Here is a 131,731-nt window from a genome sequence, read left to right as displayed (position 1 = left end):
CAGTAATGTGCCCGTCAGAGTGGGTTTGTTAATTGGATAATGTGTTTCAGAGGAGGCACTCAGCAAGCCGGGGGATTCCCCTCATCACACCGGCTGCAGAGAGTCGTGATGCAAAGATTTTGAATGTCTATTCACAGTTTGGACCGAACAGAATCCACCGGTGATCCTCCACATAAGGTTGTTTATTGTTACAACCTAAATGTTTTAAGTTACCTCAAGAGTAATTACAGTAGTCCCAAGTCAAGTCACTTTTTCTAATATACCACAGAGATGATTAGTACCTGTCTAATCATGATATTTTCAGCAAATTAATCTAACTTGTTCAAAAGTATGACAAGGAGTTGTTTTTGAATTATTATTATTATTATTATTATGTATATTCAGTGAAATAAATTCATGCAAAAAAAGCTCAAATAAATTCCTCCCAATCACTTTGAGTGTGAAAATCCTGTCCATGCCCTTCTCAGTGTGTGCATGTTTAACATGGCAACATTACACAGGCAGTTATAATGTCAACATTGGCAATATTGAACATTTGTTCATTTAAATATGTATACTGAAACCAGACAATACAGACAAGTCACTCAAATTCACATGTCTCAATGTGGACTTGACTGACTGTACTATTATTGACAGGAGTTCAAGTGGCATAAGGAGTACAACATGTGATACTAAAACTAACAAGTCCCAACAGTAGTTGTTGCAGTAATAGTGGCACAAAGATACTAAACACTTCCTATAAAGATATCAGTGGGGTTATTAAAGTACCAATGAGAAACAAATAAACATTAAATAGTGGTCCTTAGTCCTCTGTGTCGCCCTGCATACCGAGGTGGGACGGCCTGTTACTCGTTCATAGGAACGTTTCCTTCCGTACATTCCATCAACATAATGGCGCTGATGTTTCCTCCATCAGCTTCCTCTTCCTGCAGGGATCTGTGTCCGATCACTGCTGTCAATTAGACCAGCTCCTTCTCCTATGGACTCCTGCGTAATCTACTTCTCTCTGCACTGATCACATTACGGTTCAGATGGTGCCATCATGGTTAAGGAGAGGCAGGAGGAGCAGCAGGAAGAGGAGGAGAGGGTAGGTCATGCTGACTCAAAATACCATTCACATTACTAATAGAAGTTTTTTTATTTTTCAGAGATAGTCCACATGAATAAACATTGCTGTAAATGTGCTATAGTAAGCCAATATTATATTGATGTTTGCCGCCTGTTGTCCCTGGACAGATGTTACAAAGTCACCCTAAAACCGAATTATATTATTTAAAGAAATATGAAACACAAACAAACTGTGAATACTTAAATCTTCTTTTGCATTACAATGCAGATAAAGATATCAATCAAAGACAAATTATGATCCATCAGTGTTAAGTATATCAAGTAAAGTCATATGAGTTGAAATCCATTATATTTAACATAATGAGAATATCATTTTGTGTGGAAATATAACAACGATCGCCTGCATATTCAAACGCTTCATGGCTGTAATCTAATTATTTTAAAGTTGATTACTGCTTATCTCTTTATCTGGTTAATTTAACACCAGTGTTATCTCTCTGCTCTCTCACCCATACAGATGGATGGATGGATGGATGGATGCATGGATGGATGGATGGATGCATGGATGGATGGATGGATGGATGCATGGATGGCTGCATGGATGGATGGATGGATGGATGGATGGATGGATGGATGGATGGATGCATGGATGGATGGATGGATGGATGCATGGATGGATGGATGGATGGATGGGTGGATGGATGGATGGATGGATGCATGCATGCATGCATGCATGCATGGATGGATGGATGCATGGATGGATGGATGGATGAGGCGCCAGTTGACGTCACGGTTAATTCACTGTGCCATTCCAGCAAATGAGACTCATCAGGGACACTGTGGGTGGATTCAGAGACACTTCAGTCCTGTGTGCTGTTCTTTTGTCAAAGCCCAGCACAACCAGAAATAGAAAGCCTGTGACAGTAACACCCTTTAAAACGTTATTGTATTTACCTAAAGTGGTAATCTGCAACATCCTTGTGTTTTCATTCAGCACCTTCTGTGGTGCTCATCGCTCACTTCTGTGAAAAAACAAACAAACAAATGGATATAAATGGCTGCAGAAGGATTTTGTTTACATTGTTGTGGAATTAATTATTTGTGTAATGACAGGACAATACAAGGGATGAAAAATAGGCTTGGAAACACATCTCATTGTAACAAAAACGTGTCTTCTTCACAGTTAAGCTGGAGGAAAAGAAATAGCATACTTTTTTTTATTGTATGATTATTTAATTAGGCCGTCTCGTTGAGATTGAACTCTTGATAAGATAAAGTAGCATCTTATCTTATCACGTTATATTTCATTGCATTACAGATTGAATTCACCTGTGAACAAGCAATAAGCCAAAAGCACATCACAGGCAGAGCACAAGTTTTTTTTTTTGACTATTAAGATTTTACAGAGAACAATTAAGAGTCCAAAATGTATCATTATATCTGTTAATTTTTCCCTTTTCCTTTTATATTTGATAAAAACACTCTCCTTCTGTCATCACTTCCTGTCTTCGTTTTTCCCGCATTTCTTTTAATCGTTTGCCCCGCCCTGATTAAATCCACCTGTGTCCGATTATTTCGGGGTGTATAAATACCTGTGTGTCCCGGTTTTGATCTGTAAGTTTATCGTCTGTGTTACTTGGTGTGCCGAGGCCTTGTAAATATATGGTTTGTCCCTGCAATATTCTTCCTGTTTCCTCGCGGATGTGCTGCAATTTTGAGCCATACCCTTTGTTTCTAGGTTTTTGTTTTTTTGGTTGCATTGATTTGTGTTGTATTACCGCAGCCTGCTCAATACATTGCGTTTACTTGGTGTAGCCAGCTTTAAGTTAAAGCTCACCTTTTGTTATCGTCTGCCTTAAAAATGAGTCATAGACACTATTAACATGATTTACATACTGTTTTCAATTTGTAATAATATAATTTGACAGTTATCTTATTCATCCCTTTTTAAATTGTATAAATAGAACACTGTTGTTGGTAACTCTTGAGGGACAGAGTAGACTATAGTTCATGATTCCTGTGTTGAAATCAACATGCGACTGTAGGCCAATTTCTGTTAAAATCCACATACATATTGAGGCTTTACCCGTTCCGTTTAGCCTGTTTTACGGACATATGCACAAAGCATTGCCTCTGAGTGTCCTTTCATATTGACAATTAGCCTAAGTTTGACTTTTCCTCTCAGATTTCTCTCCCTTCTTGGCTTCCTACAGCAGCTGACCCGCACACAAGGTAGAAATGCCTAGGGGAAATGATCAGATGATTCATAAATTGGTTATTCCTACGATTAATTCAGAAGAAGAAAAAACTTCCCACTAATTCCACCATAGGCCTGTTTTGTTCCGACCATGAGCAACACCAATGACGAAAGCAACGACCTGCTGACGTCTCAGGCCCACAACAAATCTGATGTCTGCTCGTGCTCCACAAGAAACATCAGGTGTATAAAGCGGGAGCAGAGCTGAAGGCAAAGAGAAAGAGAGTCAGCAAACATCGGGTCAACAGTGGAGATACAACAGCAGTTCCAGAACAGGACTTTGAAGCGCTCAGCAGGCAGAGAAAAAAGCAGAAGACCTACTTTTGCAACAAATGTAAGATTTTATATTTATAGAGTTTCTTTCAGAACAACGTGTTTGTGATCGTCTTATATTTGTGCGTGCTTCAGTGAGGATTTGATAATACTTTCCGAATGACATTGAGAGATCAAATGGATTTTTACTTCCAAAAGATTTGTCTTTGCAGTTCATGCTGCACAGCAATGTTTTAGCTGTGGTCTAGTATGATGTTTAGTGCATGGCTGTGCGTAATTACGCGTTGGATGTAGTCTTTTATTTATGTTACATTCATCCGCCAAAATTCACCATTACGTGATCTGTATGGTTCACTCTCACTTCTTTGTAATTTGAGCATATATATTATCGCTAACATATGTGGGCATAACATTGCCCATTAATTAACATTCCACAGTCTAATCAGACTTTGTTATTGACGACATTTAAAGCATTTTGACAGTTACTCATTGAAGGAACGGGACGTTTTTATGAGAAGAAACTCATCTCATACAAAATGTGGCTCGTAGTCAGTTTGGACAAAATAGAGTTGCAGTGTCCTCGGTTTTCTCCTTGCCAGCCGTGCGTAATTACGCACTGCATTTCGCTGCTATCTTTTGCTCTCTTGTGGCAAAAAGAATCGTGAAACAAGTGGTTTATTAAAAATCGACGTCAAAAAGGCTTTTTTTGCTAAAGCATTCTTCTGGATCTTTTTTTGTTTTGCATCGAGAGATTAACCTCTTTTTCAATACTTCACTGATTCACGTAATTTAAGATTTTACGGTTAATGAGAAGAGCATACATGATGATTTCGGTAGAAAAATTGGCGTTAATGGTGTGGTTTCTTCATTGGGATCGGTTTTGAGATGGAAGAAACAAAAATATTATCGTTTCCATCCTCAGGTGTAAAGCGATGTTACAACGAACCGGCCCCCAGCTGCTTTTCCTAATAGCCCTGTGCAGTGTGTTGTACTCCCGGACTCTGAGTCTGCCATACACATCCATGAGGTAAGAGGATCAGGTTTTTTCCAAAAGAAACTGCAGAAAGGATTAATCCAGCGCTGTTTATGATTGACATGTAGATGTTATGTGAGCAGTTTTGTGAGAGGATGATAATTACTCTCGGAATTCGAGCTGATGCGCGTCTATTTGGCAGTTGCTGTCGTCCTTATATGTGTTTTAATATGTCAAATCCAAGCAGAGTTTAATGTTACTGCCCTGTGGTGATGTGCAGACCGACGAGACACGCGGACGGTCTGTTCACCAGCGGATACAGCAAACTGCTCGGACAGCTCTCAGCGCGGAGGTACCTGGAGTCTCTGATCGGGAAGCGGGTCAGGTAGGTCACTCCCGTCCGGATAGATGGCAAAAAGGCTGAATTTCCCTTTAACTCAGTGGCTTATTTTTCACATTCAAACTTTAAAATTAGGTTTTTTTTATGAGGCAAAAGAGACATTTCCACTTGACAGTTTGAAGAGTGTAGCAAATATCAAGTCTGTATGCTTTGTAACCGGTCAAACCTAGACCGCATTGAAAACTATTTTAAACTTGCTTGCTAAAGTATTATGTTAAAGCAAGTTTTGCAAACGATAAAGAAGCCATCTTTAGCCTCTTCCTAATGTACCATTAAATGGAACCATCAGACCAATATGCCTTGTTTTTGCCAGTTCTAGAAATAAAAAAACACTTGGACTTGTTAATACTGTAGGATTCAAAGTTGACCGGTAAATAAGTGTAGGGTAAGGAAGTCTGAAGTTTCAGGATGTCTTAAAATTCTAGGGGTAATGTCCCCTTAGAGTATACAAAACTGTCCATTTGAATGCTGTTATTCAGGGAAGTTCTGACAGTAATAAAGGCAAACACTTGACAGTGCATCTCTTTTTCCTTCAGTCATTTTTACACATTGTTGAGAAATCTGCTTGAACATTAGTCAAATTAATTATGCTCTTGATCAAAAACTAGATTTTATTATTTCATGAGCTGTGATATTTTTGTAATGCTGACAGTTTAACACCAGAGCGAGGACCTACTTACATTTGCAATGAAGACATCCGACCTGCTTGATGATGCATTTTGTAATTGACTAAAAGGTTAATTTATGCCATTACTGCTTCATCACATGTTTGGTGTACAACCAGGAGGGATTCATGCATCATACACAAAGAGAACAAAGACACCATGAATCACCGACTTTGAATGTAACCCTGCTGCCCTCTGAACTGCGGAGAGGATCTAACTCTTCCATTCATCTCTCTGTATTTCATTATCTCTTTTATCCTCTGCAGTGATGAGCTGATGGAGGAGCCAGTGAAGCGCCACTCAGACGCCATCTTTACAGACAACTACAGCCGCTTTCGCAAACAGATGGCCGTCAAGAAGTACCTGAACTCAGTCTTAACAGGAAAGAGAAGGTAGACATCCCAGCAAGTTTTAGTTTGAACTTTACACTTGCTGCCATCTTGACACTCCCTTAACAAACAAATCTTCTAGTACAATTTTAATGGAATACCATACAGTAGATGTTTTTTTTTAACCAGTTTGTACAGTATTGTAATATGTACTGACTGTCTACACACAGCCTAGAAGATGCTGGCACCAGCGAGGCAGAGGAGTCCAGAGACGAACCCAACACCTTCCAGGAGAGCTACGATGATATCAACGTAGATCACCTTCTAAACAACTTTCATCTGGTAGGAATACACACACACACACACACACACACACACACACACACACACTCTTACATACATACATAATTACATAAATGGACAAGAGCTGTAACATGTGTTAGCGTAGGAGATCCAAGGTATGTGTCAATGTATCCCTACCTTTTGATAATGAATTAAACTGCTCACAACAAGGTCCTTTGATTATCTTGAACGACTAGTTAGTTATTTCTTGAAAGAGACATTGCTATTGAGTTTTTCGATGTATGACTTTGGCGCTTTAAGCACAACAAACCAATGCAATGTAAATTCCTCAAATTCAGGAGAAGGCAGACGTCTCTATGTCAGGTATCTCCAAAACTTGGCAAATCATACTGTAACAATCTAGATTAGCGCTGGGTAGGAGGAACATTTAGTTTTTGAGGTGAACTGTCCCTTTAACCTTCTCAAGTACCTCATCTCCAAACCATACCAGAATCTGAATAAACTGACTAAGACAAGATCAAACTCAGTTCCTTAGGATTAAGCTTTTTGAACATTCAGATAATTATCCCACAAAGAAGAACGAGATCACCCACATTATGTCCTCTTATTTGGACATTTAGAAGGCTAGCATGGAGCTCTAATTCTGATGCCACACCCTCACACATGCAGTATGTTATGCTTGACTTTTACAACAAATCAATTAGTAAATATAGAGATGGTCTTTTTTTGTTTTTCGCATTTGTACTAGATCAATAATTGTCTTTTCTGTCCATTGTCTTCCTTTCTCCTGTTGCAGCCGCTTTGAGGAGGGGTCTAGAGCTCGAGTGAATACCTCAACTCATCCTCATGAAACCGGCCATTCCAGAAACACACTATTAATCCAAAGGACATTCGAAGGTCAAGCAGCCAATGATGATGTGTTCTCCAATGTGGTTATCTATCTACTCATCCACACCGTACATGTTTACACTGTATATAGTTTATATATATATACATAAACATTACTATCCGTCTGATTAGACCTGATTACATTTCACTAACCAATACTTCCATTAACAATCAATAGTGACGCACCATTGGCTTTCAGTTGAACCACTGCTTTATTCAACATCAGTAGGCCCTTTCACCTTTAAAAGAACATAATTGCATTTAAATTCAATAACGCTGAAAATGGATTTTTGTTGGGATGCATTAGGATTAGCATTTCTGAACACACAATGGTTGTATTGAAAACAGTTGACCCAATAATGTTCAATGCTGCAATCTAAATCACAAGTGTTTACCGGGTTGTTTAAAGAGTGTTTTCATGATTAAAAGGAGACACAGGACCAAGAGGAGGTGGAGTTTTGAATGGACACAGATGCATATAATCACTTTATACTATTCAATATGTAGAGCAAAAACATTGTAACTGAGCATAGACCTGCCTGTAGGGCATATAGTGATGCACACCACTCACCAAATAAAAGATATTGGTTTATTTTTCAAAGCTGAGTCTTTTTGTCTGGCTGATTGTTTGACAATGGGGGTTTTAGAGTTTGGATTTGTGAAAGTTAATAGTATACCTTGAAGGTTTATATGTTGTGCTTTTGGCAGTTTTACTATTTGAAAATCTCATATTTGACAGAATTGAGTCTTTTACATAAAATGTGATTCTTTGTGTGTAAAAAAGCTCTCCACTCAGTAACACTGAAGACAACTAATCGTATTATTCAGATTTATTTTAAGTACCCTTTGCAACAACAAAAAAACATTGCTGTCCCAGGTCAGCTTCAACTACACAAATGAGTTTCTATTCAATACTCTGTTATCCTTTCACTCACTCTTCCTCACAGAAAATCACAAAGCAGAGGAAACACAAAGGGATTATTTGAGCAAATTACATTACATGTTACTTGTTAGACGCTTTTATCCAAAGCGAGTTACATACTCAATACTGTGGGCAATCCCCACAGGAGCAATTTGAGGTGAAGTGTCTTGCCCAGGGACACAACGACATACTGACTGCAGTGGGGGTTTGAACCTGTGACCCCCTGATCCGAACACCTACGGACAACCCACTACGCCACATGCCTCCCCAAATGGACAGAGCTTCAGCACCGCGGACAGCGACACTCTGTCAGCAGTTGGAAATTGTCTGTGATTTTCAGTTTTTTACCTTTTTGTCCCCCTAAAAATTTCATCATTTAAAAAATCATTTGGTATGGTAGTTATAAGGTTAATATCCTAAAATACGAGCTTTAGCTTTGAGTAGCTTGATTTCAAGTTTAAGACTTTCTGGAACAACTCGAGACCAGACCAGTGAGAAATATGTTTCAGCTCAAACGAATGATGACACATAGATAGTCAAACCTGTTTTATCCTGAAAAAGGTTTTGTCAGCAATAAATCCAGGCTTGGTTCCAGTCAAATAAAAGGTGTTAGAAAACGAGTAAACAATCAGTATATCCTGAAAATAAAACAGTTAATGGTAAATGAGTAACCGCACAGTAAAAGTATCTCTAGTTGCGATTTTACCCCTAAGTATCCCAAGGATTTTTTGCAAAACAATCACAAAGAGTTCAAGGAATTATATAATATTCAACAGATGTTATGTAAGCAGGATATCAGTCTCCAAATAGCTTAAATCTAGTAATGTAACTGCTTAGTCTCTCCCCTGTGACTCACTTTGTTTACAAGTGTTCAAATAGCAGCCGATATTTGACTCATAAATGTCATAAGCAATGTTCTGCAGGGCTGGACCAGATGAAAGGATCACGCAATGACACTAACTTCTAGTTATAATTAGAAAAAGAGGAAGTGTCATTCTGTGTTCATGACGGATTTTGCAGAGTTAGCTCGCATCGAATTCACAGCTTGCAATTGGATCGTTTGGTTTCACGTGGAGTTAACAGAACTCAGCGTCTACGGCAATGCTAACACTTCTGCCGGGAATAACCTAACCACAATTGAGATTTGGGCTAAATGCTAACATTAACATGCCAACAAGCACACCATGTGACAATGCTTACATTATTTTGTTTATTGTTGATTGTGTTCTCCAAATCAGTGATGCGTATTAGCATGCTAACGCTAGCTAATGAGCATAAAAAAGAGAGCTGCATTCTGATGGGAATGTGATTAGTTTGCCATAAAACAAACAAATGTGATTAGTTAGCCATAAAACCAATTGTAGAGACATTTCACAAATACCAAATGACAAACACTTGGTGTCACTGATTATCCGTAGACATGTAGTTGCTGTATGCTGGCTTAAATAATAGATTCATGGAAATGTAAATATTAAAGTCCAACATTTAACATGGATTATCTGAATGCATACTTCTGTAATCAAGTGTTTAGTTTCTCCACACACCTGCAGTCAAGTCATTTCTAGTGTAACCTATGAAGGTCTAAATCAAAAATGTGAAATTATCAATTAATAATGATTGAGTATTTACATGGGGTTAAAGTTGAACTTTTCCCTGAAATGTGTTCTAAAGTTTGTTTGGGGTTTCTATTCGAAAGAGTTATTGGGAACTATTAGGACATTTTTTGAGTATGTTTATGTTTAATATAGTTGCCTGTTTAAAACCCATATGGATGTGTGCTTGTTTGTGTGTCTCTCCATCTGCGCTCATTTAATAGATGTTCCCAGGGTGAGGCAGGTTTGTTTTTCCCGAAAAACTTTGGTTAAGGTTTGGTGTGTGTGTGTGTATGTGTGTGTGTGTGTGTGTGTGTGTGTGTGTGTGTGTGTGTGTGTGTGTGTGTGTGTGTGTGTGTGTGTGTGTGTGTGTGTGTGTGTGTGTGTGTGTGTGTGTGTGTGTGTGTGTGTATACATATATATATAAATATATACTGTATGCTGTGTGTCCATCCACTCTCCTGGACATGTTTGATTACTGCCTGCTTTGTGGAGAGGCTTCACTCGCTAACTCTCCTCACTGCAGTGCTGATATTAATGGACCAATCAGAGTAAAACCAGACAGAGAAAAAGGGCTGCAGCCTTTTAACACCAAGCACAGTGTGTGTGTGTGTGTGTGTGTGTGTGTGTGTGTGTGTGTGTGTGTGTGTGTGTGTGTGTGTGTGTGTGTGTGTGTGTGTGTGTGTGTGTGTGTGTGTGTGTGTGTGTGTGTGTGTGTGTGTGTGTGTGTGTGTGTGTACTTTTCTTGAGCCAAGCTCTTCCTTAAGTACTCAATTATACCCATACATCTATGACTCTCACTGAACTTAATTAAGCCTCTGCAGGTTATACTACCTTATTCTTATATTCTTACTCATCAGTAATGCCTCATACAGAATACAACAGATTTTCCCTGGAGAGGCTGCAGAGCTGCTCAAAGAGAAATGAAACGATGTCTTTGAGATGAATCAAAGCGTTATTGATGAAAGTGTTTTCAATTTAGTTCTCTAATTTGTCAAACATTGCAGATTATGAGTCAATTATCACATCTCGTATACTGAATATAAAAGCTCTAGAGAAATTGCTGATTGATTACCATTCATTTATATTCAAAAAGGTTTTTTTATAATTTCTTAAAGTTAGCAGTCATGGAGTGCATAAAGCAAGGATGGGCTATACCTTCTGTGTGTATGAGTTTGTAATAATCTGAACATTGAAAAAGGAATACATGACGTTTTTTCTGATTGTGGATTGTTAGGAAAAAAACAAATATTTTAAATTATGAGCTTGATGTTGCTCAAAAGGAGAATGTGGACTTTCCACCATCTTATTCCCAAACAGCCAATAAACTTCAAGCCTGCTCACACCCCATCAGTTTTCATGGCATATTTATTCTTCCTTTTTTTAATATTGAAAAACATTTAGTCACCAGCCTGGCGTCATGTGTCTCTCCCCAGCATCAGTCTGAGGATTAGATTCAATTCCTGCTTTGTTTTCCCTGCAGGCTCTCCGGTGACAGCTCCTTTTCAGGGCTTTTACAGTTCAACTTTGGTGACATACGGCTGATTGACATGTGGAAGTCAGTATGCATCAAGATCATCGACCTGAAAACACACACACACACACACACACACACACACACACACACACACACACACACACACACACACACACACACACACACACTCCGGATGTTGCCCTGTCATACATCCGCCCCCACCCTCTATCATTGGGCTGAAATGAGCTGTTTATGCAAATAAATAAATAAAAACAGGAAAGGAGGGAATTTCTAAGGATGAGCAGATAGATGCAAGCTTCTGATAGCTTATTAAGGTGTCCCATTTCACATACAGTATCTTCATGAAGTCTAATGATGGTACTTTATAAGAAAATGTAATTAAAAGGAGGGGAAAGACGCTAAGAAAAGTGATGGAGATGAAGATAAAGGGACCCCTGATGGAAAAAAGAAAGAGACGATGCTGGTTAGGAAAATGCAAAGATATACAAAAATATATAAAAACCTAATTTGCATTATTTAATTGTAGGTGAGAGAATAGCCTGCATGGCTCTCCTTCATCCTTAAACACTTGTGTATTACAGTGACACACTAACACGTATGTGACAGAAGGCTCTCAAAACTTTTACAATTAGCAGCAGTCCTGATTGCGTTGGGGATGTGTCTCGCTGCAGCAGCCGATCAATAAATCTGCCAGATAAATGATCCTGAGTCTCTGAGGGAGGGAAAGGCCACGGCTCAGATTCATCAGCAGCTGTTTACCACCCTGACAGCAGCAGCAGCAGCTCTGACAATTCACAAAAACATCCATTTAGCTCTGTCGTCAGGACATTTCCTTACATGTGAGATGTGCAGCTGCTCTCATTTAAATCACACATCACAAAGCAAGGAGTTTATTTTTATTTTAAGCCAAAAAGCTCTACAAATGGCTTTACAGTCGTTTGGCACACCTGGAGTTGAAAGATAAACACATTAGTGGATTTGTTGCAGCTGATGCAAATAATGATACGGGTTAGTTAAGATGTTTCTTTCCACATAGACATATTTCATAAAGCTACTTTATATTGCAAAGAACGTCAACAAAATGTACTGAGCATGACATCGAGGCTCTGGTGGACAATCTCAACATTCAGTTTATTCAGTATCTCTGTATTTATGTATTGGTATTTATGGCTCTTGTACACTGACACTTACATATCCCACATTAGCTAATTATTAGGGATGTAACGATATATTGAATATCGCGATATCGCGGTAAACCTTTATTTAACCAGATGAGATCATTGATCTCTTTTTCAAGGGAGACCTGTCCAACATGGCAGCAAGTAGCTTACAAGATGAACATAAAACAACAGATAACACAAAAGGACATCGTATTTACAGGTCTACATGTACATACCTAGAGACATGGACAAGTACCAGCAGTATATTTATATCTCGACCTGTCAATAAGCCTCACCTTCTTGGCAATAACGGTATTGTTTTTGAAGTGGTGGAGAGACAATGCAGTTTGACCCACTGCTGTTACCCATGGCCAAAGCATATCTCTCTGTCCAAGCAACATCAGTACCAAGCAAGAGAGTTTTTTCCACAGCAGGGGATTTTGTAAACGCCCCAACATCCCATCTTCTACCTGGAAATGTGGACATGCTCATATTCCTAAAAGATAACCTTGATGATGCTGAGTGAGTGAGTTAGTGAGTTAGAGTTGAGTTACTTGAAAAACTAAAGTGAAACTTGATTTATTCTATTGCAGGGTCTGATTATTATATTGTTGACATTTTAAAATACTACTATCCTACTAAAATGCTGTACAAATCAGATTTATTATTTAATAAAGAAAAAAAAATTCAAGTAAAAAAAAAATCTCTTTTTTTTCTTTTTTTTTCAATATCGCGATAAATATCGTACCGTGGACTTTTTATCTCGATATTATCGTTTCGTGAGTTTTTGGTATCGTTACATCCCTACTAATTATATCAGACATGCTCTTCAGGCCTTTGTTTTAAAAATGTACCTAAATCTAATAACCGCTGAGGCTTTGTTTTTTTTTGCTGCTAACACCAGTTGACTAAAAGGAAGTGTATCAGTAAAAGAGTGGAGGTTATTTAAAAAGAACATAATATAGAAATTCACTTATCACAAACTCATGATCTGTTTTTCATTCGCTCGTCCTGGAGGCATCCTTCAGTTCAGCAGAGAATATGTGTAAGGTTGTGTGTGTTTGTGCATGTGTGTTTGTGCATGTGTGTCAGTGCTTGAACATGGTCGCAGCTATTGCTTATTTGCCCTTATTCACCTGCAGTAACAGCAGAAACCGATTAATCTCAACTGGAAACATGTGACCGTACTAACCGTGACATGTACATATAAGAGTTATACATACCTGCAGTTTGTTTTTCTCCCACGTCACAAGACATCCGGCTGACCTATGAGTGAAAGTTTACTGAATGGTCAAATGGGTCATCCTGCAAATGTCAGAGGTACCTGATGTCCCTGATGCTCTTTGCAGCTCCATAGCTCCCCTAAACAGGTGATGACAGATGCAAGCAAACCAGATTTGTTATCCTGGGAATATTTTTTCAATAGATGTTGTGTTTGTTTTATATAGGTATTTTCCTCAGGTTTCAGCTCAGATGTGTAGTGATACAACATATTTATAATGTGAAAAGTCTCCGTTGAGAATAATATGCAGAGACACTTTACTTTGCAAAAGCACAAGTTGGTGCTGCATATGGCATTATAATACAACTCAATGTACAATGACTGCATACTGTAGTATACTGGCATACTTGAGGGCTTGCGTGACCTATTAAACATGTTAATCATTTTTTACCGTTGAATTCCTTATCAGCAGCCAAAATAATCCTAAATACACAGTACACTTTGTGCCATTATGTACTTGACAGAAAAATTCTGTTTATTCAAATAATCTGCTTGTAAAGTTGGAGGATTTGCAAAGACTGACCAAGACGGACTAAATACAAACTAAAACTAACTTTTTTAATTCCACATGTAACGCTTTTTGACACTAAATCATTAGGATGGAAATGTAATGGGCAACCAGCATGGGCAGACAGGGCAGTATGTTATGCACTAGTCATATTTTCATTTTTGTTCAAGGCAGTTAATAAAAATGCTCACTTGTGATGTTAATATGTATTTGTCTGCATTTGTTTTAAAACTGTGTGCCATCGTCAGAGTGCAGTGAGAAGTGTACACGATGCTGCCCTCTGCTGAAGACGTCTAAACATGACTACTTACATTTCTTCCTTAGTAAAATCTGAAACTAAAGTCCAAGTTAAGAATCCGTAAAAAACAACAACATGCATTCACTAAAACAAAACAACCCAAGTAAAATATGACCAGTCCTCCAATCTTAATACACATTTAACTTTTAGTCATTTTAAAAAAAAATCTTAAATTGATAAAAAGGATAATACACTCATGTTGGAAATAGAGCACAAGGTCTTAGACCAGGGTATATGCAGGAATCCTGAATTCAAATGTAACCCTTTCCATACATGTTAAGTTCGCCACTTCGAGTTTTAACCGGTTACATTGGCGACACACTTTACCTCACATTTACTATGTACAATATTGATTGTCCTTCCTCCTTATCTTCCAACATTAACGATGTTGTTTAACAACCGGCGTAAACAGACCTTCGCGCGCTATCAAGCAGTGAGCGTGCGATGTCCTGTTTAGATCACGTCCCATCCAACGGGATGTCATAAATAAACTGCACAGAATCACACTACACACCTACGCAATGATTACATTCAGTCACACTTTAGAATACAACCTCCTTGGACAAGTCATATACTTATTGAAAACAATCTACAAAATGTAATACCATGGGAAATGCCGTTTAATACTTTTTAATAGCCTTCCTTTTCGCTAAATTGATTTATCAACTTGTAATACTTTTTAAGACCCCGCGGACACCCTGGTTATACACTAGTCATATTTTGTATTGTTTTTCAAGGCAGCTAATAATACCAACTCGTGGTATTTGTCTATGTATCTGTTTGTCAAACTGTGTGCCATCGTCAGAGTGCGGTGAAGAATCCTTTACCCTGAGAAGTGTAAACTATGCTGCCCTCTGCTGTAGACATCTAAACATGACTATTAACATTTTTCTTCAATAAAATCTGAAACGTAATCCAAGTTAAGAATCCGAAAAAATCCCCAACATTCATTCACAAAATAATCCATGTAAAAAATGACCAGTCCTCCAATTTTAATACACATTTTACTCTGTCATTTTTAAAGTTCTTAAACTGATAAAAAAAAAAAGATAATACACTCATGTTAGAAATAGAGCGACAGTTGTTTTCCCCTCAACGGTTTGAAATTGCCAATGTGAAACTTCTAAAATGTAAAGTAGTTATAACTGTAGCGTTAAAAAGTCACAAATGCCACTGGTTATCTAAGGTTACATTTAAAGCATATCTTCATGTACTAACTCAAGTGGTTGATTATTTTTTCCACAACTACACTGGACAAACTTCAGCTCTAGGATAAGTGTCATTGAGGAATAACAAAGAAAACAAGATCAGTTTTATGTAACATTTATTTACATGTAGTAAATATGAACATTTAAACACTTCTTGATTTATTTAAAAACAAATACAAAACAATTTAAAATAGACAATGTGAACATACATTTCATTTTAAAAACAAAATATAAAAATTGCACAACTTAAAGTATACCAATCTGCATTTCTTTCTTCTTTTTGGCATCAGATGTGTATGTCGCTCACAGACGACCACAGCTTTTGCCAGGTGACACTCTCTGGTTGATTGTCCCAGCAGTGCGCTATCAAGTGCTTCAGTACGTCGATTCAGTTGCGTAGAGCCGGAGTTCTGCATGTCACAAAGTTTTAATGCCACAGTGACACAATTAGAAGTCCAGTTTGTGTTAAAATATTCCTCGCTGTCCGAGCTTTGGAGGGAGCCAGCGTAGACATCAAAACATTCCTCGCTGTCCGAGCTTTGGAGGGAGCCAGCGTAGACAGAGGACATTAAAATATTCAGAGAATAAAACCCCCGTAGCGCTCCATCACAGGCGCCGGATGCCCCTCTTGCTGCGAGCGCTACCTAAAAGGATCGGGGTCGTCTTCGTGGTGGAAAAGATGGATCGGGACTTCACCACTCTGCAGGGGTTCGAGCCGTGGAACTTCTCCTGGCAGTAGGTGCAGAAATCGAACTGGCAGTTGAGGCTGGTGCACGTGGCCCTCCGAACCTCGGACAGGTGCGTCGCTGGAGCGCCGCAGAGCTTGCAGGGACGCAGAGACTCGTGCGTCTTCAGACTGCTGGCCGCCTGGACAGAACAACAAGACAAATTCATGTTAACACTAGTTAACGAGTAGGAGCCAAAATGCTGTGGTAGCCTGTGCTTATAGTCATATTATCTTCATTATTTGTTCACACCACCCACGCTTGTAATTGGTTCAGGGTTCCTGCAGGTTTCACCAACTCAAATGTAAGACTTTTTAAGACCACTTTGAATAGAATTTAAGCCCTATTTCACAGTAAGAAAGCATGAATGAAAATTGCTAGGAAAGAAGAAATACGTCCCATAATTACTTAAGTAAACGTATTCATGTTCAACATAAGAACGATGACTGAACATAACGGTACACAGAATTGTGTTGGACAAAAAGTGTGTGTGTGTGTGTGAGTGACAAGAGCTATAGTCAGAGCTCTGCTGTCTTCATGCTGTTGTATGATTGGTGTTTAGCTACGGTATTTAGCGTCCACAGCCCCTCCGCTTTTAGGGTTGACGTAGACTCAAACGTCGCCCGGAGGTCCCCCGGTGTTGTTGCGGGAGTAGCTGCACTAGCTAACGCTACATTAGCAAAACAAACGCTAATTTTGTTTGCAAAAGGTGCAGCGGCCTTCAAACACGTTCCCCTCCACTGGTTTCAACCAAGCACTAAATTTGATGTTTTCCAACCAAATACGGTTGAACTTACACTTCCCCATATTTGTAAGTAGATTCGAAGATACCTAGTTTCTGACTGCCGCTAGCTGAAGCTCAGTTACTAGCTGGGTGTTTCCTGATAAGGGGCCGGAGGAAATAAAGTGAGTGATTACTGGTTCCATGTTGATTTATTTCAATACAAATTGTTGGGGGGAACTGAAAGGGTCTTACGTACGTACTGGTTACTTTGCGGCCCGGATATTTCCCCCAAAACACATTTAGACGCGATCGCAACACAGAAGTACCTTTCAAATCCCATAATTTTAAAGACCTTCTAAATCATATTTAAGCCCCTTCTTATTTTTTGATCATATTTAAGACCTTTTTAAGGCCTGCAATTCTGATTATCAAATGTAAGACTTTTTAAGAGCCCGCGGGAATCCTGTTGGTTGTTTCCGGTGATTGTCACATGGGTGTGGTTAATGGTATTTAGGGCACCAGGTTTGGTAGCATGACAATGGGGGTGAGCTTAGCTCCGATATATTTTGTTGACCGTTTGATTCTGTTTGTTTATTGTTTTGATTTACAATATTAAAAATATCCTTAAAACATTTATTATGTATACGCGTCACAACAATGAGCGAAGTTTAGCCGTATTCAATGGGAATATAGAACACAACTAGAATCCAAATAATGACATGTATTTTCCAAAGCGTGAACCTGATTGAAAGTCACACCACAGCAGCTGGGACAGACTGTGCACACTACACACTTGTGTTGAATGTTACGCCTTCTTTTGCCATCTCAAATCCTACTCTGGGGCAACATTACATTATACTGCCATTGTTTGGTTCAGAGTAATAAAGGAAAATCCATTGCACAGGCTTTATTTTCTTCCTGGCGTGTACTGAAATCTCTGTTTAAGAAGAGGCTGTTGCGTGTCCCTCCTAATATGCTTTTATACTAGCAGTACACATTTATATTCAGAAATGCTGGGTTTGCTGGGTTCTTGCGCTAGTTATTCTGATTTATAAACAAATTCTTACCTGCATGTATTCATTGAAGCGTGTGTAGGCCTGATGGGGCATGATGCCTTCCTGAGAGTGAGCAGGACGTCTGTTGACCCCGCAGCTCGATGAGGAGGAAGAAGATTGGGTACTTGGTGAGGCCAGGGTCTGCATGCAGGAGAACACCACCCTGGACAGACCCGAATCTCTCGTTAGACCACAGCCCTGTTGCCTCGTGGAGTTCCTTGACTCCTGAGAAACGAGAAAAAGGAAACACATTAGAACATGAACAGCATATGGAGTAAGTTGTTCAGCAACAATCTCATTGATGGCCAGAGGCACAACAATGCAAGATTCTTGCACAACTCAGTGCTTGGTCCTACAAAGGGTGTACACTTGTGTGATTTCCTCACCCTGAGTGCCTCCTCAGCTCTTTGACACCTGCTCAGAACGGCTGTATCCTCACAGATGAACCTCCTCCATGTCCTGCTCACTTTCTTACAGCTGAGGGGGAAAAGGTAAATGTATGAGGACTTTACACAAGAGAAAAATGGTACCTATAATAATAAAAGAAATGTAAAAAGTACAATTTCTAACTATTTCTGACCAGTATGTTTTAACATCTCAACGTTCACGTGTTGTCACTTGTGTGCATTTTCCTTAACTTAAAAAAATGTAGTAATCAATTCAACAATAGTTCCAACGCTTTCGTCTTAAACTATAAACTGTGACTTCAGCTGATAACATAAACAAAAGTAAACTTTCTTTACTTCAGCATCTACATAGTAAAGAATTTGTAATTTACCTGATGAGGTCCATGTCTCCCAGCAGGGCCAGGATGTTAGTCAGGATGTTTCTCATGTTCCTGGTCAGAAGATACGAAAACACGTCGATGTACTCCATGCCCATATGGGCTCCGATCACCCGATCCAAAAGTTGACGCTCTGCAACCTTGTTGATGATGCTAAAGTCATACCTGAGACACAGGAAGACGATTGTACATTTTCATTAAAGTCTAACTGAAACAAGGAATCAAATTTGAAATGAGTTTAGGTTTAGCAGAGTGGCCCCGTAAAATGAGACGCCAAAATGTATCTCAGGCATGTCTGCCAGCTTTGATTCTGGTAGGGAATGGTAGTCGTTTATGGTCCTAACCTTTCAAATGTTTCACTAGATATGCGACAATGATGGATACAAAATTCCTAACTCCCTTTTATCATTTTGATATTGGGAAGATATCCCAAAAGCAGAACCTTTTATACTATTCCATATCTAAATGCACACTAATTAAGAATGGGTAGGTCTGTGTGTTACCTATTGTGTGCAAATCGGAGCAGGTAAAGTCTTTGTTATCAGAGATGCGTAATTATCTTACCTCTTATTCTTACGATAGTTCTTGGCAAGCTCTTCACACACTGTCTTCTGGAACTTCAGTATGGGCAGGTTGGGGTTATTGTGATGCTCGGACGGGGTAGATGACAGCGAGTGTGCCACTGTTCTCCTTTTATGGCAATCCACAGGAGTAGAAGCTACCTCCAGAGACACTTGCCGGTTAAAGTCAGTCCTTCCTTTACACTTAGTGGGAGAATTATTAGGAGTTGTCTTTTTTTTATGCTTTGCTGCATTTGAAGGTGGCAGGGGTGTTGCGTTTTTTTTAAGGATGTGTTCATCCTCTTCCTCCCCATGATCATCATTATCATCACAATAGTCATTATCATGACTATTTTGCAGAGACAGATAGCCACTGTCCTCAAACGCTTCAACCAGAGTCCAGTCATGCTGGATGGTGCTGTTTTCCTTGTTGTGGACTGCTTTGGTGTTGTTGTTGTTGTGAGAGAACAACTCTTTGGTCACTCCAGCAGGGGGGCGCTGGGATTTGAGGGCGAGGGGCTCTTTCACTGGGGAAGCTTTTAGGTGAAGCACCCTGGAGTCTGCTGCAGCGCTTTTATCCATATTGTTGGCCATTGTATACTCGTAGTGAGGGCATTTCATGATGACTTTGACAGTAAAACACACTGCGCACCATGAAGATATCTGGATAAAAAAAGACAAATCAGGAGTTAATTGGGTTAACAAATATTCAATGTGACTGTCAGGCAATATGGCTTCTCTTGTGCAAGCCAACCTAGCTCCCCGCTAATCGAAGGTAACTAATGCGTTTCTTGACATAAGAGAAAGTCATAAGAAGTGACTATATTGCAGTTAAACTTGTATTATTAACGTTTAACACGGTTGGGATAGTTTAGTTTATATCACTTTTCAAATAATTGATTTTGGCGCGATGTAGCTAGATTTGGCGGAAACGTATCGGTGACGTGAACGTACCCAGGTCCCTATAGCAGTCTTTAAATGCATAAGCTAAATAAGTAGGTAGTTACATTACGTGTATATTGTACTATGATATGTTGAACATCACGGGATAAGTGCTTCATACATCGCGAAGTTATCACTATAATCATGCATTTACGCGCGTACAGTGGGACGCATGGGAAGTAGCTTCGAACCAAGTAGCTAGCTTTCATTACTTGTATATACTTTTGCATTCAGAACTCAAACTAAGGTTCTTATTATACTCTGAAATGTAGTATATTTTCGGCTGAGATTGTTAAGATAATATGTATTTCTCAACGTTTAACCAACACTTATTAATCTTAATCGAGCGAAATTAAAGTGCCAATGCTATTAACAAAGCTGACAGAACATCCTAATACTTAATAATAACATTAGCAATTCATAGTCCATAGGATATTAAGCAAAGGCTCTTACCGTAGGCTTGTAAATATCGTTATCCAAAGCTGACCCTTGATTCCCTCCTTTTTACCGCTGAGCTATCTTTCGTCTGACTCCTGTGTTTGCCAATTCCAAATGAAATGTTCCTCAACTCAACATCCGCCAGTTCCTGCTTCTATTTGAAATCCGTGCGCAAAATGCGGCAACCAATCACATCGAGCGGGAGCCTGTCCCTTTAAACCATATCAACCAATGGGATTTGAGGTTCTAACATTTTGAGGAAGTGATGTCAGCGCGCAGTCAGTCGACGTGTTTTCAATGGTATTTCCCATCCTATGTGAAACACTGAAAATTCACTGTACAAAAAGTTTCATATACAGTACTGAAGTATACAAAAAGTAGTAAGCCGAATTGAGTGTTACAAGGTGTTACATAATATATGCATTAATATTGGAGAGGTTGTAGACGGTAAACCTTAAAAAAAAAACGAATTCATATATCTACATAACTAAAGCCAAGGGAGTGCATGGTACGTCGACCTGTTGGTTTTCACGTAAAATACAATTGAAACATCTTTAAATAGTATTCCTGAAACAGTTTCACTAAAGTTAAGCATTTCAAAGTTATGTTCAACAAGTTTGATGTTCCTTAAAAACTATCTGATGGACAGTTGACTTTTTACAAATATATATAGAGCATAGGGGGAAGGTATCTTGCGTATGATTCTGATTACAATTATTATGTGAAATTAATGCTATATTTTAAAAGGGTCTGCTGGAAGTGATGACAATGATATTTCAGATATTTGTTTAGCTGTCTCTAATTGTTGTCAGGAATCCCACTGTTTGAGAGGAAGAACAGACAGACTGCATTCACAGGACAGTCCAGTTCACACCCCCACCTGGAATGTGTGATGTGGCTCTTTCATTGAAACCAGGCAGGGGAGGGGGGTTGCAGGATGTGGTCGGTTACTTTACTATTTCAGATGCATTATAGGCAAATACAACAAGGGTGCTAAATCCTCTCCCAGTCATAACCAACATATTTAGACAACAACAAAGTGAAGTTGGAAGTTGGACAAACAAGTACAACTGAAAAGAAAATACCTTCTGCAGTGCCAGTACCACACAGACAGAGAGAGAGATATACGTAAGCTTACCCTTCTGACCTGACACTGATAATCTTTGCATACTGATGTGCATAATGCTAATGAAATGATGATCCTAGCATCAATCCAATTTGCAAGTCCTCACAGTCATTACAATTTTAGGAGACAGCACAATCAAAGTTGGCAACTGACCCCATGCGTTGTGCAGTATGAGAATTCACTAAGGTTACAAAACATGGGCGTCACTTTGTTAGAAAAAGTGGTGGGGACAATTTCTCCAGATTTAACATCAGCATAGCAAAAGACAAAAGAAGTCCCTCCCATGGGTGTTGTACCTTGAGCACCTGAGGGGAAAACCAATGAATAGACCTCTGGACAACCGATATGTTTCTGGAACATCGAAGACCCAACTATAGGTGTTGCTGTGATGTGGAGTGAATTTGTACCTTTATGCACAAAACGAGCACACAGGTATAGAGGACAGAGCATGACATGATACACAAATGTATAACATCCTCTGTTTTTATTGATTATATTGTGTTTTTTGTTTGTTTTGTGTACCTTGTACGGCGACCCGAAAGCTTAGAAAGGCTCCTTTATAAATAAAACGTATTATTATTATTATTATTATAAATGCATAAATACAGGAATAAATACAGGATTAAATGAACATAACTAAAAATGTATAAATATGTAAATAAATTAAAAAATATAAGTTGAGAGTAAAACAGAACTTTCATTATTATATATCTTTAATGTATTTCTACATGTATTTTAACTTACTAGTATATATTTATTAATTATAACAAAATAATAATAATAATAACACATTTTTAAAATAAATTCCTAACAAATTTAAATGGCAATAAAGACAAGTAAAAATACAATGAATAAATCAATTAAATAAAAAAGTGATATTGATACATAAAAAATGAATAATTAAGTAATAATTAATATGAATTATATTTAAATAAATAATTATATTAACAATAATAATACAAAAACTTAGAATTAAAAAAGAAAGAACATTTTTGATAAATACATGCAAAAATAATAATGACACAACATCAGATAATATAAATATATTAAAAAGAATATGATACAAAATACAATAAAAAAATGAACTGAATACACAAACAATAAAATAATTATTCAAAAATCTATAATGACGTGTACAACATAACTTTATAATTATAATAATTAAATAATAATACAAATAATAAAATATAATACAATGATATGAAATAAGTAAAATAATACATAATACAATCATAAAAACTAACTAGGAAAAGAAGGTATAAAGATATTTAAAATGAAAAGAACTGTTTTACTAAAACTAACAAAAATAAGTAATGAAAATAAGAATTCCTACTATTTGCTAGCAACACCTGTATAGACCATGGATGTACAATAAGAAGGTATAGACAGGATTTACAGTGTCAGGTTACAGACTTTCTCGTAGGAACCATTTTATGTGTGTGGCCGGGGGTAAATTATTTTAAGTCTTGAAAACGCTTGTTCTCAAGACAAAAGCACACTCACATGTTGTGAAAACGAACTTGCAAACCGAACCCCTGCAGGGGGGTCTGTAGGGATTTTAAGTCTGCTGTCACTTTCCGTAGAAGAAGAGCTTGCCCTCTTTGCGCATGCGTACTACATTCAATATGTCTGCGCCCTTCAGCAAGGTGGTAAAAGGAAACATATTTTCACAACAACTATTAACAATCAGTTGCTAGACTGCCTTTAGACAATTTATGACCACATTTTTGTTATTTATTGTCACACTGCTGTTCCGATAACAGGATATATCGAATGGAGACATTTTAAGGTTTGTAATTGGATTTTAAGATGATTTATTAGCTCAAAAGAAACCCTCATTGAGTTGATTGCCTTCTCAATGCTATCATTTTGTTTTGTAGGTTAATAGCCATAGCAGCTTTTTATAAATTCAAAAAGATATTTCCTGTTTTAGCTGTATTGGTCTTAATTCGCTGGAAACCATGACAAATTGCCAGACATTGTTGGCGACATAAACTTATTAATGAATATACAATTGTATCAATTTAAAACACTGCTTATCATTACAAAAATGATGCCGAATTCTAGAATGACTTGATTGGCAAAAGAATATATCTTAACATAACAATTGTAAGAACATGTATTGCTTTTTTTTACAAATGAAAAAAGAAAAAAATACCGCATTTTTCTAGTGGAATTTGGCTAATGTTTGCTCCCGGACAAGAGGGGATCATTTGCAAAAGCCAAGTCATATCTTGATTTGACCCCTCAGTGAATCTTCACAAGAAATCAAATTATCTTTTCACGCAATGGCTTTCAGAAGAGCCATACACCTTCTTCCAAGAGGAAATGATTGTGTCTACAGCTTGTGGATACCTTGTTTACACAAATCCCAAAATGCCATCAGCCAAACTGTCAGATTTCCTCGACACACCAACCATCACTGTGGCAGAACTACAAGAACTCTTCACACCGGCACACCTTGGATGGTGGCCAAGATACTGTCAGTGGATGAGCTTTTTTCTAAGACATCCCTGCAGGAATACCTGAAGAAGATGGAGGCGGAGTACAATGAATGTTTGAGAGCAGCCAACAGCGGTGTGCCAGAGGAGCAGTCCAGTGAGGACACGCTGATGTCCAAGAGGACCAAAGTGTCCCTGCTGGCTCCTCTCATCCAGAGCATCAGAGAGCTGGACGCCAAGCAGAGAGAGATGGCTGAGACCGAAGCGCTGCTGAAAGGTGAGGCGTTATAGCAAGCCCTTTAAATACCACTCAATATTACAACTTACTCATAATGTCATTGTGAACAGTTGCAATTATCACCTTATATTCTACCTCATACCGTTTTTATAGAACACATATTTATTTCTAACTGCACTGATACCTACACATACAATAACTTACTTATTGACTGGTTTACATTTCCTACTGCCTTGGCCGTATTGTTCTTGTATTTGTATTTGTATTTGTATGGTAATGTTGTATTGTCTTGTAAGTGTACTGTTCAATGTATCATAGTTCCAATTTATAGTCACTTTATATATTATATCTTAAACGTTTTAGCTTGTATTGTCAAAATGATACTTATGCTGTCTGTTATGTGTGATTGCACCATCGGGAATGCTTGGGATTTTGCTGTACTCTGTGTAGTGACAATAAAGGAATCTAATCTAATTGATGATATCTACAATGCAATTCTCAAAATACAAATCATTAACTATCAATCTCAATTCAGTTCTTACTTTTTGACCTTTTTAACTGTTGATATCAATAAATCATCACATGGCACAAATACTATATATCACTGTATCATTGAATTCATTTGGTTTCTCCTCATAGATGAAGACCCAGCCCTGCGAGAACTGGCAGAGCTGGAGAGTGAAGGATGTTTGCAAGAAATACAAGATATTAGACAAGAGGTATTTAGTTTGCAGCATAAAGTAACGTTACAATAAAAAGTCAATTGCTTTCCATTGCTGATTTATCGTCCTGTACTTGTTTCACTTTAGATGTTTCATTGATGTTGTTTTAACTTTCTTTCATATTAACCTGCTTCATCAATCAGATCCTGAATCTGTTGATCCCTGAGGAGGAGGCAGATCTGAGCGACCTCGTGCTGGAGGTCACAGCCGGTGTCGGGGGTCAGGAGGCAATGCTGTTTACCAATGAGGTCTGGAAGTATTTCTTTTTATTAGATAGTGGGCCTTTTGAAAAAATAACTGAATATGAAAATCTTTACATATTTATTTATATAGAGAAAAATATTGCATTTCAAAATGTCGTACCTATGTGAATGAGTCATTTGCAACAAACCTGTATGTTAACATGGCGACTCGTCTTTTCTCCTCTGAAGGTGTTTGACATGTACCAGGGATATGCTCATCACCATGGCTGGTCCTTCGACGTCTTGGAGTACATGACCAATGACTTAGGTTAGTGGGCACAGTTTGTTGTGATGTTAGCCGCATTATAGAGTCGGGTAACGAAAAATCATTACAAACCATTTTCCAGCACTTAACATTTTTCACCAGATTGTATTTGGGGGGCAACATCATAGTGGTCGATATCTTAAAACCTTTGCTAATAGAACAGAACTGACTCAATGTGTGGCTTAACTTCCATCCATCTTCTCCCGCTTATCCGTGGTCGGGTCGCGGGGGTAGCAGTTCCAGCAGAGAGCCCCAACTTTCCTTTCCCTGGCCACATCAACCAGCTCTGACTGGGGGATCCCAAGGCGCTCCCAGGCCAGCGAAGAGATATAATCCCTCCACCTGGTCCTAGGTCTACCCCTTGGTCTCTTCCCAGCTGGACGTGCCTGGAACACCTCCCTAGGGAGGCGCCCAGGTGGCATCCTTACTAGGTGCCCGAACCACCTCAACTGGCTCCTTTCAACGCGAAGGAGGAGCGGTTCAACTCCGAGTCCCTCCAGGATGACCGAACTTCTCACCTTATCCCTAAGGGAGACGCCAGCCACCCTGCGGAGAAAACCCATCTCGGCCGCTTGTACCCGCAATCTCGTTCTTTCGGTCATGACCCATCCTTCATGACCATAGGTGAGGGTGGGAACGAAAATGGACCGGTAGACAGAGAGCTTTGCCTTCTGGCTCAGCTCCCTTTTCGTCACAACGGTGCGGTAAAGCGGCTGCAGTACCGCTCCCGCTGCTCCAATTCTCCGACCCATCTCACGCTCCATTGTTCCCTCACTCTGGCGTAACTTTGATAATACTATTTATGTAACAGTCATGCAAAAACCTTAACTAGGTTAGAGTATAATTTAGGATACAATTGGACTCAGGATAACATACTGTTAGGAGAGCTGGATTGCTTGTCAGTTTTCGAAATAACAGTGCCTGGTCATGTATACACCTTCGTCTGGATTCTGTTATTTTGAATATGAATATGCCAGGAACATCACAGTGTGAATTACACTTTGTCTGTTTCTTCTATATAAAGTTGACAGTGGAAAAATACACAATTTTGTGTTCTAACTTGCGACTGAAGGTACGGATTGGGTGGTAATAAGATACAGGATGTCAGCACAAAAATGCAAAAAACCTTCTGTTTTCGACTTTCATATCAATATTGCAATACCTAACCCTAAACTCAAGGGGGAGCCCTTTCTGTGCAGAGAACTTTTGAGTGGTCACTAAGTCACTAAGTAATGCCCATATATGACGTTTAAATAAGAATTTAAAAAGACTTACAAAGAAAATGTGTTAAGGAAAGGTAAATACTGAAACAGATATTAAATAAATCAAACATGTTACATTTCTACATGTTGTTGTACCAATACTTCATAGTTTATATGACCCAATATGTATATATGCTCATTTTAATTCATTTCTTATTTCATAGTTTTTTATCGTTTTAATTTGTATCTTTGATTTTTTATCTTTAATTGTATTAACCTGTGTGAATCTGTGCTGTCCTGTTTTTCAATCTTACCCTGTTGCTGTTTGAACTACTGAATTTCCCCACGGGGATTAATAAAAGTCCATCTTATCTTATCTTACATTTGACTCTTGGTACTTGTTGCTCAGGTGGAGTGCGCAGCGCCTTGGCTAGCATCAGCGGCTCTCAGAGCTACAAGAGGATGAAGTTTGAGGGCGGAGTCCATCGGGTTCAGAGGGTTCCCAGGACTGAAAAACACGGCAGGATGCACACCAGCACCATGACAGTGGCTATACTGCCCCAGCCCACTGAGGTACAGCTTCACATGATGGAATAACAACGTTTTTCTACAGGCATCATTACAGGTGGATGGAAAATGATTCTGAATTGCAGAATTTTGGAATAGTCAGAGAAGATGACTTTGTTGTAACTAAAGCAAAAGCTCTCGAATCTTTATTGTTTTATATTTTAGAATCAAATGGCCTCTGGTGAAGACTGTTGCTGGGATTATTTTTTTCGGGTTGTCCATCTTTCCATCTGAATTTTCGAAAACTGGCACTGATCTCCACATTTGTTTTCCCTGACAAAAAAGTCTAAAAAAATCCAGACATGAAATAGGACAATTTCACACAAATGTCTTATAAGGTACAATGATTACAGTTTGTTTGGACATGAGTGTAAACTGCAACTTGACTGTTTGGCGGAGACATGGTAAATATAGTTGGCATTTATTGCTTAATCTGTGTGTATTATAAATATGAGGAAAACAATAAGGATGTGAATTGGGAAACATTTAAAATTGTAATAGTACAGGTAATAGTACAGGTAGGATATTTAGGAGAAAGCTTGTTCTTCTGCACATCTGGTGTTACTTTAATAAATGATGATGTGTTCCTGTCAGATCTCCTTCACGATACACTCCAAGGACCTGAAGATTGAAACTAAGAGAGCGAGTGGAGCTGGAGGTCAACATGTCAACACCACAGACAGTGCAGTCAGAATCGTCCATCTGCCCACAGGTAAACACTGTAAACATCTTATTTTGTAATAGTTAGAATTAGTGGGACATTAACAGTATGACGCCCAAAAAAGGTTTTAGCCTTTGTTGACTTTAATTTGAATTTTACAATTTTTCTATCATCCACATTTACATGCAATAACGCTGGAGAGAATTTTCATTTATTTCACTTATTTATTCCAACCTAACCCCAACAACTGGACTGGATAAAGTAGTTTAACACATCAAAGAGCCAAAGCAAAGACATTTGTAATAAGGATTTTAGATGTCTTTAAGCATCAACACAATAAATTCAACTTCCCTTTTCTCCAATGACATTCCCAATACATTAACATTTTAATGTTAATGTATTGTATGTACTGTTTTAAACAACAGTTGGCGTGTGGTGCAGTGGGTTGGTACAGGTTCAAACCCCACTGCAGTCAGCATGTCGTTGTGTCCCTGAGACACTTCACCCCATTGCTCCTGTGGGGATTGCCCACAGTATTGAGTATGTAAGTCGCTTTGGATCAAAGCATCTAACAAGTGATATGTAATGTTTAGTAAGTATGGACAAAGGAAACGCATACAGGAAGTTTCCTACATTTACATAAAAAACCCAGACAAACTTTATTTGCAAGATTCCAATAAGACTCACAACATGAGGCTCTGTCACATAACTTAACAATTCAAGTTAGTTTAAGTAGAGTTGTATTGCTGTGTGTCTGTGTGGGTCTGCCTCTCACTGAATGAAATGAGGACCCCTCACTGAGATTCCAACCTAAGAATAGTGCTTTAATGCTTGTGTGTGTTCATCAGGCGTCGTTGCAGAGTGCCAGCAGGAGCGCTCCCAGATAAAGAACAAGGAGAAAGCCATGAAGGCTCTGAGAGCAAAACTGTACAGCATGAAGTTAGAGGCGGAGACGAGCAAACGCTACAACCAGCGGAAAGTACAGGTGGGACACAGCGACAATACAGAACAATACAGTATAACATGATGTGCAAGTGATCATTTAAGTAGAATATAAAATATAGGTTTTGAGTGATGTTTTACTTTGTAAAAACTGATTAAGTTAATGTATTATGGTTTGCTAAAAAGAGGTAAAAGACATTTAAAAAAGCAGCAAGGGAGCCTGTTAATGTTTTATATATTTTAAACCAACCCTTAGAGCAGCGGTTCCCAACCTTTTTCAACTCAGGACCCACTTAAGAATCTAAAAAATGTTTGCGGCCCACATTCAACCATAAACAATAGGGAGGCTAAATAAAGTTCTGATTGGTCAATTCAGAACATGTGACACGTTGTTAATCCAGTAGTACCGACCGCTGTCAAGGACTGTAATGACCGTTGCTAAGTATGATCGAGAAAGAGAAAGGAAAAGAGGTTAAAATTAAAACGAATCTTAATAATGAATTGTTTCCACACAAATCATAATGTTTTGCACATTATTTGGCGGCCCCCAGGTTGGGAACCGCTGCCTTATATGGTCAATTTTCTTTCTCTCCAATTTCTTCTTTCTACCCTCCAGATTGGCACGAAAGGCAGATCAGAGAAGATTCGAACGTATCACTTCCCCCAGGACCGTATAACGGACCACCGTATCGGGCTGACGGTGCACGACATGAAGAGCTTCTTGCTGGGGGAGGACCTGCTGGACGAGATGAACTCCTCGCTGCAGGAGTTCTCCAACCAGGAGACGCTGGAGGAACTGCTGGGAGAAAACAACCAGCAGGGCTCCTGAGTTTGGATCTGAGAAACATGGATTCTGATGCAATGGAAACCTCTTGCTACAGGTTTTAGCAAAGCATTATGCTGTACAGTTGGATGTTCAAATCCTGCAAGACAAAGTGAGGAAAAGGACCATGATGGATTATAGGGAGGACCAAGTCTTAATGCTTTATGACAAATACCCATTTAATGTCCATATAGATGTCCAAGAATGACGTGCAGTGTCAGCACACAAAGTGGCTATTCAAATAAAACTTGATTATGGAGCTATCATACCGTCTTGTATTTCAACATGCGCTGTGGTAACTGTAACTCTTTCATTTAAACAAAACACAAAGCATATCAAGTTCACAAAAAATCAAGGTTTACAAAATGAAGGTTCTCAATAGAGGTTTAGCAGGGTATTTTCCCAATCATATTCATTTTACGATATATTTTAACTATTTGGACCATCTTTATAATACTAATTGTTTCTTAGTCTTCGTAACATATATTTTTACTAATTAAAGGTATGGTAGGTAAGTTTGAGAAACCGGCTCGAGATACACGCTTTGTTGTATTCCATGGAATGCTCTTAACATCCCGATAGCAATGAATATCTGAAGTGCTTTGACACAAAATCCATTAAAAAATGTCATCTGTGGAAGCCGTGGTACTGTAAAAAGCACGACCAATCATCTGAGCCGGCCCGGCTAAAATAACAGGATGGCCTACCTGCCTGTCAGCCTTCCATTTGTGCACAAACTTATCTCGTGCCCTCATTGGTCATGTGCGCGTACGTGTTTTGTTGGAGGAGGGGCTCTGTAAGGAAGTGGCAGATTTATTTCGGCTGTGTATTTTCAAATTCCAGCGCAATCGAGCTGGTTTCTCAAAAATTACCTACCCTACCTTTAAGTGTAATCAGAAAAATGTTGGAGTACTAAAGGTAAAAGAGCTGAAAGAATGCATAAATGTTTGACCTCTTACCAATTAATTTCCAAATCAATCAATTATTTCTGTTGTATTTAAATGTATAGTTGTGGTGTTGTCAATGTATTTAATAAGAAAACAGAAGTACTTTGAACTGAAAAGGTAAGTACATTTGTACATAAGTAAATCTTATCTTTCCATCACTGACTAAAGCCCAAGTCAGTACAATTTAATACAGTCACAAGTGTGTCCAGAAACTTGTGTCTACATAGTTAATTTTTGTACAGGGGTTTTCTTTAATCCAAGAACTACATTACCCACAATGCTCAATGCACCAAGGTTTAATAATCGAGTGTGGATTAATTTTACCGCTCTGCTCCTCGCCCACTCTCACTGTTCAGTTTTCTCTCCCAGCAGCAGTCGCATAGCATCCTGCCGACCAGCACCAGCGCTACCGTTAGCTAGCTAATAAGGGAGTAGCGAGAGGAAATACACTTTAATACCTCAGCATCATGTCATTTTGCTGAGTATTTCGTTTAGGAAAAATGAATTTGAGATTTTTCCGTGCTAATGCGCCTCCTGGAAGACATTATTCCCCCTTTAAAGTCCGCTTTTTCACCTCGACCTCGGTAGCTTTTTAGCAAGTCAGTGACAAGACGAGCAGCTGTCATCTGGACAAAGCCAGTCAGATGTTGGACGGTACAAAAAAATACCCTCCTCAAGCTTTTCTACACCGGGTTGTGAAATTGAAATATCGAGCTGATAATCTGTCGTGAAAGTGCCAGGGATCAGGGTGAGGGAGTGAGGTCTATTTTGGGAAGGGCGAGAGTTTGTATCTCGGGAGGAAGCAGTAGGGGGTGTGCGGAGGAGGAAGACCCGCAGAGAGGAAGGGACGTCAGGGGAGAAAACAGCCTGAAAACAGCCTGATGCCAGTGATGGCCAACGAGCCGATCATCCTCAACGTCTATGATATGGTAAGTGGTTCAAAAGGGTCAGAGAAATGTATTTTTGATGACTTCTTTGCTACTTTATCCATGTATTATGTTTTTGTCGTGTACATGTCAACAGCAAAGCCCAAGCTCCATCATACAAAGGTGATTTATATATGTATATATATATATATATATATACTTTATTTATCCCATATTTGGACATTATTTTGTCACTCACAGACTTGTACTTTACTTGAGTATTTCATGCTACTTTGTACTTCTTCTCTACTACAATTCAGAGGTAAATTATGTAGTTTTACTCCACTACAATTCAGAGGTAAAAGGTGTACTTTTTCTCCACTACATGTGTTGATACTTTTAGTTACTTTGCACATTTGGATTAAGGATGTGAAATATAATCAACACTTAAAACAGACTTTAGTTCCACCTGGAGTAAAGTCACAAGCAGCAGTATACAAGTCATTAAAACTAGCTGCACCTTTACCAGCTTTGACAACATTCATAATTATAATCAAAACATATAATATATATTATTCTAAAATGGGCCAATCTGCATAATGAGTACTTCTACTCATGGTACATTTTGATGCCACCACTTTTACTTGAGTAACATTTTGATTGTCTTTTTACTTACTCCTACTCTCTGGTACCTCAACTTTTACTTAAGTACAAGATCTGAGTACTTTTTTCCACCTCTGATAATATCAAATGGACTTTCAAATGATTATGAAACACTCTTCAAATCAGCGTATGCTCATTACACAAACGTTGCTATATTTAGTTCAGTTTCACCTTTTAGGAATGTCTTCTTCTATACCAAACACACGATGGAACAAGGCAGCGAGAGGCAGCATCAAATGCAAACACATTCTTGACATTAAATGCTTTTGGAGTATTTTAAACTCAAGCACCTACACCAGGACTTTTTTGGATGTTGGAGGTCTTATGCTTCTGTTGAAAGAACAGAAAAACAACTTGAGTGAAGGATTTACAGCGGCCAGTAAAACCTGATGACCCAAACAGAGGTCACCATTTCTTTAAGTGTTTCCTTTTTATATCCATTCATCCATGTAAGTCTGTAGAGAAAACTTAGTCGTTCTTAAGGACATAACGTTACCCAGTATAAAAAACACGGGACATTAAACCAAACCGCCTGAAAATCAAAAGTGGATGTGAAAGTAAAAGACGATTTCACACATACGGCATTTCCTACGTGAGGAAAATGTACGTCTCTTTGTTACAGAACGAGCCAGAGGTTGAATTTGAGTCACTGTGTTGTCACCGTGCAGGAGTGAGTCACGGAGGGAGGGGGTGCAGATTGACTGATGTGTTGATGAATCATTGATTGATATGGATTTCCTGTGGCAGACCGATTACAATGGCATTTGTTTTGTTAAGGGGCATTAAACAGGCAGTAGAAGTGTTTTCTTCGGTAACAATGTGGATGGACATCTTGCTGGAAAACCACAACTTGTCATAAATGTTCACCATGTTTGTTATTATGGTGTTGTCTTCTTTTCCACCAGTATACACCGTAAACATCCAGACGATATCAAGTATCAAGAAATATTTTTGTTGCTGACTAAACTCAAACGTCCTCTCTTTTCAAGACATGATTTGTCCTGCCCTGCTGCTGCCCCTTTTCTTCTATTTCTAATCTGATTTATAGCTGTTGTGTTCCCTTTTTAGCTCATGGTCAATATATCCTCACAGGCGAGAGATCAGGAGGTTAGAGTCGGTTTTATGCGGAGCGACGTTGAGAATTCAAGTCAATAAACAATCCCTTTTGAGAATCTGTACAAAGATGTTTCCGTGTGGAAGAATGCAGTGTAGAGTACATTAGTAGCATAACCCCCTGCCGTTAGGGAGAGTCTTTTCTAAGTCCTACTCATATTATCTCCAAATAACTACACTGTTTATTCCTCCCTTCCTTTCTCAGCTGTTAATTCAGTCACTTATCTTCAAATCTTTCATTCCTACCTACTATCATTCTACATTTCATCCCTGATACTATCTTATGCACTCCCTCCCCCTCTTTCTTTCACTTCCTCATGCTTTCCACTTGACTTGCGGTCAACATTGCTTCTCAGTAAAAACTGAAGAGCTTTTTTTCTCTGTCTCACTTCCATCCATGTGAATGGGTGCATGGGCCATGGCACGCACTCACAAGCAAAGGCTTACGAAAGCTTCTTATACATATCTAACACAAACACATGTGTCACTTTAATTTGCAGCTGCAGGCTTTCTTGTGCTTTCTGTTCGTTGATCTTTCAGTTGTTATCCAGATTGAGTTTCAGAAGTGGGTTTGAAGTAACAGAACCAATGTGCACGTTGTCCTTGACTCTTACGGCCCGTCCACACAGCGGCGTGCGTTGAAAGCTTCACCATTCACTTTGAATGGGGTCACTTTTCGCCGAACTGAATTGTGGGAAGCGACACGGAGCTTTGCTGGCGTGGCTCGCTGCAAAAGTTGAGCAATGTTCAACTTTTGAAGCCTCGGCAGAAGCGTCAGCCAATCGAATCGTATGCCAGTACAAGCTCTAGCCAATCAAACCGCTGCTTGTGTGTCAGGGGCGGGAGATTCATGTGATTGATTGTTGGCCGAGTTTCAGACACACCCGCCGGCAAGCTTCAACGCACGCCGCTGCGTGGACGGGCCGTTACAGTGATGCTGTGGGAACAAGACATTGGCTTGTTTGCAGCTCGAGTTCGTTGCGGACAATGAGGCGATGGCCGCGGTCCATTCATTCAACACTTCCTCTGTCTATTGATCAGGCTGTTCTCTCATGACTCGGGAAAGTGACCGAGTGACTGTTTGGGATTACAACCGGCTGCAAGCTCTTTGAGTGACTACAGGACTTTCTGTCTGCTGGTTGACTGATGCTGTCCACATTTTGGTCAATTCTGGCTTATAGATCAGTGAGTGCTGGGTGACTGCTTAGCGACTATGCTTAGGCCCTTTGTCATAGCTAAGGGTGTCTCGATCAAGATTTATGTTGCTCCCCATTCAATCAATATCCCTATCGGATACTTCTAGTGTCCTTGATAACACAGTTGCACAGTGCACATGTTCCTTTAAGTGTTTAATATAACAAAAATCACTCATTGCGGTTTGATTCACGATATTCGACAGAATTACCTTTTTTGAAACATTATTATTTCAGAATATTATTTCGCTTTTAACAAATATTGTGTAAACTGCGATTTCCATAACATTTAGATTAATTGTGCAACCCTAATTGATAAGGTAAGAACATGTATCTTCTTTGCACCTGGATTATGCATTTGAATTGCAACATTAGTGTGTTGCACCATGATGCCAGACTGCCCTCAAGCTAATCTTAGAACGTGTTAGTCTGCTAGCTTTCTATCTAAGAGGAAGTTAAGAAACTGCAGAGATGAGGCAACAGCAGAGGTCATGAGTGGTGACACACACGGCAGGATCCCCCACACCGTCTCAGATGTTCACACCAAGCAATGATCAGTGGCAGCAGAGAGCGCTGACTGAAATGCAGCGTGGTTGGGGGCTTGGAGGGGCTGCATGGTGGCACAGAGCGAGCATCTGTCACTGCAAAACATGTGACTCTGAACATTCACGCTAAGACAGAAAGACACTCGCATTTGAGGATCAATGCTGTCACGTGACTTTCAGGAATATCTGTGCAGCCTGGAGTGCAGACCACGCTCCATTTCTTCTTCTACAGTCCCCCTCCGTCAGGTCCCATCTCTGCTAAGTGGATTTTCCAGGCTAGCATTGAGTGCTTTAGTGCTCTGCTCTAATGAGTCGGCGTTATCTGCACACCACCTGTCCGCCTGCTCTACTACTGTATCTGTGAGTGTGTTTGAGAGTGTGTGTGTGTGTGTTAGGGTATTAGGGTATTAGGTTTAACAGTGTCAAGTACCCAGAGAGCATGTTGTGTTGTGTTTTGGCTGTGGATAATGCCTTGGATCAATTAGGACCATGTCAAGAGAAATAAGTGTATCTTTTATGTAGGACACTCCAAAGCACCAGCCCCAGTGTAGCATCATGTAGCAGAAAGGTCAGAGCTCCTGCGTTTCAGAAAAGTTTACTAAAAACAGCTTTGTATGTTTGTAGACCATTGTGGGCAGACTTGCTAATCAATGAATGACTGCTTTATGGAAACTTCTTTTATTAGTTAAGCAACCTCAGTAACACTGTTTTAAGTCTAGTTTTGAGATCAATGACTGGAGTATATCAACCAATCAATCAAGTACTTAGGCCAAAATGTACCTTTGTGATTGACATACTAAAGCATAGCAGACTTGTCATTAGCTAAACTGCTCAAATATACCTTTGTTTTGTGTGTGGCTGGGAGCTGTTGTTTACTTTCATCAATTCGTGATTTCTGTTTGCTTTCATGTGTCCCCTTTAGAGAATTTAAAGCATTGATGTACAAGTAACCACTAAAGACATACATTCCACGTCTCTTTGCTCACCACCATGGTTAGAGATTAAAACCCTTAACAGAGAAAATGATAACACTGCCCTAAAGCATGGAATAAGATGATCAAGTATAGAGGCATTATCTGCAGCACCCATTTCTCCCCTTCTCTTTCTTTTATTCTTTCTAAATATTGTACCAGGCATGATCTCTGTGCGGTGGTGGAGGCGAGCTTTAACAAGCTTTGAAGTAATAAGCGCTCAGATAATACTCTTATTGCACCACCGAGGGGGGGAGTAGCGTATTCAACTATCAGATTAACTTTCTCAAAATATTGCCAAGATACACAGAAGCTCATCCTGTGGCTGCTCTTGATATTTCGTGTTTGGGCGTCTAACTGATAGGGGTCGACCGACTGATAGGAGTCGGCCCCGATAATCGGCCAGCCGATATTCCGCATTTGACCGATTATCGGTATCGGCCTTTTTTTAATGAAATTGCCGATAAAACTTTGGCTCTGATGCGGCCCTTTCTCTGGCTGCAGTCACCACTCTCTGTACACGAGCAATGTCCCGCCCACAGCGCTATCTGATTTGCTATTACTGAAGTGTCAATCAACACTGAAGATTTTCCGGGCGGGAGCCAGCCAGAGAGGCGGGACCTTCTCAGATTACAGGCAGGTGCGAAGAACGCAGACACAGACAGAGGCATGTAGCAGCGCTGAGCGGCAGAGCCATACATGTGTTTCGAGGGTAAATCAGTTGAAAGCCGAAGTTCAATAAACATCCCAAACCCCTATGCTGAAGTTGCAAAAACACCACGATCTTATGATCCAATTCTATCAGTTTCCCAGTTACACAGGGACGCGGGAAGTCAGTCAGAGTTGGGGGTGCGTGCAGCGTCTCGCAGCGGAGTGGTGCGGAGGGGGGGCTGCGAGTGGAGCCTCGCAGTTTTTCAGGTTGATAATTGAAGCTCATTAGCTAGCCAACATGTATCTAGCAAATGTTTAGCAAGATATTAGAAGTGAGGCTACTAGACTAACGTTAGGTCTACTGTAATAGCCTCACTTTTAATATTTTGCAAAACATTAGCTAGCACTAGTGTTTTACAGTTGCTAGCAGTTTATTGGGATTGTATGCTAGATAGACAGGCATTGTTTTGATATAATAAATTAAGCATTATTGTTTGTTAAGCATGTCAGCCTGCAGCCCCACTTTTAACTGTCTCTCTCTAACTCATTGCAGATCTATGGCTGAACTAAAAAAAGTTGTAAGATGTTTAAAAGTTCATTCAACATAATATATGCTTAAATGCATTTCAAAGAGGTTGTGTTTGTGTTATTCTACATTTTGACACCAAGATTTTCTGATTTTACTGCAAATGTATATCGGTTCCAAATATCGATTATCGGTCTCCTTGATTACTAATAATCGGTATCGGCCTTGAAAAAGCCATATCGGTCGATCCCTACTAACTGACATGCCGCTCAGAGGGATTACGAGTTATTGCTAAATGCAGAGTAAACTTGTATCTGTGTTTACGGTGTTCCTTTCTATTAAGTCATGTGTAGCTTTTACAGTCCTCTGGTAGCTGTGGGCCTCTTTTGCAACTTAAATGCTCTTGTGGATTCTTAGTATTCAGTTGTCTGGAACCACTTAAAGCTTTCGCCTCCTAGGAAAAGCCTGAGTGTTTCAGAGGGTGTTTCTCAATGTCGAGGAGGCTTTCTTGGTAGCACATGTACCTCTGAGTCAGGTCCTTCAGAAGCGAGGCAAGAATCCTTCCTAGCCTCGGAAAATGAAGAATGGTGGAACAGGCTAACAGGTGTGCGTCATATGCGAGGTCCCGCCTTAAATGGATCGCGATTTCCGCCAAAAATTTGGAAATTGGTCTGTGCGCAAAGCATTGTGGGGATTTTAAGACGAAGGACTGTTCCAATGTCCAGCATACTTGGAATTCTACCGTGGCCGGCGTACTTCGTAGCGAGAAATTTGTGTAGACTCCGTGTTCTTAAAATCCCCACAATGCTTTGCGCACTGACCAATTTCCCCAAATCTGTGGCGGAAAATGTAAGGCGGGGCCTCTCATATCACGCACACCTGCACACTCGGGGTGTTTCTCAATGTCGAGTATGCTTGCTTGGTAGCACATGTCTTCCGAGTCACTTGCTTCAGAAGCGAAGGAAAAAAATCCTTCCTGGCATTCGGAAAACGAAGAGTGGAACAGGCGAGCAAATCTGCAGGTGTGCGTCATATGAGATGCCCCGCCTTATTTTTCGCCACAGATTTGGGGAAATTGGTCCGTGCGCAAAGCATTGTGGGGATTTTAAGACTGTGGAGTCTACACATGTGCAGCCTCGAAATTTCTCGCTACGAAGTACGCCGGGCTCGGTAGAATTCCAAGTATGCTGGACATTGGAACAGTCCTTCGGCGGGACTCGAAGACGTACCATCAGCTTTCCTCGACATTGAGAAACACCCAGAGGCTTGTAGCAGCAATGAAAGCTGATACACTTCAGTGTCTGAACTCACAGAAACAACTGAAGGAGGATACAAGCCGGATATTATCAATAGTGCTATTTCTGCTCAGTTCTTTCACAAATCTAAAGAGGAGATCCAAGCAGCTGATGTTAGACAATATCTTAATCATCTTTACTTGAAAAGCTCTGCCAATGGTAAATGTTGAACTGTTGCACTATAGTAGGTTTGTCGCAATGTAAAGCTGAATTATTTATAAAAAAAGAAAGCATGGTTAACTGCAATTCTAGAAGAAGAAACCACGTGGCTTTAACATGCAAACAATGAGTATTCAAATGTTAAAGTTAGCAGTGAATGACTCGTGCTTTGTTGTATGTACCGGTACTTGTTCGGGTTACCTTAGCACGCAAAGTGGTTTTGAAACAGAGCAAAAGGTCACTTCCTCGCACGCTTCCTTTCCTTGTAATAATGACATATTTGTAGTTTCTTAATGTGTTTTCTGTTCATTGAGGGGTTGATTTTAAGAGTATATATATAGTAGCTGTTGGAAAAATGCATTTTGAGTTCATAAAAGGGTTAATAAGATAGGATGCATAGAAACACTTTTCCAGGAAGAACACAGGTTTCTTTGTTAATGAAGATTGTTGCTGGATGTCTTGAATTTCCCATTAGTTTACTATTATTTATTGTAAGTAAACTGCACGTGAATATGACCATATTGCATATTTATTTTAGATGTACGAGTGCTTTCCCTATCCCTTTTTTATAATCAATGTACAAATTCCTGCGATTGGTCAAAGTTAGCTGAGTGTACTCTAGGGATGTAACGATACCAAAAACTCACGGTACGGTAATACCGCGATAACAAGTCCACGGTACGATATTTATCGCGATATATTGAAGGAAAAAAAAATTCAAAAAAAAAATACAAATTTGTTTTTACTCCAATGTTTTCTTTATTAAATAATAAATCTGATTTGTACAGCATTTTAGTATAGTAGTACATTTAAAGTGTCAAAACAGTAACAGACTGGAACAAGAACAAGTACTACCAAACAAAAGTATGCATTTTCTTTGTGCAAATAAACAAGAACATTCAATAATCAGACCCTGCAATAAAATAGATTTCAAGTAACTCAACTCAAACTCTCTCTCACTCACTCATCAGGAAGATGAGCATGTCAACATTTCCAGGTAGAAGCTGGGATCTTTGGGCGTTTACAATATCCCCTGCTGTGGAAAAAACTCACTCGGCACTGATGTGGCTGGGACAGAGAGATATGCTTTGGCCATGGGGGACAGCAGTGGGTAACACTTTGCATTGTCTCTCCACCACTTGAGAGGACAGTCAGAGAGTAAAATAGAGGTCGCTTTGCGGTACAAGTCAATTTCAGCCTCGATACCAGTGTTGTGCGACGTGCACTTCTTTACTGAAAGACTCCCCAAGGAGATCTTCGAGTGCTGTCTTTTTGGAAGGAGGAGATTGTTCCTCAGCGTCATGTGCTCTTTCCCCTTCTGTTTCACTAGGGTTCTATGCAAGCAAGCAGAGGTAGAAAAAAAACGTCTTATCTTTCTTTTCACAAAAACAACAGAGGCAAACACACCTTACGTTATCTGAAAAAGTTACACAGACACAAAAAGAATATTGAAATATGTACCTGGTTCTGCATCTGTGTGGCTTTCAACTTCAGCCTGTCGAAAACGTCCTCCCTCTGACTGTCATTTAGCTGGTGCAAGCTCCGGACCGGGGGTCCAAGGCAGTGCTCTCTTGCAGAAACTTGTTTTTCTCCCCTTGGTATCTGTCTGTAAAGTCCTTCAGTATGGCTCTCTTCATTTGGGCGATGGTGGAGGAGTCCTCATCGCACTGTGCCATGCTTTGCTCTATCATGTGCTTGAGGGGCACAATGAGAGAGACTGTAGGTCGAGGCTCATCGCACAGCACGGTGGTTGCTTTTTTCAGCGGTGAGAGAAGCCGAACCATGTCCTCGGCGTCCGTGATGTCAGCTGGTTCAAGAGCGTTGCGCCTGACTTCAGCACTGAGTAGCATTGCAGCGATAGCTTGTTGTTGCTCCAGGTAGCGCTCGAGCATGTCAAGCGAGCTGTTCCATCTTGTGACCACATCCATGATGAGTTTATGCGCAGGCAGGTTTAACATTCCCTGTTTGGTGGCCAGCACAGCTGTGGCAGTTGAACTGCGGTGAAAAAACGCAGCTACAAGCCTCACTCTACCAAGCAGACGGCTTGCCCGGTTTACGTTCAAACCCGCTTTTGAAGCGAGGTTTAAAGTGTGGGCAAAACACTTTATGTGTGGGGAAAGACCGGCCTCTCTCACCGCTACATCCATATTCCTTGCGTTGTCTGTTACGACAGCAATGCCTTGATTATTGTCGAGTCCCCACTCCAAAACAGCAGATTTTAACACCTCAGCAATGTTGAGTCCAGTGTGTGATGTGAAAAGAGGCCGCGTCTGTAAAACAAAACTTTTAATTTCCCATTCGCTGGTCATAACATGAGCCGTGACTGTAATGTAGCTCGTGAAGTCCACCCATCTGTTGTTATTGAGATGCACTCTGCTTCTTTGAGGCTCTGTGTCACTTTAGCTTTTGTCTCTTGGTACAGAGCGGGTAGCACTGTTCGACTAAAGTATGGCCGTGATGGAATGGCATACTTGGGCTCCAGCGTGTTTACTAACCTCCGAAATCCACTGTTGTCGACCACAGAAAACGGCCTTAAGTCTTTGGCCATGTACTCGCCGATGCACCTTGTTATTTCCTGAGCTCTTGGACTGTTAGGGGGAAGTGGCGCTCCAAATACTTCTGTCAGAGTCAGTTGGCCCGGCTTAGGCTTTTTCCTCACAGTAGGTTGTTGTGTTCGGAGCTTTTCTGGGTGGTGAGGTGACAAATGACTTCTCATGTTCGATGTGTTTCCCGAATTGTAGGCGACCGTCGCCCGGCAGGATTTGCAAATAGTTTGGCGTTTGTCAGTTTGCTTTTCACCTTTGTCATTTCTTGAAACGGGAAAACCAAAATGCTGCCACACAACAGCTTTAAAAGTCGATGGAGCATCCTCAATTTCACAATTTCTATTTAGTTGGTCAGCATGTTCGTCTACTCCGTTCGCCATTTTCTCGTTGGGTCTGAGTGTGAGGGCGGGCTTGCACGCAAAGGATGATGGGAGTATTCTTGACTAGTATTATGGCGTCCTCTGCTGTTCAAACAAAAACATTACAGTTTTTATTTACAGGGCGAGATATAAATGAATGAATGGTAATATCGCGGTAGATTTTTTCAGTCTCACGACGGTATTGAGCCGTTTCATTACCGCGGTATTCGGTATATCGTTACATCCCTAGTGTACTCCCATCACTGCTCACCCTGGTTATGTTACACTTTACTACTCACATCTCAAGTTTCAGAAAGGTGACACTTCTCTCCAGCAGTCATTACTAACAGTCACAGTGCAACATCTCGAAAACATAGTTTGTTATTACCTGAAATGGTCTGCAACAAGTAGAAAGGAGTTCACAAGTCGACAGTGAAGTTTTCAGTGAAGGTAGAAAAACGTCCTCACAGCTGCTGCAATGCAAAGAGCCAGAGGGCGGTGCGGTGTCCTCATTACCTGTATGATTACAGTTTGTGTTTAAACAGTTACAATATGCAGAGAGAACTATTTGCAATGCAGATCCTCTGTGATAATAACAGTATCAAACTCTGCCTAGCAACAGCTTGACCAATCGCCTTGCAGCTGCAGGATGTTAGGCTCGGCGCTGAAAAGATGAAGCCATCACTGCTAATGCAATTATTGATTTTTTGTGTGTGCTTTTTCTTGTGACTGTAATTGTTTGTGTGGAAAGGATCTTTTGTAAACATAAGAGACTCACAGATCTCCCTACCTCTCCAGCTGCTGTCTGTGGTGTAACTGCAACAGATAGTTGTTTACAAGCAAAGGTTACATATGTTAATAAGATAGGCTGTGATCTGCTGAAACAATCGTTTAGTCCACCGATAGACTTTGTTTAAAATAAACTCTAAGAATTGAACAGATTTTCTAAATTGTTAAACATTCTCACATGTGAGGATTTGCTTCTCTTCTCTCTTTTACATCAATACTTGTTTGCATTTTGGACTGTTTTGATCAAATGAAAAACTTGAAATCTTCACTATAAGTTTGGGGAAGTTGTTAAGGATGTCACCATTTTATAAATATATCAAATTAATAAATATGATCACTAACTATACTTAATCAAACGACTAAAAGACGCTTGTCAGGTAATGATGGTTGTTGGTAATCTTCCTCAATAATGGTATAATAATTAAAGATAAAATGAGGTAAAACGTAAAAATAGGGTACACATTTTTGGAAAAATCGAAATAACTTTACGTCATATAAATAAAAAGGAGTTTCCATAGGTGCTGACACATTTCAGAGACATTTTCACATATACAGTTCACACTTTATCATACGTCGTTGTATTGTATGGTTACTTTAAATATATATTAGAACTAAACATGTTAAAACTGTGTCCATCCATGTGGTGATACATATATACAAATAACATGTTACATTGACCTTTCTTTCTATTTTCAGTACTGGATCAATGAGTTTACCAGCACTCTGGGCATCGGAGTCTTTCACTCGGGGATTGAGATCTATGGAAGAGGTAAAAATAAGGCAGAAATATAACACCACACATATCAGTTCCCTCCCTGTGGATGGCGTTTCATAAAGGACGCTTTCCAACAATCAGAATTCAAAACATACTTCAGACATTTCTGAATTGTTTTACGGTTGTTATTTGGCTTCTTGTGCGAAATAACAACCTACGATTTTCTGCATGGGAATGATTTGCACTAATGTTTTCATGTTGTGTGTTTAGAGTTTGCCTATGGCGGACACCCGTACCCATTCTCAGGGATCTTTGAGATTACACCAGGTGACGCTACAGAACTCGGCGAGACCTTTAAATTCAAGTAAGTTTGTGATTTTGGTTTAACTTGCGCGCAATTGCATCCATGTACTTTTTGTTTCCCACATGTGCCTCCAGCCTTTCGACAACAGGTCAGGTGACTCGGTATTGGGCCAGTTTGACGTGAGAGTCTTCGTTAGACAATATCCCCAAAACTGAGAATTTGAATACGCTGCTGACCCCGCTGCTGTTTTGTGTTTAAAAACTCTAAGAGAGTCTCTCTGACATAGACTTTTGGAGACACTACACTCTTATATAGTGAAGTAGCAACCAGTGCTGTCATTGTGAGCATCTTCTATTACTAGTACAATTCAAATAAGAAAGCCGTGCCTCCGAAAATAATGTCTGGAAGAGTGAAGAGGTCTGATACCGACCTGCGGTATGAATCACAGGTTTACAGGGTAACAACACAGCAGGTAACAGTGTTTTCTGATTACCTGAGTAGCTTGGTTTATTCAGAGTAACGGCGCCAGCGTGCTTTTCACCCACTCATGAGCTACTGAATAGACTCTGACTGTGCAGTCTCAGAAACACTTTGATGCCAAGCACCGTAGACGTCTTTCTATGTTTGGTTCATGAGTTATTCATTGAACCAAACAGGAGCAGACAGTCGAATAATCATTGTCTAACAGTCAGTCAGTGAGCCGGTGTCTTCCTGTAATGAGGGCTACGGGTCACTGCTGCTGGATCACAGATACTAAAGACATGGAGAGCTCAGCATGTGAAAAATGTTTTGATTTCACACCTTTTTTTTTTGGGACCGAGAAATAGTAATAAAAAACAGAGAGGGAGAAGAAAATGTAGCATTTAGTTGCAACTTTCCTGCAACAAAGCATATGTTTTCAAAGCATATAATGTTCTGTGTTTAGGTTTACATTGATTGCAGGGGGATTTCTCATACTGGTTTGTGGCCTTGGACAGGACTGCAGTATATTGTTAGGTATTTATTATATATTTTGATCCTACATGTCATTTAAATAAGGTTGAAAACAACAAGTTGCTTGATCTTTAGGCCAATGACAATTAACCGTCTGTGACATTTCAGAAAATCAAAGTCTCTGCGCTGCAAACAAATTCATTTAATACATTAATTCAGCAGAACTGCTGAGGGCTCGTCATTGCTGTGTTTGGTCATTTGGTGTGTGTGTGTGTGTGTGTGTGTGTGTGTGTGTGTGTGTGTGTGTGTGTGTGTGTGTGTGTGTGTGTGTGTGTGTGTGTGTGTGTGTGTGTGTGTGTGTGTGTGTGTGTGTGTGTGTGTGTGTGTGTGTGTTGCATTACTTCTGCTCTAGATCATCTGCCCTGTGGCTTTATACTGACTCTGCCTTGAACACACACACACACACACTGTTTCTATGCAGACCAGTAGATAATAACTATGGGTAATCTGGGACAAATGCCTAGATATCTCCCGCTGTTGTGTCTCTGTCAAATACAAAGCGAATGTCTCCCAATGCAAAATATCATATACAAATATTAATCTACCGGTAGGTATAAAGGGTCAAAAAATCTTGAAAATCCCATTCCAGCTTAATTTACCTTTTATCAAGCCATGTTATACATTTTACTCTAAAATATATTTTAACCATGGCATTGTTTTTAGGTATGCATGATCGACAGACAATGCACCCTAATTACGTTCATTGATAGCCGGACTGTTTCTGTTGTCTGATAGTGTTTTTTTCAAAAATGAATCTTAGTCCGTTTCACAATAAGGTGATATGTTGTGAAAATGTAGTTTTAATTGAAAACTGTAGACTATAAATATTACCCACCACTAGTTGAACTGTGGTTATATAGTAGAAATAAGACTACACATAACTATACATACAGTAGTAACTAGTAATTTGTAATATATATCATTTTGAAAGTGTTTGCCCATCCCTTTTGGTTTATGACTAAATAGCTTTCAAAACTAATGACACCATCCTTAGCCAAATGAATCTGTTCGTACAAGTCTATGATGAGGCAACTTGATTGCACAAAGAAAGGTTAACCAAAAGTCTTGAACTCATTGTTGATGTTTCGTCTGAGTAAGCCTTAGTAACACCTGCCTCCGCACGCTCTCCTCTCTCCCCTCTCCTCTCCCCTCTCCTCTCTCCTCTCTCCCCTCTCCTCTCTCCTCTCTCCTCTCTCCTCTCTCCTCTCTCCTCTCTCCTCTCTCCTCTCTCCTCTGCAGAGAAGCCATAGTGTTGGGCAGCACCGACTTCACAGAGGAGGATGTGGAGCGCATCGTGGAGGAGATGGGGAAGGAGTACAAAGGAAACGCCTACCACCTCATGCACAAGAACTGCAATCACTTCTCCTCGGCACTGTCGGAGGTAAGTGCACACACACACACACACACACACACACACACACACACACACACACACACACACACACACACACACACACACACACACACACACACACACACACACACACACACACACACACACACACACACACACAAGTTTGGAAAAACACACACTGTGCAGCACCGCTGACCGAAACTGACATGTGCTTCAGAAATAAACGACACACTCAGTTTAATAATCACTTGATTTTTCTGTCCTGCTCTCAGTGTGAGCCACTGAACAAGCTGTGTGTTTGTGTGTCGTGACTGTGTGTGCACTTTCAATCAGCTTACCCTGGTGTGACTAATGAGCAGGGAGTCTTACAGTTAGCATCTAGCACTGAGATGGGGATTAACACACACTGACACAAGCCCGGGCATGCAGAGCAAGCTAGCAAACACACTAACAAAACAACTGCTACACACAGATTTACACACCTCGTGTCAAGACTAAGAGTGACACATTCAGACATTAACACTTACGTGGACACAAAACAGCATCTATTCTACCGTATATAAGACCCCATAATCAAACAAACACATATACACAATAATCCTGACACAGCTGATTCCCTAGGGGAGCATCGTTGCTCTAAGGACTCGACTGTCATGTTTACTGTCACCTCATTAATATGGGAGGTTGACTTAAAGAAGACGGAGCAGAACATGGTTGATGCAGCATTAAAACATCAAGCATAACAATGGATTCTCCAGAGAGAACCTTTGAAGTGCTTGACTCAGATCTTGATTTCAAGGCATTGAATTTCAACTTGCTATGTGGATGAAACATTTGAAAATGGCTTGATTTGTTTTTTTCTTAACAATACTCAAGGCGTCACATTTGTATTTCATTAAATAACCGTTGCCCGACTATTCAGTGTCAACTATAAGGTGAAATCAACAAGAGCTATGGGCTCCAATAAGGCTTGTATCCAGTAACTACAAGTACAAATGTATCAAAGTAAGTTTTAAATAAGTAACTTTGTTCCTAATAACTTAAGGCCATGTCACTAATCTTTCCGACTTCCTGGGATCAAGAGTCTCACCTAGAATGTAAATAGTTCACTGAAGAATCATAACAGAGAAATAACACAGACAAGTGTTTAGTGAAATAACTTTGAGTGTATAGTTAGCATCTACGGCTTTATCAGGATTAGATAAAGAGCAAAACTAAACTAAAAGTGAGAGCAAACATTGTCTTTGAATATTTCTGTTTCTGCAGGTTGTGTGAACGAACCACTGTTGGCCAAATCAACTTTATGGCTAAATGTAAATGTTGTGGGTTCAGCTAGCTACGTTGCAGTTGCCAGAAGATAAATGATGAATGCAGACATCTGTGTAGTTGAATTGTTAAAAAATGTGCTAAGCAGTTGTTGTTTTTCACATGAGAAATCACACTCTGCTATAAAAAGCTGATCTGCCACGAACAGCTCGAGTTGCTGATTATAAGCTTGTCTTGTGAGTGTAAAGGAGTATTTCTGAAAACACGTGACTGCAGTGTGAAATCTGCAGCAACAGCTCTTTTTTTTTTATAAATCAGCCAGACAATACACCCTGTGATATTTAAAGATTGTCTGCTTCCTCCTCCTAATGTAGTTGAGGCTGTGCCTATCTGGGAGATCATATGTGTAGCAAGCCAGAGTGATTTGCTTTTTAGAGCGCCTACGTTTATCCCTGTCAAAACATAAGGAGACGAGGAAGTTGCTGCAGCCTAAACAAAGTGTATATTCTAGTATCATCTGCTGGCTGCATATGGCACGGTGGAAAATAAACTTCTTTGTATTTTATTATTTTTTTAAAAGCATGCATTAAAAAAAAAAAATGTCAGAATCAGGTGTATTACCAGATAGGTTGACACGTACGAGGAATTTGACTAGATGTCCTGGTGCATACATAAAATGAAAATGAAAATGAAAAACACAGATAGAAAACTATTTTAAGAAAACTAATAACATTAAAAAATATTTAAAATAATAAAAAAATATAGCAGTATTTACATAGAAATAGAATGGAATAATATGTGGCAGTAATAAAAAAAAAACAAGCAAAAAATGTAAGAGCAAAAGTAAGCCCTGCTTTGACTGGAAACAAAGCCTTTCTTGGAAGCCACTCGCCCCAGCTCTGATACAGTGAGGATAATTAGCCCTTACGCTGACAGTGTTGCTGCCCGTCCAGCATGCTGGTCTGTGAAGGGAATGAGGTTAAAGAGAAATACACCAGAGACTCTGAAGTCTTCCTCTAAGCAAACCTTCTCATATGGAACCAGTGGGGTACAGTACATGAATTAATCCCTCCCATAGAGGCACTATTTACTCTGTCTGGTTGCCACAGGTCATGGAGCTTTCTGGAATGTCTTGGCGTTTTTCTTTTTTTCAAATGTAAGACCTAGAATACTAGGAAATGTTGTTTATTCTTAACCATGAGTCACCTCCCAAGGGAATGGAAGAATGTATTTTCCTCTTTCATTGTTTCAAATGTATTCAAAAGCAAGCTCAGCTGCCTCTGATTAGCCCCTCAGATGTCTTCTGACCTAGAACACATGAAAGGGAGCGTTGTAGGATGTTTTGGGGTGGGGTTATATGAGGTACTTATCCACAGTCAGTGTATTACCAACAGTGAATGAAGAAGAGAAAGGATCAGCATGGAAGCAAAGCAATGTCGTGCTGTGGATGGGGATGTCAGCTAAATGTGTTTTAGACTGTTTAAAGAAAGGTCATCCCTAAAAATAACAAAATAAGTTAAAGTGCAAGGTATATTTAGAATATTTTTACTTATTTTCTTCGCCCTTAGATGGCCCTTTCCAACTGGGAACTGAATCCTTTATCTTATTAACACAAAAAAACGTAACTAATTAAATCATTTTAACCAAAAACACTTTAAATGTTTGAAAAGGAAACAATCCACTGGTTATATGTACTTGAATCTCACACCAGAAGTGACCAGAGCTAGGTCAGCATTCAAAATCCTCAAGAAAAAACCTAAACTCAAAGTGAATATGAGCAGCTGGTAAAACAAACAAAGTGACAATATCCATTAATTGTGGTATCAAGTCCAGACACGTTTGGTTTAGGTACTTTGAAAAGTTATTGAATGTGTCTCTTAAAAGGAGCAGTGTGACCCTGCCAATTGTATACACCCTGTGTCAAAGCAGCCTTAAAGGTCCCCTATTATACTGTTTTTCATCAATATATTATAGGTCTCAGATACAAAACATGTCTCTGAAGTGTTTGGCTCCAAACACCAAACAGATCATTGCAGCATCCCATAATCCCCTCTGTTTCAGCCCTGTTTCCAAAGTGCTGATTCTCTGTCTGTTACTTTAGATTAAAAATAAGGAGCCCCTCCCCACACTCCTCTGAGAGATTTGGTTAAAAGAACACAATGGTGCTCTAGGAGGAGATTCAGGTGATAAGGTGTGTGTGTGGGGGGGGGGGGGGGTTACCTTGGTTGGTTATTGGCTAACACAAGCCAAAACATCGTTATGACATCTTAAAGTGGCCAAAATATACACAGAAGGATCCACACTTGTGTTTTTCAATGCAAACACAAATGTGTTCCGTTTCATATAGCCCTACATGTAAATAAAATCCAAATACAGAAAAAAGTTTTACATATGTATTTTTGATCCTCACATATTTGTTTAAAGTTTAAAACCTCTGAACCTGCAAACACAAACCGCTTTCTGTGCATGGATCGCTGTGCATTTGTGTGTGGGTTTTTTGAGACTCCCCTGACGCTCACCCGATTCGTACTTGTCATTTTTTCTATCTATAGCCAATCAGATGTCTCCTCCAGTCTAAGCCATTCACATGACGTAGCGCTTCATGTACGCATTTTGCGCAGTCCGGAGCTGACAGGTCCATGGAGCCTGCCTGCAGGCGCTAATCTCAGGACACCTCCACTCTCAGTACATTGCCACTTTCCGAACAGGAAATGCACGCAAATACAAGCCTTTATATTATTAAGGTACAGCGCCACTTTCCGAACCATTGATGAATGCTTGTGTGTACACAAAAACGGCACGCAAAACCGTTTTAAATGTGTGTTTCCTGTATGGCGAATACAGCTGCTTTATTTATGTCTGTATGAAGTTGTTGTGAGTGCGGAGGGAGCAGCTACATGTTAGCTTAGCCTAATCGATCAGTGCACTACGAAGCCAGTGCTAGACAGTGAACTGTCAACAGGGGGAGCCCCGCTGGTCATTATCGGCCGATATTCACTCTGAATAGTTTGATCGGTGCTCTCTATAAAGGCCGATCAGGAGAGCTGGATCTGATCGATATGGACATAAACGCGAGTGAAGTGTAACCGGACGCGAGAGAGAAATCAGATCAGCTGCTGAGTCTGACGGAGACACGCAGCTCTGCATAATCACCTGATGCTCCGCCCTCTGTTTAGCGAGCTGACCGGACTGCGCAAAATGCGTATGAAGTGTCATGAACGCAATAAATCATACCCTCGTGGGGGTTGCACTCATGTGATTGGCCTAGAATTGAGGAGACATCTGATTGGCTATAGATAGAAAAAATTAAAAGTACGAATCCGCTGAGCGTCAGGGGAGTCTCAAAAAACTCACACACGAATGCACAGCGATCCGTGCACAGAAAGCGGTTTGTGTTTGCAGGTTCAAAGGATTTAAACGGAAAACAAATATGTGAGGATCAAAAATACATATGTAAAACTTTGTTCTGTGTTTGGATTTTATTTACATGTATATGAAACGGAACACATTTGTGTGTGCATTGAAAAACACAAGTGTGGATCCTTTTGCGGATCATGACATACAAGTGTGAATCCTTCTGTTTGCATGTGTGTATTATGAGACTGTTCTGAGCCCATAAAAATCTGATCAGCTCATTTTCAGGCAGGTTTTTATATAAATGTATCGGACAAAAAGAGAGAATCTTTTTTCCTGAAACTTTCAGAATCTCTTTTCACAGAGGGGACACATGTTGATGTAGAAGAGACATAAAAAAGTGGATTTTGCATAATAGGTGACTTTTACTAAATTATAAATTAAATTAAATCGCTAAACAACAACAACCTTTGTCTCTGTCCTCCCTCCCTTCAGATCCTGTGTGGCAGGGAGGTCCCTCGCTGGGTGAACCGGCTGGCCTACTTCAGCTCCTGCGTGCCCTTCCTGCAGAGCTGCCTGCCCAAAGAGTGGCTGACCCCGGCCGCGCTGCAGTCCAGCGTCAGCCAGGAGCTGCACGGAGGGGGGGGAGGCGAGCTGGAGGAGGCCGAGGACGCCGCTGCCTCCGCCTCCCTGGCCTCCATGTCTCCCTGCTCCCCTTCCTCCTCCTCCAGCCCCTCCTCGCTGCCTCGCCACTCCCGCCACCAGCCGCGCCGATAAAAAGCTGCAAGGGCTGCTGGGAGACTGGACTTTAACAGAGACTTCCAGGTGACAGAATACCTGATGAGGCCTCGAGCAAGGCAGTGAAATAAGGCCTTGGTAGAAAATGATACAGAGCAGCAGCAGCAGGAGGAAGTGGTGCTGCGGATAAAAGAAGGATCATCCCTCCGGAGGACGTGGCTGTGGGATATGCCTCTGGTCTCTTTCATTTTTTTTACCGGACAACTTGAAGTGCAGAAGGCAGGTTGTTTAGCCATTAAAGTGTTTGAATGTTTACCAGCCACACTCAGATTCTACCAGCAGTTAGTTGGTGGATGGTGCTAATCCCTGTCTTGTTTAAGTGGAAACCAGTGACAGAGGATGCTGAAAAAGGAGTGTCGGTTTGGGTCAGGACTGAATTTTAACAACCTGATTTGTTTTGAGTAATCTTAGCTGATATTTCCAATTTCACAATCCAAAAAGAACCTGGGATGTAATATAATGACATGTTAAATAAATAATGATTATTATAGATAGTTTATTTCCTCTTTTTTAACTTATCAAGTATTGTATGGACTTACCTATTCAGGCTATGAGGTTCCTTTCAGAAACACACTTATATGGTGCTATTTAGGATCTTTGTATATCAAATCCATCTCTTTTTTTTAAATGAAAGCACTGAGGTTTTGGCCTCAACACTTGGTGCTGGTTCTGGTCACACCGAATCGTGATGCTATCTGAAGACAAAGAGACATTTGTTTTAAAATACCTCTAGCTAAATGCTGGTATACTTTGTGGCTGGTAAATGTTGACACTTCAGACAGCTTTTGTTAAGATGTCCTTCAAATGTTTAAAGCAGCAGGCTGAGTTTATACAATTTGCCTCAACATGCTGTGTGTGAATCAGGACCTCGACCTTTTCTTATGTTTCTCTCACAGCAGGCTGGACAGACTTACCTACAATCAGTGTCACTTTCGACAAACACAACATAGACACAAAGAAACTGATCCACAGCCTGTGTCTTAAATAATGGGTTCATTTCCTGGTATTTTTGGCTTCCCACATCCTTGTTCTTGCTCCTGTTTTTGTGTCAAATCTGTATCAGCAGTTGTCAGGAATCTGTAGCAGCTCATAAAATCCTTCCTGCCTATCAAGGGATAACCTGACGTGATTTTAAAAATCCATTAAAGCAGATATTTTAAATAGAAATTGTAATAGTTATGTCAAATTAACCATCTTTCTTTACCAATAAAACATTTTAAAAAATAAAATACATAATAAGTTGCAGGGCAGGCAGGAACTTAGAGTAAACGCTTGTAAACAGAAAGTTCTGGAGTTAAATACTGAAGAAACATTTTTTTTTTCTGAGTAGCAACTGCCAAGGTGCCTTTGAGCAAGGTACTCAACCCAAAAGGGTTTCAGTGGCCAACAGTAGAAGACTGTGGTTGTACTGGACTGCTCCCAGTGTGCAAGTGTGTTCATCTGTTCAAGTTGCAAAATGTTTGGTCTTTACCGGAATGATTCAAGTTTACATTAGAGACACGATGTCATAATGTACGTAAATGTGTGAAGACGACATGGCGATATGAAGCTGAGGAATTTAAGGAAGTGTGTGTCTTAAATGGGAAACGAAACCTTCTGACCCTCCATCAGCCTGCACTCCTGACATTTTTCTCACAACGGTGTTTGGTTTGGGGCGAAGCACATTACAAAAACATTAAAGGTTTTATTTCAAGCACTTTTACTTTCATTTTATACGTGAAAAAAAACAACGGAAATCAACATATTCTATCATTTACTCAGACAATTCATTGTACCTCTCAATCACTATTTTACATGTAACAACAAAACATCCTGCATTTTGTGTGTCGTCCCAAACAAGAGCAATGGACGCTGTTTTCACCTTCTTTTTTAGTGAGGACTGAACTACAAGCTGGAAAACTGTCATATATATATTTTTTTCTTTAAAAATCCTTTAATGTATTTCTATGACATATGGACTCTGGCCTTTTTGTCTGTTTTGTTTATGCTTGATAAACTCAGGACTCCAAAAGGCTTTGTAATATAAAACTTACATTTTTTTATCCCACATTTTGTTTGCATTGTTGATTGCTTTTTCTAATGCAGTAGTCACTCCATAGAGCTTTTCAAGATCGCACTGTGGCAGTGCATTTTTATACTCCTTTCTTTGATAAAAAAAAGAGCTTTTGTTTACAACCTGGATGTCTGGATGTGAGCCTGTGCTGCTCGCTGTGTTCCTGTATGTGCATGAATGTGTGAGTGTGTGGGCACACTTGTATTATAAATGGTTAGTATCAACAAGCTGCCAACTGGGCCAATTTCCCTTCATCAAACACACACACACACACACACTTGATTCTTTACAAACGTAGCAGTATTTCAGAGGTTTTGTTTCAAAGATATTGCCACATCCTCAAAATGTTTGATATCTTTTTAATCAAGTGAACTCTTTAATCTGGATTGAGTATATTGTCAGATTATTCAACAGATTTTAACTACTGGTTAAAAGATAATTTTCTACACTTTATAGAAAGCAAATTCAGTGACTTTTGTTATAACACCAGCATATTTATGATTTGGAGGATTTAACTTTGTGAACTCGATTTTAATTGTTTACGTTTTAGTAAATTTGAATCACACACACACACACACACACACACACACACACACACACACACACACACACACACACACACACACACACACACACACACACACAGCCCATGTCGGCGTCTTCTGCTGACTGTTAACTGTACTGTTACCTGCCTGCGGTTCTCCACACACTGAGGTTTCCCTGAACATTCACAGCTTCAGATTATTTCTGTATGTTGACAAATAAAAACTCATGTCTCCATACACCAACTATCCACCAGCTGCCAAATGCTGAGGTTGAAAATGATGACTTTATGTTCATATTTCAACATTTAAAGTTACACAAATCACCATAACTGAGGCCAAAGATAGATATAAATTCACAGCTCTTTGATAACAGCCATTGAATTGTCATCATTAAACCTCCAGAGCTACTTTGGTTATTTAATTATTATAGCAATCGTGTTATCAAATGGTTATTTGTGTGGCTTTTGCTATTCATTATACATTTATGAGCCATGAATGTAGGTCGGGAAACCTCAGTTATTCATACCCCAGGAAAAACTTGACTTTTGCTGTTTCACAGTAAACTTTCACAAAGCCTTCAGATGAGTGGACCCAATTTGTACCCTGTTGTAAAGTTATTAAAGAAAACTATACTATATGTGACTGCTACTCTGTGTCAAGGCTATTTTGGTAATTTAGTTTATTGGTTGGTGTTCTACATGCAGTTTAGTTGCAGCTGCACAGGCAATATGTTTTAGTGGTTGCAGGTAATTAGCTACAGGTTTCTCACAACGAAAATTAAATCTTTATGGCTAGATACTATTTTGAATGTAGTTTAAGTGCTTTTGATCAAAAATAATATTTTTACATTTTGGGAAATAGCCTAGGCTTATTCGCAATCTTTCTGAGTCATATGAGTAAATTATATTTAATACGAAGTTCTAGGGTCAAACGACTGCTAGCATACATTAGCATTAAAACTAGCCTACATTAGAATATAAACTGGGAGGCATAGCTAGCCTAGCTATCACTTCCTAAAGTTTACGAATATACAAACTATAGCCTATGTATGTTCAATCAGTACAACGTGTAAGTGTAGAAATGGTCATTAAAAGGTTATGTGCTGGTCAAAAGGTAGTCAATGTCTTCATGTAGAGAAAATAAATGCCATAGGTCGACACAGTGGCTGGATTGACCGTTAGAATTTGTATTTTCTCCCAGTGTGAGTAGGCTACTTTATTTTACAAGTACTCTGTTTTACGACTTCAACACGTTTAGCTAGAGGTCATGTTAGCCTCTAAATTGCCCACCCATTAAAATGTCAGTATGAAAGAGAACATAAAAAACCGTATGTAGTGCCGAGAGATAGGGAGTCAGAGGCGGTGCAAGGAAGGTGCAAAAGGGTACTTTATTAGAGAGTAATTAAGGTCATGTTATCTGGTTGCAGTCCGGGAAGAAGAGAGTGAAGACAGGAGGGCACACAAACACATATACTGAACAAAAATATAAACGCAACACTTTTGTTTTGCTCCCATTTTTCATGAGATGAACTCAAAACACAAAATAACCATTTCTCTCAAATATTGCTGATTAGACAGCATGATTATTGCACAGGTGTGCCTTAGGCTGGCCACAATAAAAGGCCACTCTGAAACGTGCATTTTTGCTTTATTGGGGGGGTCTTGGGGGGGTCAAAAAACCAGTCAACCTCTGGTGTGAGGGTTAGGGTGAGGGTGAGGGTTAGGGTCAGGGTAATGTTGTGAATCGAGTGGCCTGTGTTCATCGTCCATAACATACGCCTGCCCATACCATAACCCCACCACTACCATGGGCCACTCGATTCACAACATTACCCTAACCCTAATCCTAACCCTAATCCTAACCCTCACACCAGATACTGACTGGTTTTCGGACCCCCCCAGACCCCCCCAATAAAGCAAAAATGCATGTTTCAGAGTGGCCTTTTATTGTGGCCAGCCTAAGGCACACCTGTGCAATAATCATGCTGTCTAATCAGCATCTTGATATGCCACACCTGTGAGGTGGGATGGATTATCTCGGCAAAGGAGAAGTGCTCACTATCACAGATTTTTTCAGATTTATTAACAATATTTGAGAGAAATGGTTATTTTGTGTATGTAGAAAATGTTTTAGATCTTTGAGTTCATCTCATGAAAAATGGGAGCAAAAACAAAAGTGTTGCGTTTATATTTTTGTTCAGTGTAACATGTCCGTGTGGGAACAATACCCCCAACTGTAGTTCCATGTATGAATTATGAACCCAGTGTATAAATAGGTGGTCACCACACGTATTTGCTTTTAACATCCCAGCGAATTGCAATACTGATCTTGTTGTTAATATACACATGATGATATTGAGTAAATAATCCAGCAACTCTTAAATCATCAATCACTTTAGCATTTTTCTGCAAAGTTAGGACTACAGACTTTTCAAAATGTATAATGGCAGAAAAGCAAATCTAATGCAAAATAAGATGAAACACTATAGACCAATTTATTTATTTTTACTGAGCTTAAAAATGCAATACTTTCTCCTCTTCCCCCTTTAATTACATTACATATTGATATAAAGCGCGTTATGTTCAGAGATGTTCCCGTTTGGGCTATTGTTTCCTGGGAACAAATTGTAGTTTTATTGGCTGTTTTGGCTGGAACATCCAGTTTAACTCCAAAGGAATCTAAAGGAAGAAAACAATTTTAAATCAAGGACACGACAGTCTGAATGCACATGAATGTGTGTGTTACTCTTACCACGGTGTCTTTGCATGTCTGCACAGAGTAATCCTGCAGGAGACGGACAAGAACCATCTTCATGGTGAGGACGGCGTAGCGCATCCCAACGCAGTTGCGAGGACCGAGCCCAAACGGCATGTAAGCGTACGGGTTCACCTCCTCCCCGCTGTCTTTATTGAACCTGCACACACACACACACACACACACACACACACACACACACACACACACACACACACACACACACACACACACACACACACACACACACACACACACACACACACACACACACACACACACACACACACACACACACACACACACACACACACACACACACACACACACACACACACACACACACACACACACACACACACACACACACACACACACACACAGTACCTTTTATCTATGTTACATAAAGTGTGTTTCTATTCCTATTGGTGCCTTTTTTTAAATGGTTTTATGACTTGTCTGTTTATTAAGTGGATCAGAATAAGCAAGTGAAATGGAACATTTTAACCTCTACAATTTCATGACAGCTGTTACGCTCTCTTCTTTTACCTTTCCGGTCTGAAAAGCTGAGGTGATGTCCAGAAGCGCGGGTCCATGTGTAACATGGACACAGGGATGCTCACGATAGTTCCTTCAGGGATGGTGATGCCGTGGAACTGGGACGTTTTCTTGCAATTCCTCTCAATTCGAGGTGCAGTGGGACTGAAACGCATCGACTCCCAAATGACCTGATCCAGGTACTGAAGACCAATCACATCCTCGTATGAAATAGGAGCCTATGGGTGGGAGGTAAAGGAAGCATCGGACATGAAAATAAAGATGAGGATTAGAACAATATACCATTTTGAAAAGTTGATCAAATATGGCAGAGAATCACATTTTCTTACATCTCTTGGTATGCTGGCATCGATTTCTTCCAGCAGGGTCTGCAATGCATCCGGGTTGGTGGCCAGATTGTAAAGGAGGCCAGTGATGGTGACACTGGTGGTATCGGAGCCTGCAAAGATGAAAATGAAGGCCTGGGAAAGCATCTCGTGCTCAGTCAAACCTACAACAAAACGAAGCAAAACATGCAGGTTGAAAAATACTTTCACAAGTGGAGAGGGGTTGACATTGGGTTGCCCTGGTTCAGGGGGGTAAAAGTCCTTGCAGTCAACAGGTTGAATGTGTGTGAACGTTAGTAAACACATTTGTTAGAAAGAATACTAAGCAGGTGCCTCCTCTGCCTCAGTATGAATGTGTGTAAATTGGTGAGTGCTCCTTTGTTTACGTCCGTGACATAGACACCACTTTGTAACAGTCATGCTTCTATTGGCTCCAACACATAGTAGAGGTACAAAATACAAATATGAACAGGAGGCTAATATGTCCTCTTTAAGTGGACTGGGAATGTCTGTGCCCATTAGCTTTCATGTGTTTTTTTGTCTGTTGTTTGTATACATAACTGTAATATAAATAGATTGTCATGCGTCTGTCCTGAAAGGAATGACTTCATTCTTGATTGTTGACTCGACTTTCGTGAATTATTACTGTGTTTGCAATCATACCTTTAGTTGGCTGATCTTCTTCGCCCTTTATGTCCGTTTCTGGTATCTCATTCTGAAGCATCACATGCAGGAAGTCCCCTCGACTCTAGATCAGCACAACATCCACATCAATATATAACATTGCTATTAATCTTCTTGTCTAACTCTATACAAGAAAGCTTATTCTTCAAAAATGTCATTGCAATCTTTTTAACACTTGTTTCACTTAGTACAGATGAAATGCTTACAGATTCCTCTGCTTTATGCTCATCTTTAAATCTCTTGATAATGTCATAGAAATATTTCACGCTGAGGCTTGGCATGAGTTCAATTTTCAGGGCCTTCAACAGCTTATCAGCAGAGGGAAACATCACTGAAAAGAGGGGAAAAGGTTGTTAATTATAATGTCATACTGGTGATCCCAAGGTACTAATACCATTAAATATTCTCCTCTTTAACAGAGGTAAAAGGACATACTCAAAAATAGCAAAAGCCATATTTTAAAGTCAAGAATCTTCTTGATGTGGACACTAATTGGGTCATCTGCATCGTTTATGGAGTTTGCCTCAACGCTAAAAGATGCACTGGTCACAGCGTCCAAACTGTAAGGTCCCACGAATCTATAGCAAAAAGAAAATATGTTTTCTTTGAGGAACTAACATGTATTAGGTGCAGTTTTGATATATTTCATGAGCAACAATGCAGGATATGCTTGCAACTTACTGTTTGATATCGATGGGTTCATCCAAATTCATTTTTCCAAGTTTTTCAGTGAGTTTGTCTGCATAGCGAGAAACGATGGGGAAAATCTTTAAAAAAGGAAGAAGAGATGCTTTATGTTGATTATCTAGTTAGCATATTTATTTCTGTCGTTGGTAACAATGTATCTCAGTGGGTATATGTGGCAGACTGTAGATACATGTATGTAGACAAAATAAAAAGGATCCGATAAAACGTTATTAATCCAGAAACTATTTATGTGCCAGAGGTTGCTAAATAAAAAAATTAAGAAATAGGCAATAAATACGAATAAGACAAATGTATACATGTAAAACTGAAATGACTATATTTAACAAAAAAACAAAAAAATAGGAAGTAATACTTCCAGTACATCAGTGCCTAATAGACCAACAATTCAATAAGATAGATTTAGTAAAGTAATTCTGAGAGTACTGTTGGCAATCATATTATAACATCTTTAAAGAGTAATGCAAATGAGAGTAATATTGCACATTAAAGGGCAAAATTATTACTGAATAAAGATGAATGTGTATAGCTGCACAAGGTAAAAGAAAGCCGATTGCAGAAGCAGTTGTGAGTTTAGAAATGAAACCTGTTTGAGTCGTCCACTTGTGAAGCACGGGGACAAAGAGCTCCGGATTCTTTTCCACCTTCCATCTTTAACGTTTGTAACTGCATCCTTCAAAGATACGTCCCCTACAGCTTCCTGTGAACGTAAATACAAACACACTGAATGTTCATATTCTTGCACAGAAGAGTTCCTCCAACATTTTATCCTTGTCTTGGTAAAATAAATAATAAAATATAAATTATATATAAATAAATATAAATTAATAATTATTAAAATAAAATAATCTGTTCAATATTCCATCTGTCATATCTTTATGTATATATAATACCTTGAATTCAACATGTATATTTTCTACTTTCTTGTTTATTTCTTGTCTTGAATTTGTATTGTACAATGCCATGTCTTTTTATTCTGCTGCGACGCAAACATTTCCCAAATTGGGATCAATAAAGTACTATCTTATCTTATAGCTGGATTATCCTACTGTATGTAACTATTTTAATGATTTCAACAAACCACAGGGATAACATATTTGAGCCTGTGTTAATCCTGACTCAACATATTTATTAACATAGGCGTTATTTACCACAACCTGCTGAAATTGAATGTATTCTTGTGTACGATAACAGCAACAAGATGAGTCTCTTACCCTCCGGTTGGTAAACACAGAGTAGCACTCTTTCACCAGCACAGTTTTAATAAAATCAGGGTCAGCCACCATCAAAATGGGTTGTCGGAAATCAAACAACCTGCACGGAAAACACAACATCATCACGGTATTAAGTTTGAGACATTGATTAAAAATGACCTCATTAAATGAATCAAAATGTTAAAAGAAATATATTTTTCTTTCACCACTGGGCTATTCATAGCTTACACAAACGTTGGTGCTGTTATCAAATGTGCATGCTGTAAAATGTCTCAATATCAAACAGTAATTTCGTCATCTTTATATCCTACTAAGATTATATTGCAAGCATTACAAAATGCTTGCAAGAAGAAAAATAACCTTTATAAAGACTTCATAAAATGTAGGACAAAGGCAATTGAAAAGCAAATACAAGGCATATAAAAATAAGTTGACAGTTATAATGAGACAAGCAAAAAGAGAATATTATAATAATATGTTAAAAGAAAAGAAAAATGATATCAAGGGCACATGGAAAATCTTAAATAATGTTATTGGAAATAAATCTGTATCCACTGACCTGCCCAGTCACTTCATTGATGACAAAAATAAGGTTATGAAAAACATGAATGAAGTGGTACATGAATTTAACTCTTTTTTTGTAAATGTCGGACCTAATCTTGCAAAGACTATTCAAAAACAACACGATGGGCAAAAAGAGGATGGCGGAATTGGGGGAAGTAAAGTGTTGCATTCAATGTTTCTGGGAGAGATAAACGAAATTGAAATTAGATCCATTGTTGACAAATGCAAAAATAAGACTTCGACAGATAGTGATGGGATCAACATGACAATAGTGAAAACGACTATTGACTGTATAATTAAACCGCTAAGCTACATCTTTAATTTCAGACAGGTATCTTTCCAGATAGCATAAAAATAGCTAAAGTTATCCTACTTTTTAAAACAGGGGACAAAAGCCAATTTACCAACTACAGACCAGTGTCCTTGCTTTCACAATTTTCAAAGGTCCTTGATAAATGGTTTGTCCAAAAATTTGATAATTTTATTGAAAAAAATGAGTTATTGAGTGAGAGTCAGTATGGATTTAGGAAAAATCGATCTACAGCTTTAGCTTTAATGAAAATAACAGAAGAAATTACAACAGCTATAGAAAGAAAGAAATACACAATAGGTGTATTTATTGACTTAAAAAAGGCATTTGACACCATAGACCATTACCTATTCATTTCAAAATTACATACATATGGTGTGAGAGGAATAGTTCTAGATTGGTTAAAAAGTTATTTAGATAACAGACAACAATATGTGGAATTTGCTGGTAGTACATCAGAGTGTATGAACATAGAATGTGGTGTCCCGCAGGGCTCGGTTTTAGGGCCTAAACTTTTTATTTTGTACATCAATGACATGACCGAAAGAACGAGATCGCGGGTACAAGCGGCCGAGATGGGTTTTCTCCGCAGGGTGGCTGGTGTCTCCCTTAGGGATAAGGTGAGAAGTTCGGTCATCCGGGAGGGACTCGGAGTTGAACCGCTCCTCCTTCGCATCGAAAGGAGCCAGTTGAGGTGGTTCGGGCACCTAGTTAGGATGCCACCTGGGCGCCTCCCTAGGGAGGTGTTCCAGGCACGTCCAGCTGGGAAGAGACCAAGGGGTAGACCTGGAACCAGGTGGAGGGATTATATCTCTTCTCTGGCCTGGGAGCGCCTTGGGATCCCCCAGTCAGAGCTGGTTGATGTGGCCAGGGAAAAGAAAGTTTGGGGCTCTCTGCTGGAACTGCTACCTCCGCGACCCGACCACGGATAAGCGGGAGAAGATGGATGGATGGATGGACATCAATGACATATGTGAAACGTCAACATTATTGCAATTTGTGTTGTTTGCAGACGACACAAATGTATTTTGTTCAGGAGATGATTTAAACATTTTAGCAAAGTGTATTGGACATGAAATGGTCAAACTTAAAAGATGGTTTGATGAAAATAAGTTAACCCTAAATTTGAATAAAACGAAGTTTATGATTTTTGCTAATAGAAAAAAAGATGAAAACATTTCACTGTCCATTGATGGAGTTTTTATTGAAAGGGTTTCTGAATTTTGATTCTTAGGTGTGACGCTGGATGAAAACCTGACATGGAAATCACACATAGCACATGTTAAAACGAAAGTATATAGGAATATTTCTGTTCTAAACAAGGCAAAGTATTTGCTAGATTACAAGGCATTGAGGATGTTGTACTGTTCACTTATTTTGCCATTTCTTGTATAGAAGTGTGGGGCAACACGTATATGAGCAACATAAAGCCATTGTCAACATTACAGAAAAGGGCAGTATGAATAATTCATAAAGCTGACTCAAGAGAACACACCAACAGACGTTTTTTTAAGTCAGGACTCTTGAAACTCAAAGACATAGCTGAGCTGCAGACATTATCAGTAATGCACAGGGCAAAAAGCAGAATGTTACCAGCATATTTACAACAGTTGTTTGTTTTTGGATCAGACAAGGAAGACCACAGAAGGAAATTAAATTTTAAGCATCCATATGCAAGGACTACTCTTAAACAAATGTGTATTTCGGTGGTTGGTGTACAATTGTTGAATTCTCAACAAAAGAATCTAAAGAATTGTCTATGTATTTTTCAGTTAAAGAAGTTGTGTAAATTAAGAAAGATGGGACTATATGAAGCAGAATGTGAATAAGTCTATGTACTCTGGTCCTTCATGTTTTTGATGTCTTTTATGTGATGACTCCTCTGTATTTGCAGGTCCCATTGCCATTGTTGTTATTGTTATTATTATCATCATGCGTCACTTTCCACCTTCTTCTCCAGTAGGACTCAGATGAGGGTGTTGCACTTTCTTTTCTTTTCTTTTACTTATACATGTGATGTTTTGGTGTTGTTTTGTTTCTTTCCGTTAACCGTTAAGTGGGAAATAAGTATTTTTTTTGTGTTTCTCTTAGTATCCTAAGATACTGTTATGTTTGGCTGTGAAAAAGAAAAAAAAATATTATTCTGAAGGGCAGACCATCTATTTGTATGTATTTGTTTTTTTTAGAAAGGGGCAGGTCACATAAGATTTTATTCTTCTCCCTGCTCCTTTTCGCTCAATGGTGTTTTGGTAGTCATGTTTTGTGGCAATTATTGTATATTTGGTTTTGCGTACCATGAGCGGGACAAATAAAAATGAAATGAAAATGAAATATTATACAACGTGACATATCGGAGGCGTGTGGCACAGTGGACTAGTGTGTTGGTGTTCGGTTCAGGGGTCACAGGTTCAAACCCCACTGCAGTCAGCATGTCGTTGTGTCCCTGAGAATTGTCCACAGTATTGAGTGTGTAAGTCGCTTTGGATAAAAGCGTCTAACGAGTAAAAAAAGAAAACGTTTCAGTTGTCATGTTACCACCAACAGACAGATTTCCCCTTCCCGTAGGTTTAATTTGAATAACTATTAAAGGCCCTATTAGAGGTAACATGTTCCTATTTAATTTAGAAAAAGGTTCATAAGTGAATACACATTTTCTTTGCATGACTTTTTTTTCTGTCCTTCTCCATGGATTATGATTGATGTTGTCACCCTAGGGAAGGAGGATGATTCCTAGTTTCCTAGACAGTGGTGTAATTATGGGGTACGTGTACTTTACTTGAGTATTTCCATTTTTACGCTACTATACTTCTCCTCCACTACAGTTTGGGTGACATTATTGTACTTTTTAATCTACATTTATTTGAGAACACAAGTTACTCTACATATTCAGAGTATTAGCTAATACAAAATAAATAAACATTGATATATAATGAGCAGTTGTGATGAAAACCTTAATTCATCAATAATAATAATCCAGCAATTTAATATACATGATTCTGAAATATGCTTTTGCACAAAATAAGTACTCTTACTTTTGGTAATTCACATATACTGTATAATGCCAATACTTTTGCATTTTGACCTAAGTAAGACTTTAAATGCAGGACTTTTACTTGTAACACAGTATTTTTACACTGTACTGTAACCCTAACCCTAACCGTAGCACTTCTTCCACCACTCAGTAAAGAGCTGAGTACTATTTCAACTCCCAATAACAATGCCACTCAGTAGACGGTAGGGAAAGGAAATTAAAACTGTTTAAAATACCAAAATAAATATAAACTGGTTAAGATAATAGATCAGGTCACATAATTGTATGTTGATGTGTATTTTTGATTTATTTTCCCCCCAAAAACGTAATGTATGGCAACAAATAGCTTTAAAGTTTGAAGCTTTTTTTTTATAGCATTGATCATTCAATTCCTAATCTACATTCGAATGCTAAGCAGCTTTATTTCTCCTTTTCCATCCTGTTTGAATCCGTAATGATCTGCCCGGTTGCAAAATTAAATAAAGATTAGACTACACTAATATTATTTTGAATTATTAAATGTATATAATAAGATTCCAGTGGTGGCTGTGTAGAGCTGTTTCAGACTTGTGTCATCCAGAAATGATCCAACGTCCAAAAAGTCCAAAGGTCAACATTGATAAAAAAAAAGTACAATATGTTTGTCGAACAATGAACAAGGGTGTCGGGCAGCATTCTAACCACACATTACATTTATACAACAACAATAACATATCTATTTTGGCTCAAAATAGCCAATCCCAATAAGAGGACAGCTAAAGCTACAACTCACCCCCAGACGTCCCCATACTTGGCATGGCACTCACTGTCAAAAGCAAGAAACCCCTGCAAGGAAACGTAGAACAACGTGTTAAAGGAGCAAAGGTCAAATGATCAAGTGTACGGATTAGCCATGGTCACTGCCTGCTGAGTTAAGTTATAATAAATACAAAATACAATATACCTCTTCAATGTGTATCTCAGTTTACTCATTTTACATACCAGTCTGTAAGGATTGTGCGTATTTGTATTACCTTCTTTAAGTTTAAAATCGTTCCTAAATAGGGAAAATTCTTCGGTCCGGGTATTCCAAGTTTTTTGAAATGCCTATACGGCCAAATGCCATACCTGTATTATATAAAAAAGAAAAGAAAAGATATACTGTGGAGGTTTCCATATTGGGTTATATAATTAAAATGAAAGTTAATATAAATCAAATATAATTTAGTATAATCCACAATGAAAAATGCATTATATTTTCACAAAGCTCTATACTTTCACTCTATAATTGTCTATAACTTGTAATTTCCTTTTCAGCTACTTTGTACTTTTACTCCACTTCAATTATTTAGTAGGCTACCTTTAATTACTTTGCAGATATAGATTAATGATACACAATGGGATCAAGACCTTAGCTACATCTGGATTAAATTCACCAGCAGTAAATTAATTAATTAAAATGGGTTCCACATTACCAGCTTGATAAACATGAATACATCAACATTTTACTCAAAACATATAATGTTCTGAAATGGGACGATCTGCATAATGAGTGGCCTACTCATTATGCAGATCGTAGGCTACTGTTACTTTTGCGACTTTAGTATATTTGATGCTAATACTGTTGTACTTTTTCTTGACTAACATTTTTGAATACAGTACTTTTAATTGTTACAGAGTATTCCTGCTCTGTGGTATTTCTACTTTTACTAAAGTAGCTACAAGTTTTGAGTACTTCTTCCACCTCTGACCATGGATCAATATTGCCACAGGTTAACGGATCGTTACAGCAGGGTTACACGAGCCTCATAAACCTGACAACACATTGCTATGACAGTTTAAAAAACTACTCACAGATAAACCAGGGTGAGGAAGACAGCCAGCAGAGTCCAAGTAGTTGGTGACAACAAGGTAAAGGGAAACATCTTGACTCTTGAGACGGAGAGCCTGACACACACTGGATGAATGCGCATTCAAAAGTAACTGTTGATCCTATGGGGGCGGAGCCACACCGCTGGAGAACCAGGAAGACATTCAAGGCGTTTATGTAATACACACATGACCAATTGGGGCTGCTGGTTAACTTGGAAATGGACAATTGTGTCTTTCCCACCACTTTGCATTGGGTTATTTTGTTAAAAACTGTTCTGAAAATACTAGCGTACACAAAGAATTGTGCACTTTGAGAACATGCACAATCTCGAGGACCACTAAGTGGTGCAACACGTTTAATATGAGTAATAATTGAATAGAGATTGGTAAAGCAATTGTTTCTCCAGCTTTGCAGCAGTGTGGCATAGTTACTGCACTAATTGTCAAAAAGTATTGTAAGCATTTGTATGTATGTGTTGTTTGTGGGGGGCGTTCAGTGTTTTTTTTTTTAAATGTGAACAATTAAATTGACCTAATCCAAAATACTTATTTAAAGTGTTTTTTTCCACTCTAAAGATACAGCTCTGGAAAAAAATCAAAAGACCACTGCAGCATTATCAGTTTCTCTGGTTTTACTATTTATAGGTTTGTGTTTAAGTTAAATTAACATTTTTTTATTATTATTCTTTAAACTTCTGACAACATTTCTCTGTTGAGATGCATCACTTATGAACATATTCATTATTAACAGCCTTATGTAACACAACCAAAAGTGTGCATCTTTGGGATTGTCCCTTACCTTTCAGACACAGTCATGTAGCTTTTTATCCTTTTATGGTTACATGCTCCTAACCCTGGGGAGATAAAGCTGTTGATGTTGTCATGCACTGCTGTAAAATGTATTACAATCAATGACTCATCAGTGAGGCACAGGTGAACTATTAGTCACTGAGCATGAAGAAATACTCAAAACTACAGAATATATCTAAAAGAGTGCTGAAAGGGAATCAATTAAACCCTTTGCCTTTGTGTGTTAACATTATTAAAATCAGTTGATATAAATTTCACATTTTTCAAAATCTATAATCTTACAGCACGTCACTCTGCTCTCATGCCGTTATTTGCCACACTGGCTTTATTGGTACACTCTGAAATAGGTATACACCGATACACTAAATCAAGAATATTGAACTGAATCATGAACTCAAGAATCAAATCTGAATCTGACTCAGATGACAACTAAATAAGCTTTGAAAGGTCCCCGATTATACTGTTTTTCATCAATATATTATAGGTCTCAGATATATACAAAACATGTCTCTGAAGTGTTTGGCTCCAAACACCAAACCGATCATTGCAGCATCCCATAATCCCCTCTGTTTCAGCCCTGTTTCCAAAGTGCTGATTCTCTGTCTGTTACTTTAGATGAAAATAAGGACCCCTCCCCACGCCCCTCTGAGAGAGATTTAGTTAAAAATAACTCAATGGTGATCTAGGAGAAGATTCAGGTGATAAGGTGTGGACACACACACACACACACACACACACACACACACACACACACACACACACACAGACACACACACACACACACACACACACACACACACACACATGTTGATGTATAACAGACATGAAAAAGTGGATTTTGCATAATAGATTACCTTTAAGTCTCCATAATTATATGAACTGCTCAAGTGTGTTCCATGAGGTCAATGTATAGGGATTATCTAAATGGTCCGGGGAGGCTGGGGAAAAATTATGTAATTTTTACAAAGGGTAATCACAAAGAATTGTTTCTTTACTGCCAGTAAGCCACATTTTAGCTGAAACTCAACTGTTTAATCCCATTTAAGTTAGAAGATCCAGTAATACATTTTGTAGGTTCGTGAATAGTCTTACTTCATTGCTGGATTCTCAAAGTAATACTATTACTGTTGTGGGGAGCCTTGTTATATTCTTAAATAGTAGTGTTGTGTTTATAAAAGATAAGCCATGCTGTGATTGTAATACATTTCGCTATAAGTGCAGTGTGAAGGAATTTGACCATGAATGCCAACCTTTGTTTTACTCTGCAATCTGTTCTCATGCAGGACACTGTCATAAGTGTGTCAGATAACAGGAAGTGACATTGCGTTAACTACAGGAAGATGACTATCTGCGCTTTGACTTAGAAAACCTTTTCAATGTTTTTTAAAAGCTAGAAGGCGTGTGCACTATTAAAACACACCTTCCAGCTTTCTAGTAAACTGACTCAGCTATCATCATCCCTTTAAGGTCACTTATTATGCAAAATCCAATTTTTCATGTCTGTTATACATTCAACCTCTCTCTTTTTGTCCTGATCCATTTATATAAAAACCTGTCTGAAAATGAGCTGATCACATTTTGACCACCTTATGATAATCATAACGATGTTTTGGCCTGTGTAACCATTAGCCAATCACCAAGGTACCCCCCCCCCCCCCCCACCTTATCACCTGAACCATTGTGTTATTTTTAACCAAATATCTCAAACACTTCAGAGACATGTTTTGTATATATCTGAGACTTATAATATATTGATGAAAACATTATTATAGGGAACCTTTAAATAGAGCTATGATCAAGGGGCTATGTTCTTTTTGTTTTATAATGCCTTATCACTGTAATAATAACACAACGAAGGTAAAGACAATGGTTTTATAACTAATTCCTGATGTAAATGGATTAGCTGGGTGACTAACCCCACGTTTTATAAATTGTGGATATTGATGTCACCATCAAATCTGCAACGTTATAATCTTGAGGGCGCGTTTTGCTTTCTGTTGTAATGTGATGCATCTGCTAGGAAATACAGAATGACCTGCTAGACGGGTAGAGACTTACAATGACATCCATTTGTTGATAAAGAAGGCTTTTTAAAGAGGATCCTGAGTCATGACCTGCACTGCTCTCTGTTGTTCCCCCTCTTCGCAATCTGTCCCACGCTAAACTCAAAGGAGATGAAAGGAAGTTGGTGATATGAGCTCAACCTGACACCTTACAGCTCAATCTGCAGTAAACAGGCTTCAACAAAAACAAGAAAGAAGTTTGACTGAAATTAATGCATATTTTGCTTTTACTTTTAATCATTTTGACAAACAAACATATTGTATTTTCACAGTTTGTTTTCACATGTTTTACAAAACATATTTTATTATTTGTTGCCTTTTTGTCTCATGTGTAATTTGACAAAATGTGATAAATGAACACTTGTGTTTATTTCTGATCACCACCAGAGGGAGCCAAATGATTCGGCTGTGATGAATAAAATGTACATTTTGAAATTACAATTTAGTCGGATTTAGAAAGTGTGTTTTAACCACGTTATTGCTGTTTATTGAGAAGAATGGAGAGCTTATGTTAGTGTTAGTAAATATTGTTACTAACCAGTATAACCTGTTATTTTTAAGACTTTACTGTACACTTTGGTTCATGTTGTTGCATGTAGTGGCACATTTCCATTGCAGGGCCTCGCTCGGTTTAGTACGGTATAGTTAGGCCAGGCTCACTTTATGCTGCGTTTCCATTACAGTTTAGTAGCTGGGCAGTAACTATAGTAACGCAGTTTATTTGGGAATTGTTGTTCAACTTGTGTGGATTCCAGCGCGTGTGGGTATTAGAGGGAATGAGGTAGTGGATCAACTGGCAAAATGTGGTTTGAAAGCAAACAAGATTGATATAATTGTACCCATCAGTAGAGCAGAAGTCAAGTCAGTTACAAAAGTTGTTATGAAGCAACAATGGCAAAAGTTATGGGAAAGTAACACTAAAGGAAGACATTTATACCAGATACAAAGGGAAGTAGGAACAGAAAGGACTTGGGGGAGTAGTAGAAGAGAACAGAGCATTAACAGCAGGATACAATTGGGTCACTCTGGATTAAACAATGCATCTGATTGGAAAACATCCAACTGGCAATTGTGATGGTTGCCAACTACCAGAGACAATACCTCATGTATTTTTTAGCTGCCCGGAATATACAAGGCAAAGACTCATGCTGAAAACTGCACTGGAACAATTTAACATCAAGGACATAGATTTCAAGGCAATATACGAAAGTAAATCAAGAAATGAAGTAAACAAGCTGATCTTCAAGTTCCTCAAAAACACTGGTCTGAGGACAAGGATTTAATATGAACATTAAATAAATTAACAGTAGGTGGCGATATATGCTCCAAGTGGAGGCGATTCGCCATTAATAAAAGAAGAAGAAGAAGAAAAAGAAGAAGAAAATAGTAACGCAGTTTAGGCGGAGCCGCGATGTCATCTTCAATAGCTGCTTTCACACCGAGAAATCACATACAATGCGTGTTTTGTAAATGGAGATCGGCTACACAAACCACAGAGTGTCTGTGTCATGGCGAATACAGTCGCTGGTTTATTTATGTCTGTATAGGACGTTGTTGTGAGTGTGGACGGTCGGAGCATATGCTGCGTTAGTTTAGCCGATCTCCATTTAGACAACACGCATTTGAAAAGGTTGTTCACCTGCCATCTGTCTGCAGACTTGTCAAAGCATTAATTCATGGTTTTTACTAACCGGTATCAGTATGTTGTTACTTCAGCTTCATTTAGAAAAAATGTGTATTACAATTAAATCACGGTCAAATAGGTTCATCTTGTTGTAGTTGTAGCCCCCTTGCCAGCGATTCTCTCTCTAGTTTAGCATACTCAGCCCAACTCAGCCTGATTGTTGGCCCGGAAAGAACCTCAATTTTATGTGGCCAGAAAACTGTGAAATAGTACCCGCTAGCCGGTACTACGCTAAGTGGAAACGCAACCAAAAACGGGCTCCGCGCTGTAATGGAAATGCGCCATAAGAACCTCAATTTTATTGGGCCAGAAAAACTGTGAAAAAGTACCCGCTAGCCGGTACTACGCCCAGTGGAAACGCAACCAAAAACGGGCCTCGCACGGCACGCTTAAACCGCGCTCCGTGCTGTAGTGGAAATGCGCCAGTGTTTGTTTGAAAATGTCAACTGTTATCATTTCAAATAAAATAAAGTTACTTATTCAGTTACTTATTTATAAATGGCTTGTTTTGGCATTTCACAATGATTTTAGGATGTTTTGTGTTTTTAATTGTTGTCTTTTGTGAACCAAGAAAACTGGTGACCATATTAGGCAAGCTTTTAAGGATATGCCTATAATGCGTTATACGTGTGTATATTTTTTTACAGTTTTAAACTGTTCAGGGTTACGTGTGAAAATCCGGATATGGTTTTCCCTATGACAGTTGACAATTAATGAATAAAAGAATAACAGCCAGGTCAGGTTAAACGGGTTAAAGGAAGATATCATAACAACAGGTATTCAATCCAGATAATAATGAATTTGGAAAAGTGCACGGCAATAAATATAATTCAGAGAGTGAGACAAAAAAATAATAATGAGATATATGAGAATACATCTATTTTATGTTTGTGTTTTTTTATTTTCTACTCCTTTTCCATTTTCACATATTGTGCAATGCCTTGTTTTAATAGGCTGTGACGAGAACATGTCCCAAATTGGGATCAATAAAGTGAATCAAGAAATAAATGAATACAATTAAATATATATACAAAATAAAATAAACATAAATTATTTGTACTATTATACTATATTCATGTATTCAGTTTAATATTTAATATTCCATCCCTCACATACTTATGTATATATAATAACTTGCTTTATATTTAGTTTTGGTTATTGTTAATATGTAAATGCAACATATATATCAACACATATATTTTCTACTTTTTTGTTTATTTCTAGTCTTTTTAATTTGTATTGTACAGTACAATGCCATGTCTTTTATGCTGTTGCAACACAAACATTTCCCAAATTGGGATCAATAAAGTACTATCTTATTTTATTATTTTTCTTAACCCTTAGATGCACGAGTGACTGGAACCTACACCCTATAAGTGGGTCAAAAAGGACCCATATTAGAATAATATGTGTTTTCATGCCATTTTTGTCATTTTGGTTAAGAAAAATCACTTGTATAGTATTTAGTATTATATTTTGGTTCACACTAGAAATATTTTATATTTAATTTTTCACTATTTAGAATTTTACAATTAGTTTTTACATTGTGAAACAAAAACGAAATTCCATAGAACATGCATGCGGGTCACTTTTGACCCACTTATGGAAGCTTGGGGTAGTAATACAAAAACTTAATTTAAATTTAAAATTTGAATAGCATGATATCCGAAACATGTTCTTTGAGGAATAGCTGGAATAAGAAAACCACCTCCACGGGGCAAAAAAGACCCACTTATACATCTAAGGGTTAACATTGCACACAATGTACAACAATATTTTGTATTGCTGCCGATTTTTATTCCATATTTCATTCCATTCCATTGCAATGTAAATACTGTTATATTTTACTATATTTTTGTATTATTTTAAATATTTGTCTAGTTCTCTACCTGTGTTTTTAATTCTTGTTTTATGTATGCACCACGACACCAAGTCAAATTCCTCGTAGGCTACGTGTAAACCTACCTGGTAATAAATCTGTTTCTGTTTCTGATCTATCTATTAATCTTTATTTATTTTTTTTCCTCCTCCGATACAGTAGGTGTCAGTATGCACCTTGGAAGTAGTATACACAATCTTCCAATAGACCTGTAGAAGAAGGAGGAGGCGTTTCTTTGGTGCAGCAGCACGGTGCGAAAAGGCGCACAAGTGTAGTCAGGCAGCGAGCAGCAGCATGTGGGAGATTCAGGAAACCTCCGGGGCCAAAAACGGTGGCGATAGCCCGACTGACCGGGCACTGAGGCCGGCCGTGGGCAACAGGGTCAGCGTGGTGCTCGGAGCTCAGTGGGGCGACGAGGGGAAAGGGAAAGTTGTGGATCTTCTGGCACAAAACGCGGATATGGTGTGCAGATGTCAGGTTGGTCCCTACTCATACTACTACCTTCATGATGCATTTACTTGTCATGCATTAATCTGGTTACCCCTCTCTTAAGTTTGAGATCATGCTCATAGTAGATAGCGAGCATCTCATTCACTGTCTTCTTCTCAATGTTTTGCTAATGTCACCTTGAATCCCTGCTAGCTGCTTTTAGCTCCTCTGACACATTTTAATGTCTGTGATCATGACTCCTGTCGCGTGCACATGACTAAATCCTGCAGGCACCTTTGGCCAACTAAAGTGACCAGGTGCATCCCTTCTGACCGGGCTGTGGTGCTCTCCATTGGTGCGTCAGAGAGCTAGCAAAGGGACTCCAATACTGTTGGCTGCAGGCTTTTATTCACTCTGCATGGGAGCTGATGTTTCATTTTATACTGTGTCATCTGTGGTGTTAGTCAAAGCATTATCCTGGTTTTTAGCTTGAGCTGAATGCTGCTTTATCTACATAAAAGTTGTGCGAATTAATCAGATATTATGGTGTTAGTCAGATGACAAATTCGTTTTTTGACTGGTCAAGGAAAAAGCTAAATCACAAAATGCTTTGTCAAAAATGTTCAGTGTCAATTCTGCCGATTATTGCTCTCTGCTTTGTTTTGTGTAGTATTGGTTCAGTGTCAGAATCATTTTAGAGGGTAAAGGGCCAAATTGCCCCGTAATTCAGGCAATTTGCACCATTAATCACAATCTAGGGGTGGACATGTTGTCATTGTTGTAACAATGCCTTTAAATCTCAAACATCGGGGGTCAAAATAGCCCTAAATTGCCCTTTGAATTCTTCTGAAATGTTCCTCCCTGCAGGCGTCACTTCCTCTGTAAACACTACACACTGTGGTTTTTAGACCTGCCCATACATGCACCACCTTATCATTTTGGACATGCTGGGAGGGGACATGGTGTAAAACCAGACAACATACATAATCTGTTGACAACATATTCTCAACTTTGTCAACATGAACGAACCAATTATTATCAGCATATAAGGGGTGTTTTAAAACATGCGTAGTTGTGACCGAGAGGCTTCCTCTTTAACAGATGTAAGTATAAAGAGGTGTGATTGTGCAGCAAGTTGTTATTCACCTTCCCTTATTTTTCTTATTTAATCTGCTCTTTACTCTTGCTGTTGTAATACCGTACATTTCCCAGTTGTGAGACAAGTAAAGGAATTCTAATTCTGGCTATTTCAGCACAATGACTGTGTTGTTGTTGATGTTGTTTTATCTTATCAAGCTGTGTGTTTTAATGACATCCATGTGACCCCTCCACTTGGATTTATCTCTAGCACGTTGGCTCAGTGTGGTTTGACTCCTGGCACTTTGTGATGTTGAATTTGCATCCAGTCTAGTTTTCTAATGCAAAACTGGTGGTTTAGAGATGCTGAAATGATGACATGGGCCGGGCTAACTCAACCCTTTGCCCACTGTTGACTGGGGAGTCTCTGGTAGACAGTCAGGAAAAGCGGTTGATGAAGACTGGTCCCTTGTTTTGTGATGATGGTCTTGAACAACATACTAAAAGGATAATACAGGACACGGTTAAAACCATACAGCCCAGCACGTGCACTCCGCTCTGCATCAGCCAAACAGCTCGCTGCGCCCGCACTGCGAGGGGGACCCAAGTTCCCATCAGCAAAAACATGTGGGTTTGCTATCCTGGCTCCAAAATGGTGGAATGAGCTCCCCATTGACATCAGGACAGCAGAAAGCTTACACGTCTTCCGGCGCAGACTAAAAACTCATCTCTTTCGACTCCACTTCGAGCGATAGAATGACTAACCAAGCACTTATATACTAACAAAGGACTGGCTTATCTAAAGCCAGTTGAGTAGCACTTGAAATGTTTTGGCTCTATGAAACCTGATGTACTTATATGATTCTGTTTTCTTCAAGTTTGTATCTTCTTGGTCAAATGCACTTATTGTAAGTCGCTTTGAATAAAAGCGTCAGCTAAATGTAATGTAATTTAAGAGGTGTTGTACTTATCCATAGTCCGTGTATTATGGCTGTCAGCATGACCCCAGTTTAGAGACGGTATCAGCACAGAAGCAAGGCAATAAACTGCTGCAGATAGTGGCTGCCGCAAATGTATTTTAGCCACCTGGAAAAATCCATATCAGTTTAAATGTACACTATGTTTAGAATATTGTCACCGCTTTACCTTGCTGTCAGACAGCCCGCTCCAATGGGAACCTTAAAGAGGACCTATTATGTTTTTGGGGGTTTTCCCTTTCCTGTAGTGTGTAATACAAGTTTCTGTGCATTTTGAAATGGTCTGCAGAGGCTAAAATCCCAAAGTTCCCTTCAGAGGGAGTTTCTCTATGCTCTCTATAAAACTACCAGACTCCGTTGACAAAAACATGAATTCTACCTTGCAGAACCATGGTCTACTGTTGCGTCGAGCACTTTATTTGTCTGTGTTGTGACTTAGGTGACAGTTTTTAAACCACCTCTCTTTTAAGAAAGCTGAAGTCCAGCCAGCCTGTAGAGGAGTGTGGAGGTCGTATTTCAGTCTACTGGTCTACGATGTGCTGATGTGTGTCACTGCATTCAGTCAACCTGACTCAACTTGAATGAATAACTCTTTTTTTTGTGTTGGTAGTAACAAGCGTCTTGGGAACAAAACGTGTGAAACATGACTGCTGTGTTTTAGCACAACAACGCAGTGTACTTTTTGTACAAGTAAACCCTCTCAGTTGTTTTTGTTGACACTTTGCCTTCTCTAAAGTCTGTGTTTATACTGAAGTGAGAGACTTGGCAAACTGAGAATAAAATCTGAATATAAAAGCTCGCTCACTTTTGCCTTTTTATTGGCTAGTGAGAAGAGGCAATTTTTCGTCAGTGCTCTTTGACGGAGAAACTATGTAAAAGAGACAATTTTTGAAGTTATCATTTTTTACTACTATTTATTTTAGCTATACTTGAAATACACTGATACCGAATTATCTACGAGAAAAGCTCATATCTTACCATAACTTATCACCATCTCCATATCTTTCTTATCTTGTGATTGCTCGTAAATCTGTGTTCTATTAGTTGCGCCTGTCGATAACGAGTTGACATAACAAAGATTCTCCGAAGCCTCACAGCTTCTTGTTCCAGCAGTCCTGTCGAGCAGGAGACGTGTAAAAATAAACCGCTTTCTGGCACTCCCCCATATGTTATGGTGCGTGTGTTTATGGTTGTTGGGCTGCTGGAGCAGTTGATCTTTTTTTTTAAATAAGCTTTGCCAGCAGGGCTGCTCGGTGTTTCTTACAGTCGAGACCTCTGGGTTCCTAGAAGTTACAGTTGGGGTTACAAGAAAGGAAAGAGCGGGTTAAACTTAGGGGTGCTACCAGAAAAACAAATCCCCGGAGACGCACGGCAGGAATATTGAATATCCTGCTTCAACAAGTACATGGTGCTAAATCTTGCTAATTAGCCTCCAAGCTCCAACATACTCAAGTCAAATGTGGCTAAAATGGTCTGACAATCCCAAACATTAATGCAAGCTGTGGCTTCATTCACAGCTAATCATTTGAAATAAAACATTCAAAACAGAAAATTAGAAAAGTGTTCTGTTTTTCTAGCTACAGATTTCTATTGACAAATGAGAATTATAAATGTGTGGAAACTAGTGACCCTTTAATCCTTTCAATATCTATCATATGTGTAAAGACCTATTCATTGCATTAAAAAAGGAGCCTAATAAAGGACCACAATAATTCAACTTGTCTCATTTATTACCTCACAGTTAGTTTACTTTCCACACAGCACTGAGGTCTGTACAGTTAAATCAATACGATATTAATACAAATATTTTAGATCGAGTCGATTACATTAACCAGCAACGTTACATTTTCTGGCAGTAGTTTGTCAAATGTGAAGATTATTTCTGCTTTTCTTTGTCTCTTATGTTTGTACATCGATTTTGTTTGTAGCTGGGAAAAACAAGGAAATTGAAAATGTCGCCTTGGGCTCTGGGAAAGATTTATGACCACTTTTCACCATCAACCTGACTTTGGAGTCAAAAACATTGAATTGATTGGTAGAGAAAATAATCGGCATCTTGAGACTGAAGCCAAGTTGGTACATTTGTCAGGCCTGGTCTGTAAAATCAACCCAATTCATTTTAGAAAGGTAGGGGTGACGGACAGAAGATGGCGGTAGATAAAAAGGTCAACAGTATTTGCCACACAGAAATGATCAGCTAAATCTGATCCTGAAGGTTCATTTTAATAAACTCTGCTACCAAGCTACACTAGTCATACATTTGTCATAAATAATAATGAATGAATACATAACATAAAAGCAGAAGTGTTTCATGGCTAAGAAAATTATGATAGTACAATATTATGGCCATTCCGTCTGATTGAAGAAACTTGTCAGGCAGACGTATTTCTTGTTAACCAGTTTTTACCACTTAAGAATTTATATGAATGGTAAAAAATCCCTATACAACATTTAGACACCAAGATGTTGAGGAACACCCTTTTGTTTTGACAGGACAGGACACACTGGCTTGTTGCTACAGAGCTGTGTACTGAAACCAAGGTGTGGCTGTCAAACAGAGATGATTGTCTGTTCACCCTTTCACTGGACATGTTGTTAAATAGATGTTGTGTGCACGAGATCTTCCAACAGTTAAAATGGTTAATGGAAGGAGTTCACATGCACAGAAGTCAAACCTGTCGAACAGAAATCCTGCATACCTCCAGGACTTTAGTGACACAAGTACTTTCTCGTCATGTTAAAACAAACAATTAAAAAGTGCAGATGGTTGCAAACAATCAGGGTGTGACATTGAGACCTTAAACGTATCCAGGAGGTGTTTTCTGTTCTCTCCATGTTTCCCTGCTGCTTAGAGACAACTTTATACACAACATGTGTTTACTAATAAACAAACATTCAACCAATGTCTGATTGTGATCTTTGACACAAGTAAGGTCTGTAGAGAAATGAAGCTGCATCAGACTTCATTAGACTGGATCTTACTCTTACTTACTATTACTCAATAGGCAAGGCAAGTTTATTTATATAGCACCTTTCAACACAAGGCAATTCAAGGTGCTTTACAAAAATGAAAGACATTCAGACAAAGGCATTTAAAAACAGTCATTAAAAACAAAAGATAAGAAACATTAATAGAAAAAATGCATGAATAAAAAGTTACAGTTTAAGATATGAATAGTTCACACAGAAGTTCCATTTTACTGATGCCTTTCTTTGTGGTTTCTCCGAACATGAGCTGTGTACGCTTGTATGGCACATACGTCCCGAGCAGCATACACAGAGAAAACCAGCAAGAAGAAAGTGCCCAGACACTGGTTCCCTGGGGTTACTAGCCCAAAATGTTCATGAACCAAAAACGAAACACAACCGCTCTGATTCAATTTAAAAGCAGCGGCAAAAAGAAAAGTCTTCAGCCTGGATTTAAAAGTAGTACGAGTTGCAGCGGACAACTAGACAGACATTTTATCAGCAACTATATTAATTATCAAACGATTCTTTCATTTTTTTATACAAAATTGTAAACGCATTTTTGGTTCTAGCAGTGTAAATTACTTGTTGTAAATTAAAATATTTAATTAAATTGTTGTGCTGTTAGTCGGACTAAACAACACATTTGGATAAGGCGCTCTGATCTCTGGGAAATGAACATGTTTCAATATGTTCTTACATTTCATCGACAAAACCAGGGAAAATGTGCAGATTTCACAATTATGAAGGAAATAAAGTCACACAGTTTGGTTAACATTTAAGGTCTGTTTATTTCAACTGTTCCTGAATGTGAGAGCTTAAACCTTTATAATACAACTATATTTACTAAAATAATGAGCAGAGTTTGTGACTGAATCTTAAAAATACTCATCAATATAAAAAGGGTCACAGGTCCAGATCAGATAACATGGACCTTTAACACCAACCCGGAAACTCAGCCTGTCATTCAGATGTCATGCTAAACCCCTCCTTTATCCGTCCATACTTTTTTGTCAACTCATAGCCATTCTACTTACCGTATTATGGGGGTCACAATTCCCCACATCCAAGCACGATTGAAAGTAAAATCTTTGGTTTTCTGCTCAAACTTCTTTTATTTACATGTAAACAGATAGGTTACATGGTTTCAATCTGAAGGTCTCTGCCAGTTATCTGTAACACAAATGTAGGAAGAGCAACAGAGGAGGAATCAAAGAAACCATAATAGTAAGGCCCCGGCCCCACGAGGACAAAAACGCTCGTTTGCGTTACTGTTTAGTGTCATATAGACCGTTCGGCCACATGAGGACGACCGAATATGACAGTAAACAACTGCGGAAACGATAACGGGTCCCAAGGTGGATAGAACGGCATACGCAACGCTCTGGGGGGTCCAACAGCTCCGTGTGTGCGCCCTATACGATCATTTTCTGATAATGATGACGCAATAGCCCCGCCTCTCCCCACCTCTGCTGCTCACCCCCGCGTCAAAGTAAACTGCACACTGAATTCAGATTATTTATCTTTCTCTCGATATGGACATAAACGCGAGTGAAGTCTAATTTGACAGGACGGAGACACGCAGCTCTGCTCACCTGCAGCTCCTCCCACTGTGATGCAGCAGTGAACTGAGCAAAACACACATTTTGAGTCAGACAATCACCCTTAGCTATTTTAATTACCTCTCAAACTACCTAAACTAGTTATAAATATGTTTATTTTTACTGTCGGCCGGGTCACTCATTACTGGATCAGCTGATGCATGAGACAGACTGTGGCCGTTTCTCAATCTCGAGGATGCTGGCTTGATAGTCGCGTACTTCCAAGTCACTTCCTTCAGAAACGAAGCAAGTATGCTTCCAAGCCACGGCTTTGGAAAACGAAGAAGAATGGAACAGGCTAACAAGTGTGCCACTTGTTAGCTAACGGTTTCAACATAAACTGTTCCGAAAATAAATACCTCACGATGTCTATCTAATTATGAACTTGCTTTACTTTCACGGAACACATTTTTGGTGATAACATAAGTATACAAAGTAACATATTTACCAACATATGTTCCACGCCACTACATACTCACATTTAAATGTGTGCTGCGTCGGTTCAACAATTCTCCGCAAGGGTTTTTGAAATTGGTCCGTGCGCAAAGCATTGTGGGGATTTGAAGGACGCGAAGTCTACCCATGTGCAGCCTCGAAATTACCCCCAAACCAAGGACGTGGCCTCGGTGGAATTCCAAGTATGCTGGAGATTGGAACAGTCCTTCGGCGGCACTCGATAACGTAGCATCCTTGAAATATTGGCTTGGAAGCCAGTATCCTCGAGATTGAGGCCGTTTCTCAATCACTAGGATACTGGCTTGGTAGTTGCATACTTCCAAGTCACTTCCTTCAGAAACGAAGCAAGTATACTTCCAAGCCACGGCTTCGGAAAACAAAGAAGAATGGAACAGGCTAACAAGTGTGCCACTCTCTCTAATGGTTTCAACCTAAACTGTACTGAAAATAAATACCTCACGATGTCTATCTAATTATGAACTTGCTCTACTTTCACGGAACACATTTTTGGTGATAACAAATGCAACAAAGTAACATATTTACCAACACATGTTCTACGCCACTACATAATTACATTTAAATGTGTGCTGCTGCGTCGGTTCAGCCATTCTCCGCAAGGGTTTTTGAAATTGGTCCGTGCGCAAAGCATTGTGGGGATTTGAAGGATGCGAAGTCTACCCATGTGCAGCCTCGAAATTACCCCCATACCAAGGACGTGGCCTCGGTGGAATTCCAAGTATGCTGGAGATTGGAACAGTCCTTCGGCGGCACTCGATGACGTAGTATCCCTGAAATATTGGCTTGGAAGCCAGTATCCTCGCGATTGAGAAACGGCCTGAGAAACGGCCACTGACGCTGTCCGAAGAGAGGGAGGAAAAAGAGAGGCTCCGTGTATTATATTATATAGAGTCGTTATTCATTTGTTTTAAAGCTCAATAAGTAACAAAGAAGACCTTTGACTGGCACTTTTATAATTTTGTCCGGAAGATTAAAACTTTAATACACGTTGTCTGGCGAAAAACACTGCCCGGTTCCCTCGACCCCCACCGCGTTGAATAAACAGAAGGGCAACCATGACAACCGTGCTTCTTCGCTGCTTTTGTGGAGGAAGTTACAGCGCAACGTACAGGCTCCTGCATGTACTGCAGCTTCTCCAGCGGTTGGAGCTAAACGGAGTTGTCTCGTGTGAACAGACATTATCCGGTGAATATTGCGTGTGGACGGAATCTTTTTTGCGTTTGCGTTAATCCTATGCGTTTAGCCGTATGCGTCCTCGTGGGGCCGGGGCCTAAAGTTATAATATGGACAATGAGCATGTTATTATGTCTCCTTAAAGTATATTGTGCTCGGAAATGACTGAGGTCAGGAGGAATCTCCCCTGACTCCACTCAAGTCTTTATGACCTCTTGTAGCAATCTCAGAGTGTACTCAGTGATAATACAGCAGCACACAGACCACAGCACAGTAGCAGTAGTGTAATAAAAGTAGAGTTTCTCATGATGGAAATAAGAGGCCGATCACGGGACACTAGGAGAACCAGGGTTAGGTTCTGTGGGGGGATGGGATGGATCATAAAAGTATCTAAAAAGGAGATGCATCTGTTCCCCCTCTCCACCTTCAGGGTGCTGCGGTGGCCAGGAATAACTCTGTGTGCTCGGAGCACATGCTGGGCTTGATTTACATCCACAGGTCACAGGATGCACTGAGATCAATTGGCACCCAGCGGAGCGAGCGCATGAATGCATCTGCACAGCGGAAAATAGAGATATTACAATAGTTTCCTTCACGCATAAGTCCTCTTTCCTTCAGCTTGGCTTGTGTTCTTGACACCGCTAATATCATCTTCTCTTTCTTTTCCATCTGTAAGTCCATGAGCTGCGGAGTGTCTCACTGTGAAACACAAAGCAGAGCGGAGCAGAGCAGAATGTTCCCGTCCGAGGAATCGCTGTTCTCCTTCTTGGCTTTATCTACATTGTCAGCTGTGCTAAATCATCTACTGGCAAATACAGTATGTAGCAAACCGATTAACATCCACCGACCCATATCGTCTCTGTTAAATACCAGTTCAATTCCCTCCGTCAGCCATCGTGACCCACCATGTCGTTTTTATGATTTTAGATTTTGGTAAAAATGTTAAATAAACAACATTGCTTTAGGTATTAAGTGCATGATATTAAAGAGGCCCTATTATGCTTCTCTTTTCTGTAGTGTGTGTTTGTGCATGTAAATGTCTGCTAAGGCATACATCCAGGGCCGCCCCTGGCCAACTTGGGGCCCCAAGCGACATTGTGAGATGAGCCCCCCCCCCCTCAACCGACAGGAGTGAACAACGTTTTTTTGAAAACAAAGTAGGCGACTTTGCAAATATAATTCCTGTTTATTATTATTATTATTATTATTATTATTATTATTATTATTATTATTATCAAAACAGTTGATAATGGTAAATGTGCATACTGTCGTTCAGTATGCGTTTACAGGTGAATACGTCTGCATTTCCTGCCAAATACTAGCCTCAAAAAGATTAAAATATAATTAATGCAAATAAACTACTTCTACTAATAATCATAATCAATTCAATAATATAAATACTATATTATTGTATTATTATATAGTTGTAATATAGTCAAGACAAAACATGCTTATGACATGCTAAAAAACTGATATTTCTTAAATCTGTATTAAAATGTAGTTCCCTCTGTCAGCAATGTATCAACAACTACACACACATTTCTATCAGTATGTCTTTGTGTTGTGGTTGACATGATGATGAATGTTAGGAGTTAAGGGGAGAAGCTGAGCATCACCATGAAATGTGCAAATTGACATAAAAATGAAAAGGGGAAAAATGCTCCATGTTTTTTTGGCTGTAAACTTTAACTGTTATGTAAGCCAACTAGACAGACAGTTTATCACTCTTCCTCCTGTACATTAGCAGATAAAAGGCATAACATACTTGAATGAATGGTAAATAAAGAATGCTGGAAATAACTGCATCTCGATTAGCCTGCTATTGCTGCTCAAAGTAAGTTCTTCATGTTGTGAATTGCAGCTGATGTTTTAATATGGCAATTGGCAATTTGACTTATACAACATTCGCAAGTTGTACATTTGACTCAGACAATAACCCACCTTCGAGTGATGCTCTAGTTTCTTCGTGTTTTGTGTTTTTTCCCTCTTGCTTGCGCCGGACTGAAACTGTCTTTTCACCGACATCTCTTCACTTGCACTAGTGGCCGTATCAAAGCCGTGATTGGTCAGATGTTGATTAATTGCAACGGTGTCGGGTTACAGACGTGCTCCCCTTGTCACCTCTCGTGTGTCAGCGGGGGGTGCACGGAGAACTGCGCGGAGAACTGCGCACAACAGCTGAGGCCCTCTCGGCGGGGCCCCCTGCGCAAGGCGGGGCCCCATGCAGCCTGCGTGATTGGCCTGTAGGGAGGGGCGGCCCTGCATACATCCCAAAGTTTCCTCCTAAGGGAGTTTCTCTCCCACACACTCCCCCCCTCCTGCTGGAAACACCTCAATTGGACTCCTTTGTATACGTCCTTAACACAATAGGTGCTTTCACACCGGAGTACTTTTCCCGTTTCGTTTCGATAGTTCTTGGGATTTTGCGTTCACACCAAAAAGAGAACTTAGTTCATGAGAACTTTTACCCCCTTTTCAGTCCCTGCTAGAGAGGTGGTACTTTCCTGGGGAGAAAAAAGTTCCCATTTCTGTTTGGCTGGGCGAATTGCAAACCACGCCCCGTAAAACTCGAAAAAGTTTTTGAAGCCGCCATTGTATTTGCTGGCATTAGCATTATTAGCATTAGCATTAGCCCCGCGCACCAAATGAAAGAGAATAACTTATGGCAACACAAAAGAAAACATGGGAGCGGTGGAGATGAGGAGGTGTTGGCGTTCTGGCGATTTACTCGGAAGGCTTCAGTAGAAGCTGCTGGGAGTCCCAGCAGCTTCTACTGAAGCCAGTCCCCAACTCCAGGGACTTCCGGCCGGGGACTTCGGGTGGCAGTATACGCCGTGAAGTTGTTTGCGGCCTGCCAGTAAACCCAAAGCAGCAGAAGAAGAAGAAGTGACGTCAGCGGCTTCATTTGTGTAATCTTCCCTCTGGGAACTTATTCCGGTGTGAACGCGATCGGCTCTTAGATCCATGGGGGTACTAAGTGCTGGGAACTAAGTACGGCAAAGTACTTGGTGTGAAAGCGGCTTGTGACATCACTATGTAACACTTTTGGTTCTATTGGCTAGCGCTCTCCAACACATTTTATGTGATAGGCTAAGGGCCGGCCCTTAGCCTATCACATGAAAAGAGGTGCGGCATCACAGGCATTATGAGAAAAATAATGTCACAAAATACAATTATGAACCTGAAAAAGAACATAATATGTTCTCTTAATAACTTTAAGAGGAAAATAGCCAAGAAAATTACTTGGAGAAATGTGGAACTCATGACCAGCTATTTGGCGGAAAAAGGCTAATTACAATATGTTAACATCGTTAAAAGCGTAGAATTTAACATGCAGTACTACTAGAAAAAGGATTAGGTTAAGAATAGAGAAATTATCTTGTGGCCTATTGACTGTCAAAGCCGTGGTTTATGTTTGGCCTTGGTTTTATGATTGGACTTGATTGTGCCAAAAAAGGCTGGATAGTTTGTCAGAGGGTTGCCAAACAGCACATGATCACTTTGATGGCGACTGGTGGCTTTAAAGGGTGAAGTTTAAAAGTGAACTGCAGTTTGTTTCTGATGTAAGAGCAGCAAGTCTTTACAGGATCTTGATGTTGGTCCCAAAACATTATTACATAACACCTCATCCACAATAACAACAGTCCATTTTACTGACATGCAAGTTTACACTGTAGTGAGAATGTCACTCGAGATCTGAATGCATCATGAGCAGGAGTCTCCAAGCAACCGCACAGAGCATCACACACACTAACAAACAGAGGCGAGTGTGTGTGTGTGATGCTTGTTGCTACTCGCCAAACTATTCGGCCTGCCTTTCAGCCCAGCTAAACAAAGTTTCAGAGCGTCCATTAGGTGTCTCTGAGTTTCTGTTTGTCTCATAGCTCTCTGTCTCGTCTGCAGGGCGGCAACAACGCAGGACACACAGTGGTGGTGGACTCGGTGGAGTACGACTTCCACCTCCTGCCCAGCGGCATCATCAACCCCAAGGTCACCGCCTTCATTGGTGTGTAACGCACACAAATGCAGACTTAAATTCACTCTCAGTGTTGGTTCGATCTACACACACTTACTGAGGTGCACACACCCTTCAATCAGAATACCTTTATTCGTCCCACAGGGGGGGAAATGTACATTTGTTACAGCAGAAAAGAGCCAAAGACAGCTTAATGTTAACTAAGAAGAATGTATAAAGAAAATATTAAAGAAGTATCTGTAACAGTTCTGAAGATTTAGCAGCCAGGTATATATTGCACAGTAATTAACGGCATTTTTATATATATATATATATATATATATATTGCACATATTGCACATAGTTGGTATTTAACAACAAGTGGTGTTATAGTGTCTGTGTGTGGGGGTCTACTAGGGGCCGTGGTGGTTATATAGTCTGACCGCTACAGAAAGGAAGGACTTGCGGCTTCAAAGATTCAAAGGCTTTATTGTCATGTGCACACACAGTAGCTACAGTTTAATTATGGCAATACAAATCTTAAATCCCATGCTCCTCCAACAATGCAACATCAATATAAAGAAGAAGTAAACAATAAAAAAACACTTCAAGAAGAAGATAACATAAATTATAGGGCTGCTCGATTATGGCAAAAATCATAATCTCGATTATTTGGGTCGATAATTGTAATTGCGATTATTAAATGCGATTATTCATTGACTTTGAAAACATCCATTTATTGTACTTTAAAACAAATACAAATAATAATTAGAACTTTTTAACTGTTGAATTATACGTTCAGGATAATCAACTTTAAAACCAATATAAAATAAATTATACATTCATGTCTACATTTAAATAAATAATATCAAAATAATAAATACCAATAAACAAGATCAACAAACATGTTGCAGTGCACTGTCACAACCTGAAAACTCCTTAACATATAGCCACTATTTTGGTAAAACATATTCAAAATATTCCACTCAGTTAAACGTTAAAGGCTGGCCAACCGTCATGGTCCAGAAGTAACAGGAAATAAATGTTGAACTACAATTTAAGACTAAATTAAAATGTTTTGGCCACCATGGCAAATGCTGGTAGGGCTGCTCATGTCATCTCTTAAAGATTTTTTTCTAGAAACACCATCCTGTTTACATGGTCTGGTTTCAGAGATGAGCGCAGGCAGGTGACAATACTGCCACCTGTACTGAAGACTAGGGCTGCTCGATTATGGTAAAAATCATAATCTCGATTATTTGGGTCAATAATTGATATCACGATTAATAAAAACGATTATCCATTTACTTTGAAAACATCAATTTATTGGAGAAACAGTTGATTACCCTGAACTTTAAGCATAATTCAACTAAAAAATAAAAATAAATGTATAAAGAAAAAAAGTAATAATAATAATAAAAAAAATAATCGTTTCATTTCGATTACGTTTTTTTCGGAATCGTTGCAAGCCATAATCGTAATCGCGATTAAAATATGATTTAATTGAGCAGCCCTAATGGAGAAGTGAACTACATGTCAAATAAATACAATAAGAGAAAGATGCAAGTGACCGAGTAAAAGCTTTGCTCGTACACAATTACCCACGGACTCTCGTTCCAAGGGCATTTTTCCTGGCTGTTTTCTCAAGAATTGATCGACTGCTTTTAGCCGCGCGGCAGGAGCTCCATGTTGATGCTGCTTCAGTGAGAGTGGTGTTGGATCAGAGCCAGACTGCATCACATCCACTCATCTGCAGTAACTTCATTAGCTAATGGTGTCTTGCTCTTACTTCTTGGCCTCCAGCACTCTTACTCTGTGGAGCTGTATGATCCGTCAATATCCAATCACATTAATGCTCTTTCTTCTATCTGCATTAATGCGTTATGCTGGCACACACACTCAGAATGTCTTTCAGCTCAGTGTGTCTGGTGTGTTCTTGAGCACTTGCCCCACAAACAGATATGGGACCAATAGTACAACAAAGTAATTCAATGAAAGCCATGTTTATTTTTTGTTTTTATAGAAGTCTCCACTTTTTGCCAGATGTTCATGTTAAAAATGCAAGTGCGTCCACATGATCAGATCACTCATGGTATGCACATTGATCTATCCAGGAGGGTAGTCCCTCTGTAGAGTTTTATGGTTAAATGGAGAGCATTTCTGGCATTTTATTCTCACTGCTGTCCATTTTTAAGTTGCGAAAGGATTTCGTTTTTATAAAGCAATTGATAACTCTGGCCAAATCTAGAGGCCACTTAGTTTTCTTTTAAAAAAAGAGTACTGCAGCAACAACAAATTATTTAGTATTATTGGTGTTACTTGATAGTGCTTAGACAAACTTATTTATTTCGGTTACACAGAAGAACAAAGGAGCATTTATCAAATCAAATCAAGTTGTATTGATAGAGCACATTTAAAAGCGATTTTTGGTCGAGCCAAAGTGCTGTACATGTAATAAAAACACTTTACTTCAATCACAATAAAAGACAATAATTTACAACAGAAATATAAAAAACAAAAACACAGGGAATAGTCAGGTGTCATACTCCGCTCTGACTAGAAGGCCAGAGAGAAGAAGTGTGTCTTGGGTGATGATTTAAAACCCCCTAGTGTCTGGGCTGACCTCACATGGAGGGGCCGAGTGTTCCAGAGCCTGGGGACAGCTGCTGCGAAGGCTCGGAGACCTCGGGTTTGTAGCCTGGTCTTGGGCACTATCAGACCTTAAAGCTCTGGCTGGGGTGTAGCGATGGAGGAGTTCTGCTATATAGGCCGGAGCCAGCCCATTTAAAGCTTTGAAAACAAATAAAAGCATTTTAAAATCAATTCTGAACCGAATTGGAAGCCAGTGCAGTGAGGCCAGAATTGGGGTGATGTGGTCACGCTTTTTGTGGCCTGTCAGAAGACGTGCAGCTGCGTTTTGAACTAGCTGCAGGCGTTTAATTGAGGCCTGGTCCATACCCACATACAGAGCGTTGCAATAGTCCAGTCTTGAGGTTACAAAGGCGTTAATAACCCTTTCTAGGTCTTTAAAAGATAAAAACGACTTGGTCTCGGCCAATAGTCTTATTTTAAAAAAGCAGGATTTGACTACGGTGCTGGCCTGCTTATCAAATGTAAAAGCGCGATCGAAAGTCACTCCAAGGTTCATGACAGAGGGGAGGATGTTTTCATTGAGAGAGCCCAGAATATCAACCGGATATTTCTAAGTGTTGCACTGTCCCAAGGAGAGTCAGTTTCATCTAGCTCTCTTCAAACAGAGACTGAACTTAACTGTTTATTTATTTTAACCTCAGGCAACGGTGTCGTGATCCACCTGCCAGGCCTGTTTGAAGAGGCAGAAAAAAACGAACGCAAAGGAAAAGGTGAGTTGTTTTTAAATGAAAAAGTTACAAAAGAAAAGTGTGCCTTTTAGCGTTTGGAGACTCAACGTGTGTGTGTGTGTGTTTCTGCAGGTCTAAAAGACTGGGAGAAGAGGCTGATCATCTCCGACAGAGCACACATTGGTGAGTCCTCTGTGTGAATGTTGTTTGTATGTTTGCATGCAAAAAGGTGTGTGTGTGTTTGTGGAAGTGTGAGCCCTGCCAACTGAGGAGTGTGTGAAGTGTGTGTGCCCTCTCTTCCTCCTCTGCAGTGTTTGACTTCCACCAAGCTGTTGACAGTGTTCAGGAACAGCAAAGACAAGAGCAAGCAGGCAAGAAGTAAGAAACCTGTTGCTTTAAAAATAGCTACACACACACACACACACACACACACACACACACACACACACACACACACACACACACACACACACACACACACACACACACACACACACACACACACACACACACACACACACACACACACACACACACACACACACACACACCATCAAACATGGAGGCTAGAACATTTTTTCTGTAGCAATAGGTATGTCTTTTATTTCTAATCTCATGAGTCACTGCCCACACTGTGAGCCTCCTTGTATTTTGACTGAAGAGAAAAACAACTCGTGGATTGTCAAAAAATGCTTTTTGTTGTTGTTTGAATCGTTAAAGCATTAATTTTTGCTGTATTCTCTTTTCTCTGATGTGAATTTAAGTAAGATCTATTTCTTTTGTCTGGATGATTTTAGATGTGTACCTTTTTATTGTTGACAGAGCAACAGTGTTCCACACATTATACACTAAGGCTTCACAATTAACATAGAATTGTCCAAATTGATTTGTTAAATGTGATTTATGCTATGTTCTAAGTTAATAGCATCAGCCTTAGTTTGCGTTTTGTTTGCATTCTCAATTAAAACAACAGGTTGGTTCTTAGATACCAACCTTACAGACTGTGCGCGAGTGATAATTAAGCTCCATTTATGAAAATATCACTATTCTGCTACACTAATTTTGGTACTAAAAACGTAACAGCCAAAGTAGAAACGCTCAATATAGATACCTGTCCATGTTAACATATTATTATCCTCTATAATACATGAAATTCTTAAGTGAGATTGAACAGAAACGACATGTCCTCCTTCAGTCATTTTCACGTCCATGTGTACAGAAATGTCTTTCCACAGTGGGACACATGAACATTATCTCAGCTCTGCTCTGCCTGCAGGAATCCCAGGAAAGGTCAGAGGTCAGGCAGAGCATGCTGTAGCAGCCCTGCAGCAGGTGGTGTTTCTAAACAGCAGCGTGTCATCCAGACACGAAAAAGAAAACACCATTTCCTGTTAGCAAGCATACCACGAGACTCTTAACAAAGATACAAGGATTCCATATAGTTATGGTTTTGATTTAAAGACAAAAACAGGTATTCAACAAACACTATTTGTAAAACGATTATATTATGATGCTAAATTAGCCTGCACAGTGAACCTTACTGAATGGTATGTTGGTTGTGGAGTCTTCACAGTATTAAGCTCAATAGAGACTGTGTATTCCTGTTCAAAGCTGGACTGTCTTAACCAGCTCAGCAACCAAAGCCCTGAACAACCAGCCAGAAAGTGTGTGTGTGTGTGTGTGTGTGTGTGTGTGTGTGTGTGTGTGTGTGTGTGTGTGTGTGTGTGTGTGTGTGTGTGTGTGTGTGTGTGTGTGTGTGTGTGTGTGTGTGTGTGTGTGTGTGTGTGTGTGTGTGTGTGTGTGTGTGTGTGTGTGTGTGTGTGTGTGTGTGTGTGTGTGTGTGTGTGTGTGTGTGTGTGTGTGTGTGTGTGTGTGTGTGTGTGTGTGTGTGTGTGTGTGTGTGTGTGTGTGTGTGTGTGTGTGTGTGTGTGTGTGTGTGTGTGTGTGTGTGTGTGTGTGTGTGTGTGTGTGTGTGTGTGTGTGTGTGTGTGTGTGTGTCAGTCAGGGTGCCTTAATAGCAGGGTCATTATAGGCTTTCAGCAGATTGCTCTGACCGGCTGGTGGATTTCAAACATCTCCACGCGTCAGAATGAAGTCACAGTCGGATCACACGTTGTTGAGCCAGAGTTTATCTCAACACTGGGAACACAAAGGGGAAAAGTTCAGTATTGATGCTACAAACAAACAAACAAACAAACAAAACAAACTCATAATAACAATAAATCTAGTCATAGTGAAAGAACATTTTGAAACATCAACTCAAACAAAAGCAGATGTAAACCTGTCACTATATATACAGAATTAAAGTCTGTGTACATTATGATGAAATGAAAAATGAACAATCAATTCAAATCTGTGTAGCTACATAACTAATTAATATAAAATAAAGTAATACAGCTGCACCTCGAGCAGTTAAATGCTTTGTATGCATTGAGCATTAATATTAACACTCTGATAATGTTTTTAATGTAATAGCCACAGCTGCTGAGTACTTTTACTATATATATATATACTTAGAGGTAAATGTCGCTTTGGTTATTGGATACTGCATGTTAAACATCGGCTAATGATGAAACGCGATAACCACAGAGGATCTATTTCAGTTCTGTAGTTTGCTTGTAGGATAAGCAAATGGAGGCCGAGATATTAGGCCGAGTTACAAGAGCTGCTTGTAGAGTTTGTCATATTTGAATGTCTCAATTTTAACATCTTATTCGAGTTGTGTCTCTCTGATATCTGCTCAAGTATGTAGAGATGCAGAAAAAAGCCTAATGACGGTGGAAACTCTGCTTGTTGTAGTGTCATCATTGGACTATTCAGATACAAATCAACAGTTGTCTCTTTTGTTATCTATGATTTACTGCAAGTAAAAAGATTTTCACTCAAACATGGCTGGTCCACCATAGATTCTGTATCGTCTTAAATTATCTCTTCACAAGCTCCAAAATACACTCGGTGGATTTCACAATAAGGACTTTGTCTGAAAGTATTAAGAGTTTCACAACAGTTGTGCTGACTAACATGATTAAATGTTGTGTTAAAGGTCCCCGATTATACTGTTTTTCATCAATACATTATAGGTCTCAGATATATACAAAGCATGTCTCTGAAGTGTTTGGCTCCAAACACCAAACAGATCATTGCAGCATCCCATAATCCCCTCTGTTTCAGCCCTGTTTCCAAAGTGCTGTCTGTTACTTTAGATGAAAATAAGGAGCCCCTCCCCACGCCCCTCTGAGAGATATTTGGTTAAAAAGAACACAATGTGCTCTAGGAGGAGATCCAGGTTTATAAGGTGGGGGGGGGGTTACCTTGGTTGGTGATTAGTTAATGGTTACACAAGCCAATACATCGTTATGACATCATAAAGTGGCCAAAATCTGATCAGCTCATTTTCAGACAGGTTTTTATAGAAATGGATCAGGACAAAAAGAGAGAGAATCTTTGTTCCTGAAACTTCCAGAATCTCTTTATACAGAGGGGACACATGGTTATGTATAAAAGACATGAAAAAGTGTATTTTGCATAATAGGTGACCTTTAAGCTCACATGCTAATGCTTCTACTATTTCCCCCCCCTCCTCCCTCCTCTCTTTCGTCCCCGTCCAGCCTCGGGACAACGAAGAAGGGGATTGGTCCGGTGTACTCGGCCAAGGCGGCTCGCAGCGGCCTGAGGATCTGTGACCTGCTGGCCGACTTCACCACGTTCTCTGAAAGGTCTGAGCCAATAGGACGGGGTTTTGATGAAATCTGTATCATAGTTTAACTGCACTGTGTCAACGACAAAGACTTTGGGCAATGATTCAAGTTTCAAAGCTTTTATTGTCACAGTGTAGTTATGATCTATCTTCAAATGAGGGTGTGAGCACTGTAACTGCAGTACATTTCCTTAGCTGAGTTTCTTATTAACCGAGGAACTGCAGAAACCTTACCTGTATGTCAAAGTGCAATCAAGCTCCAGTTGTATAGCTTGATTGAATTCAAGGCATATTTCTAGGAACGTTTTTTTCTAAACTCAAACTCTGATCATTTAGTTCAAAGAACCCAAGTCAAAGCGGGTGTTCAGACCGAAAAAAAACCTGTGTTACACAAAGGGGGTTTCATTGTTCTTAAATCAAAAGTTTGAAGACTCAACACACACTCAAACACTGCACAATTTATGATAATTCTTCAAGACCAGATTTTAAAACTTTGCAACATTTTCATACAACCTACCTTATTTTCTTTAGTGGAAATAATGCAAATTACAAAGTTGTCTAATACGTTCATGTTTTCTGGCCTGATGTTGTAATTTTGAAATCAAAAGTTAAGCCCATTTCTTTCTGGAGACTTCTGCTTTTTTTATTTTAGGCAGGATTGAACATAGTCAAAATGTGGTCTGTTGTTACTCCTCCACCAAAATGTCATTCTCTCTGATGGCCGACTAACTTGGGTTGGAACTTCACCGACTAGTTAAAATAAACACCTTATTGTATAGCAATAAAAGACATAACATTTGACGTTACTGGTTAACGTGCCTTATCGGTTCTTCAGACACACAAAATAATAAGTATTTAGTTTCTGGGGCTTGGGGTTGAGAGGAATGTATTGCATAAAAATGGCAAGATGTGGTGTTTGTGAGCTTCCTGTGTTTCTCATCCTATTGCAACATTATGTAACTGTTATAACGTTGCTTGTTACAGGTATAAAGTGTTGGCTCACCAGTACAAGGCTATGTACCCCACACTAGTGATTGACATAGAGGGAGAGCTTCTCAGGTTAAAGGTAATAAAGATAAATAATAATTATTTATTTCATAATACCTACATTTGTCTGTCTTGCATTAACATGACGTGTGATCTTTAGGAGTATGTGTCGAGGGTGAAGCCCATGGTGAGGGACGGGGTGCACTACATGTACGAGGCTCTGCACGGCCCTCCCAAGACCATCCTGGTGGAAGGAGCAAACGCAGCGCTGCTGGACATCGACTTTGGTCAGTACAGCACTGTGTGTGTGTGCAACGATTAACAACTTAGTGTTAAAGGTCCCCGATTATACTGTTTCCATCAATATATTATAGGTCTCAGATATGTACAAAACATGTCTCTGAAGTGTTTGGCTCCAAACACCAAACAGATAATTGCAGCATCCCATAATCCCCTATTTCCAAAGTGCTGATTCTCTGTCTGTTAGATGAAAATAAGGAGCCCCTCCCCACGCCCCTCTGAGAGATATTTGGTTAAAAGAACTCAATGGTGATCTAGGAGGAGATTCAGGTGATAAGGGGGGGGGGGGGGGTTACCTTGGATGGTGATTGGCTAATGGTTACACAAGCCAAAAGATCGTTATGACATCATAAAGTGTCCAAAATCTGATCAGCTCATTTTCAGACAGGTTTTTATATAAATGGATCAGGACAAAAAGAGAGAGAATCTTTTTTCATGAAACTTCCAGAATCTCTTTACACAGAGGGGACACATGTTGATGTAGAAAAGACATGACAAAGTGGATTTTGCATAACAGGTGACCTTTAACTTGTGTATACTTCGTGCTAACCCTTTAAATGTTGTTTTCTAACTGCTAAGCGCTGTTCAGTCCATCTAAAGTGTTGATACTGAAACTCTTAAGCTTTGTGCTCTTTAAAAAAGCTTGCTGGGAGCTCACACTAGGGATGACGGTAAGTTTACCAACTGTCACCGACGTGCTTCACGTGCACGCTCACAGTTCAGCCACTTAATGCCACCTGACTGTGCATGAGCACCACGGCGTCTGAATCAGCACTCTGTCCTTCGGTCACTCAGGACCAAAGAGTCATCGTTTATTTAACAAGCACAGTGGACATTACTACAAATACACTAGTAATTCAAGGGGCTATTTTTCATTTTGAGTTTTTGGGTATGTTTCAGAGTCAACCTCTTAAAGAATAATACTATTACAAAAGTTATTAAAATCATAGAAAAATGCAACATAGAAACTCAGAATTTAGGACAAAACAAACTTCCTTTTACTGAAAATAAAGACTACATAAGACTACACTGTATTTCATGATTAGATACTATTACATGTACAGCAGAAACACAAACATAAAAAGGTGAAAAACATGAACAATTTTTTGTCTTTTTGAATAATAATAATAAGACTTAAAGGTCTCATGTCATGCTTTTCTGGTTATTACCCGTCCCCTTATGTGTTATGAAGGTTTTTATGCATGTAAACGGTCTGCAAAGTCACAAACCCTCAAAGTACACCCTGTAGCGAGTAAAACTCTAACACAGAAAATACCTCCCCAAAACGCCTCGTTGGAGATACGTCACTGTCCATTGATTCTTCCGGGTACGCATGGTGTCAACCGTACCCGGAACGAAATGGACCAATCCGTGGAGCCGTTACGTTACGTCCGCGGAGCCGTTACGTTAAGCCCCCGCTGATTGGTCCAAATTGACCAATCCACGGACTTCCTCACACACACACACACACACACACACACACACACACACACACACACACACACACACACACACACACACACACACACACTCAGTGCAGGCAGCTCTGCTGATCTCTCCTCCCTGGCTGCAGGCTGATAACAGACCGTTGGGATCGTGGCGAAATTCTCTCTGCATTCTCACAGCGTTTATCAACCTTTTTCTTACTCAATATCAAGCCACACTTATTGTTTTTACTTCGGCTGTGACTTTGTGTGTGCTCAGGATGAGTTTGGCTGTGTTTGGCTGTGTATCGCTAAACAAGGAAACCAAACCTCCACGGAGCTCAGCGCGATTCACAACGTCCCGACCAATCAGAGCACACTGTGCTCACAGGGAGGGTGGGGGCTGGAGCTACTGGAGCTACAACGAGCCGTTAAAGGCAGAGAGTGAAATTCAGTGAATACACGTAGTTAACAGAGATGCTGTATGAGAAACCAATGTGAGTTTGGAAAATTGCACAATATAAATCTATTCTAGTAGACCTCAACAATGGAACTATGATCAGTGGAAATGGCCATGACATGGGACCTTTAACATACTAATCTTCCAGATGTATGCCACTGCAACATGTGATTACTGAGAGCAGTGACGCCACAAAGCAGATTACATTTCAGTGGAGATCAACTCTGGTTATTATCAAAACACCACACTTGTAATAACTCTGGTGGTATCAGGGTGTCCAGCACACTGAGGGACAAGCAACCTCTCTCTGACTCCTTGTATCTATACTGGATTAGAACATGTGGCAAAAGTCGCACTAGCATCAAGCCTTAACTTTATTTTCCCCATCTCACATGAAGCTAATGTCTTTGCAAACATCTTATCTTGACTTAGAGCCTGTCGGAAATCAGTGTGTTTAATTAGTTTAGATTAAAGGGCATTTTGAGTGCTGATGGGCACACAAGCTGCTCAACCTGTTCCTCTTTAATTACACAACATCTCTCTGAACACTGAGTGGTTAACTTAGCTTCCAGGAATGAGGCGTGGAAACTAAATCTTTGTTTGCACACAAGCTGAGACACAATTCCTGACCCACACGTTTTGTTTAATATCTATGTCAGTCTGTGAATGGTTATCACCTCAGGCACATCCTGGGGTCTGCTTAGACTAAAGACGGAAAATGCTAGACAGAAAAGTCACAGCTGGGAATTTGGGGAATCTTCGTGAGATTGAGTGAACTCTCTGCTTTTGTCATGAATCAGCAAGTCTGTCTACAGGTATTTGTCCAATGGGGTGTGATGTGTAGCTCTGTGTGAATGCTTACTTAAAGGTAGGGTAGGTAAGATTGGAGAAACCAGCTCAAGTGCGCTAGAATTTGAAAGTAAACAACTGGAAAAAATCTGCGCACATGACCAATGAGGGCATGAGATAAGTTTGTGCACAGATGGAAGGCTGACAGGCAGGTAGGCCATCCAGTTATTTTAGCCGGGCCGGCTCAGATGATTGGTCGTGCTTTTTACAGCGCCACGGCTTCCACAGATGAAATGTTTTTATGTATTTATTGTCAAAGCATTTAATATATTCATTGCTATCGGGATGTTAAGAGCATTCCATGGAATATAACAAAAAGTGTTTCTGAAATAAATGACATACCCCACCTTTAATCGGTTTGATTTATGCAAACCAGCTGAACCGGCATTTGTCAAAATATACTTTTCTGGTATGTTAAAGACAAGCCTTCCTCAGGGCTCGATATTGATACTGTGACAATATTGCAGGGTCGACTGTTGATGCTTTTACCAAATATTTACCCAATGACCATTTGCAAGCATTACCCAAAAGCATTATGGGAAACGTGGTCAAACATTGAGAGAAGGATTATCTACCTAATAGAAGAAAGACAAAGAATAATTATTAATACATATTTTGTATTTCTTGTTGAACTGTTTAAAAAAATATATATGTATATTAGTAAGGCTGTAAATAATGATTCTTAGATTAGATTAAACTTTATTGTCTTTGCACAGAGTACAAGTACTAAGGCAACGAAATGCAGTTAGCCTCTAACCAGAAGTGCAACACAGAGTGCAGAGCGATGTCTGGTGATATAAATATACTGTGTCTCACTTTTGTTTGTCCACACTGTCAGACTTTGAAATCCTCTCGTCTTCACAAATCTTCCCACTTCTTTCCGCTGCATGTTTGTTCAGCTTGTATCTCAGTTTGACCAGCCTTCCCTCCTCGTGTCTTGCAGGGACGTACCCGTTCGTGACGTCGTCAAACTGCACGGTGGGGGGCGTGTGCACGGGCCTCGGGATGCCGCCCCAGAACGTGGGGGAGGTTTACGGGGTCGTCAAGGCGTACACCACCCGAGTGGGCATCGGAGCGTTCCCCTCAGAGCAGATCAATGTGAGAGGAAACACAAATACTATACGATACGATAATACTTTATTGGTCAGATCAAGTCTGAAATTTGACTTGCATCACAGCAGCTCCATGTGTAACATCAACATAGACAAATATCAAGACACAATACATGAAAAACAAACAACAAACATTTAACATAACAGCACAATCACTGAGAGAAAACATTTTCAACATATTACCATGCCACCCATACAGATGCACACTAGATATTTAAATGATTTTTTACCTACAAAGATGGAAAGTATATCCGCAGTCGGTTTACAACTAAGTTTAACTCAGATGCCTTAGACCTGCACAGTACATAGCTTGGCAATATGGACACATGCAATATCCAAATCGCAGTAAGCAATTAAAGTAAAATATGTGAGAACATCTGATTTAAGTATTGTAACATTAACAAAAACAGCTGTTTTTCTTGTTTTCAGGAGATCGGAGAGCTGCTGCAGACTCGTGGGAAGGAGGTGGGCGTGACCACGGGCAGGAAGAGACGATGTGGTTGGCTGGATCTGGTGCTCATCAAATATGCCCACATGATTAACGGCTTCACCGCGTGAGTTCACCGTGCATTGTTTTCATTGGATATATGGAAATGTTTCTGACAAAGCATTTAATAGACAATCATAGGAGTAAATGTGAACAATAATCAAAAAACTGTATTTTTTTACAATACATATTTCTATATTTCTTTTAAATAAAGTTTCACTAGTTTGTTTAATTTGTTAAAACTGAGAAAAAAATGGGTCTTATTCACTTATTTTAAGGCAAGATACCGAACTCCACAGGAAGCATACACACATCTTTCTTCTCAGAGAATGTTAATAAGTTTGTTAGTAAGTAAACGGCTCCTTTGTCTTATAACCTTCCTGTTTCCTTATATCCCTTCGACAGTATAGCCCTCACCAAACTGGACATACTTGACATGTTTGAAGAAATCAAAGTGGGCGTATCGTACAAAGTCGACAACCAAACTATACCTACTTTTCCAGGTGAGCCGGTTTGTGAATGATTACTGCTTCTGTAAATATTCAAATAGAGTTAAAATCCAGAGAGGAAGAAAGGGCCTTACTCATTAACATTTCACATCTGCTCTTAAATTAGTTTTTGTGAAAGGTCCTAAAAAAAGTCTAGTGTCTTTGTTCTTATAACAACGAAACCAATTGTCTTAGTCATTTGAAGCTGCACTGTGAGACTGACCGTTGAGCGGCCCGACCAAGCAAGGAGGCAGAGGCCGAACGTCCAAAAATATAACCCGACGTGGGCATTTATTAAAACACTGTGCACAAAGTTCACACAGCCTCAATCCTGCTGCTGTTCACGCGAGCCCAGCCTGCAGCCACCAGGATCTCACACACCCCACCACTCAACAAGAAACAGCACTTAAATACACAGATTAATTAGACACAGGTGAGACAAGATGAGGGGTGAACACTTATATAATTAATGCCATTTAATAAATAGCAGTAACGGCGTCTCGTCGATACATGCACCATTTGATCAGCAGATAAGACGCTCCACCAATTGAAGTAAAAGAGCAGGAGACTGCAGGGCCGTGTGCACATGCAGATATTGAAAAAAAAGTTGACAGAATTAAGATAAGGCTGAAAAGAGTTGAACATTGGACTCCAAACATAACAAATCCCTTCTGACACTGTTTATGACATTTTGAAATCAGATCTGACTAATGTCATCATGAAAAGTTAATGCATCTCTTTGTTAAGTGGAATCTGTCGAACATCTCCTCTTCCCGTCAGAGCTGTTATTTATAGAGAGCTCCATTTCTAGGCAGCAACATATTGATCTGTTATCATAGCTGCTTGATTGCCTGTAAAGCTAATGGTGTGATATTACTCCTCCTCCCCTCCTCCTCCCTTCCTCTCATTGATTCTGTGCCAGCCAATCAGGAGGTGCTGCAGCATGTGGACGTCCAGTATGAGACGCTGCCCGGCTGGAAGAGCGACATCTCGCAAGTGAGGAGCTTCGAGGATCTGCCTGAGAACGCCCGGAAATACGTCGGCTTCATCGAGGAGCATGTCGGAGTGCCTGGTACGGTTTCACATTTGTTAGAAGTAAATAATTGATTAATGCTTTTTGGAGTTTAAGAGATAAGATAAGATGGACCTTTACTAATCCCCGTGGGGAAATTCAGTAGTTTAACAGCAACAGGGTAAGAATGAAAAAGAGGACAGCACAGATTCACACAGGTTAATACAATTAAAGATAACATTTAACATTTAAATTAAAATAACTATAAAATAAGAAATGAATTAAAATGAACATACTGTATATACATATTGAGCCATACATACATTAGATATATTTACATGTGTGTGTGAAAACGGTGTGTATTTTATGTCCCTTTCCTATTTTGTATAGTAATAAAGACCTTTTTGAACATTAAAGCATGGAGACATGTCCCAGTAGAGACACAAAATACAAATATGTAAACTTGAAAATGAGCAGTAATTACGGCGGGCAACAGGTCAAGCTGATGGTGAGTTTCAGGATCGCCCTCTGCTGGATCACAAGGCAAACTACATTAAAAGGGTTTGCTTATTGAATGAGTACTTATTGATATAGGCATGTGCATGACAAAAGATTGCAGACAGGTAAAGCCTTTCTGTGACAGCAAAGAGAGGGACATGAAAGAAGACATGATTACAAAGTGATGTTTTAAGTGATAAGTAGAAGTCCATCAAATACTTAAATGAACTCAAAGTGACCTCTAGACGTCGAAATAAGTGTCCACAACTGAAAATCTGACTCCTGTAATTCTTCTGTTAACGATTTACAGAAGTCAGTAAGAAGATAAATGGTTGCTTTTACTTAAAGGAAGCTGTAGAATGTTCCAGATCTGTTGTTTTAATGTTATCTCTGACTTGTGTGTGTTCACAAAGTCTCGAAAGGTGCAGCTGAGTAGGCAGAGAAAACATTGGTTGCATCTTCAACCCTGCTCTTGATTTTGAAGGCTAAAAGCTATTTTAGTTGATTTTTGAATTAAGAATCCTGGTTCCCCTTTTATACGCAGATAACCTGTGTAACCAGAGGCCTGTACTACGAAGCTGGATTTTCCTAACCTGGATATGTTTGAGTTAGCCGGTTGGCCTAATCCAAAGCATACGAGCTGCCGCTAAGCAGTACTACGACGCGGGTTATCAAGTGGATCGCTCAAGGAAGCCGTGCCCTATCTAGTTAGGTGCGCGTTCACATGAAAGGGGTGGTATTTGGAGCATTCGACCAATCAAAAACATGGACAAGCGTACTGACAGCGCATCGTCATACTTCCTGAATGAAAAGTCGACTATAATATTAGACAAATATGAAGAAGTTAAACTTTAAACATCCATGACCTAAACACTTTATCCAGGATAAAAGCCACATAGTTGCACGTGCAAGGTGAATACAGCTGGTAAAAGAAAAAGTGTTTGAATGCGTACATTAACAGGTTTATGATATGCCCCGTCTAAGACACGAGTGGATCTGACTTTAATTACATTTGTCTCGAGTGTTTCGTCAACTTAATGTGTTGCTTAAAATAATACTTCTGCATACAGCATGTGACACTGTGAGTGTTGCACGGCCAGATACGGCTCAGCTGACTCAGATAAGGAAATATATGATACATTATGATGTGATATGCCGCGGACTGTACTTAATGTTAATCTGATCCGGTTACTTATGTTGTGGCAGATATTTAAGTAAGCTTTCTTTATGCTAATGTTATAATAGTCAGATTGCTCTGAAGGTGGGAGGTGATATTCTATTAATGTTCACGTTCACACAGTCGGTGATTTTTGCCGGCCGTCTTTCCTGCAACGGTAGCTTTTCTGTATTTCCTTTCTCCTGTAATATGACTTGATCGCTTTAAACTCCGCACACTGAGCTCTGATTGGTCAGCAGGCAGTGCTTTCACTGAGTTGAGCTCTTAGCCTGCAACCTACCTGCTCCGGGGCAGGTTAGCCGCACAGCATAAGTTACCATGGAGATCTAGCCTGCTAAAAAGAGAACAAGCTTCGTAGGACCGGAAACCCCGAGTTTTCCCTGAAGTTAGCCGGCACACACCTGTGACCTGTGGCAAAACAACAAAACCCAAATCAACACCTTGCTCTGCTTCTCTGTTTCCTCAGTCAAGTGGATCGGAGTGGGCAAGTCTCGGGAGTCCATGATCCAGCTGTTCTAGACGAAGGGAGGAGACAAAAAGAACGCAGAGCAACACACACACACACACACACACACACACACACACACACACACACACACACACACACACACACACACACACACAGCCACACACAGCCTACTACCTGTCTCAACTCTCTGACAGAGACACCATCATGTCTGTCCTTAATGCTTTATCACGAGACGTTCCCATGTTACAGACAAGACTCCCATCCGACTGACCTCCATCCAACATCTGGATTTTTATCACTTTTTAACTTTTCGGACAGAACCACGATCAAGTCCCTCTTCTTAATTTGTAGCTGTTTATTTCAGACGTTAAAACTCACTTGGCCTCACCAGCTGCCGGTCTGAAAGAGGACACAAGGGCAAGGACACACACACACACACACACACACACACACACACACACACACACACACACACACACACACACACACACACACACACACACACGGAGGGACTGTCCACAGATGTTTTGTTCAAGTACATTGTTGTTCATCTATGCTGTGTTTTAAACGCGCTGTGCCAGTCTGGTGTAAATCAGTTTTTAACCTCTGCACTTTAAATGCTTTGGACTACATCTTCTTTATGTTTTAATCCGTCAGGTGTTCACCACATCCTGACATCATAAAGGGATCCCTTTTTGTCTTTTTGTGTTATTTTATGTTTGACGTCAGAGACAAAGACTTCTCATATTGCCTTGTCATTCAACCAAAAAAATGTGCTTTTAAATGTATGGTAGCTAACGATGTTAATGAATTGTGCTCTCACTTCATGTTTATCAGTGTAGTGTAAGCAGGTGTGTTTTTCATTAACCCATATAGAGATATATCTTGTACAACTATGTAAAAAAATCATTTTCATAGACTGGCATCGTCCCACACACGATGTGATTGTCACACATGTGATTGTTTATCTTATTGTCATCGCCTTCTTTGCACTTTGATAAATATGTTGTGTAGAGGAAGGCAATGGTAACTTTTACACAAAGAAAAGTCTAAATACGGATTGATAAAAAACGTTATGTTACAGATTGCCATCTTTTTTTGTCCATTCTTGTGCCATTTTCATTATACACAAATGACTCTTTATTTTGCATTTGGAAATGAAATGACTCCATCCAAACTAGCCTATTAAAATACCTGCCGCTGGTATAACAAAAAAAAAGATGTCTAATTCTGCATTCAACCAATGTCAGCATAATGGTAAGAACAGGAAATCCACCTACTCCTCATTTATTTAGAGAAAAAAAGGCTTTATTAGCTGCTTTTGAGTTGTTACCCACCTGGAGCTATTTGTTAACCAGATGCACATACATATTTTATATCCCCTTTAATTGTGGAAACAACTCTTAAAGGTGGGGTTCAATTCACTTCAGAAACACTTTGTGTTATATTCCATGGAATGCTGTTAACATCCCGATAGCAATGAATATATTAAACGCTTTGACAATAAATACATTAAAAAATGTCATCTGTGGAAGCCGTGGTACTGTAAAAAGCCCGACCAATCATCTGAGCCGGCCCGGCTAAAATAACTGGATGGCCTACCTGCCTGTCAGCCTTCCATCTGTGCACAAACGTATCTCGTGCCCTCATTGGTCATGTGCGCGTTTGTGTGTGTTGGAGGAGGGGCTCTGTAAGGAAGTCTGAAGGAAGGGGTAGATTTTTTTCGGCTGCGTATTTTCAAATTCTAGCGCATTCAAGCTGTTTTCTCCATTCTTACCTACCCTACCTTTACATATGAGTATGGTATTTGTTTCTGATATAATTGACAGCAATAGTGGTTTCAACCGGTTTTGCCACAGGTTTGTTGGTCAAATTCAACCTGAAATAACAACTAAGACCACCAAAGTGTTTTTTCTGAACTCAGTTACTGATAATTATGGTCGATGAAATGAACACCATCCTCATTCAGTTATGTCTGCAAGATAAATATTTTGATTATGTTTAAGGAGTACTTCAATGATTTAGTATTGCTTTTCCATAAAGTTGTAACACCAAAAAAAGACAGATTTTCATCTTTTTTTTTTACTGTCAAATCGAAGCAAATGAGGTTTGGGGTCAAGCTCCTTAAAACTAGTATCTTACATTTCCATAATGCTGTCACCATGCTGCTGTCACATCATACAGTATGAGATTGACACCAACACAGCCAGATAACTTGTGAGCGTTCATAATATTGATCACAAAATCATAGTTATATTTGCAGATTCTAGAAACATGTTGTAAAATAGTTATACATTTTTATTTATTTATAACAACATTAAGTATACACATGATGAAATGGATTAAGTATTATAAAAGCAGCAGTAAGTACGTTTTGCTGGGATGCATTTACTGAAAAGTATTGATATTTAACATCTAAAAAAACCTCTTCTGTTGTCCGGTGACATAAACATGACACTCAAACATTTCTCTCAGGATATTTTATTAAAACTCTTTGTTAGTTGTGTTTAGAGATTGTTGAAACCCCATTTATTCATTGCATAATTCTTATTTATTCTTATTATTTGTATCTTAAAGCTGACTATTGATAAAGAAATGCAGTCATTCTTACTGAGTCATTGTTGCTCCTGTGTGCCCCCTAGTGGAGGTTAAAGGGAATGCAGCAGTAAACCAGGATCATTCACACTACTGACCTGTGTATGTTTGCTATCTGTGACCCTGTAGATTATCTAATTGTTTCAGCAGTGCTATGTTTTATTTCTTTGTTATAATGAACATTTATCTCTTGACATGCCAACTTTTTACAACCTGAAAATCTGCAGTGTCCATTTCTGTCTTTCTGTTTTATTCTGAACGTTTCCTTACCCTTTACTGCTCAGCCCTTAAACCTTTTTAAGGGTCCTATCTTGACATTTGGTTAAGACTAAATGAATGTTTTAAGCTACTTACACACAACGAAATCCTTTCAATCATTTGTTACATGCAGTATTCTCTTTATTATTTACAGTAAAGTCATTTTCAGGTAAAAAAAAAAATCACATTTCCCCAAAACTGTGTCCTTGGTGTCTTTGGAAACTTTTGGATCTCCACTCGAATTGAAATAAAGTTCTGTGGGTTTGAACATGTTTGTCTGCATAGCATGAGTTTTTAATGGTGGTGGGGTTTAGGAGGTTAAAACACACACTGACTGACTGGTTGATTAAACTCTAAATCTCTATATGCATTACTGTGCGTGCGAGTGTTATAGCTGTTATGCAACATTAGATTTTATATCCACCTTTAAATACGTCTGGTGTGTAATGCATTTGAAGATGCCAACCTAAGTGTCTGGACTTCCAGGAACCACATTTCTCTCCATCTGTATATCAACTTTTTTGTGGTTTTCAAACCGTGCAAATCTCTTTGTCGACCATAACGATAAGATATTATGTTAACAATTATATTTGGATGTGTTGCATCATTAAAATACTTTCTACTTCATTAATAAGTTTGCACAAAAAAAACTACTTTTAAGGATGGAAACATATGTTCTACTGTTAGAAAGTTAAGATTATTAGATGAAGTTTGGTTTAGACATCTTAAAGTTTGTTGGTTGTTCTTGATTTATAAATATAGTAACTTTGCAATAGTACTGCTACATTTGACCCACATAAAAGGCTGTTCCTTTAGTGGTCTCTTTAAAGGTCTCCTATTATTCTGTTTTTCATCAATATACTGTATTATAGGTCTCAGATATATACAAAACATGTCTCTGTTTGGCTCCAAACACCAAACCATTGTAGCATCCCATAATCCCCTCTGTTTCAGCCTGTAATAGGTGACCTTTAAGCTGATGTTTTGACATGATAGAAGGAAAGGCGTTACTGATAACATTAACAATCTTTTACCTATCATTAATTTAATATTTACGTGTATGGTGTTACAGAGCTCTGTGCATTCACCCAAGGCAGATATAATTTTTGAATGAATTAAATTAATTGAATCATATCATTAGACAGGAAGTAAAGGGTGTTAAAGTTTCACATTTGGTTTCACTGATCTGACTCAAACAAACCCGGGGAAAATGCCTCCATCCTGTATCTACTTCTGCTCATTTGTAGCAGGAAGAACCCGACAGATTTGGAAGAGTGAAGTCTTTGAACACAGCCAACAATACATTTGGTGTTTTAATATATTTTCTTCATTTGTTTGTCAAATTTGAGGACATACTATTTCCATCTGGCCCTCAAACAAAGTCTGTGGTCACCAGTGTGTATAAAGCTAATTAAATTATATTTGGCCTCATGTCTAAAATAAATTAGGTCTGCATTTTTTATAAAGGGAAACGGACTTTTCTATAGTATGTGGGATTTTTAAATAAATATAATATCCTGTTCTGATTACATTTAAGCTGTAGTTAAAGTAAATGTGCTTTGAAAAGCTCTTGTGTAAATGAGAACAATGGGATGCGAGGTGTGTATTATTGTGTTGGAAAGCAGGTAAGTATATCCTCTCAAATAATTTGTATTATTATTATATAACTTTATCCTTCTATTCCATAACAAATAATTGGAAATGTACTTGAAAATCCACAAAAAGATCTGATAGATACGAGTTACTCTGACAAATATTTTATCATAAATTATTTATTTGTTCTTTTCTCCTTTCCTTTACCGATCAACTAAACTACCTGACCAAATCAGAAGTAGATAAACTAGCTCTAGCATACATTAAAATGCTGCTTACACAATGTCATGTCAGTAGTAAAATTACCTACCCCACCTTTAAGATATTCATTGCTATCGGGATGTTAAGAGCATTCCATGGAATATAAAAAAAAGTGTATCTCGAGCAGGTTTCTCAAACTTACCTACCCCACTAGCAGCTGTTTTAAAGAGTACCTGACCTCCCTTTATATTAATAGAACAATAATATAATTGTTAGCTAATGATTGTTTCCATGCTAAACAACGGCAACATGACAACGTTTTCATTGGTCCCTCTTCTTTAAGCCCCTGTCACACTGTCCCGAAATTGACACCCGATGGACACACGAATATGGAATTGTGAATTTCACACGAAGATGGCCCTGAACCACACACGAAGGCAACACGAAAATGAACCTTCACAAGGTCCTTCGGCAATGCTTTGTGATGCCAAAGATGTTGCCACCGCTCCCGAAGTTGCTGCCGGAGCCTGAGAAACTCCACCGGCGGTCATACGATGGCTTAAGATGCCCTCACGAATGGCCCGATGTTATTACGATAAGAGCCGGATTTTAACATTTCCTTAATCGTGTGTCCATCGGGTGTCAATTTCGGGACAGTGTGACAGGGGCTTTAGAGAAGACCAGGAAATGATGGATACACGGATCGTGTTCAAATCAATAGGCACGCAATGACTCTAAATAATAATGATCCCGCCACCAAACATACATTCAAACTAAAGGAACCAGCCTGTTTGGAAAATGTAAGAAGTAGAAAGTTCAGGTGTTTGTGTTCAAAATGTAAGAAGTAAAAGTAAAAAGTCGGTAGGAAAATAAGTAGTGGAGTAAAGTACTGATACCAGAACAATTTACTTAAGACAGCAACGAAGTATTTGTACTCCACTACTTCCCACCTCTGGAGTTAAAATATAACAATGAAAGAATATATCAGCCAGTCTTTACTGCACTTTACTGGTTAGGGTTTTTAACTAGAAGGTGTGCTTGATTTTTAACTTGTTTTCTACAAATGCATTATCAAGCATTTCATTGTCCATGTATCTAGGATTGCTATAGAAACATAGTTGAATGTTTGTAAAGAACAAGAGTATTTTGGGGTTAGTAAATGACTGTTTTGAGGGATGTGATTGCAGCATCTGGCCATAATTACTCATTGATATATAGCCTTTCCTTCCTGAGCACTAGAGGGAGTCCTTTGACTGTAAATGAATGCTAAACACTTGTTAATGAACCAACCACCTGAATTGTTCTCTACTCAGGAGTCTATTAAGGAAGATATCATGAAGAGGATACACATTATTTAAATTGTAACCCCCTCAAAGCCAAACCTTTCACAAGATCTTTCTTCCCTGTCTATTAGTGCTTAGTATTGTGTGACCACAGGTTGGCTTTGACCACAGCCTCACCTGCAGCTAATTTCCCTGCCTTCACCGAGCTTCCTGTCTTTATTTGACTACATCTGAATGAACTAACAACCTCTAAAAAAACTCTCAGCCATGAAAGAATTCACCCAGATGCGTCCACAACATGTTTTTGCTGATTTGTTGGACATGTTTTGCCTGGTGTACCAAATTCCACAGCTGTCCAAAGTGAGAACATCCTATTGAATAAACTGTGTCACCTTGAACCACACAGAAAAACACACACAGTGGCATCTGGCATGACGCCTGTCCTTCCTCAGCATTGTGATGACGATGATGAGGAGCTGGATGGAGTCACAGCGGGCCGAAGGGCAACGCGGCCGCTCCGTTTGGGTCGGGAAGCGCTCATTTTGTGACCAACCGCTACCCCTCCTTCCTCCTTACCCCATATCATCTATCACCTCCTCCCCACCCTTCTTGTACCACTCATTCAAACCCTCTCAACCTCCATACCCCCCCCCCCCCCACCTTCATTTGAATCCCACAGTGAGGCCTCTTTGTCCAATGGCTACCGCTGCATTGTGCTGCAAAGGGAAGCAGAGTAAAAGGACAAGCAAATGAGTTTTCTCCTTCAACCAACTGTAGGGTCAGTAAACACACACACACATACACACACACACACACACACACACACACACACACACACACACACACACACACACACACACACACACACACACACACACACACGGTCTGCACTCACCTATCACTCACATATAACCGCACATCTAGTCAGAAATATTTTTATTTTCCTTCATTTTGTCTTGGACTGAACATCTTTCCGTTGTGTCCATGCCCGTTTGACCTGGAGACAAAGGCCTCTATAAGAAAGGGAAATGCAGCAGACTTACAGCAGAGTGTTCACACATCCTCACGTCCATCATGTCCTCCATCAATCCCTGAGGCTTTTTTATAAAATCCAACTCTTAAAGGTCTTGAACAGTTATCGAACCCTGCATTATTTTAGGTTTGGGCGCTGGGATTCAACAAAGTTCCAGTGAGGGTAAATGTGTTAGAAACTCATTAGCCCCTTTATAGACTCAGCAGCTATTAGCATGTATTCATTCAGAGGCATGTTGAGGCCACCTGATGATTGTCAGTCCAATACTTCTTCTATTGAAATGCTTAAATGCTCAAATTGGTCACCAGCTAACTCCATCTGTCTGACGTTTGGTGCTGGGCTGGTGGCATACAATCAAGTTTATGTGTTACTGAAAACAGCTGTCTGCTGCAGCTGGAAACGTGATGAGAGCGGCGAGACTGAACCAGAACAGGAACGTTTTGAGCTGTGTCAACATGTGTGGAGAAAAACAAAATAAGGACATTCTCTGCCGGTACTACGAGTAACAACTTTCATATTTGTCATTTGAGCCTTTTTTTAATATATATATAATACAAATAGTTGAATGGGTTTTAAATTGTTCACAAAACCTGAGATTTAAAATATTTTTTCTGTCAAAATCCTCAACAAGATATACAAGTTATGTAAATATCACAAAGTCACTCCTTAAAAGACAATCTAAGAGTTGTAAAAAAATCCTTTAAATAAAAATCCTTTAAATAAAAACTTAAATAATATGTAGAACCAGACAGTTGAAAATGAATGTTTTAAAGAGGCAAATGTTGACCGTTTTCAGTCTAAATGTTGGTTACAGAATCTCTCAAAATGTACAGCATATCAGTTACTTGTTCAACATTTTTCGAAATAAGCTTATTCACTTTCTTAATATTGTGTTGGAAAGCAGGTAAGTATATCCTCTCAAATAATAATTATATATTTCAATGCTTTATCCTTCTATTCCACAACAAATAATTGGAAATGTACTTGAAAATCCACAAAAAGATCTGACAGATATTAGTTATAAATATTTCAATAAATTATTTCTTTTTTCTTTTCTCCTTTCCTTTACCGATCAACTAAACTACCTAACCAAATCAGAAGTAGATACACTAGCTCTAGCATGCATTTAAATGCTGCTTACACAATGTCATGTCAGTCTTAAACAGAGATTGGTAAAAGTACACACATCCTTTACTCAAGTAGAAGTACAGATACTCGTGTTTAAAAATACTCTGGTAAAAGTAGAAGTACTGACTAAACTTCTTTACTCAAGTCAAAGTAAAGAGGCTTCGAAACGTACTTAAGTAAAAAGTACCCATAACTAGCAGCTGTTTTAAAGAGTACCTGACCTCGCTTTATATTAATAGAACAATAATGTCATGGTTAGCTAATGAATGTTTCCATGCTGAACAACGGCAACATGACAACGTTTTCATTGGTCCCTCTTCTTTAGAGAACACCAGGAAGTGATGGATACACGGATCGTGTTCAAATCAATAGGCACGCAATGACTCTAAATAATAATGATCACGCCACCAAACACACATTCAGACTAAAGGAACCAGCCTGTTTGGAAAATGTGAGAAGTAGAAAGTTCAGGTATTTGTGTTCAAAATGTAAGAAATAAAAGTAAAAAGTCGTCAGGAAAATAAGTAGTGGATTAAAGTACTGATACCAGAAAGATGTACTTAAGACAGTAACTAAGTATTTGTACTCCACTACTTCCACCTCTGGTATTATTATTTTTTACAAATGTATTATCAAGCATTTCATTGTCCATGTATCTAGGATTGATAGAAACATAGTTGAATGTTTGCAGGAACAAGAGTACTTTGGGGTCAGTAAATTACTTGTTCAACATTTTTCGAAATAAGCTTATTCACTTTCTTTAAAGAGTTTGATGAGAACATTGATCCCACAGTCAGTCTGTTTGGTAAATATGAAGCTACCGGCAGGAGAGTGTTAGTTTAGTTTGAGTATAAAGACAGAAACAGAGAGCCTGGCCTTCACGGCTGTCAGCCAAGAAAAAGTCTGGCACATAACCCTGTGTAAAACTTGACATTTTGACACTTTGAGGTTTGAACAAACAAGACACAGCTTATTAATCAGTAAGATTAGGAGGTGCCGGTTGGCAGATTTGACCCGTTTGATTAGAGCCAGGCTAGCTGTTCAACCTTGTTTTCAACTCTTTATGCAGAGCTTACAGTCTCCTTCCTCTAGATTCATACTTATTTTATATATGAGAGTGTATCTAACTACAATTATGGTATCAAATTAAGTCATTTAATAGGCAGAAATCACTTATTTCATGCTGTCTGGGGTAAAGGCACTTTTGTGTCATGCTGTTTTTCCTGCAGCTCTGTTTTCCTCTCTCTGTTAAGGTGGACTGACATGTTAGCAGAGGTTACACACCACGAGCATTGAGGTCAAAACAGTGGAGGCAATGAGAACACCACTTTTCCCCAAAGTCTCCCATTTAAAAAGAGAACTTCAATAAAAGACCGGCATCTAAAATATCACCTTTATACTGGGAACATGTTGCTCCTTTGCTCGAGGTCTTAATTAAAAACTACAATGTGAAGCAAAGATTAAAGGTCAGGTCAATGTCATGCTTTTCCTTTTTCTTACTCAAGATTCAAGCATTCAAAGGCTTTATTGTCATATGTACATGTGATGTAGAAATGACAATCTTTAGTCCCAGGTTTCCCTAGAAATGCTACATAAATATACCCAAGACATACAACTTTGTATCTTGTTGGTCGAATGCACTTATTGTAAGTTGCTTTGGATAAAAGCGTCAGCTACATGCAATGTAATGTAAAACAATAAAATATACAAAATAAAAAATAGTGCAGGAAGAAACAGAGTAAAACAAAATAGTGCAGATGATGTTGCAAGAACAATGTGCAAGTGCAAGTGATGCAGATGAACTACATGTAAAAAAAAGATACAATGAATGAGCTAAAAGTAGCAGATAATGTCGTTAGTGACCAAGCACATGTAGGAGTCTATACATGTAAATAAAATATGAATAAAACAAAAACAGAATGTAAAATCATCGTAAATGGTGTTAATGAAAATGATCCCACAGTCTTCATCACCCACATGCATGCATGAGAGTGATTTAAGGGTCCCTCACAGCTATGCACCACTTGCCGCTGCTCTCGAGCAAACCCGAACCCCTGGTCTGCTCTGACCCGTGACTTTAACCCCTCTGAGGAATGCATGGCTGTAAAAAGCCTGTAAAGTTGTTTTTACCCTCCATCTCTCTTGACCCTCCTTCACCTGCTTCAAGTCTTCTCTCCTGCTCTCTGCAGCCCCCCCCCCCCCTCCCCCCCTCTCCGCTGCCCCTGAACTGTGGCCACTCTGTAAAAGACCCCAAACGCAGCAGATGTGTGACGGCCGACACCGTTAACAGCTGTCAGCTCTTATATCAGCTCCTGTTTAACCCCACACTGCAACACACAGGGTATATGGTCCTCACAGCCATCAGGAACAGTTGTGCTGCACACGTCACCGTGAAATCCAACCTGACTGTACGGAGAGCAAATGTTTTCTGTGCAGAAGAAAAAATCTGAATACACCTTGATTTCGAAAGAAACAAACTTAGTTGTCCTTAATGCATTAATTCAACATTCAAGATCCCCTTCACATCTGCGACTGACTTTCCAACCCTTTTTCTGCTCTCTCATTAATCTATTTTTTAAATTAGTTAGATGTGGGCTCTGTGAATTGAAGTACTGTTTTTACTGTTTTCTGATATATTATACTTCTAGTTCTCAAGTTTTCGTGTTCATTGCTTCCAAAGTTGAATATATTTGGACCTTGGCAGCACTGGAAAGTTACTAAATATACAGTACATATCATATCATTCTGAAATGGGCCATTCTTCATAATGAGTACTTTTTTTGTTATGCTTTAGATATGTGTTAAAGCTTAAGTTGTTTACTTTTGAATGCAGAAGTTTTAGTTGTGACTGAGTAGTAAATATATGAAGTACGTTTTCCACCTGTGGATCTAGGGATTGTAAACTGCATTTTCCATGTTCACTTGCGTGAAATAAACGTGCTTTATTTGGTGAAATGTAAAGTTCCACAAAAACCTACATAAGTAAATAACCCTTTTTGCTTTAAGTTCAGGAGGATACATTATCGAAAAGTGAGCGCTTGAGCCTGCATTATCTTTTTTTCTTTACACACCTTATCCAGATGCTACAAATGAAGTGTGTGTACATTAATCGATGTCCTAAAATGTTTCATCTTACATCTTTTGAGATTAGTATTGGGGACTTGGATACAAAAAAAGTTTCTCTTAAGCTCTTTATTCTTCACACTATGACTTGATGATGGGAACACGTTTGATGAGGGACTTCCAGAAAGTGTGCTCTCTTATTTATGTGACTCACTGGCTCTCTCTATCAGGGCACTGCAATAATAAGGGGGAAAATATATAAACACTTTCTTGCATTCAAATGAGTCTGGATGACACTAACTTGTTTGTCCCTAACATACCCTAAAATCCACTTCATCTAACCTCATTGTTTATTTCCTGGCAGCCGTCCCCTGCTCAGCATCTGGCTGCAGTCCAGGGCTTCGCTGCTCCTCTCTGGCAGCTCCGGCCCTCGCCTGTTGCCCTCACTGATTCCCTTTCCCTCAGCTGAAAACTCACTCATATCTGGGTTTTAACGCGGCACACGCCACAGCTCTAACCCTGTAAGCTCCGACCCTCGGCCCCGACCTCGACTCCAGCCCGGACCCCGGCCCCTGAACTTCTCCCCGTCCAGCTGCTGTCGCCTTCCCAGCCGTCCAGCAGCATGAGAAGCCCAGCAGCTGCTGATCAATGGGCAGCCGGGGCCAACGCCTGCCTGTCCCCTCCCCTGACCTCCTACCCTCACACACACACACACACACACACACACACACACACACACACACACACACACACACACACACACACACACACACACACACACACACACACACACACACACACACACACACACACACATACACACACACACACATACACACATACACACACACACACACACACACACACACACACACACACACACATACACACACACACACACACACACACACACACACATACACACATACACACATACACACATACACACACACACACACACACACTCACACACACATACACACACACACACACACACACACACACACACATACACACATACACACATACACTCACACACACATACACACACACACACACACACACACACACACACATACACACATACACTCACACACACATACACACACACACACACACACACACACACACACATACACACATACACACACACACACATACACACATACACACACACACACACACACACACACACACACACACACACACACATACACACACACACACACACACACACACACACACATACACACATACACACATACACACATACACACACACACACACACACACTCACACACACATACACACGCACGCTCACACAGATGCACACTCACGCTCCCCAGGGAGGCAACAGATGGGGGTCAGACAGAGGAAAGGGGTGTGGTGGGCTACAAAAGGGCTGGGTTAGGTGTGTGTGGGTCTGTATCTTTCTTCAAATGTATTATTCCACAATTACACAGAGAGATCCAGTCATGCTGTTAAGAGTATTATGTCAACAACACATTTCACACAACTGTATTAGGTCAGTTGAAAGCAATAATATGAAGTTGATCCTAATATTTAATATGATGTAATTAAAGTCAATGTTCCAGTTTTGTGTGTGTGTGTGTGTGTGTGTGTGTGTGTGTTTGCGAGGCTGCGGCTGGACATTTGCTCGCCGCGTGTCTCCAGTATAGACAGGTGTTGGCGTCAGCGGTGTCCAGACTCGTTCAGGCAGCTGCTGACACCCCTCTTCTCCCCCAGTTCTCTCCTCTCATCTCTCCCCCCCCCCCCCCCCTCCCCCCTGACAGATGTAGCCACACCACCACCTCTCAGCTTTTTATGGGCCCGGCCTGTTTTGACTTTAAATATTTGCCCAGGAGGCGCTTGTGCTGTTTGGAGAGTGGGGAGGAGGGGTCGAGGAGGAGACTTACAACCTGACACACAAACTTTTGTATGAATATGTTCGTATATGAGCACCTGTAGTCATGGAGGCACACAACAGTACAGGCAGAGGTGGAGGACTGGTTTGTCCTGTTTTAGTCCCGCTGGGATAAAAGCAACTTTAGGCCAGCTAACGGCTAAAAGGGGGAATTGATCTGTGGCCCCTGATGGTGAAGATCAGCTGGCAACTGGGAAACATGCCAAGAGCCGACAGCTGACAGCAAATGGATCTTGGCACCTCTAAGAATCGTCATCCATAGAAAATACAAATCTCTAATGTGAACAATCATCATTCAACATCTCCGTGTGTTGTAGTCAACGAGCCTCAGTGTGTTTATAAAGTCACACTGTTATGAGGCATTAAAGAGACCCCATATACATATTTCCCTCCCACCTGTGCTGCTATTTATTAAGCTAGATTTGGGGGTTTTAGTAGCATAAAATTGGTCGTAGAGATATTGGCTTTCTCAAGAATATAATGGAAATGGATTGACTTTTTTCAAATGGTGATGAAAGCACCCACTAATACATTGAAAAGCTTAACAGCAAAATCCCTCGTGAAATGACAGCACTGTAACTCAACATAATCCACAGATTTTCTTTTCGTTGAGCTTTTTCCAAGTTGGCTCAGTTGTAATTGATTAAACTTTGGATGTATGAAGGTTACTCATTCTGTATATTCATATATTTCTTAGTGTATGTCTGGAAGTATATTACAGTGTGTGTACAGTAGAGGACATACGTTTTTGCACTTTTTTGCAATTTCTACAGATGATCAAAGTGAATTTTTGTTCCCCTCTGATTCTGCCCTGTAGTTTTTCTGCAATTCTTTCAAAAGAAAATCCTCCTGGGTTTACAGGACCTGCAGAACAAGGGTGGGGCAAATATCTGAACAATTAAAAAGAATCAATTAATGGCTACGCCTGTATTCAACATTTTCATATTTTACACCAGAACAACAAGCAAAAGGCTTAAACTATGCATCAACAAACGCTACTCTCAAGGTGACACATGCGTGTGTGTGAAGTATTTGTTTTTCCCCCAAAAAAATCTCCAAGGGGGAACGACTGAAGCTCCCGCTTGTGATCCATCAGAGATAGAGAGAGAGAGAGAGAGAGAGAGAGAGAGAGAGAGAGAGAGAGAGAGAGAGAGAGAGAGAGAGAGAGAGAGAGAGAGAGAGAGAGAGAGAGAGAGAGAAATGCAAAGAGAGGGAGAGGAGTTAGAGAGGAATGTGGATATGAAAGAATGATGTGCAGTCGAGGGTTTGGAGTTGAAAGATAATTAGAACAGCAGTGAAGGATTCTGCTGCTGATCCCAGAAAAAACACCTCCACCAGCTGGGTTCAAAGTCCAGGGGGGAGAAAAGACAGAGAGGGAGAGGGCCACAGGAAGGGAGAGATTTGGGGATCTAGCGGAAGAGTGGTGGAGCGCACCTTGTTGTGCCATCTGGGCTGACTCCCCCACCACAAACACACAAATATCTCCTTCCCCTTATCCTCCCAGCCCATTAGGACGGAGGATTAAGGTGGTGGCAATTACAAGAGGCAGCCGACAGGAGCGTACCTGGCAATACATTCAACTGTCCAGAGGAAGGGAAGGAGAGGGGGGAGGGAGGGAGGGATGGAGGCGGCAAAGAAGGAGTAACAAATGAGATGGATGGGAAAAGGGAGATCATTAGAAAAAAGACACATCAGGATTGTTGTGATAGCAGCAGAAAATAAACTTTCCTCATCTTCAAATTGGCCGAGTGTGCATGTGAGTGCCAAACAGATGCTGGCAATTGCTGCTACGCCCACCCCCCCCCCCACTCCACCACCAACTCTACTCCTCACCCCCTCCACCCACCCACCCAGCCAGGGAGGGGAGGGCACTGCTATGGATGGCGCCCATATGGCCGCAGCTGATGGGGGTGATTGTCGGTATTGTTCACTTTGTCAGCGATCCTGTGGATGCTGGAGAGAGCTAATGATAATGCAGAGTGCAGATGTGCTCAGAGCAGCCCAGTCGTTAAACAACAACAGCTTGTGTTGTGTTACGTGTGTGTGTGTGTGTGTGTGTGTGTGTGTGTGTGTGTGTGTGTGTGCGTGTGCGTGTGCGTGTGTGTGTGTGTGTGTGTGTGTGTGTGTGTGTGTGTGTGTGTGTGTGTGTGTGTGTGTGTGTGTGTGTGTGTGTGTGTGTTTGAGAGAGTTACAGCCGCAGCTGCTTGCCAGCCTGTCTGCCTTCTTGAGAAGACCTTCTGTAGGAACTACTACAGTATATGCACGCACACAGAATCACAACCGTATATCACACACACACACACACACACACACACACACACACACACACACACACACACACACACACACACACACACACACACACACACACACACACACACACACACACACACACACACGCATACACACACACACACACACACACACACACACACACACAGATCTGCATCTTCATTCATCCAAGGTGCTTCCCATGTGTGACAAATGGAAGCTCAAACTTTTGAGTAACTTTTTTTGTCATATATGGATAACAACGTTTTAATTATTTGATCCACAGTAGCTTTATAAAATGCTGCTTTTAATCGCTGTCAATATGCATTGATCAGATATCTGTATTGCTGCTGGTACTGACCTCATTACAGTTTTTTCTCAATTGCTAAACCCACTATTTAGAATCCAAATTCATTTCTTCAAAACAAGAGCATAGCCATCTAAACAGAAACACACTTGCCATAACTCTGAATATCTTTTGCAAAATGCACTTACATGACCAAAACTAAAAATACTGGTCACAAAAAAGAATAAGTCGATCGAAACAGAACAAATTGTCCTCTAATGAGACAAATGTGTTTTCATAACTGAAACTCCGGTCACCATAATAACACATTCTGCCATAACAATATACATTTCTTGCAAAGTGCTCTAAGGCACTCAAAACTAAAAATACCCCTTCCAAAACCAGATACCTTCTCCAAAAACAAACATTTGTCAGCTCGTTAGAAGACTATTTGAACAGTCATTACTAAGTGGCACACTAAATACTGACTACAATCATCAATACACAAACCTCAAGCTATCGATATTGGAAACGGAACGGAAAACTGACAAGTTGGGAGAATATTACATATAGGAAAAACAGTATGTTACTGTAACTATGTCATTGTTTTTATTGTTTCATTTTCAGAAGAGCACCGTAACAGAAACAAAAGAGGAATAGCAATACACTGGAAAAGAAATAACATGGGTAAATGATGTAAATCAGCAGTAAAGCAGAGAATGAGATCTATATAGCTTTACTGATCTGCTCTTTGGCGTCTGTCTGGCCACATAGCCTCATCTACGTCACAGCGTATGTCTTCCCTTGCAAGGCAGCGTGGGAAATATCTCCTTGCGTGTCGACACCACCCTTGACAGGATTCCGCAGAGATGTCCCGACAGCCAGCATTCATTGCGTCCAAAAGGGGCATTCTGTCATGAGGATGATGGTCATAAACCTTCCATCTCCAGGCAGAGAAGAACTCCTCAATGGGGTTTAGAAATGGGGAGTATGGAGGGAGGAACTCCATGGCCATGTGTGGATGAGCCTCAAACCATGCCCTCCCGTCACGAGAGTGGTGGAATGCCACATTGTCCCATATGACCACGCGAACCGACCTCACTTGATCCCTCTCTTCTGGTGGCACAAGTCGGTCATACAGGACATCCAGGAAGGCAAGGACACGTTGCGTGTTATATGCTCCCATTACAGGGATGTGAGCAAGGAAGCCTTGTGTCGAGATAGCCGCACACAATGTTATGTTTCCTCCCCTTTGGCCTGGAACAAAGACTGTTGCTCTTTGCCCAATAAGGTTCCTCCCACGTCTCCTCACTTTGGAGAGGTTGAAGCCTGCTTCATCCACATATACAAAAACATGTGGTGGTAATGCATTGCATTCCAGCTCCGTCATTCGCTAAAGAAAATGAAACAAACAGAGGACCGTTTTACATTACTGTAAGGTATACAGTACATTCCATGCAGTTACCTTTTTCAATGGGGTGATTGACTGATAACAAGTGTTAATATTTTGCACATCAAGTGTCAATTATAGCTATGGTCTAAGTTTATGAGGAGTAAGTGTTATCCACTGTGAGAAGATTATTTTGTTTTGTAGACATGAGTTACACAAAAGATGTTTGATGTTTGTGTAGAGAATTGTAACTTCAGTTTGAGAATTGTGTGATCTGTTTTGCAAAACACTGCTTAGCATCTGCATTTTGTGTGATATCAATGATAAATGGTATACTGTTGTAGAGAAATGGCTTTCTGTTTCGATGGCTGTGCTGTTGGTTGGATGAAAGGAATTTTGATTCTAAATAACCAGAAATCAGCGCAGGTTCTGGTCCAGGCTCTCGTCATCTCACGCCTAGACTACTGCAACTCTCTCCTGGCTGGTCTACCTGCATGTGCCATCCAACCTCTGCAGCTCATCCAGAATGCAGCGGCTCGTCTGGTCTTCAACCTTCCTAAATTCTCCCACACCACGCCGCTCCTCCGCTCCCTTCACTGGCTTCCAGTAACTGCTAGAATCCACTTCAAGACACTGGTACTTGCGTACCATGCTGCGAATGGATCTGGCCCTTCCTACATCCAGGACATGGTTAAACCGTACACCCCAGCACGTGCACTCCGCTCTGCATCAGCCAAACAGCTCGCTGCACCCGCACTGCGAGGGGGGACCCAAGTTCCCATCAGCAAAAACTCGTGGGTTTGCTATCCTGGCTCCAAAATGGTGGAATGAGCTCCCCATTGAAATCAGGACAGCAGAAAGCTTACACATCTTCCGGCGCAGACTGAAAGCTCGTCTCTTTAGACTCCACTTCGAGCGATAGAACTATTAACAAAGCACTTATATACTAATAAAGGGCTGGCTTATCTAAAGCCAGTTGAGTAGCACTTGAAATGTTTGGCTCTATGAAACCTGAGGTACTTATATGATTCTGTTTTCTTCAAGGTTGTATCTTCCTGGTCGAATGCACGTATTGTAAGTTGCTTTGGATAAAAGCGTCAGCTAAATGCAATGTAATGTAATGTAATGTAAATAGTGGGTTTAGCGATTGAGAAAAATTGTAAGCTAATTTCTCCCCATTATGTGACTAATCTACAGTTTAAAAAGTTTAATTGTCAGTGTCAAGTCATGTACATTCTATATACAGTACGTAGCCCCATATCACAAATTAGGCTCGAGGGGATTTACAATCAGAGCAGCTTGTGAAACCTTTATCCTAAGAACAATTAGTTTGGATAAGGAACATCCCCCCAACAAAACCCTTTAATGGCGAAACAATGGGATGAATGGAGGAGGGATCCCTCTTTCAGGACAGACATGTAATGGGTGGTGTTTACACAGAATACATTGTGAACATCAGGATAATTAGATATTGTAAAGGGTTGTTAAAAGTACAATTGAAACTTTTTCTAAATAAACATGTTATTAAAGTGACTAGACCTATGTTATATTTTTTGTTTAAAATTGTGTTAAAGGTCCCATGTCATGGCCATTTCTGCTGATCATATTTTCCATTGTTGAGGTCTACTAGAATAGATTTAAATTGTGCAATTTTCCAAAATCACATTGGTTTCTCACAGCATCTCTGTATAGTATGTGTATTCACTCTCTGTCCTAAACGGCTTGTTGGAGCTCCTGACCCCCCCTCCCTGTGAGCCCAGTGTGCTCTGATTGGTGAGGACGTTGCAAGGCTCGTTGCTGTTCGTTGCTGCTCGCCGCTGATGCGAGGAGCGGACAGGTTTCCGGGTCGGCGATACAGCGAGAACAAGCGAAACTCATCCTGAGCACACACAAACACTCGCAGCCGAAGTAAAAACAATAAGTGTGGCTTGATATTTAGTAAGAAAAAGGTTTATACCGCTGTGAGAATGGGTCTGCAGAGAGCATTTCTCCGCGATCCCAACTCGTCTATTACTGTAAGAGCGTTCAGGGAGCTCTATGCAAGTCAATGGGACTCCCTGTTAGTTAGCCAAGGGATCCTTGTGTGTGAGGTGCTCCGCGGATTGGTCCATTTGGGCCAATCCGGTCATTTGTTGTTGATTTGGGTGTTCACACGTCACAGAACCCAGGAAGTAAAAAATGGAAAATGAGAAATCTCCAACGAGGCGTTTTGGGGCAGCATAGACAGGTCTTTTCTGTGTGAGTTTTACTCGCTACAGGGCCGATTCTAGGGTCTGTGGGGGGCCGGCCCCAAGCAAAAATTCACTGGGGGCCCCTCGAACCAGCTTTCATCACCATTGTGTTATAAATAATCTGACACCAACAAAGAAATTGCTAAATGTAAACAGTTTTTTATTTAACAACTTCGCATTTATGTTATTTTCAAACTTAGTTATTAGTTAGTAATATGAATATAAAAGACATACAAAAACAAATAAATCACACATATAAATATAAAGAACAATTAAAACCAGAATAGTTTTCCTTTGTTAATCTACATGAAGTTTTTTCAGTATTCTGCGGAAAGACTATATTTGTTTCTTGTATTGCTCCTCTTGTTACTAGTGCACACTTTTCACTATCATTTAGGACATTTGGCCATTGTGCAGGGTCGTCTGATGTGATCACCTTTTGTAGTCGTGGTAGTGCTGCTGGAGGTAGGGGTTGACGTGTCATCTTCATGATGAGAAGATGTTGCTGTCCCACTGCAGGCAGATGTTGATGCCCCACTCAAGGTAGATATTGACGCCTCACTGGAGGCAGATGTTGACACCCCACTGGAGGCAGATGTTGACGCCCCACTGGAGGCAGATGTTGACACCCCACTGGAGGCAGATGTTGACGCCCCACTGGAGGCAGATGTTGACACCCCACTGGAGGCAGATGTTGACGCCCCACTCAAGGTAGATATTGACGCCCCACTGGAGGTAGATGTTGACTGAACTGCTATTACCAAAAAAGAAACAGGGAATATCATGTTACAAGGAATCTTTGGAGTGCAATGCACAGTATAATCAATTAAAAGTGGAATACTTAACTTACCATCATCAGCTTTTGGAGGGGGCACCTTATCCTTTTCCGTTGCTGCTGATGGTGCCAGAAACTTAAGAAAGGATCCTGAGGATGGATAATAAAGTGAAACTTATAACAGTAACATGTTAAAAATTCAAAATGCTTTCACTTTATATCATTCAAATTCCTCATATTGAGCTTTCGAATGTTGTTCTTAGCTTCCACTATTGTTTACTATTTCCATTTCATTTGAAAGGGACAATGTAGGTGAACATGGTTCCAGACCAATACAGAGGATTGTGCTGGAGCCTGCACTATAGCTACTAAGGTTGAAATATACAGTTTTCAGTATCATCAAAACCACTAGGTGTCAGAGTTGGGTGTAACGCGTTACAAAGCAACAAAGTAACGCGTTACTGTAATAATATTACTTTGCCGGTAACAGAGTAGTGTAACGTACTACTTTTATAATTCAGTAATCACACTACAGTTACTAACATTGCCCCGACACGCGTTACTTATTAAAATCAGTCTGACAATCACACTGACAGACAAGAGGGGTTTCCGCCGCAGGTTTATATGTACGTAATCTGCGCGTCCACATCTTCGCGTGCAGTGCTGCATAAACATGGCTGAGTCAGCGATAACTTTCGAGGGGTGCCCATTATTTGGAGTTCGTCTGAAGAATAGACAGGAATGTGACTGTGAGGTGCAAACTGTGTCCAGGCCAGAAGCTGTTATCCACTGCTGTAAACACCACGTCAAACTTCAACAAACACCTGCAAAGAACACATGCTAAGTTGAAGCTAACGTACACGCTATTTGTTGTTTGTTTATATCACGTAGTCTGTTCTTCTTCTGTGTCTTCCGGTTGTTGCCTGTTTTGAATGCCGAATACACACTACCGCCGCCTGCTGGTAAGGTATTGCCACTCACGCATGCGCAGTTCGTACGTGCTCGGCGAGTAAAGTAACGAGTAAAGTAACAAGTTACTTTATGTAGAGAGTAACGAAGTAGTGTAATATATTACTTTTTTTTAAAGTAAAAAAATAAATACAGTAAAATACACTCAACACATTGTGCACTAACTTAACAATACGTTATTTAGAGTACACTTGTCCAAATGTCTTGCATCTACATTTCCTAATTTAACATTCATAGCTTGACAGTTAGCTCAGTCGGACACAGCTTCATCAGTTACCTAGCCTACAGAAAAAGTTAGCTGATTTCCCCTTCCAAATTACTCCATTACTGGTGTCCCATTAAACAACGGGTGAAACGTTAATGTAGAAATGGCAGAGACCATGTTTATTTCAGTAACAATGCCAAAAAGATTCATGAAGACGTGTTAATACTGTAATTACTAGCTTTTAGGTTCTTTCAGCCGGCTAGCTAAGCTAAGCTAACACGTCAACGGCAACTGTAATTTCTAGCTTCTACGTCATTGCAAACGTTGCGCATTGCCCCACTCACTCACTCAAATTCAGTTCATCTACAATAATGGGGCCCCCACTATTGTAGATTAACTGAATTTAATGAATGGCAATGTATCATGTCTGTTTAATTGTATTTTTGTATAATTTGTTGTTCTGAATTTTGTATAACATTTTTTTTTTTTTTAAACGACACTGATGTCATTTTAAAGATGTGTCGCCCCTCGGGGGCCCCCTACTGGTCTGGGGCCCCAAGCGGTTGCCTGCCTTGCCTGTGCATGACATGGGCCCTTTAAACTATGAATATATGCACATTGTGGTTGTCCGCCATAAGAGTTTTCGTTTAATTTCTACAATAAACTTTGGTGAGATCTTGTCGATTTGAGCTATTTATCTTCATATGATTAAGGTTTTAAGTCATCAAATGTAGAAAGCAATAATGATTGGAAGAAAAGAGACTACTGGTATTTGATTTACTAGCTATTAACCCTGAGTGAATGTATTGGAAAGGTATCAGGAGAGAAAGTTTGATCATTGCTTCATTAATCTAGTTTGCATGATCTTCTTGTGCTGTGGTTTCTCCTACAGCCCAAAGACATGCATCTTATGAATTTAAATGAATGTGAATGGACTGGGAACCTGTCATGGTTGTACCCACCTCTCACTTAATGTATGCTGGGAAATGGCCAAAAGCACAGGGTGAGTATTTACTGTGAGTAAGTGGAGTGAAAGCTTTATGGCGCAGGTTTCTTTCTCCAGCCCTGATGTCCTGATTCACTATAATTGCTTCCATGTCAGAGGAAAGAAAATGGGTCATCAAGATGATTTCTCGTGTTACTGCAGAGACTCTTCATTCAAGGGAAAGCCCACATACATATCATTGTGACAGTTAGCAACACAATATACTATTGAACTGATCTGTGTCAACTAGCTACGGCTGTTGAACAGACACTGTTTCTTAGTCACTCTAGTTAGGAAATTGTAAGAACACTTCAATAATTCTGAATTGTTTTCCAGAGTCAGAATCAGGAGGGAAAAATGACAGACCAGCGCATCCCTGGAGACAAAGAAAAACGCTGAATTCTCACAAGCTGTTCAGTAGCCGACCATGACCTCTGACCTTCCAGTCTAAGAATTTTCCCCAGAGACTCACACGTATCACATCTAATCATGTTTACTGATCACTGATTAGCATGCTGTAGCCCATAGTTGTGTTTGACACGTTGAGACTCTTTTGTGTATGTGCATGAGTGGAGCTCAGATACTTCCACTCACTGGAGGTAGATCCTGCACTGGTTCACAACCAGTTTGCCTAATGACCCCTAAAAATGATGCAATGGCTACTTGTAATCCCTCTTCGTGTGATGCATATGTCAATGACTAATGGGCGGTTTCAGCAATTAGTGATTTCCCCCTTCTCAGATTGCTGTTGTAATTTATAAAGGAACGAGATTAAGAGTCACTGGGAGGCTTCTGCTAACATGCTAATGTTTAGCAGGTATGTTTAAGTGCAGCTGAGGCAGATGGGAATGACATAGTTATCAGACAAATTGAAATAACTGAAATGATCTGTGTTTTGCCTTAAAACAGGTTGTTTTCAGTTTATAAAATGTAATTGTAAAATTGTAAAAATGTCTTAATTCTTCCCTCTCACCCAAATATGCTCTTCTCTGGTTGCCCAAAACTGTGATGGTGGGAGGACAACAATTAAAAGCTACATTTGACCAACTAATGGGTGGTTTTAAGGTAACTCTTGGTGAAATGTGTATATAATTCAGTTTCATATCGCTCCTTACTTAAAGGAAGTGTTAGCCTCAGCTTGTCCTGCATTACAGGAGCAGACCTGACAACATACATGGTGATGAAACTGAGTCTGGTTATTACAGTTCTGTTGGATTTGTTTGCACAGCAGAACAGTAAGGAAACAAATCAAAGATGCAAAAAGAAAGACAGCATCTCTTCTTCTTTCTCATCTCCTCTCCTCCTTCTCCACTTCTTCCCCACCACCATACAGATGGTCCCAAGCTGCCTTCAATAATCCAATGCACAGCCATGCCAGTACACCCCAGGCTACACCCCTGATGCTACTCACACACACACACACACACACACACACACACACACACACACACACACACACACACACACACACACACACACACACACACACACACACACACACACACACACACACACACACACACACACACACACACACACACACACACACACACACACACACACACACACACACACACACACACATTGACAGTGCCAGTTCCCTAGGCAGGACCCCTGTCTCTCTAGCCCAGATTGGATCCGTTTGTTTCAGCATGGAGTAGTAACACCAGGCCTCAGGGCTCTACACGGGCCTGCAGGGTCCCACGTTGGCCCCAAGAAGCAGGGGCTACAATGGAAAGAAGCTTGTGGGCTTGATTGTGTTATCTTTTGATGATGACAATTGTTGTTATTACACAAGCTGGAGTGGCCACATGTTGTCATCGCTTTAACAAGATCTGACACAGACAATAAAAAACAGAGTGGGGATTTCTGTGTTCGATGAATATGTGTGTGTGAGGCTCACTGGCAGTGAATGTAGGCGGATTGGTTTAGTCGTTGTTATTGCTTTTTATTCTTTTAAGTCCTTCTTCTTTAACATATAATCAGTGCATTCTCATTTGTATATGCTTACTTTGCTTTACATTGCTGGATGATAGCATATTGTGAATTTACTTCTTTAAGTTGTAACGTAAAACCCTTGGTTAAGCACTGTAGAAACTTTATAAAAATACATTTGATCAGAAAGGGAGAGATGTGGAAGGAAAGCAGTGAAAGTAGTAAGGCTGGGAACTTCTTAGGAGGAAAATAAGAAAGAGATGGAGATCAGAGACGAGGAGTTTGGCTTGCAGGAAGAAACGAGGAAAGAAGAACGAACAGAGTGAGGGTGACGGAGGGCGGGTGGAGGGTGAGGGAGGCAGAGAGAGATGGAGGGATGGAGACAGATAGAGAAACAGGAGGGATGGAAAAGAAAGATGGGTACGCAGAGGGAGGGATGGATGCGGCGGATGGGGGAGGGATGGAAGAAGGGATGGAAGGAGGAATGTGACAGATGGGTCGTGCCTGGCCAGAGCTGGGAGGGAGCGGAGAGGTTGGCAACACAGGGTGAGAGAACACACACAAACACACACAATACACACACACAATACACACCATAACTGTATGCATGCATGCGTGTGCGCCAGAGAACTCCTCTCATGCACACTCTCTGCTGAAAGGAGTGTTTTCGATGTCTTTCCTCGTGTCAAGAAAACGTCGACCATATGATAAATAGACAAATAGATGGCGCAGCAGACATGTTTGTCCACATATTGTTTGCATAAATCTGTTTCCTGCTTTTGCTTTCAATTTCTGCGTTGGCGGGCTAAGATATTATTTAAACGTGCTGAATCTAATATATGCTGTCAGGATCTAGAATACAACCAAGATGTCCGACGCTAGAAATTGAGATCATCTTTGCTGAATTGCAACTCAATGGACGATGTCAACATCATTACATTACATTACATGTCACTTGTTAGACGCTTTTACCCAAAGCAACTTACATACTCAATACTGTGGACAATCTCCACAGGAGCAATTTGGGGAGAAGTGTCTTGCCCAGGGACACAACGACATGCTGACTGCAGTGGGGTTTGAACCTGTGACCCCCTGATCAACGCACAACCCACTGCGCCACACACCTCCATCGCCTGGGGTCTGTCTTCATACATGCACAGCACTTTAAAGTGAAGCTGCAATAGTCATGTGCTCTTTTGTAAATGTCAGGAAACAATTTGACAACATATGAAACCTTGCATCCACATATGGCATATGTCTTAGCTGATTCAACCTACAGTATAACGCGAGCCTTTCATGAGGAGAACAATCCATATTAGCCTTGACTCCCAATCAATGTTTTCTGTTGCATTGGACACCATATACTCGTTTTACTTACAGTAATAGTTCATCCCTCAACAGAATCTCTGGTCTTAATTTACGTCATAGATGTTTTTCATCCGTAGTATTTTCTGCAACTAAGCGACCAACAGCCACCTCACAGTAGACAATATTCTGGACACTTGACAAACGAGCAAGCCCTAGTGCATGATTGGTCATGTGATATGCTTTTTCAGACTTGTTGGCATATAGAGTGAGATATCTTCTAAAACTGTGCGACAACACTTCCCAGAGTGTTCACTTCACTGAGATTGTATTGTATTAGTGTGGATGTTAGTGTCCCTCCTTTGTGTGAAGTCAAAAATGATCGTTTTGCACCACCTTTTTTAGTTTTTAGTTAACAAGTGTTGTTATGACATAATGAATTTTTCAGAATAATTTTGGTCTTGAGGTTGAGATAAGATGATACCAGTTTATTTTTGTTTTATTTTACCACATCTTTTCGTTTTCAGCTACATGATTTCCAAAAACTTCTCAAAATGGGTCAGGAAAACTCCACACCAAAGTTTATAAATGGAAAAATTCCAGCAAGTTAAAAGTTATTATAAAGTGAGATATGGATGTGAGACACATACTGCTCCCTAGTTTTGCTGATTTGAACATCTTTTGGGTCTTAGCAGCGCTGTTTTACTGTGGATTTTGTGATTTATTCCACTGAAGATTGTTAGATACGGCCCATAGTTTACCATGCTGACAGGGGTATGAGCTATTACCCAGAATCCACTGTGTGTGTGTGTCTCTTTCATCAGGTTTCCACTGGGTTTCAGCAGGAGGATAGACACAACGGGGAGAATGAACTTGACTCTTCCACAGCACCACAGCTGGCTGACTGCTCGCTTCTTGTGTGTGTGTGTGTGTGTGTGTGTGTGTGTGTGTGTGTGTGTGTGTGTGTGTGTGTGTGTGTGTGTGTGTGTGTGTGTTCATACATGTGTACAGCTCAGCAGGCAGGTGCAGCAGATGTCGGGCACTCGCATCACACACACACACACACAAACAAACACACGTACAGTATCGCCTCTAACATCTACACAGCAGACAGCTGAGTTGGTGACATTAAAGGACCCCTCTCTGCGTGACCCCGTCAGGTCACCATGGCGATGATAAAGTGCTGAGTCGTGCACATGTGTCCCGATGCCAGCAGTTTCCGACAACACCCCGAACACGCCCTGGTAATGCCCCTTATCTGGCAGACACACACACAGCTGGGAGAGCATGTCATTAAAAGAGGATTCTTTTTTCTTTTTTCTTTTTCTGCCGGGCTTTATTGTTGCTTTAACCTTAAATCCAATTAATTTGTCTGTTTATAGCATCCTCTTCAGATGAGTCCTACAGGTTGAAAGATGTATGTCTCTTCATCCATTCTCTGTGCCTTTTCTCTACGTCTCTCTCACTGTTATGTGGAGAGTTCATGGCTGCTCTCCTTCCATACAAGAATCACACAAAGGACAAGTACTGTTTAATCCCATCGTAGCCCAGCCCTAAAGACAGACCAGCTGGAGGCCTTTGTGTGTGTGTGTGTGTGTGTGTGTGTGTGTGTGTGTGTGTGTGTGTGTGTGTGTGTGTGTGTGTGTGTGTGTGAAACCAGTTTTTTTTGTGTGTGAGCACTCTTCCAAGTGTGTAAATTGCTGAATGACAGTCTTATCTGAGTTTTTCTCATGAGTTGATATATATGTGTGTGTGTGTGTGTGTGTGTGTGTGTGTGTGTGTGTGTGTGTGTGTGTGTGTGTGTGTGTGTGTGTGTGTGTGTGTGTGTGTGTGTGTGTGTGTGTGTGTGTGTGTGTGTGTGTGTGTGTGTGTGTGTGTGTATTTGAAGGGGTTTGTAGGGGGGTTGGGGGGGTTTATGGTTAAGTAGTATTTGGGGGCCCCCTTTCACAGAGACACACAGATATTCAAGTTCGAGTTGCGTCGCCTTTTGTTTTCAGGAGGGGGAGGAGGTTTGCAGTGGCTGGCTGGCTGGACGGATGGATGGCTTGCTGGGACACTGTGCCCCCCGATTTTCCGAAAAATAATTTCCCCCACTCTGCCTCCCCCGCCCCCCCCAGCACTCCCTCCCCAACCAGTGTAGTGCCACTGTATTGTCTGCTTGCAGGCGGGCCGCTTGTTGCTTGCCTTCTGTCCTGCTGTGCTGAGTGCCTGACAAAGGGGCTCTTTTAAATATGCAGACAATCCTCGATCACTTGCGCACACACGCACGCACGCACGCACACACACACACACACACACACACACATACACACACACACACACACACACACACACACACACACACACACATACACACACACACGTTTGTCTCTGCTTTCCTCTCCCTCTGTCAATTCTTCCATGGCTAGACCTGGCCTGGGAGTGTTTCCTTTTTTCACGGAGAATCAACAAGTCCCGGACATGAAAAGGATACAGAAGGCTTTTCTCCCCGTGTGTGCCGTACAGGCTTTGAATGGACGCTGTTAGCATTGCTTTGAAAAGGCGGTCGGCGTGTTGAGGCTAAAAGCTGGAATACTGTTTGTTGTGGGCTTTCACCAAGCTTTGTTATTACTGTACATTTGTTCATCTACCATTTTGTATACACAAAAAAACCCATGGGCTACTGTAGGCAATCCTTTACTGTGTTTTTATTATTCACAATAACTCTGTTTAGATACATAAACATACTGTATGTGTCCTGCATTCTCAAAAGTAACATATAGAGCTAAAGATTATCTATCTTGAGAGTTGTTAAGAAATTCTGGAGATTGTTTTCTCATCCAAACTCTGCAGATGCCAGTTTAAAGACATGAGCTGGAAACTGGTTTGAAAATGTGGAGCAACAGCCAAACATCAGGACGCTTGGAGTCCACATGACAGTCTCCTCTTTATCTCCCCCTTCCTCACTCTCCTGGTACATGGGAGCCCTCTTTGGCAGCTTGGCAGAGGCCGCTCCCTCACGCGAAGCCGCAGAGTGCAGGGGCCCGGGCCCCCAGACAGGAGCCCAAGCTGGTCTCAGCCTCCCAACATGTTGAGCTGGCCTGCCTTGGGCACAGCCAAATGGTTCTGCAGCTGCCCCTTTGTCCCCCTTCCTTAAGTAAACAAAGGACAGAAACAAATTAATGACCTACATTCACGACAAACCTCGCACGGCCTCCTCGCAGGGAGAGCGCGCGAGCAGTTGTCTATAAGCAGATGTTCACTTACAACACTGCAGATTGCAATTAATGATCACCAAGCAGCGCATAACCAAAGGGAAGGGTTGCTATTATAATGTCTGCTGTCTACCTGGATGGAGATTTAAAGCACCGCTCAGAGCAGGTAGCTTAAAAAGACTGACTTTTTGAATATTTTGCACATTTTAACTCAAGTAAATATTCCCCATAATTGTAGACATTGAGAAATCTCCTAACAATGTAAGGCATGATGAACTACTGTGACATAAATCCCTTCCAATTTAAGACATGTGAGTTGTTACTGTTAAAACTCTTCCTGAAATGGACAACAAACTGAAATATTTTGACCACTTGGAAGTTCCTTAAACCAATACTGGCCATTCATCAGACAATGTCACACAGATTAGACGTGAGCTTATCGCGTGAGTGTGCGTCGGGGCTTACTGAAGAGACCATCTGGGCCCTAATGAACGCTGCTCCTTGGCCTCTGAGTGCAGGGGCTTTTCAAGCATCTGTAAGAACAGGTTTACTGAGCAGCAATACATTAGCTAAAGCTGATTTCTTTACTGGAAAACTGTACTTGAGGAGCTTTAGTAAGAGGCTGCGTGTGTGTGTGTGTGTGTGTGTGTGTGTGTGTGTGTGTGTGTGTGTGTGTATATATGTGTGTATGTGTGTGTGTTGCAGGGGGTTGAATCTCAACAAGCTGTTGCACAATTTCTTCTCAGATGCAGCCTACACCTTAACCAGTGCAGCAGATATATCAGGAGGTGTGCAGGCACGCATCAACACACAGTGAGTTTTCAAACACACACACACACACACACACACACACACACACACACACACACACACACACACACACACACAACTTCCACCCACATTGCAAGTCCCTAAGGAACAGGATGTGAAAACCTCCTGCACTCGCCCTGCTGCAACCTGTAGTGTGTGAGGTGCATATAAGACCAAAGTTTCTGCATTTTCCCTACATCAAAATGTGCTTAAAAATATGTTGAATTTCTTTATACTGTTATTTCTGAGTTTTCCTATGGCAGAGGAGAAGCTAAGCATTAACATAAGTAGAAACACATGAGTTGGTTAAATTATACATAATGACGAGCCGTGATTTTCTTTTTTCAAGAAAAAATAGATCTTCACACAGGAGGTTGAATTTCAAGATTCTTATAATTTATTGCAGTTTGCACACAATTTAAAAATGTCAACAACAGCACACCAAAAAATTACAAAACTAAACACAATTAGAATTTACTCCCCTTGAGAAAAAAAAAATTAACCCAACTATGATTGTCAAAGCTAAAAATGACTACATCTGAAAAAGGAACATGAAAGAAAAGCAAAGACATTTCTTAATCTCAAGAGGGAGCAAATATATCTGAATCAAAATCTGCTTGTTTTTTCCCAGATAGTGATTGTCCTTTTTCAAAACAGACTCAGTCACTTCACGCCCACCCCCCCTCCCCCCATTACCTTTTCCATAAACTGTCTATGACATTTGAACATCATATTTTTAAACCTTGCTTTAAATAAAAAATAAAATAAACTCCCCCTTTTGTTTTCAAGTAAGCACAGCAAAAGATGGAGATGTTTCGTCGGGGCGGATACTTCACAGCGTCTTG

General features: G+C 40.0%; 7 protein-coding genes across 20 annotated transcripts in view; 4 read left to right on the top strand and 3 right to left on the bottom strand.

Annotated features, from left to right (window-relative positions):
* The first annotated feature begins 2,628 nt into the window (after positions 1-2,628).
* vip (vasoactive intestinal peptide) lies at positions 2,629-7,762 on the top strand. 3 transcript variants are annotated; one of them, XM_079689150.1, is made up of 8 exons: positions 2,629-2,682; positions 3,254-3,300; positions 3,399-3,659; positions 4,521-4,625; positions 4,852-4,956; positions 5,903-6,028; positions 6,196-6,307; positions 7,065-7,762. In XM_079689150.1, coding segments are annotated over exons 3-8 (459 nt in total). In that variant the 5' UTR covers positions 2,629-2,682; positions 3,254-3,300; positions 3,399-3,657; the 3' UTR covers positions 7,074-7,762. The 3 variants fall into 3 exon arrangements, with proteins under 3 accessions (XP_079545276.1, XP_079545274.1, XP_079545275.1); XM_079689148.1 differs by having other exon boundaries at positions 2,655-2,733; XM_079689149.1 differs by lacking the exon at positions 2,629-2,682 and having other exon boundaries at positions 2,845-3,300.
* Positions 7,763-15,723: 7,961 nt separating this feature from the next.
* On the bottom strand, positions 15,724-21,023 carry fbxo5 (F-box protein 5). Its single transcript, XM_079688001.1, has 6 exons — positions 20,868-21,023; positions 19,477-20,135; positions 18,907-19,077; positions 18,515-18,605; positions 18,141-18,353; positions 15,724-16,491 (listed from the first exon to the last, which is right to left on the bottom strand). The coding sequence occupies exons 2-6, from the start codon at positions 20,091-20,093 to the stop codon at positions 16,231-16,233; spliced, it is 1,353 nt and encodes a 450-aa protein (XP_079544127.1). The 5' UTR covers positions 20,094-20,135; positions 20,868-21,023; the 3' UTR covers positions 15,724-16,230.
* A 2,542-nt stretch (positions 21,024-23,565) lies between these two features.
* Positions 23,566-30,347, top strand: mtrf1l (mitochondrial translational release factor 1-like). Of its 3 annotated transcripts, none has more exons than XM_079689024.1 (9): positions 23,567-23,767; positions 24,365-24,696; positions 25,297-25,376; positions 25,523-25,627; positions 25,811-25,889; positions 27,498-27,661; positions 28,250-28,367; positions 29,165-29,301; positions 29,875-30,347. In XM_079689024.1, the coding sequence occupies exons 2-9, from the start codon at positions 24,444-24,446 to the stop codon at positions 30,085-30,087; spliced, it is 1,149 nt and encodes a 382-aa protein (XP_079545150.1). In that variant the 5' UTR covers positions 23,567-23,767; positions 24,365-24,443; the 3' UTR covers positions 30,088-30,347. The 3 variants fall into 3 exon arrangements, with proteins under 3 accessions (XP_079545148.1, XP_079545150.1, XP_079545149.1); XM_079689023.1 differs by having other exon boundaries at positions 23,568-23,767; positions 24,278-24,696; XM_079689022.1 differs by having other exon boundaries at positions 23,566-24,696.
* A 1,001-nt stretch (positions 30,348-31,348) lies between these two features.
* desi2 (desumoylating isopeptidase 2) lies at positions 31,349-54,734 on the top strand. Its single transcript, XM_079688780.1, has 5 exons — positions 31,349-31,957; positions 43,401-43,473; positions 43,690-43,783; positions 45,956-46,097; positions 51,186-54,734. Exons 1-5 carry the CDS (start codon positions 31,910-31,912, stop codon positions 51,465-51,467), a joined length of 639 nt encoding a protein of 212 aa, XP_079544906.1. The 5' UTR covers positions 31,349-31,909; the 3' UTR covers positions 51,468-54,734.
* Positions 54,735-56,569: 1,835 nt separating this feature from the next.
* Positions 56,570-66,214, bottom strand: LOC307045128 (cytochrome P450 3A30-like). 2 transcript variants are annotated; one of them, XM_079690662.1, is made up of 13 exons: positions 66,066-66,214; positions 65,246-65,339; positions 65,005-65,057; positions 60,328-60,427; positions 59,700-59,813; positions 59,090-59,175; positions 58,844-58,986; positions 58,615-58,739; positions 58,388-58,472; positions 57,728-57,888; positions 57,390-57,616; positions 56,838-57,000; positions 56,570-56,764 (listed from the first exon to the last, which is right to left on the bottom strand). In XM_079690662.1, the coding sequence occupies exons 1-13, from the start codon at positions 66,182-66,184 to the stop codon at positions 56,690-56,692; spliced, it is 1,545 nt and encodes a 514-aa protein (XP_079546788.1). In that variant the 5' UTR covers positions 66,185-66,214; the 3' UTR covers positions 56,570-56,689. The 2 variants fall into 2 exon arrangements, with proteins under 2 accessions (XP_079546788.1, XP_079546789.1); XM_079690663.1 differs by lacking the exon at positions 65,246-65,339 and having other exon boundaries at positions 66,066-66,151.
* Positions 66,215-72,755: 6,541 nt separating this feature from the next.
* Positions 72,756-102,538, top strand: adss2 (adenylosuccinate synthase 2). Of its 2 annotated transcripts, none has more exons than XM_079690387.1 (13): positions 72,756-72,996; positions 85,121-85,223; positions 88,466-88,534; positions 88,625-88,675; positions 88,804-88,870; positions 92,101-92,208; positions 93,174-93,255; positions 93,337-93,463; positions 97,153-97,307; positions 97,751-97,875; positions 98,214-98,311; positions 99,219-99,368; positions 101,450-102,538. In XM_079690387.1, exons 1-13 carry the CDS (start codon positions 72,814-72,816, stop codon positions 101,500-101,502), a joined length of 1,371 nt encoding a protein of 456 aa, XP_079546513.1. In that variant the 5' UTR covers positions 72,756-72,813; the 3' UTR covers positions 101,503-102,538. The 2 variants fall into 2 exon arrangements, with proteins under 2 accessions (XP_079546513.1, XP_079546514.1); XM_079690388.1 differs by lacking the exon at positions 72,756-72,996 and adding an exon at positions 73,998-74,051.
* Positions 102,539-131,260: 28,722 nt separating this feature from the next.
* The window catches only part of zbtb18 (zinc finger and BTB domain containing 18), a 10,442-nt gene continuing 9,971 nt past the window's right edge, over positions 131,261-131,731 (bottom strand). For all 8 annotated transcript variants that reach the window (XM_079691094.1, XM_079691092.1, XM_079691095.1 and 5 more), the window contains exon 2: positions 131,261-131,731. This exon is cut by the window's right edge and continues 4,358 nt beyond it. The gene's annotated coding sequence lies outside the window, so the exon portion shown is untranslated.

The sequence above is a fragment of the Notothenia rossii genome (assembly GCF_949606895.1).
Source record: "Notothenia rossii genome assembly, chromosome: 6".
Classification (NCBI taxonomy): domain Eukaryota; kingdom Metazoa; phylum Chordata; class Actinopteri; order Perciformes; family Nototheniidae; genus Notothenia; species Notothenia rossii.
Note: the sequence above shows the minus strand (reverse complement) of the source record. Positions and strands in the feature narration are given on the sequence as shown.

Excerpts from the sequence above, each read along its gene's own strand:
- LOC307045128 (XM_079690662.1), bottom strand. The coding sequence starts at position 66,184 with ATGCGCATTCATCCAGTGTGTGTCAGGCTCTCCGTCTCAAGAGTCAAG. Across the intron at positions 57,617-57,727 it reads ATGCCAGCATACCAAGAGAT|GCTCCTATTTCATACGAGGA; the intron begins GTAAGAAAATGT and ends TCCCACCCATAG. Across the intron at positions 57,001-57,389 it reads CAGCTTTTCAGACCGGAAAG|GTTCAATAAAGACAGCGGGG; the intron begins GTAAAAGAAGAG and ends GTGTGTGTGCAG.
- fbxo5 (XM_079688001.1), bottom strand. The coding sequence starts at position 20,093 with ATGAAATGCCCTCACTACGAGTATACAATGGCCAACAATATGGATAAA. Across the intron at positions 19,078-19,476 it reads AACTATCGTAAGAATAAGAG|GTATGACTTTAGCATCATCA; the intron begins GTAAGATAATTA and ends CCTGTGTCTCAG. Across the intron at positions 16,492-18,140 it reads GCTTCAATGAATACATGCAG|GCGGCCAGCAGTCTGAAGAC; the intron begins GTAAGAATTTGT and ends TGTTCTGTCCAG.
- vip (XM_079689150.1), top strand. Across the intron at positions 4,957-5,902 it reads CTGATCGGGAAGCGGGTCAG|TGATGAGCTGATGGAGGAGC; the intron begins GTAGGTCACTCC and ends TATCCTCTGCAG. Across the intron at positions 6,029-6,195 it reads GTCTTAACAGGAAAGAGAAG|CCTAGAAGATGCTGGCACCA; the intron begins GTAGACATCCCA and ends GTCTACACACAG.
- adss2 (XM_079690387.1), top strand. The coding sequence starts at position 72,814 with ATGTGGGAGATTCAGGAAACCTCCGGGGCCAAAAACGGTGGCGATAGC. Across the intron at positions 88,535-88,624 it reads AAACGAACGCAAAGGAAAAG|GTCTAAAAGACTGGGAGAAG; the intron begins GTGAGTTGTTTT and ends GTGTTTCTGCAG. Across the intron at positions 97,308-97,750 it reads TCCCCTCAGAGCAGATCAAT|GAGATCGGAGAGCTGCTGCA; the intron begins GTGAGAGGAAAC and ends TCTTGTTTTCAG.
- mtrf1l (XM_079689022.1), top strand. The coding sequence starts at position 24,267 with ATGGCTTTCAGAAGAGCCATACACCTTCTTCCAAGAGGAAATGATTGT. Across the intron at positions 25,377-25,522 it reads TACAAGATATTAGACAAGAG|ATCCTGAATCTGTTGATCCC; the intron begins GTATTTAGTTTG and ends TTCATCAATCAG. Across the intron at positions 25,628-25,810 it reads CAATGCTGTTTACCAATGAG|GTGTTTGACATGTACCAGGG; the intron begins GTCTGGAAGTAT and ends TCTCCTCTGAAG.
- desi2 (XM_079688780.1), top strand. The coding sequence starts at position 31,910 with ATGCCAGTGATGGCCAACGAGCCGATCATCCTCAACGTCTATGATATG. Across the intron at positions 43,474-43,689 it reads GATTGAGATCTATGGAAGAG|AGTTTGCCTATGGCGGACAC; the intron begins GTAAAAATAAGG and ends TTGTGTGTTTAG. Across the intron at positions 43,784-45,955 it reads GGCGAGACCTTTAAATTCAA|AGAAGCCATAGTGTTGGGCA; the intron begins GTAAGTTTGTGA and ends TCTCCTCTGCAG.